Here is a 112,148-nt window from a genome sequence, read left to right as displayed (position 1 = left end):
AATATAAGAAGAGTGCAGGTTCTGACGCAGCTAGGTCATAAATATAACAGACCTTGGGCGATAGCCTCTTTACATAATGCAAAGGCCTTTGATTCATTAGAGTGGAAATTATTGCAATGGGTGCTTCTGAAATTTGGTATCTCTGTTAAATTTTGCAAATGGATTGAATTGCTTTATCACATGCCGAGAGCTAATTTACTGGTAAATGGCGTGCTATCTGAGTATTTAAATCTGAGCAGGGGGACCAGACAGGGCTGCCCACTATCCCCAATGCTCTTTGCACTGGCGATTGAAAGAATTGCATTTAAAATTAGACAAGATCATTTGGTGGAGGGAATTGACAAACTCTAGGGTGGACAAGGTAGGATTATATGCTGATGACCTGGTGCTCTTCCTGGATAGGATTGAACAGTCCCTTCTTAGAGCGATTGGCCTTATTAGTTGCTTTGGAGAATTGTCGGGTCTTAAAATTATTGGAGCAAATCGGTAGTTATGTCAATAGTGGATAATATAGCAGTACCCGTGTTGTTTGGCTTAAATGTAGTACAAAAATTTAAGTATTTGGGCACTGTAATTAACCAATATCTGATTAAAGATCTTGGAGACAATATATACCCCCTTGAGGATATGATGAAAAAAAGTTTGGGATATGGTCTTGACTCCCCCTATCTGTAGCGGGCAGAATTGGACTGATTAAAATGATAATCCTCCCAAAGTGTTTATATATGTTGGAACATACATCAATTAAAGTCCCTAAGGGTTTCTTTAAAGGGACACTGTCACCTGAATTTGGAGGGAACAATCTTCAGCCATGGAGGCGGGGTTTTTGGGTGTTTGATTCACCCTTTCCTTACCCGCTGGCTGCATGCTGGCTGCAATATTGGATTGAAGTTCATTCTCTGTCCTCCAAAGTACATGCCTGCGCAAGGCAATCATGCCTTGCAGTTTTACAACGCATCCGCTGCCCATTGTGATAAGCGGGGAGGAGGGAGCAGAGTTTCAGCTGCGCATGCGCGGTCGAAAATGGCTGACACGTCGCACAAAAAAGTTACATTGAACTTTTTTTGTGCATCGCGTCTGCCAAAACACGACGGATCCGTCGCAAGACAGATGCGACGTGTGCCCATCCGTCGCGATCCGTCGGTAATACAAGTCTATGTGCAAAAAACGCATCCTGCAAGCACATTTGCAGGATCCGTTTTTTGCCCATAACGACGGATTGCGACGGAGGAAAAAAGACGGAAGTGTGAAAGTAGCCTTAGCTCTCCAACTACAATACTTAAAATATCGGTTAATCCATGGTAGACTCAATAACGCAGAGGCTCATCTTATTCATTTTCTGGGGGGGTGCACACCATGGGCAATATTGGAGGGCTCATACAGACCACCTCAGGGCTTGCTGTTCGCACATAGTTTAGCAATGCAGGTTTGGCGAGAAAGTAAGTGTATTTTAAAGTTTTCTGACCAGGTCAGGGATATTCGGATATGGGATAATCCTGAATTTTTGCATCTCCAGAATTTACAGGACCCAAGTTTCTGGAAACAATATGGTATAACAACGCTTAATCAGATCTTTGAAAATCAAATTTTATTATCATTTGAACAATTTCATATAAAATTTGGAATCCCTCATATGGATTTTTATAGATATCTGCAGCTGAGACATGCCATAATGTACCAATTCCCACTTCCTAGAATGCGAATATCTAGGTAACCATTAATAGGAATATTGTCAACTCAGGGACCTACAGGTCTGATATACTCCCTGTATACCTTTTTGTTAAATTCCAAAATGGCTTCTACCCAACTGGCTGTGGAGGATAAATGGAGGCACCTAATCCCCTCTATCACTGACAACCAGTGGAATGAAGCACTGGAAGCGCATACGATGGTGTCTACAGCTGCAAATAATTGAGTTATATATATTCCACCAATCCTATTTAACCCCAAGTAGACAACATAAATTCGGTAGAAGAGTAAATGATGAATGTCATAGATGTGGGGAGGAGGGAGCAGATTTTTGGCATCTCATTTGGGATTGTAGAATCATAAGAAGATATTGGAAGGATGTGATTTTTACACTAGAGAAGATACTTGGGATTCCTATTGAATGTAGTCCAGAGCTGTGTGTGTTGGGGACAAAGAAATGTGGACTCATTATGACAGAATATTTCTCAGAGAGGCTCTGTTTATGGCTAGAAAAGCAATAGCACTGAGGTGGATGGGGGGAAGGTCCGCTTCGACCCATCAGTGGAAAAAAATTAGTGAACGATATAATTCCATATGAGAACATATTATACAGGAACAGAAGCTGTCCCCAGAAATTTCATAGAATTTGGGAAAGGTGGTGCGATTCACCCTTAACACGCCTAGCCCCTGGTGCTGTGATTTCTTTAACCGCGAGATATAATCCCTGAGGTTTCTCTTGCATGAACGTGATGCTTTATGTGGCCTGAGGAATATTTGCTTATTATAACCTGAATTGTTACAAACTCAGAACCATGATAAAGAACCTCCTGGTTGATGGTGCAATGCCGCTGAGAATACAGTATGTATAATGTTCTATTTCACTTGTTTTGTTTACTTTGTCATTGAAAGTATGATTTTACTGTATATTGTGGATGATGATTAGATGCATTACTCTGATTTTACACTGCAATGTCACATACGTGTTATATTATTTTGTGGAATCCTTCAAGAAAAAGTTTTAAAAAAAGATACGTACGCAGGACGTATGCCGACGTAGGTGAAGCTGAATGTAAGAGGTGCGGCAGTGGGCGGGCTTCACGGAAGAAATACGCAGCTCTACCCAACGCAAATGTGAAACCAGCCTTAGGGGCTCTGTATATGGAGTCCGCCAACTATTCTAGGAAAATCTGCGCTCCAGGAGGCAAATAGCGCTCTGTCGCTCCAGAGTCTCGCCGTTTGGCTAAGCAATACTGTACAGCCACATATGGGGTATTTCTACATTCAGCAGAAATTGTGGGACAAATTTAGTTGCCATTTGTACGCATCTCCCAGTATGAAAATACTGTACTGTAATATGGCCCTTTTTCCCTTCTAAGCTTTGCACTGTGCCGCAAAAGTAGTTTTCGACCACATATGGGATATCAGTGTACTCAGGAGAAATTGCACAAAAAAATTTAAGGACCATTTTCTCCTGCTATCCTTGTCCTTGTAAAAATTTTGGCTAAAACAAACATTTTTGTGGGAAAATATATTTTTTTTTCTTTTCACAGTTCAATGTTGTAAATTTATGTGGAGCACCGGGGGGTTCAAGGTGTTCACCACACATCTAGATAAATTCCTTGATGGGTCTAATTTTCAAAATGTGGTCACTTGTGGGGTGTTTCCTATGTTTAAGCACATCAGGGGCTCTCCAAACACCACATGACACCCGCTGACCAGTCTGAGTTCCAAAACGTCACTCCTTCCTTTCTGAGCCATACTGTGTGCCCAAACATTAGTTTTCTCCCACATATGGGGTATCTGCACAACAAATTTTGGGTTCCATTTTCTCCTGTTACCCTTGTGAAAATAAATAATTTGAGTCAAAAATCATTTATTGAAAAAAATTTGATTTTTTGTTATTTTCACTACTCTACGTTATAAACTTCTGTGAAGCACTTGGGAGTCCAAGGTGCTCACCACACATCTAGATAAGTTCATTGAGGGGTTTAGTTTCTAAAATGGGGTCACTTGTGGGGGGTTTCCACTGTTTAGGCACATCAATGGCTCTGCAAACTTGACATGGCGTCCGATATTCCAGCAAATTTTACATTTAAAAGTCAAATGGCTCACCTTCTTTTCCAAGCTCTGCCGTGTGGCCAAACAGTGGTTTTCTCCCACATATGGGGTATCGGCATGCTCAGGAGAAATTACACAACAAATTGTATTGTCTATTTTCACCTGTTACCCTTGTGAAAGTAAAAGAAAAAAAAAATACTTCTAAAGGAAAAGTTTTGTTAAAAAAATTAAATGTTTTTTTTTTTACTTCAACATTCCATTAATTCATGTGAAGCACCTGAAGGGTTAAAAAACTTTGTGAATGTGTTTTTGAGCACCTTGAGGGGTGCAGTTTTTAGAATGGTGTCACTTTTGGGAATTTTCTGTCATATAGGCCCCTCAAAGTAACTACAAATGTGACGTGAATCCTTTACAAAAAATATTTTTATAAATTTTGTTAGAAAAATCTGGTCAACTTTTAACACTTATAATTTCCTAACAGCACAAAAAGTTTAAAAAATTGTGATGATGTAAAGTAGGCATGTGGAAATTGTTATTAATTATTTTGTGCGACAACTTAACGTTCTGAATTAAGGGCATTAAAATTTACAGTTTGAAAGTTGCAAACTTATCAAAAAATGTTGCCAAATTTACGATTTTTTTTAACAAATAAACATAAGTCATATCAAAGAAATTTTATCACTATCATGAAGTACAAGATGTCACAAGAAAACAGTCTCAGAATCAGTGGGATCTATTGAAGTGTTACAGAATTATAACATCATAAAGTGACAGTGGTCAGAATTGGAAAAAAATTGGCGTGGACAAGAAGGTGAAAACAGGCTTTGCGATGAAGGGGTTAAGGTACCGTCACACATAACGATATCGTTGCTTTTTGTGACGTAGCAACGATATCGTTAAGGAAATCGCTATGTGTGACAGCGACCAACGATCAGGCCCCTGCTGGGAGATCGTTGGTCGCTGAGGAAAGTCCAGAACTTTATTTCGTCACTGGACTCCCTGCTGACATCGCTGGATCGGCGTGTGTGATGCCGATCCAGCGATGTCTTCACTGGTAACCAGGGTAAATATATAATATATAATAATATATAATAAATGGTTACCAGCGTAAAAGTAAAAAAAAAAACACTACATACTTACCTTCCGTGTCTGTCCCCGGCGCTGTGCTTCTCTGCACTTGCTGTGAGCGCCGGCCAGCCGGAAAGCCCAGCGGTGACGTCACCGCTCTGCTTTCCGGCTGACCGGCGCTGACAGTGCAGAGGAAAGCACAGCGCCGGAGGACAGACACGGAAGGTAAGTATGTAGTGTTTTTTTTACTTTTACGCTGGTAACCCGATGTTTACCCTGGTTACCGGGGACTTCGGGATCGTTGGTCGCTGGAGAGCTGTCTGTGTGACAGCTTTCCAGCGACCAAACAGCGACGCTGCAGCGATCAACATCGTTGTCGGTATCGCTGCAGCGTCACTTAGTGTGACGGTACCCTTAAACATTAGTGCATTTGTGTTTTAATTTGCACATAAGTAATACAGTTAGGTCCATATATATTTGGACAGAGCCAACATTTTTCTAATTTTGGTTGTAGACATTACCACAATGAATTTTAAACAAAACAATTCAGATGCAGTTGAAATTCAGACTTTCAGCTTTCATTTGAGGGTATCCACATTAAAATTGGATGAAGGGTTTAGGAGTTTCAGCTCCTTAACATGTGCCACCCTGTTTTTAAAAGGGACCAAAAGTAATTGGACAGATTCAATAATTTTAAATAAAATGTTCATTTTTAGTACTTGTTTGAAAACCCTTTGTTGGCAATGACTGCCTGAAGTCTTGAACTCATGGACATCACCAGATGCTGTGTTTCCTCCTTTTTGATACTCTGCCAGGCCTTTAGTGTGGTGGTTTTCAGTTGCTGTTTGTTTGTAGGCCTTTCTGTCTGAAGTTTAGTTTTTAACAAGTGAAATGCATGCTCAATTGGGTTGAGATCAGGCGAATGACTTGGCCATTCAAGAATATTTCACTTCTTTGCTTTAATAAACTCCTGGGTTGCTTTGGCTTTATGTTTTGGGCAATTGTCCATCTGTAGTATGAAATGACGACCAATCAGTTTTGCTGCATTTGGCTGGATCTGAGCACACAGTATGTCTCTGAATACCTCATAATTAATTTGGCTGCTTCTGTCCTGTGTCACATCATCAATAAATACTAGTGACCCAGTGCCACTGGCAGCCATGCATGCCCAAGCCATCACACTGCCTCCGCCGTGTTTTACAGATGATGTGGTATGCTTTGGATCATGAGCTGTACCACGCCTTCACCATACTTTTCTCTTTCCATCATTCTGGTAGAGGTTGATCTTGGTTTAATCTGTCCAAAGAATGTTCTTCCAGAACTGTGATGGCTTTTTTAGATGTTTTTTTAGCAAAGTCCAGTCTAGCCTTTTTATTCTTGATGCTTATGAGTGTCTTGCACCGTGTAGTGAACCCTCTGTATTAACTTTCATGCAGTCTTCTCTTTATGATAGATTTGGATATTGATACGTCTACCTCCTGGAGAGTGTTGTTCACTTGGTTGGCTGTTGTGAAGGGGTTTCTCTTCACCATGGAGATTATTCTGCGATCATCCACCATTGTTCTCTTCCGTGGGCGTCCATGTCTTTTTGCATTGATGAGTTCACCAGTGCTTTCTTTCTTTCTCAGGATGCATCAAACTGTAGATTTAGCCACTCTTAATATTGTAGCAATTTCTCAGATGAGTTTTTTTAACCATAAAATTTTTATTTTATTAAACATTTTAGAACAAAACAGGGTCTTACAAGCATTTAGTTTCTGTATAGAATGCATGAACAGTAAACGATATAAACAATATATACGATATAAGGCCATCAATGACCTTAATTCTACAAAGACGTAAATGACAAAGACAAGACAATAAGGGGAAGAGGGAAGGGAGGAAAGATAGAGGGGAAAAAAAAAAAGGGAAAAACCTCAGTTAAATCGATTAATCAAATCCGAACTCAGTCGCACTACAGGTCGGATCCCGCTGCATAATAATCCCACGGGGACCATATAGCCTGGAAGCGCACCACCGAGTCATTTAGTAAGGCTGTAAGGTGTTCCATCCTTCTGACATCCATGATCCGTCCAAGGAGGATCTGAAGCGAAGGGGGACTCGGCTGTCTCCAAAGACGCGCAATCAGGCATCTGGCCGCCGTAAGGATATGTTGCAATAATCTATTGGAAAGTTTGCCCATACCCGGCGCCCCGTGACCCAGGAGAAGCACTAGCGGGTTTAGTTCTATGTCTGCATGCAATACCTTATCTATGAGAAACTTAACCTGACCCCAAAAGGGCACAATTTTTGGGCATGACCAAAATATGTGGACAAGAGACCCAGTGCTTCCCCCACATCTCCAACAGGAGGGAGGGATAGAGGGATTCAGTCCATGCAGAAACTCTGGAGTGTGATACCAGTGCATTAGTATCTTATAGATATTTTCTCTGTAGAGAGTACACACTGATGATTTTGCGGCATTCCTCCAAATGACAGACCACTCTCGGGGAGAAATACGCCGCTCCAAGGCGGCCTCCCACTTGCGCATATATAGAAAAGATTCACCAGACCCATCCTGTGGATCCGATAAAATGTTGTAAATTTCTGAAATCAGACCCCTGGTGTTCACACCTCTCCTGCAAATTTTCTCGAAATCCGTGGGGATAGAAGCTCCCGCTTTACCATATAGGGAGTTAGCAAAATCTCTAATTTGTAGGTATTGAAAGAATTCCCTGTTGGAAATCGAGAAATGTTGCTTAAGATAATCAAAGGAGTGAATCTCCATGGTCTCCCCGTCTATAATGTCCGCAAATCTAAATAGGCCTGCTTTAAGCCAAGGGTGAACCATAGGAGATTCTAAACTGCCTGGGAGCTGTGGATGATAGATGAAGGACACCAGGGGGGAGCAAGGTGACATGAGGGCGAATCTCCGTGTGCAGGTGTTCCAAATGTCACGAGTGGACTGCATGGGGCCTAGAAGGGGTGGAAAGGACTTACATTGTGCTGGCGACCATAAAAGAGAGTTAGGGTGTATTGGGGCAAGCCATAATTTCTCTATTTCATTCCACCTGCTGTAAGCCCATAGGGACGTCCAGCAGGGGATTCTCCTCAGGTGTGTAGCCCAGTAGTATTTAAGAATATTTGGCACAGAAAGCCCTCCCCTGGTCTTATGAGCTGTGAGAACCTCCTTAGCCACTCTATGGCGCTTTTGTTGCCATATGAACCTAATAATAGCCGCCTGAAGGGACTTCAGTTCCGAGACCGGAACTCCAACTGGGAGGGTCTCAAAGGCGTAGATCAATCTGGGTAAAAGACTCATTTTTACCGCCGCTATCCGACCCATCCACGAGAGAGGAAGTGATTGCCATTTAGTTAGGCGGGCTTTTGATTCTTTAAAGAGGGAGGGGAAATTTAGTTTGTAGAGGGTCTCATATGAGGACGTAATATTCACCCCCAAATATTTCACAGCATCCTGTTTCCACCTGAATTTAAAATTCAGGCGTAGATGGTCCCATACCTCAGGGGGGATGTTCAGCGGCATAGCCTCCGTTTTGCTGGAATTGATTTTATATCCAGATAGGTCCCCGTATCTCCTCAAAGCCCTCATGAGGTTCGGAAGGGACACGTGGAGATTAGTAAGCGTCAATAGAACATCATCCGCAAATAGTGCGATCTTAAAAGATTTACTCCCAACCATCACCCCAGAGATATTGGGGTCCCGTCGTATGGACGCTGCCAGGGGCTCTATGCAAAGGGCAAACAGAAGAGGCGACAAAGGGCACCCCTGCCTGGTGCCATTCGATATAGTGAATGGTTTAGATGTACAGAGAGGAAGTTTTATGGCCGCTGTAGGGTGGTTATATAGGGATCTCAGCGCGGACAAAAATCCCCCAGAAATGCCAAAGACCCGCATCGTACTAAAAAGGAATGGCCAGGAGAGGCGATCGAAAGCCTTCTCGGCGTCGAGGCTCAGTACTAATGTTTGCAATTTCTTTCGGTTCGAGATGTCCACCAAGTCAACAACCCTCCTAGTGTTATCACCCCCCTGACGGCATGGAATAAAGCCCACTTGGTCTTTATGAATAATCGAGGGTAGCCATTTATTAAGTCTGGAGGCCAGCAGCTTGGTGAACACCTTCAAATCCGAATTCAAAAGGGCTATTGGCCTATAGTTTGCACAGTCCAAGGGGTCCCTAGGCGGCTTTGGAAGGAGGATGAGGTGGGAATGTAGCATTGTGGACGGGATTGGGTCGCCTTGCAAGAAGGAGTTAAATACCAAGGTCATGTGAGGAAGAAGTGTTTTGGCGAATGTCTTATAGTAAAAATACGTCAGACCATCAGGGCCAGGTGATTTTCCCATGGGTAGGGACTCCAAAACCTCCTCTACCTCTTCGGGGGATACTGCGCTATTTAAAGATTCAATCGCCTCACTAGGTAGTGAGGGGAGATCTAAGGTAGCAAGATAGTCTCCAATAGCCCCTGAACCCTGGGAACCATCAGCCGATGGGGGACCGAGATTGTACAGTTTTTTGTAGAAATTATAAAAAATGTCAGCTATGGCATCAGGGTGATAGTGCGTCACCCCTGCAGCGTCCCGTAAGGCCTGAGGACATGAAGCCGCGCAGCGTTCCCTCAGCTGGCGTGCCAGGAGGGTATGTGCCTTATTGCCCCTTTCATAGAATTTCTGTCTAGAGAACGTTAGCAGCTTCTCCGCCCCCGCCACCGCCAGATCTTTTAATTTTTCCCTTAGTCTGACCACCTCTTTCAAAGCGGCCAGAGAGGGAGATTCAGCGAGTTTCCTCTCATGAAGCTTTAATTGAGAAGTCAAATGTGCCCTCTGGACCCCTGCGGATCTCTTGGCCCTGGCGCCCTCCCTAATACAATGGCCCCTCATCACCGCCTTATGTGCTTCCCACAGAACTCCCAGGGAGGAGACCGAGCCCGTATTGAGCTGGAAGAATTCCTCCAGTTGCTTATGCAGTGAGGCCCTAACTTCCGGGTCCTTGAGTAGGGATTCATTTAAGCGCCAGTGGCCAAATCTAGGTCGTGAGTGGGTTCCCTCAAGTTCCATGATCACAGGAGCATGATCTGACCAAGTAATGGAGCCCAGTTCCACCTCCCCCAGCCTCTTAAGAATAGCAGAGTTTACAAAGAAGTAATCGATCCTGGTATGGGTCCGGTGTGGGTGCGAAAAGAAGGTGAAGGCCCTCTCTCCAGGGTGTGCCACCCTCCATGCGTCAAAGAGAGCCTCAGATCTTATAATCCTCCGGAAGCCCAAAGACAGCTTCTTTACAGAGTCATAGGGCGGCAACCCCCCGAGAGAGAGCCTGTCAAATGTTTCAGAGAATGGAAGATTGAAATCCCCACCCACTATCGTTGCCGCGCGGGGAAGCCCCCCCACTAGTGAGAATACCCCCCTCAAAAAGCGAATCTGTCCCTCATTCGGGGCATAAATGTTAGCGAGAATATGAGGAGAGCCCCCCACCTGTGCCTCTAGGATCACGTAATGTCCCTAAGGGTCAGAGTGATTTCCAGTGACTTGTATGGGGCAGTTTTTTGCAATCAGGATTGCAACCCCCCCTTTTTTAGAATTTGTGCTTGCTAGGTATTGTTGGGGAAATAAGTGGGCGGCAAACTTAAATGAGCCTGTAGAGTCAAAGTGGGTCTCTTGGATAAAGGCCACATCTGCCCTAGTGGAGCGCAGCTCCTGTAACAGCAATTTCCTCTTGCGGGGAGAATTAAGACCCCGCACGTTAATAGATACAATACGTGTCATCTTAGTTGTATTGAGTGGAATGTAGTGCAGGTGTCGGGACCGTTACCTTTGAAGGTGTAGGTTAACATAGAGGTTATCTCAGCGCGGCTGGTCCACCAGATGAAGGCTGTCAAGGATCGAACCGAGGGTGAAAACGAAATTTGGATGGTTGGGTAGGATAAAAACAGCAGGGAAAAGGGAAGACATAGACACTCAGTTAGTAAATTACATATCCAAAAAGTGAAAAAACATAGAAGAACAATTGAGAACAATACCCGGGGTTTAATCCGGAGAGGGATCCCCTGAGGAAACCCACTCTTGGCTCGGAGGGCCAGAGTGGTAGAAATAGTAGGTCTCAATATCAATCCCAGGGAAGCCCTAGGATAGGTGGAAGTCTCCAAATCCGAGAGAGCCAGTCCATCACCAGCCAGCCGCCCCTCCAACGTGAAGAAAGGGGCAACTGAGAAGCAACCGAAGTGGCCCTGGTGGAGCCCCCGCCACCCGCCTTCCCGGGTGACCTGCTTCAATTGTTTCAGTAAATGATGCGGCTCCAGACACACAGGGGCAGCACTGTATCCATCCCTCGGCGGGGTTTGGATGTCCCATTTCCAGCGTCGCAGGCCAAAAAGCAGAGGGGCCAATCAGAAAGGGGGACTTAGGGAAAAAGAGAGTACGCGGCCCGTTCTAAACAAGCCTAAACTAAGAGTCAAGTCAACGGGCACGGGGGGAAGACGGGGCGCAGCCACCCCTCCCCCCACCTCCCCCATGCGCCCCGCGCCTTCCTCTCCCCATCTTGGTCCACACCGGCGGAGGGGGAGCCCCAGGGAAATGCAGGACCCATGGCGGAATGTCAACCGCTGGGATCTCTAGGGTTGTACAGAAGGATGTCACATCAGCAGGGGTGCGCAGAGACGCAGACTTTCCATCCTTCCTGGCTGTCAGGGCAAATGGGAACCCCCATCTATATTTAATTTGGTGTTCCTGGAGTATTAACAACAGGGGCCTGAGGTGTCTCCGCTTCTGCAGGGTAATACGGGAGAGATCTGGAAAGAGCTGAACCTCTGTTCCCCGAAATGAGGGGATCTGGTTCCGGGTCCTGGCTTTGGACATGATCAATTCTTTAGTAGTAAAGTCGTGAACACAGCATATAATATCTCGGGGTTGAGTAGACATGTTCTTAGGCTGTAGCGCCCTATGTGCTCTGTCCAACTTAGTTATATTGGTTGAAGGTGCACCCAGAATGTTATTAAAGATGTCCTGCAGGATCAGATCAGGAGATTCAGAGTCCTCTACCTCAGGCACTCCTCTCACACGAATGTTGCATCTGCGTCCTCTATTGTCCAAATCCTCTAAGTGGGACTGCATTTCCTCCATCACTTTTTGTTGTGAGGACACTAGCTGGTGAATTTCTGTCATGTGTTTTCTTGTGGAGTCATGTTCCTCTTCCAGGGCTTCTATCCTCCCATTTAAGTGTTGTAAATCTTGTCTTACATTGGCTATTTCTGCCCTGCATATGTCTTTGACCTCACTGATAAGGATCTTAAAGTCCTCTTTAGATGGTAGGGATGCCAGAATAGACTGCCAGTCTTGGGAGGGAGGGGGGGGGGCCCTGAAGCTGCCAACAGGCTGTGAGTTAGGAGGATAGTTAACTGAAGAATGTGGATGATGAGAGGAGTAGTGTCCCTGATGGGGTTGGATATAGGCAGTGTCCTGTGTAATATTCCGTCCATGGGCCTCCTGATGTGAAGAGGAGCTGTTTGTTTGTGTGAGCTGATAAGACGGGTGTAGGAAGGGGGGCCCCACATCCCCCCTCCCCCTCACCTCGTGGCTGCTGTCAGCAGCGGTGCTGGTCTGGTCTCCATGAAGTTCAGCTCCTTCTGTGCACGGCTCTTCCCCCGATGTAGAGGGGGAGATCTCCTCCTCCTCCCCGCAGCCATCTGCCTCCTGAATGCTGTCCTGATGCAGAGTGTCACGCCGGGAAACCCCCTCCTCACCGACCTGCCTCTGTAAAGATGGTGCCTGAGTATCTCCCTGGACCTGTTCAAGGCCCAGGAAGGTGTCCAGAGCTGTCCGCTGCGCTGGCTGGTCCACCGCTGGTTGCTGTGTGTTTCTAGGTTTCCTGGGCCCCATGCTGACTGTGGAACCCGGTGATGCAGGGTGATATTATGCTATTTATAGCTGGAAGATGGCAGGAGCTCCCTCACCATACGTCTGCTCAGCTCGGCATTCGGACACGCCCCCCTCAGATGAGTTTTTTTCTGTTTTTGCAGCTTAAGGATGGCTTGTTTCACCTGCATGGAGAGCTCCTTTGACAGCATGTTTACTTCACAGCAAAACCTTCCAAATGCAGCACCACACCTCAAATCAACTCCAGGCCTTTTATCTGATTAATTGAGAATGACATAACGAAGGGATTGCACACACCTATCCATGAAATAGCCTTGGAGTCAATTGTCCAATTACTTTTGGTCCCTTTAAAAACAGGGTGGCACATGCTAAGGAGCTGAAACTCCTAAACCCTTCATCCAATTTTAATGTGGATACCCTCAAATGAAAGCTGAAAGTCTGAATTTCAACTGCATCTGAATTGCTTTGTTTAAAATTCATTATGGTAATGTCTATAACCAAAATTAGAAAAATGTTGTCTCTGTCCAAATATATATGGACCTAATTGTATGTATCTGCTGTTTAAACCTGTCTGCTGATTCAACTTTCTGTGAACTGGTCTTGCTTAGATACTGCTTTGACTACTTATCACTACCATTGTTTGGTCTTATTTACTTATGTGTTGAGACAGCAGTTTGGCCTTTCTTTAGACACAGGATAGGAATTAGCAGTCATTTTTTACCATCTGTCTCTGAGGTTCTGCACTTTATTAATTTTAACATCCCTGTATATGCTGCACCTGCCTTTATAATATTTTATTCTGCTATTATTCTAATATTTGAGTGATTTTGTATCCATATTCACTTGTATCATTATCCGAAGGTCATCAATAGTTATATTTCACGGTTTCATATTTTTGGATTTGACCAACCGATTATGATTTTTTTTTTCTGTTGGACTAATTGTTATGTGCATAATTTTGCCTTGAATTTGGGGGCTCCGTGTGTGATTTTAGCTTGTCTGACATTCTCCTTTTTATATTTTTCTTTTTAGATGCATTTTTTATTTTTGTCTGATATTTGTTCAATAAACAAAAAACTTTTTAATTAATATTGGCTAGTGCTCCTATATGTTTATAGGTTTTCTAGTAGTACATGTAATAGCCATGATGGGTTTAGTGGTGCAGATATAGATGACCCCAGGACATAGCACCAACCTCCTAGGTCAGTTTCCCAAGTATGGAAATGTGGATCTAGGACATCCAGCAGATCTGATGTATGAGGGGCTGTTACCGTTGGCTCTTTAATTGTACCTGAGACAAAATTGAGGCAATCCTCAATTGCCATTGTACAGTAATGTCTATGTAAAACAGGTGCCGAGTCATCAAAAAACAGTTCCCAGTAATGCATCAGGAGGCAGGAAACTGAAGAATATGGAAAGGGACAAGCAAAGTCTTTACCGTGGACCACAATAGAGAAGCAGCTGTGCACACAAAGGAAATTACAAATACTTAATGCTGATTTGGAGACAAGGGTGTCAGCGAGTGATCTAGTCTGCTGGCTCGAAAACACATGGACCAGGGATCATCCCACTGAACAACTGCTCTCTTTTTACCTTGTGCATAATACTACTCAGACATCACAGCGTGAGGGTCAAACAGTGTGGCAATAATTTATGGCACCACAAGACAGACGATAACACATAGAAAAGTCCCAGAAAAATACCTAAGATGGTGCAAAATGACAGTGTCTCACCCTTCTGACTTGCCGGGATAAGGGCAGCTGTGAATTCAGTGCTTCCAGGGCTGATTATCCCCACTTGTGGCACAAACAGAGAGGAGGTAATGACAAAATTAGGAAGCTGGCAGTCCATTGAGATATGAAGCCAGTTGACTGGAGGGTCACAAACTGGATTCTCTAAACTTCTCAATTGAGCCAGGTGACCGGTGGGTCGCAATCCTGGCTTTCCAAAATGTATCTATGTGTCTTAGGTGACTGGTGGGTCCAAATCCTGGCTTCTCCAAATTTACACATGGGTTCAGTGATGGTCAATGGAGCAGATCTTCATTGTTTCAGCCGGGGCCCTGGTCCCCTAAGGTGCCATTCTGTAGAATGTCAAATCTGTGGCCCTCATGATGGAGACATGTGATAAGACCAGCTGTTACTTCAGCGCTTCCAGGGCTGACTACCCCAACGCACAGAGAGGAGGTAACGACAAGCTTAGGAAGCTGGAAATTCATTGAGGTACGAGGCCAGGTGACTGGAGGGTTTCAATCTGGCTTCTCTGAACTTCTCCATGGAGCTAGGTGACTGGTGGCTCCCAAACCTGGCTTACCCAAATGTATCCATGGGTACAGTAATGGTCAATTGAACAGATCTGTATTCTTTCAGCCGGGCCATGGTCCCCTAAATTGGGATCCTGTAGAATGTCAAATCTGTGACCATCGTGATGGAGACATGATGCCCTGGCTGTCATCTTGTAGAGTGTTCCTGGCTGTGCTTTTGTAAAGAGTCTCTTGTTCTTATCTCTGGATCTCTTGGATGTCTTGTTACAGAGGCATATCCCCTTATTATAGTTCACAACTGTTGTCCTGCAAGCCATCATTCACAGGTCAAGGGGAAGGGGTGATGAGGTTAACACGCATTGTTTGATTATTTGTAGTTTATCCTTTAATGTTTTTAACATTTACCAAACTGCATGGTCTGGTATAATGTGTAATCAATATATTAGCAAACATCATTGTGATCTTGCATTCATGTCTTGCTAGGATAACAGTACAATAAACTGTAGAAGCTTATTTAAGAGGTAAATATCAACTCAACCGAAAAGAGACATAAAAATAACAGTCTATGCCCCCTGGATTACTGAATTTACATCTGGATAATTAAAATGAAATGTGTTATCACACGGGTCTACCTCTACCTATTTCAGATAAAATGGAGGAGGAGGGAGAAGAGTGCTAGATCCTGAACCAAACCTTAGTGAGCTAAGTTTTGGATCTTTTTTCATGAGTGTAAGATGTACATTGGGCTGTTGTAATCATTTTAAACAGAGTAGGTGGTCTTGTAGTGGATATGCCCCAGTTACACCAGGTTAAGCGAGGGAATTCGTCACACTACTTATTATTGTAACAGATGTAATATATAATTTTCACAATGCCAGATCTAAAGAAATCAATTAAATATCTGTGGGATAAAAAAAATGAGCAAACCTTAAAGTAAATTTCCTAATGGGTATTATCATAGAAAAATATAACTCCCCCAAGGCCACTCCAGGGAAAGGGTATTTATCCCTATCCCCTCTGGCACAAAATCCCAAGGATAAAGAGATTACAATCTAAGAGCCTCCTTGAAGTAGAATGACATATGGGGTAAAAGGAAATTATTGGTAGCTAAGAAGTACAAAAAGATAAGTGTGGTGGGTTCAGCATGACCCCCTGGCTGTGATGTTTGACAAATGGTGGCAACAGTGGGACTTACAGAACATCAGTGGCTAGACTGAGCAACTATTACCTTTACTGAAAACTTGCACAATTCTTGCTAGAATTCTGTTCAGAGTTTTGAGGAATCAGACTCAGTGTTTTCTTTTACTTTTTTTTTATTTATCTAGGACAATACTTTACTTGTAGCAGTTACACCCACCACCCCCTATCCTTTGTTTAGCAATTATGGCTGCAGTTGGAGAGCCCTGGTCCAAACAGCAGACCAAGGATGTTCTTACTGCCCTCTTTAAAATAAGAGATTGACTCCACTGGCAAAATCAGGCAACAAATGAGTGCTGAACTGTTTCAATGTGGCACAGAGCAAGTCCATCACTCGAGCCCTGATGAAGGGGAGGCCAGCCAAGGAGCAGGTAGCACTGCGACAAAGGTCCCCCCTGTGGATACCAGCCACATCTGCAACCAAGGTAATGTGGGCCCTCACCTGCAGCAACTGCATGGCCTTGCAGCAACTCGTGAGAGACGTCTGAACCTAATTCACGAATACTGAGAGAGACGACCCAGAGAGCTGAGCGACAGGCGCAGGCGAAGCAAGAGCACCAACTGGTTTAAGCTCGGTTCCAGAAGGAGACATCCACCCCACTGAGCAATGAGTCCAGCAATGCCAACAGCTTTAAACCCCCTCCTGAGCATTTTCTTGTCATGGACTAGGACAGGAAGTTGGATGTATTTCTTCGGGGCGGGGTTGAAAAGTCCTGCAGACAGTACCAGCTTCCAGAGGACCAGTGGGCCTGATATTTAACCCCAGTGCTCAGAGGCAAACCTCTGGGAGTGTTCACCTCTCTCCCTCTTCCCAAGACAGAAATTATGAGGCCATCAAACGGGCCCTGATAAAGAAGTACTAGCTGACTCCTGAGGTGTACCACAAAAAGTTCAGAGCCCTTCAGTGTGGAACTCACGACAGCTACAGTGATGTGGTAGACGAACTCAGAGCCAACTTTGAGCAATGGGACCAAGGACTATCTGTCACCACTTTCAGGGAACTGAAGGACCTCATGGTGAAAGAACCAATTTCTTCAACTTTACCTTGTTTGGTGTGACAGTTCGTGCTGGACCGGGAGCTAAAGGCCACTAAAGCAGCACTGATTGCCCTTGCTAGCTGATCTTCATGAGGTCCTGCATCATCTTCCAGCACCCAACCTACATCTGACTCCCGCAAGTGCTATGCCTGCGACCAAGCTGGTCACATCCGCCTCGTCTGCCCAGAGACGCAGAAGATGAATCCTACACCTGAGGCCCAGGGCCCAGCCTGTCAGGGTGATAGGTAAGCAGGATCCTCAGTCTGTCAGGGTGGTGGGAAGGTGTGTCCCACAGCCTGTCAGAGTGGCAGTAACATAGTATTCACAGTCTGTCAGAGTGGTGGAAGTGATGGCCTGTCAGACAAAATCAGAAAGCGGTTATTCCCCGTGGAGACAGCCTACATAGCCACTGTCTGGCACAGCCAGAGTGCCCAGAAAGCAGGTAACGCACTGCCTTCTGGACCGTCATCACCTAGTGGAATAACAGAACAACTTACTGATCCAGAGCAGGTACCAGAGGGTACCTGTGAGGTTGGGGCCTTAGACTTCTGGCTACGTTTAGCCAGGAGTCTAAGACCTGTCTGGTGGCGCTGAGTAACCTGTCGGAGACGTCTATCTCCAAATCCCTGAAGGAGAGGGTACTGTGAGATCCAGGAAGGGTGGGCTTGGGGGACGATCTGTAAACCAGACCCCTATGCCACCTCAAAAAGATGGAGAGGTCATAGAAAAAATTAAAGTCCCATAGGGCCACTTCAGTAAGGAGGCATTTGGGTCTGCTCCATTTAACTTCTTAAAGTGAACCTGTCAACAGATTTTGCCGCTATAAGATGCGACCACTGCTTTTCAGGGGTGTAGATAAGCCCCCGATCCGACCTGCAAGTGAAGAAAAATAAGTTTTCTTATACTCATCTGCAGGGCAGTCCGGTTCGATGGGTGGGAAAGGTCAGAGAGGCCCAGCGCCTGTGCACTGCAGTACTTTACTCTGCCCTCAACAGGGCAGAGAAGTACGCATGCGCAAGAGCGCCGATGCCGGGGAGCGAGGAACAAGCAGGAGGGTGGCAGCCCAATAAGATGGGAGGCACCGAACCTACGACACCCATCGGACCGCACTGCCCCGCAGGTGAGTATGAGAAAACTTATTTTTCTTATCTTTCAAGTCGGACCGGCGGCTTATCTACAGCATTATAGAATGCTGTAGATAAGCCCTGAAAGGCAGTGGCCGTGTCTAACGGTACCGTCACATTTAGCGACGCTGCAGCGATATAGACAACGATGCCGATCGCTGCAGCGTCGCTGTTTAGGTCGCTAGGAGACGTCAAACACAGCAGCTCCAGAACGATGCAGGAGCGATCCAGTGATGTACTTATCGTTCTCGCTGGTTGTTCGCTCCATGAAGAAACATTGCAGGCATCGTTGCTTTTGCTGTCAAACATGACGAATCACGCCGACCTGACGACCAAATAAAGTTCCAGACTTTCAGCAACGACCAGCGATGTCACAGCAGGATCCTGATCGCTGCTGCGTGTCAAACACAACGAGATCGCTATCCAGGATGCTGCAACTTCACGGATCGTTGTCGTTCTTGTTGTAAAGTTGCTCAGTGTGAAGGTACCTTTATATCGGCCAAAACTGCTAACAGGTTCCCTTTAATCTTCAAATTGGACACATGGCCTGCTTGCCCTTTGCACCTCGGAAGTGCTGCCTTGCCCTGTGGCAAGTGTACTGTCAGAACGTGTTTAGTGTTTATCATGGTAGGGGGTGTGATGACAGACAGGCAAATCTGCCTATCCACAGTCAATGTGGGCAAGCACACATTCATTAAAGTCATACATGCATGGATCCCACAGGACTTGTCCGTACCTTTGGCTGAATAGAGTATGCCAGCTTCATCCAGCTATTGTTATACTCCACCGCAATTTTTGCACTCTATTTGCCATTTTGGGGTCTCCTCAAATGAAAAAAACAAAACAATGAGACTGTTGTGCAAACTACCCCCACAGAGATGGGTCCAGAGTACCCTTACGTAGACTGGTTTTCAGAGTATCCCCATAGAAGCTAATCTGCAGATGTCCCCCACAGAGGCTGATTTGCAGAAAGCACCCACAGAGGCTGGTTTGCAGAGTGTCCCCACACAGGCTGTGGTGCAGAGTGCCCCAACAGAGGCTGTTTTGCAGAATGCACCCACACAGGTTGTTTTGCAAAGTACACACACAGAGGTGTAACAGCACCCCTTCCTCCCCACGCAGAACCCAAGCATTCAGCCCTATGTAGGTAACAACACCCATTCATTCCCCACGCAGAGCCCCAGCACGTAGCCCCACACAAGTAATAGCTCACGCTCCTTTCCCAAGCAAACCCCCCAGCATACAGCCCCACACAAATAATAAGACATCCTTCTTTCCCACGCTGACCTAGAGCACACAGCCCCACATAAGAAATAGGACCCCCACCTTCTCCACGAAAACCCCCAGCACAGTCCCAGTCAAGAAACAACCCTCCCTTTTTCCCCCCACACAGACCCCCAGCACGTATCCCCACACAAGTCACAGGACCCACTCATTCCCCACGCAGAGCCCCACACCGCAACCCTACGCAAGTAGCAGGAATCCTACCTCACTCAGACGCATAACACACAGCCCCATGCAAGTCACAGGACTCACTCTCCATGCAGCCCCATGCAACATTCTCCCGCCTACTCCATGCAGCCCCATGCAACTAACAGCACCCTCTCCTTACCCATGCAGACCCCTAGCATGCAGTCCCACATAAGAAAAAGGAAAACCTCCTTCCCCATGCATACCCCTGACACGCAGACCCACATAAGAAACAAGAAAACCATGTTCCCCATGCAGACTCCCAGCACACAGCCCCACCCAAATAACAGGACCCCCCCTCCCGTGACAACACATTTATTCTTAAAGGGAACCTGTCACCCCGAAATTCGCGGGTGAGGTAAGCCCACCGGCATCAGGGGCTTATCTACAGCATTCTGTAATGCTGTAGATAAGCCCCCGATGTTACCTGAAAGAGAAGAAAAAGACGTTATATTATACTCACCCAGGGGCGGTCCCGCTGCTGGTCAGGTCAAACGGGCGTCTCCGGTCCGCTGCGGCGCCTCCCATCTTCATTACAAGACGTCCTCTTCTGATCTTCAGCCACGGCTCCGGCGCAGGCATACTTTGCTCTGCCCTGTTGAGGGCAGACAAAGTACTGCAGTGCGCAGGCGCTGGGCCTCTGACCTTTCCGGCGCCTGCGCACTGCAGTACTATCCTCTGCCCTCAACAGGGCAAAGCAAAGTACGCCTGCGCCGGAGCCGTGGCTGAAGATCAGAAGAGGACGTCTTGTAATGAAGATGGGAGGCGCCGCAGCGCCCCTGATGCTGGTGGGCTTACCTCACCCGCGAATTTCGGGGTGACAGGTTCCCTTTAATTATACCAGTCTTATGATTTCATAGTTCAACGGACATGAGCCATCCTTCATAAGAGTCTGTACAAAACAATAAGCTGCAGGGGATGATACAATAGATAATCAGCCATTCAACAAATCAACACTTAAAGTACCGTAACACATAACGATATCGTTAACGATATCGTTGCTTTTTGTGACGTAGCAACGATATCGTTAACGAAATCGTTATGTGTGACAGCGACCAACGATCAGGCCCCTGCTGGGAGATCGTTGGTTGCTGGGGAAAGTCCAGCACTTTATTTAGTCGCTGGATCTCCTGCTGACATCGCTGAATCGGCGTGTGTGACACCGATTCAGCGATGTCTTCACTGGTAACCAGGGTAAATATCTGGTTACTAAGCGCAGGGCCGCGCTTAGTAACCCGATGTTTACCCTGGTTACCGTTGTAAATGTAAAAAAAAAAAAACACTACATACTTACATTCCCGATGTCTGGTCATGTCCCTCGCCGTCAGCTTCCCGCACTGACTCGTGAGCGCTGGCCAGCCGTAAAGCACGCTGTGCAGCGGTGACGTCACCGCTGTACTTTACGACCGGCGCTCAGTCAGTGCGGGAAGCTGAAGGCGAGGGACCTGACCAGACACCGGGAATGTAAGTATGTAGTGGTTTTTTTTTTACATTTACAACAGTAACCAGGGTAAACATCGGGTTACTAAGTGCGGCCCTGCGCTTAGTAACCCGATGTTTACCCTGGTTACCGGGGACTTCGGGATCGTTGGTCGCTGGAGAGCTGTCTCTGTGACAGCTCTCCAGCGACCAAACAGCGACGCTGCAGCGATCGACATCGTTGTCGGTATCGCTTCAGCGTCGCTTAGTGTGACGGTACCTTAAGCCAATATACAACAATCTCGGTGTAGATTCGCTTTTGTATCTTCATTTGTTTGAGCTATTGATATTTGTTAATTTGGTGAATGTCTGCAAACATTGCAGGATAAAATATGCAGGTTACAAGGAGAGAACGCCTCCTCCCACCTTTCCCCAAGCCCTGAATGACAGCTGAGGGTATAAAAGAGACCTCTTTCCTTCTCTAAGGGACTGTACATGTCAGCCTAAGAGACCACGGCCTCAGCTGTTGGAATACACATCTGCTTCACTGCCCATCATTGAACAAAGACTTGGGAAGCTCAGGTCACCTGGCCACATACCTTGTGAGTACCTCGACTCTGTGGGTGCCTGCCAAAAAAACGGAGTGCCAGTGGTTGGGGTAGTCTGCCCTGGATGATCCGAAGTCACAGATGCTCTAATCCCAAAGAGCCAGCAGAAGTGTGAGACTTTGTAGTTTGCACCATCTTGTGCACTTGCTGGGGCTGTTCTATATGTTATTGACTGTTGCTGATACAATAAGGTATTATTTATATAGCACCATTGATTCCATGGTGCTTTACATGAAAAGGGGTTACATACAAGTTACAGATATCACTTACAGTAAACAAACCAACAATGACAGGCTGGTACAGAGGGGCGAGGACCCTGCCCTGGCGGGCTTACATTCTACAGGATGGTGGGGAAAGAGACAGTAGGTTGGGGGTTGTAGTAGCTCTGATGGTGGTGAGGTGGCCGTGGGGTCATTACAGGCTGTAAGCCATCATGAAGAGATGGGTTTTCAGGTTCCATTTGAAGGATCCAAATGTTTTGGATAACCGGATGTGTTGGGGCACAGAATTCCAGAAGATGGGTGATATTCGGGTGAAATCTTGGAGGCGATTGGGTGAGGAGCGAATAAGTGAGGAGGAGAGAAGGAGGTCTGGGGAGGATCGAAGTTTGCTTGAGGGAAGATAATGAGTAGTGATGAGCGATTAGTCTCGTTACTCGAGATTTCTCGAGCACGCTCGGGGGTCCTCCGAGTAATTTTTAGTGCTTGGAGATTTAGTTTTTCTTGCCGCAGCTGAATGATTTACATCTGTTAGCCAGCATAAGTACATGTGGGGGTTGCCTGGTTGCTAGGGAATCCCCACATGTAATCAAGCTGGCTAACAGATGTAAATCATTCAGCTGCGGCAAGAAAAACTAAATCTCCGAGCACTAAAAATTACTCGGAGGACCCCCGAGCGTGCTCTAGAAATCTCGAGTAACGAGTATATTTGCTCATCACTACTAATGAGCGATTAGTTCAGAGATATAGGGAGGAGAAAGGTTATGGATGGCTTTGTAGGTCAGTGTGTTACCCTCATCCTGTGTGGTGTGAGCAGTATTCTGCCCACAAGGAAAGAGTACGGGCATTCAGTGGGATGATCCCTGGTCCATGCGGTCATTCTAAAGACAGCCAGGCCAGCTGACGACCCACAGCTCCACGTAGAACTTGAGCACGCAGCCCCACGCAAGTAACCGGACCCCTTCCTTCCCCGCGCACATCCGCAGCCTATGCGAGCAACAGCACCCATTCTTTCCCCACAGAGACCCCCAGTACGCAGCCCCACGCACATAACAGCTAACCCCCTCCCCCCCCCCCCCCCAGCCCCCAAGCATACAAGTCTCCACTAGTAAAAGGACCCCCATACACACACGGCTCCGCTCCATACACCTCGTACACATGCGGCTCCGCTCCGTACACCTCGCGGCTCCGCTCCATAAACATCATATACACAGCTCTGCTCCGTACACCTCGCACACACGTGGCTCTGCTCCGTCCACCTCGTACACCTCGCGGCTCCGCTCCATAAACATCATATACACGGCTCTTCTCTGTGCACCTCGCACACACACGCGGCTCCGCTCCGTACACCTCGCACGCACACACACACGCGGCTCCGCTCCGTACACCTCGCACGCACACACACACGCGGCTCCGCTCCGTACACCTCGCACGCACACACACACGCGGCTCCGCTCCGTACACCTCGCACGCACACACACACGCGGCTCCGCTCCGTACACCTCGCACACACACACGCGGCTCCGCTCCGTACACCTCGCACACACACACGCGGCTCCGCTCCGTACACCTCGCACACACACACGCGGCTCCGCTCCGTACACCTCGCACACACACACGCGGCTCCGCTCCGTACACCTCGCACACACACACGCGGCTCCGCTCCGTACACCTCGCACACACACACGCGGCTCCGCTCCGTACACCTCGCACACACACACGCGGCTCCGCTCCGTACACCTCGCACACACACACGCGGCTCCGCTCCGTACACCTCGCACACACACACGCGGCTCCGCTCCGTACACCTCGTACACATGTGGCTCTGCTCCATACACCTCGTACACACACGGCTCCGCTACATCCACACTGTAAACCCCTCCTGACCCCACACATAAACTTCCCCTCATCCAGCACCATGACAACCAGCACAGCAGAGTCCTGCATACACTGAGGCCCCTGATCATGTGACCCCCTGACTCCTCCCCTCCTGTGACCTCATCACAGGTCCTGTGCGCACAGAACAGCCATATATGTGGAGTGCGGCTCTGCAGGTGGAGGTAGATGCTGGAGAAATCCAAAGTTTATATAAAAAATAAAAAAAAATAAAAAAGTCACCATTTTCTGAGACCAGTAGTCTTTGGGATCTGGGTGAGGGATTATTTTTTGCTCACCAAGCTGATGTTTTTATTGATAACATTTTGATCTAGATACCATGTTTTAATTGTTATTGCATTTTAATGCATTGTTGCTCTGACAAAAAAAATAAATTTCTGGCGTTTTGATTTTTTATTTCTTTTGCATTACGCTGTTTACCGATTGGATTAATTCTTTTTATATGTCGATAGATCGGTCGAGTCTGAATGCGGCGATGCTAAATGTGTATTTTTTTGTTTTACTTTGAAGGGGGGGGGGGGGGCTATTGGAAACCGGCATGCCAGTGCTATCCACGGACCCACTGTGCTGCTCTTTAACCCCTTACCGGCATCGGGCGTACTATACCGTCCGATGCCGGCTCCCCTGCTTTGATGCAGGGCTCCGCGGTGAGCCCGCACCAAAGCCGGGACATGTCAGCTGTTTTGAACAGCTGACATGTGCCCGTAATAGGTGCGGGCAGAATCGCGATCTGCCCGCACCTATTAACTAGTTAAATGCCGCTGTCAAACGCAGACAGCGGCATTTAACTACCGCTTCCGGCCGGGCGGCCGGAAATGACGTCATCGCCGACCCCCGTCACATGATCGGGGTCGGCGATGCTTGTATATTGTAACCATAGAGGTCCTTGAGACCTCTATGGTTACTGATTGCCCGTCGCTGTGAGCGCCACCCTGTGGTCGGCGCTCACAGCACACGTGCAATTCTGCTACATAGCAGCGATCAGCAGATCGCTGCTATGTAGCAGAGCCGATCGGGTTGTGCCTGCTTCTAGCCTCTCATGGAGGCTATTGAAGCATGGCAAAAGTTAAAAAAAAAAGTTTAAAAAAATGTGAAAAAAATAAAAAAAACATAAAAGTTTAAATCACCCCCCTTTCGCCCCAATCAAAATAAATCAATAAAAAAAATATCAAATCTACGCATATTTGGTATCGCCGCGCTCAGAATCGCCCGATCTATCAAATAAAAAAAAGTATTAACCTGATCGCTAAACAGCGTAGCAGGAAAAAAAACTCGAAACGCCAGAATTACGTTTTTTTGGTCGCCGCGACATTGCATTAAAATGCAATAACGGGCGATCAAAAGAACGTATCTGCACCGAAATGCTATCATTAAAAACTTCATCTCGGCACGCAAAAAATAAGCCCTCAACCGACCCCAGATGATGAAAAATGGAGACGCTACGAGTATCGGAAAATGGTGCAATTTTTTTTTTTTTTTTTTTAGCAAAGTTTGGAATTTTTTTTCACCACTTAGATAAAAAATAACCTAGTCATGTTTGGTGTCTATGAACTCGTAATGACCTGGAGAATCATAATGGCAGGTCATTTTTAGCATTTAGTGAACCTAGCAAAAAAGCCAAACAAAAAACCAATGTGGGATTGCACTTTTTTTGCAATTTCACCGCACTTGGAATTTTTTTCCCGTTTTCTAGTACACGACATGCTAAAACCAATGATGTCGTTCAAAAGTACAACTCGTCCCGCAAAAAATAAGCCCTCACATGGCCAAATTGACGGAAAAATAAAAAAGTTATGGCTCTGGGAAGGAGGGGAGCGAAAAACGAACACGGAAAAACGAAAAATCCCCCGGTCATGAAGGGGTTAAACTTTTATATTTTTTGAATTTTTGTAATCCTTTTTTCCCCCCACTTTTTACTTGTTTCAATAGTCTCCTTGGGAGACTTGAAGCTGCGATCATCTGATCATTTGTTCAGAAGGTGCAGGCTCATTGTCGAAGTCCGCACCAAACGAGGAGGCACCCAATGACGGACACTGCATGTCATTGGGTGTTATGGGGTTAAACAGACTCGGTGGTCTTGTAGTGGATCCCCCCAGCCACACCAGGGTAAGTGAGGGAGGCCGTGACGCTACTTTTTACTGTAACAGATTATTATTATTTATTATTATAGCGCCATTTATTCCATGGCGCTTTACATGTAAGGAGGGGTATACACAGGGCTGCCACTAGAAATTTCGGGGCCCCATACTGGCAAAATTTTCGGGGCCCCCTTGAGACTCCGCCCAGGCTCCACCCCAGCCCCGCCTCCAGGCTCCACCCCTCGAACTGTCCACAGTCCCACCGCTCTCTCTTGGAAAATCTCCACTTCTCACCTATCATATATTAACAGTTCCCATCACCAGATCACATACATAGCCGGCAGCTTTTGTTTTGGCCAAAAGATTTTTTAAGCCGCCACCATAACACGGTAGACACTTTTGGCCAGGCCCTACTCTACTGTAACCTATTAAATATTTGTTAAAATATGCAATACAATTTATGTATATTTTTATTTATTTTTCAATTTTTAAAATGACCAATAATATCACATAGAAGGAACAAATACCACAACACCATGACCAGATGACATATTACCACCACAGTGATCGAATAATATCACATACAAGGAACAAATACCGCAACACCATGTCCAGACCACATATTACCACCACAGTGATCGAATAATATCACATACAAGGAACAAATACCACAACACCATGTCCAGACCACATATTACCACCACATAGTGACTGAATACTACAATTCTGATCAGTAATTTAAAAAAAAGCACCATACTATCACCATAAGTGCCATTATACACAGGAGATCTGTACTTAGTATGCAGTGTCTGTGTACAGATAATATAGTGATCACTAGTGAAATTATACACAGGAGCTCTGTATACAGTGTATAGTGTCAGTGTATAGGTAACACACTGACTCACCAGTGACGTCTCTAGGTGAAGTCCTTCATCTTTCATCCAGCACAGACCGCCATCATTTCATCCAGCCAGGACTTCTCTCTGCAGGAAATAACACAGTTATCTCGAGCTCCACTTGCAGAACACATTACTTAATTTTTCACAACTTCTACATTACACCACATGAAGAAGGCGACATAGTATCACTCTATACAGTAACAGGACCGCCCCCCATTTAAAACAGTATACTCAAAAAATAAAATAAATACATCACTGCAGTAATAATATCCCTAAATTAGCCCCTATGGTATTAATAATATCCCCCAGCCTGGCCCCGTGTGTCTCATTCCTGGCGTCAGCCAGATGTTCTCCCATCCTGCCCTCATGAGTATCCATTCTGCCCCATATGATCTCCCCATCCTGCCCCATGTGATCTCTCCATCCTGCCCCATCTGTCTCCATCGTATCCATCCTGCCCCATGATCCTGCACGATCTGTCTCCAATTCTGCCCCCAGTGTCTCCAATCATGCCCCATGTCTCCAACCATGCCCCCATGTCTGCAATCCTGTCCCATCTGTCTACAGTCATGCCCCCATGTCTTTCATCCTGCCCCGTGTCTCCAATCATGCCCCGTGTCTCGCATTCTGCTCCAATGTCCAGCATTCTGCCCCTGGGTCTCACAGTCTGCCCCTGTGTCCAGCATTCTGCCCCTGTCACTGTGTCCAGCATTTCTGCCCCACTGTGTCCAGCATTCTGCCCCACTGTGTCCAGCATTCTGCCCCACTGTCTCCAGCATTCTGCCCCACTGTCTCCAGCATTCTGCCCCACTGTCTCCAGCATTCTGCCCCTGTCACTGTCTCCAACATTCTGCCCCACTGTGTGTCCAGCATTCTGCCCCACTGTGTGTCCAGCATTCTGCCCCACTGTGTCCAGTATTCTGCCCCTGTCACTGTCTCCAACATTCTGCCCCACTGTGTGTCCAGCATTCTGCCCCACTGTGTGTCCAGCATTCTGCCCCACTGTGTGTCCAGCATTCTGCCCCACTGTGTGTCCAGCATTCTGCCCCACTGTGTGTCCAGCATTCTGCCCCTGTCACTGTGTCCAGCATTCTGCCCCACTGTGTGTCCAGCATTCTGCCCCACTGTGTGTCCAGCATTCTGCCCCACTGTGTGTCCAGCATTCTGCCCCACTGTGTGTCCAGCATTCTGCCCCACTGTGTGTCCAGCATTCTGCCCCACTGTGTGTCCAGCATTCTGCCCCTGTCACTGTCTCCAACATTCTGCCCCACTGTGTGTCCACCATTCTGCCCCACTGTGTGTCCACCATTCTGCCCCTGTCACTGTCTCCAGCATTCTGCCCCACTGTGTCCAGCATTCTGCCCCTGTCACTGTCTCCAACATTCTGCCCCACTGTGTGTCCAGCATTCTGCCCCACTGTGTGTCCACCATTCTGCCCCACTGTGTGTCCAGCATTCTGCCCCACTGTGTGTCCAGCATTCTGCCCCACTGTGTCCAGCATTCTGCCCCTGTCACTGTCTCCAACATTCTGCCCCACTGTGTGTCCAGCATTCTGCCCCACTGTGTGTCCAGCATTCTGCCCCACTGTGTGTCCAGCATTCTGCCCCTGTCACTGTCTCCAACATTCTGCCCCACTGTGTCCAGCATTCTGCCCCACTGTGTGTCCAGCATTCTGCCCCACTGTGTGTCCAGCATTCTGCCCCACTGTGTGTCCAGCATTCTGCCCCACTGTGTGTCCAGCATTCTGCCCCACTGTGTGTCCAGCATTCTGCCCCACTGTGTCCACCATTCTGCCCCACTGTGTGTCCACCATTCTGTCCCACTGTGTCCAGCATTTCTGCCCCTGTGTCTCCAGCATTCTGTCCCACTCTGTCCAGCATTTCTGCCCCTGTGTGTCCAGCATTCTGCCCCACTGTGTCCAGCATTTCTGCCCCACTGTGTCCAGCATTCTGCCCCACTGTGTCCAGCATTCTGCCCCACTGTGTCCAGCATTCTGCCCCACTGTGTCCACCATTCTGCCCCACTGTGTGTCCACCATTCTGTCCCACTGTGTGTCCACCATTCTGTCCCACTGTGTGTCCACCATTCTGTCCCACTGTGTCCAGCATTTCTGCCCCACTGTGTCCAGCATTTCTGCCCCTGTGTGTCCATCATCCTGCCCCCCAGGCCCGCCTGGATCGCAGCTCTCAAAGAAAAAAAACAAACCACGACTTCTTACCTGGCCATGCTCCTGCGTCGGGCGAAGATCCCCCCAGGCTCCACACAGACGCACTCGCCGGGCCCGGCGGCTGACAATGACGTCAGACGCCGGCGAGTGCGCACTGCGGCCCTATTCAGCTGCCAGCCTCAGACTGGCTGGCGGCTGTTAACTATTGACGTGCGGGCCCGCACGTCAATAGTGTGCAGCTGCCGCAGCGCCTGCAGGGGGGGCCCGGTGACCAGATGAGACGGGGCCCGATGCGGGCCCCCTCTGCTCACCGGGCCCCATACGCCAGTCACGGCTGTCATGCCCTGATGGCGGCCCTGGGTATACATAATAAAAACAAGTACAATAATCTTAAACAATACAAGTCACATCTGGTACAGGAGGAGAGAGGACCCTGCCCATGAAGGCTCACAATCTACAAGGGATGGGTGAGAATACAGTAGGCGAGGGTAGAGCTGGTCATGCAGCGGTTTGGTCGATCGGTGGTTACTGCAGGTTATAGGCTTGTCAGAAGAGGTGGGTCTTCAGGCTTTTTTTGAAGGTTTCGATGGTAGCTGAGAGTCTGATATGTTGTGGTAGAGAGTTCCAGAGTAGGGGGGATGCACGAGAGAAATCTTGTATACGATTGTGGGAAGAGGGGATAAGAGGGGAGTAGAGAAGGAGATCTTGTGAGGATCGGAGGTTGCGTGTAGGTAAGTACTGGGAGACGAGGTCACAGATGTAAGGAGGAGACAGGTTGTGGATGGCTTTGTACGTTATGGTTAGGGTTTTGTAGTGGAGTCTCTGGGCAATGGGAAGCCAGTGAAGGGATTGACAGAGGGGAGAGGCCAGGGAATAGCGGGGGGACAGGTGGACTAGTCGGGCAGCTGAGTTTAGAATAGATTGGAGGGGTGCGAGAGTGTTAGAGGGGAGGCCACAGAGCAGGAGGTTGCAGTAGTCAAGGCGAGATATGATGAGGGCATGCACTAGGGTTTTTGCAGATTCTTGGTTGAGGAATGTACGGATTCGTGAAATATTTTTGAGTTGAAGTCAGCAGGAAGTGGAAAGGGCTTGGATATGCGGTTTAAAGGAGAGATCAGCGTCAAGGATTACCCCGAGGCAGCGAGCTTGTGGGACTGGGGAGAGTGGGCAGCCATTTACTGTAATGGATAGGTTCATTGGGGGGGTCGCGTGAGATGGGGGAAAGCTGATGAATTCTGTTTTGTCCATGTTAAGTTTCAGAAATTTAGCGGAGAAAAAGGATGAAATAGTGGACAGACATTGAGGGATTCTGGTTAGTAGGGAGGTGATATCTGGTCCAGAGATGTAGATCTGTGTGTCATCAGCTTAGAGGTGATACTGAAAGCCATGAGATTCTATGAGCTGTCCCAGGCCAAAGGTGTAAATGGAGAAGAGCAGGGGCCCTAGGACTGAACCTTGTGGGATTCAGACAGATAGTGGGCGAGGTGAGTTCCCTTTAGGTTCAATTCAGGTTTTAATTCTACTGTAATCTTCACACTTCTATGACACACTTATAGGAATCACACTGCAGACTTGAGCTATGCAATATAAGTACAACTAAGTGCATTCAGGTGTGAAGCAGAGGAGTCGTCTCTGGTCATCATGGTTAGAGAATTAACAGATGGAATACACCATTCTTTCACAGCCAAGTGGTAAAAAAAAATCAGTTAAATATCTGTGGGATTAAAATGCCCTTTACACCTTTAGGGCTCATTTCCACTTGCGATGAAATCGGATGAATGCAATCAGATTAAAAATCAGATTGCATTCGGACCAATGTTATTCTATCATTGTGTGTTCATCTGCTTTTTTTTTTTTTCCAGCTCGGACTGGAAAAAAATTGCAGCCTGTTCTGATTGTAATCGGAAATCGAATCGCATCCCGTAATAGAAGTCAAGGGGTGAGAGAAAAAAAAAAAAAAATCACACAACACTCAGACCATGATCGGGGGTCATCGGTGCATCGGCCTTCACCCAACCCCAGATTACGAAAAATGGAGGCGCTACGAGTATCGGAAAATTGTGCAATTTTTTTTAATTATTTTAGCAAAGTTTGGAATTTTTTTTCACCACTTAGATAAAAAAAAGAACCTAGACATGTTTGGTGTCTATGAACTCGTAATGACCTGGAGAATCATAATGGCATGTCAGTTTTAGCATTTAGTGAACCTAGAAAAAAGCCAAGCAAAAAACATGTGTGGGATGGCACGTTTTTTGCAATTTCCCCGTACTTGGATTTTTTTCCCCCATTTTCTAGTACATGACATGGTAAAACCAAAGGTGTCATTCAAAAGGTCATTCAAAAGTACAACTTGTCCCGCCAAAAACAAGTCCGCACATGGCCATATTGACAGAAAAATAAAAAAAGTTTTGGCTCTGGAAAGAAGGGGAGCGAAAAACGAAAACGCAAAACCGAAAAAAGCACCGAGGGTTAAGGGGTTAAACCATACTTACGACCTCGCCCATTCCACTGACGCCCTTTTCATGTGCAAAAGAGTTAAAAATAAAAAAACACCAATATTCCTCACTTTTCCGCAGAGATGCTGCTAATTAGTGATTAGCGAGTGTACTTGTTGCTCTTGGGGTCTCTGAGTATTTATGACTGCTCAGAGATTTAGTTTTCATTGCGGCAGCTGAATGATTTACAGCTACTAGCCAGACTGAGGACATGTGGGGGTTGCCTGGTTGCTAGGAAATCCCCACATGTACTCAGCCTGGCTAGTAGCTGTAAATCATTCAGCTGCCGTGATGACATCTAAATCTCCGAGCAGTCCTAAATACTCGCAGGTCACTCGAGCATGCTCAGGAAAACCCTAGCAATGAGTACACATGCCCATCACTACTGCTAATCCATTTGTCCCACAACTGGTCTAGCTCTGCTACATCTAGATGGCAGGCTGCATAGTTGCATGATGCGACCATACAGCCTGTCATCCGGCAGAAACGTTGAGCATCGTGTGCTCAGTGTCTCCCTGTAAACTCCTATTACCTATGTGATGGCACCACGAGCGTGAGGAAGTTCTCCTGCTTGCGGTGCCATCAGACAGGTCCTGGGAGTTCACAGCCAATGAACTCACTTTACCTAAGTGACATCAGCATGTGTCATTCTTTCAATTAAAGGACTTTATTCTTGACGTCTCTCCATTACTAACCTCAGAGCTTGATGTCACCTGAAAATACAAATGTGACATCAACCCCTCCAACTATCGCCCCACTTGCCACTGCTAGGGCAAGTGGAAAGAGCAAGGCTATATGTCATAATTGGCACATATTAGAGATGTGCCTTTTCTTGGGTGGCTGAGAGCTGATGTTTTCTCTAGTCACCTTCCACGATGGCATATGGAGGTTGTCTCTTTGCCCTAATGGGGAACAGGAAATACAGAGAGGTTAAAAGGACCTCCCACTTGCCATTGTCTTTCCTGTTCCCCATGGGACAGGGAGAGGTGTTCCATGTGCTGTAGTGGCCGGCGTCTGCAGTACCTTTTACAGGCTTTGCCTGTTAAGCCGGGCAGCTGGTGGTCGCTTCTTGCCTCCTCCTGTGCTGCTCCAGTCGTCCTGCATGCAGGTACCTCGGAACCCCTTCCCGGCCTTCCCGTGCCCCCAAGAGGGCAAAGCGGGCCTGGGATCCCTAGCCGGGTTCCTCTCGGAGCTTCCCGGCTTCTCCTCCATTCTGCTCGGCTCGGCGTTCCGGAAGTGACGTCAGCAGTCGCGCGCGTCACTTCCGGTTTTTCGTATCTCCCTGAAGCCGGTACTTCCGGGTTTCGCCGGCCGGCGTGTCGGGCCTGATGGCGCCCCTCACATGGATCCTGGAGGGGGAGGGGGAGTGTACGATCGCTGGAGGCAGGTGCTGGGACAGAGTCCATAAAATCCTGCTGAATCACCACTGAGGTAAGGCTAATTCCTCAGTATGGATGGTTCTTCATGCCCTGCTTCTGCAGAGCCCAGCGCTACCCCTGCTACAGTGCATGTTTGCAGGGATGGGATCCGGGAGGTAGTACCTTTAGGGCGTTTTAGTTGTCTTCACTCCTCTCTCCCTTTCTGTTTCAGGGAGAAAAGTCTGCCCCTAAAGCTGCCTATAAAAAGAAGTGCCCAGTCTGTACTGTTAACCCCTTACCGGCATCGGACGTACTATACCGTCCGATGCCGGCTCCCCTGCTTTGATGCAGGGCTCCGCGGTGAGCCCGCATCAAAGCCGGGACATGTCAGCTGTTTTGAACAGCTGACATGTGACCGTAATAGGCGCGGGCAGAATCGCGATCTGCCCGCACCTATTAACTAGTTAAATGCCGCTGTCAAACGCAGACAGCGGCATTTAACTACCGCTTCCGGCCGGGCGGCCGGAAATGACGTCATCGCCGACCCCGTCACATGATCGGGGGTCGGCGATGCTTGTATATTGTAACCATAGAGGTCCTTGAGACCTCTATAGTTACTGATGACCGGTGGCTGTGAGCGCCACCCTGTGGTCGGCGCTCACAGCACACCTCCATTTCTGCTACATAGCAGCGATCAGCAGATCGCTGCTATGTAGCAGAGCCGATCGCGTTGTGCCTGCTTCTAGCCTCCCATGGAGGCTATTGAAGCATGGCAAAAGTTAACAAAAAAAGTTTAAAAAAATGTGAAAATAATAAAAAAAAACATAAAAGTTTAAATCACCCCCCTTTCGCCCCAATCAAAATAAATCAATTAAAAAAATATCAAATCTACGCATATTTGGTATCGCCGTGCTCAGAATCGCCCGATCTATCAATTAAAAAAAAAGTATTAACCTGATCGCTAAACAGCGTAGCGGGAAAAAAATTCGAAACGCCAGAATTACGTTTTTTGGTCGCCGCGACATTGCATTAAAATGCAATAACGGGCGATCAAAAGAACGTATCTGCACCGAAATGCTATCAATAAAAACGTCATCTCGGCACGCAAAAAATAAGCCCTGAACCGACCCCAGATCGGAGACGCTACGAGTATCGGAAAATGGCGCAATTTTTTTTTTTTTTTTAGCAAAGTTTGGAATTTTTTTTCACCACTTAGATAAAAAATAACCTAGTCATGTTAGGTGTCTATGAACTCGTACTGACCTGGAGAATCATAATGGCAGGTCATTTTTAGCATTTAGTGAACCTAGCAAAAAAGCCAAACAAAAAACAAGTGTGGGATTGCACTTTTTTTGCAATTTCACCGCACTTGGAATTTTTTTCCCGTTTTCTAGTACACAACATGCTAAAACCAATGATGTCGTTCAAAAGTACAACTCGTCCCACAAAAAATAAGCCCTCACATGGCCAAATTGACGGAAAAATAAAAAAGTTATGGCTCTGGGAAGGAGGGGAGCGAAAAACGAACACGGAAAAACGAAAAATCCCCTGGTCATGAAGGGGTTAAATTCCCTCCTAACTGGGATAAAAAAAACTCTGCCAGCCATGCACTGACAGGATAATAAAAGCCGAGCAACCATCTCTGCTAGATGAAATACGCTCTCTTGTTAAACAGGAGGTACAATCTTCCTTGGCAGCTTTTACTCCTCCGCCACCATATTCTCCAGCTAAAAAGAGGAAAATTCAGGTTGTTGAATCTGATACTGATTCGGGCCTCTCTCATACCTCATCCGTCGGCTGGGAAGATCCAATATCACCTAAGGCTGAGGTCAGAAAATACCTCTTTTCCTCAGATTATATTGAGGATCTAGTGTCTGCTGTTCGTAACACTATGGGACTAGAAGAGGAACCTGAACCACAGTCCATACAGGATCAAATGTTTGGTGGGCTCAGATCGGAGAAGAGGGTGAGGTTCCCAGTACACGCTAACATTGTTAGTGTGATTGATCAGGAATGGAAACTGCCTGAGAAACGCCTTAGAACCCCTTCAGAAATGAAACATAGATTTCCTCTAGAGGGTGAATTCCTTAAACTGGACATTCCAAAGGTCGATGTGCAGGTGGCTAGAGTTGCCAAGAGAACAGCACTGCCTTTTGAGGATTCTTCACAATTGAAGGATCCTATGGATAGGAAGATTAAAGGCTCCTGAAGAAGTCATGGGAAACTTCTACATCTGTCCTTAAGGCTAACATCGCCTCTACTTGTGTAGCTAGGGCCCTCTCCTGCTGGCTAGAAAAATTGGAAACTCACATATCTCAAGGTACCTCAAGAGGTGAGATATTAAATTCACTCCCTGTTCTACATAGGGCTGGTGGACGCTTCTCTGGAATCTGTTAGAGTTGCCGCCAGATCCCTTGTGCTTTCCAACTCTGCCAGAAGAGCCCTCTGGCTTAAAATATGGAGTGGTGATATCACCTCTAAAGCCAAATTGTGTGCCATACCCTTTAAGGGAGAATATGTTTTCTGTCCGGCCTTAGATTACATTCTTGACAAAGCTACTGACAAGAAAAAGGCGCTCCCGAAGCAAAAACAACCTAGAAAACGTTTTTTTTCGTGCCCCACAGTCTCAGCCCTCTCAAGCGAGAGGTAAAGGCAAAACCGGCAGATGGAGATACGCAAAAGGTAGACGGAAAAATATTTTTGTCCCACAACAGCAGCAGCAGTCCCAACAGGACAAACAATGACTCCGACCCGGTGAGGGGGGGGGGGGAAGACTCAAAATATGTGGGTCAGTGGGAAAATATCACCAGTTCCCACTGGGTTCTCAATGTTATCAAGGAGGGCCTATTGATAGAGTTAATTTCCTCCCCCCCCTCAGGGTCTAAAAATTACTACCCTTCCAACATCAAAAGATCACAATTTGTTGACATTAGGTCTCAGAGATCTTATGAAATCAAACGTGATCTCCCCAGTTCCACAATCGGAATGGGGGCTAGGACATTATTCCCGATTATTCCTGGTACCCAAACCATCAGGGGACGTCCGTATCATTATAAACTTGAAGGGTCTAAATCAACATGTGAAATATTGCAAGTTCAAGATTGAGTCTGTAAAATCTTCCATTCCTCTGATAGGGCATCACTCCTTTATGGCAACCATTGACCTAAAGGATTCATATTTTCACATTCCTATTCACCCGAGACACAGAAAATATCTCAAGTTTGCGATACAGGGGAGTCGTCAAGTGGAGCACTATCAGTTTGTAGTCCTTCCCTTCGGCATTTCCTCAGCACCGAGTGTGTTCTCCAAGATAATGGCAGAGGTGGTGTCATTTATCCGGAAACAAGGTGTCTGTATAGTGCCCTATCTGGACGACCTCCTGATAGTAGCTCCCACCGAGATAACCCTGATATCCAATGTGTCAACCACTTTAGAGATATTGAGGTCTCTGGGTTGGATTCCAAATATAAAAAAATTCCAGCTTCAACCCTCAAAAACCAAGAAATTTCTGGGAGTGATTCTGGACTCGGCAAAACAAATGTCCTTTCTTGTAGACGATCACAGACTACCTTTAGTAGCAAAGATCAGAAAATTCAAAGAAAATTCAAAGAAATGAGATCTCCTACTCTTCGAGAGGGAATGTCACTCTTAGGCTTGGGCTCAAGCTCACTCAAGAATCCTTCAAGCCCACATTCTAGACAATTGGGATGGTCGTCCTGGCACTCTATCCAAAAGGATCCACACCGGGGCGAGTGAAAGCATCCTTAACATGGTGGATGAATTCCAGAAACCTCCTGAAGGGTTGGATTCAGTTCCCACTAACCACGATCAAGTCAGATGCCAGCAAGAGGGGCTGGGGAGCTATAATAAACCATGTTCCTTATCAAGGTCTTTGGAACCAGTCGATCAGCGAGAAATCATCAAATTTCAGAAAGCTCAAAGCTGTGGAAGAGGCCCTGTTAACAGCAAGTCGTCAGATTTCTGGACAACATGTTCAGATATATTCAGACAACATGACCACGGTGGCTCACATCAAACACCAGGGCAGTACAAAATTCCTCAGCTTAAAGAAAATCTCTGCTCGAATTTTTTGTTGGTCCGAAAAACACTTACTGTCCCTGACAGCAATTCACCTGAAAGGTACTGCAAATATTCAGGCAGATTACCTGAGTCGCCAGGACATTCACCCTGGCGAATGGATCCTGGATCATCAAACATTTAACATGCTAGTACGCAAGTGGGGTCTCCCAGACGTCGACCTCTTTGCCTCTCACCAGAACGCAAAGGTTGAAACCTTCTTCTCCTTGAACCCAAGAGGCAATCCCAGAGGAATAGATGCCTTAGTCCAAGATTGGCGTTTTCATCTAGCCTACGCATTTCCACCAATCCAAATTCTTGCAAAGGTTCTACGGAAAATACGGATAGAAAGGACCCTGACTATTTTGATAGCTCCATTATGGCCCTAAAGAAGTTGGTTCAACTTGATCATCCAACTACAAGTGGACGGGCCGGTAATGTTACCAGTAAAGGACAATCTCCTCTCTCAGGGACCCATTTTTCACTCAGACCCTCAGAGATGGAACTTAGCGGCGTGGTTACTGAAGCCCAGGTATTGAAAGCAAAAGGGTTATCAAACCCTGTCATAGCTACCATGCAAAAATCTAGGAAACCAGTAACAAACGCCAACTACAATAAAATCTGGAAAAAGTTTTCATCGTTTTGTCTACCTAACCTTCCAGACCCTCTCAAGCCAAATATACCCAAGATATTAGGTTTTTTGCAAAAAGGCTTGTAGATAGGTCTTAGACCCAGTACTCTGAAAGTCCAGGTCTCTGCACTCAGCTCTGTCTTTGATCAAGATTTAGCAGGTCATCGTTGGATTAAAAGGTTTAAGACATCAGCAACTAGAATGAATCCTAGGAAACAGATCATAGTTTCTCCATGGGATCTCAATGTGGTGCTCCAAGGTCTTACAGGTCCACCTTTTGAACCTTTGTCTTCCTGTTCTCCAGAAAATCTTGCTTATAAAACTGTGTTTTTGGTAGCGATAACTTCGGCTAGAAGAGTGGGTGAATTTACAGGCCTTATCGATAAGAGAGCCTTATCTTCTAGTTAGAGAAGATTCAATAGTGCTTCGTCTTGATCCTTCTTTTCTTCCAAAAGTTGTCTCTGAATTTCATCGTTCCCAAGAGATCGTTCTACCAACCTTCTGCCATAAACCTGCAAACTCAGAAGAAAGGAAAATTCAGCACTCTAGATGTCTGGCGTATTCTATTACAATACTTAGATCAGACCCGTGCTCTCAGAACACAAGCTTACCTTGCTCAAAATAAACTACCTCCAGTAGGGATCAAGGCCCACTCAATTAGATCTACATCAGTTTCCTGGGCAGAAAGGGCAGGCGCATCTTCGGAGCAGATCTGCAGGGCAGCAACGTGGTCTTCACTCCATACCTTCTCTAAACATTATAGATTGGATGTATTGTCCAATAAGGACTTAGTCTTCGGCCATAAAGTTCTCCAGGCCGTTGTCCCTCCCTAGGGCCAAATTAGTTGGTATTCCTCCATATGCCGTCGTGGTAGGTGACTAGAGAAAATAGAATTAATCTTACCGGTAATTCGATTTCTAGGAACCTTCCACGACGGCGCTAATTTCCCACCCGATACATATTCCTGGATTAGTTCTGCGATTCAGAAGGTAAACCGGTGCTATGGTCTCAGTTGTAAGTCACTGGCAAGTGGGAGGTGGGAGGTCCTTTTAACCTCTCTGTATTTCCTGTTCCCAATTAGGGCAAAGAGACAACCTCCATATGCCATCGTGGAAGGTTCCTAGAAACCAAATTACCGGTAAGATTAATTCTATTTTTTGCTTGTGGTGGCGGGTGTAGTATCCATAGCCCCCTCCTAGACTACTAATATCAGCCCGCAGCTGTTTGCATAGACTTTACTGGTTATTAATTATAGGGGGACCCCACATTTTTTTTGGGGGGTGGGGGATTCCCCAATTTTAATAGCCAGGAATGGCTAAATATACAGCTGTGAGCTGATATTAATAGCCTGGGAAGCTCCATGGGTTTTACTCCCTTCCCAGGTTATAAACATCTGCCCCCAGTCGCTGGATTTCCCTCTGCTGGTTAACAAAATTACGCTGGAGCCGTTATTTGTTTTGGAAAATTAATATTTTCTTAATTAAATACATGTACAGAAAGCTGCACACACGCTGTATTAATTGTATTTGTCACTGACCTCTGTACATTCAGCTCTTCAATCCTGTCGGCTCCTGTTGTGATTTTACACTATGCAGCTGCATAATTGCTGGCTTTTTATCTATCTATCTCTGTCTGTCTATCAATATTTCATATGAAATTGATGTGTAAATGATTTAGAGAATTTCTCTGTGCAAAAGCTCATGTCAAAATGGCATTGCAGTTTGATAGCAATCGCACTGCATTCGGATGTAAATCTGATGCTAGGTGTGAAAAAATAGGATTTTACAGTGACAGGAGTGTCATGAAAAACGCATGACACTCGCATTACACTCTTCTGACTTTGTAGGAAGAAAATCGGACCAATTTTAAAATTGCTAGTGTAACTCCAGCCTTAGGGCTGCTTCTCACTTGCGTGAAATATGGCCGAGTCTCGCAGGTTAAAACCCGGCTCTGCCGCAGGTACTCCAGAACGGAGCGTGTGGCCGCAAAACAATACATGGAACTGCACGATCCGCTCCCAAGTGCCGGCGGCAGAGCCGGGTTTTAACCCGCGAGACTCAGACGTATTTCACGCAAGTGAGAAGGAGCCCTTAGATGAATTCCCTGACTGGTATAGGGTCTGAAATGCCATCGGGAGGCTTTGCAGTTGCCCCCCCCCCCCAGTCTGGAACCTCCAAATTACTTCTCCAAAGGCAAATAGTGACTCTTCCCATTCAATCCCTGCCATGTGCACAACAGGAGGTTCTGACTTCAGGTTTTGGGAGAAATTTCTTCACAAATTGAGGGGTCTATTTTTTACCTTTTTAAAAATTTTGACATAAACAACATTTTAGTATGAAAAAAACTAAATTTACACAACTCGGTGTTATGACATTTTTAATGAAAAAAATGCTGAACCCTGAACCATCAGACGGGCGAGACCATTCCATTTTTTACATATTTTTCTTCTGCTACTACTGATTTGCTCGGGCACTGTATGGCGGTATTGTATATTGATGTTATATGGTTGGTATTATTTAGCAGCTATTATTTGAGCACTGTATATTGGCTTTATTTGGTTTGTAATACTTGGGCACTATAAATTGGTATTTCTTTGTGGACCATTTATTAGTAGTGATGAGGGAATATACTCGTTACTCGAGATTTCCCGAGCACGCTTGGGTGTCCTCCGAGTATTTTTTTTAGTGCTCAGAGATTTAGTTTTTCTTTCCGCAGCTGAATGATTTTCATCTGTTTGCCAGCATAAGTACATGTGGGGGTTGCCTGGTTGCTAGGCACTAAAAAAAAAATACTCGGAGGACATCCGAGCATGTTCGAGAAATCTCGAGTAACGACTACATTCGCTTATCACTATTTATTAGTATTATTTGGACAATCTATGTTGGTATTTGTATTTTTGGTATTATATGGACACTGTACATCAGTATTACTTGGTTTGTAATATTTGGGCACGGTATGATGGCATTTAGGCACTGTATATTGGTATATTTTGGTATTATTTGGGCACTGTATGTTGGTGTTTGAGCTCTGGGTATCAGTATTTGGATTGTATTATATGGACACTGTATGTCAGTTTTATTTTGTTAGCATTATTTTGGCACAATAATGGTCATTATTGTCATTACTGCTATTTTTGCAATAATCCTTTTGTAATGTAAAAACATTACATAGTGATGCTCAAATTTGATTTATGTCTGTATATAATGTATATGTGCCTTAATGTCTGTAAATATCTGTTTACACATCCACACTATACAATTATTATTATTATTACTATAGCGCCATTTATTCCATGGCGCTTTACATGTGAGGAGGGGTATACATAATAATAACAGGTACAATAATCTTGAACAATACAAGTCACAAGGGATGGGTGAGGATACAGTAGGTGAGGATAGAGCTGGTCGTGCAGTGGTTTGGTCGATCGGTGATTACTGCAGGTTGTAGGCTTTCCGGAAGAGTTAGGTCTTCAGGTTCTTTTTGAAGGTTTCGATGGTAGGTGAGAGTCTGATATGTTGTGGTAGAGCGTTCCAGAGTAGGGTTGATGCGCGAGAGAAATCTTGAAAGCGATTGTGGGAAGAGGAGATAGGAGGGGAGTAGAGAAGGAGGTCTTGTGAGGATCGAAGGTTGCGTGTAGGTAGGTACCGGGAGACGAGGTCACAGATGTATAGAGTAAACAGGTTGTGGATGGCTTTGTATTTCATGGTTAGGCTTTTGTACTGGAGTCTCTGGGTAATGGGGAGCCAGTGAAGGGAATGACAGAGGGGAGAGGCCAGGGAATAGCGGGGGGACAGGTGGATTAGATGGGCAGCTGAGTTTAGAATAGATTGGAGGGGTGCGAGAGTGTTAGAGGGTAGGCCACAAAGCAGGAAGTTACAGTAGTCGAGGCGGGAGATGATGAGGGCATGGACTAGGGTTTAGCAGATTCTTGGTTTAGGAATGTACGGATCCAAGAAATATTTTTGAGTTGAAGGCGGCAGGAAGTGGAAAGGGCTTGGATATGCGGTTTGAAGGAGAGATCACTGTCAAGGATTACCCCGAGACAGCGAGCTTGTGGGATTGGGGAGTGGGCAGCCGTTTACAGTAAAGGATAGGTTCGTTGGGGGGGGGGTCGCATGAGATGGGGGAAAGACAATGAATTCTGTTTTGTCCATGTTAAGTTTTATAAATCTAGCAGAAAAGAAGGATGAAATAGTGCATAGACATTGAGGGATTCTGGTTAGTAGGGTGGTGTGATATCTGGTCCATAGATGTAGATCTGTGTGTCATCAGCATAGAGATGATACTGAAAACCGTGAGATTGTATGAGCTGTCCCAGGCCAAAAGTGTAAATGGAGAAGAGCAGGGGCCCTAGAAATGAACCTTGCGGGACTCCGACAGATAGGGGGCGAGGTGAGGAGGTGGTGTGTGAATGGGAGACGCTGAATGTTTGGTCAGTTAGGTATGACGAGATCCAGGATAGGGCCAAGTCTGGATTTAAGAGGTGGGTGGCCCGAGGCCCATTTTGGAGGGAGGCCCATTTTTCAAGGTAATTAAATACAAAATCTCAGATACAGATACCATAATAATAGTCCTCGGAAACCATCCATAAACTACTTGGGATAATACCGTGTGAAGCTTCCCAATAGCATAGTACACATGACTTGAAGCATAAAAATCACTAAAAAAGGTACTAAACAAAAAGGTATTTTTTATTTACCATAGAAAATTACCATAAAATACAATTAAATGACAATCAAAATCCAAGTATCATGAACAGAGCTATTTGAATATACGGTACAGGTGGACCCATGAAAAAATGTGTTGCACCACAGAAACAGGGTATGGGCACAGAGGTAATAAAGCAGAGCAAGATTTTTTCAATATAACAGCAATATAAGAATTATAAAGTGCCAGTGCATAATATCCAGAGTGGCTACAGTCCCCTAGTAACACATGGGTATGGGGAAACACATATCCCTCAATTCAAAATCAGTCTCGGACCGCATAGTAAGAAACCCATCGTGTAAAAGAAGTATTAACTGGCCCCCCGAGGAAGCTGAAAACAAAACACGCATCAGGGTACGTGTATGCACCTATGGAAAAGGATATGGGTAAGAATATATAATTGGAACCCTTGTTCTTTTACATACAGGTCCTTCTCAAAAAAATTAGCATATAGTGTTAAATTTCATTATTTACCATAATGTAATGATTACAATTAAACTTTCATATATTATAGATTCATTATCCACCAACTGAAATTTGTCAGGTCTTTTATTGTTTTAATACTGATGATTTTGGCATACAACTCCTGATAACCCAAAAAACCTGTCTCAATAAATTAGCATATCAAGAAAAGGTTCTCTAAACCAGAGGTCCCCAACTCCAGTCCTCAAGGCCCACCAACAGGTCATGTTTTCAGGATTTACTTTGCATTGCACAGGTGATGCAATTATTACCTGGGCAAGACTAAGGAAATCCTGAAAACATGACATGTTGGTGGGCCTTGAGGACTGGAGTTGGGGACCTCTGCTCTAAACGACCTATTACCCTAATCTTCTGAATCAACTAATTAACTCTAAACACATGCAAAAGATACCTGAGGCTTTTATAAACTCCCTGCCTGGTTCATTACTCAAAACCCCCATCATGCGTAAGACTAGCGACCTGACAGATGTCAAGAAGGCCATCATTGACACCCTCAAGCAAGAGGGTAAGACCCAGAAAGAAATTTCTCAACAAATAGGCTGTTCCCAGAGTGCTGTATCAAGGCACCTCAATGGTAAGTCTGTTGGAAGGAAACAATGTGGCAGAAAACGCTGTACAACGAGAAGAGGAGACCGGACCCTGAGGAAGATTGTGGAGAAGGACCGATTCCAGACCTTGGGGAACCTGAGGAAGCAGTGGACTGAGTCTGGTGTGGAAACATCCAGAGCCACCGTGCACAGGCGTGTGCAGGAAATGGGCTACAGGTGCCGCATTCCCCAGGTAAAGCCACTTTTGAACCATAAACAGCGGCAGAGGCGCCTGACCTGGGCTACAGAGAAGCAGCACTGGACTGTTGCTAAGTGGTCCCAAGTACTTTTTTCTGATGAAAGCAAATTTTGCATGTCATTCGGAAATCAAGGTGCCAGAGTCTGGAGGAAGACTGGGGAGAAGGAAATGCCAAAATGCCTGAAGTCCAGTGTCAAGTACCCACAGTCAGTGATAGTGTGGGGTGCCATGTCAGCTGCTGGTGTTGGTCCACTGTGTTTCATCAAGGGCAGGGTCAATGCAGCTAGCTATCAGGAGATTTTGGAGCACTTCATGCTTCCATCGGCTGAAATGCTTTATGGAGATGAAGATTTCATTTTTCAGCACGACCTGGCACCTGCTCACAGTGCCAAAACCACTGGTAAATGGTTTACTGACCATGGTATTACTGTGCTCAATTGGCCTGCCAACTCTCCTGACCTGAACCCCATAGAGAATCTGTGGGATATTGTGAAGAGAAAGTTGAGAGACGCAAGACCCAACACTCTGGATGAGCTTAAGGCCGCTATTGAAGCATCCTGGGCCTCCATAACATCTCAGCAGTGTCACAGGCTGATTGCCTCCATGCCACGCCGCATTGAAGCAGTCATTTCTGCCAAAGGATTCCCGACCAAGTATTGAGTGCATAACTGAACATTATTATTTGATGGTTTTTTTGTTTGTTATTAAAAAACACTTTTATTTGATTGGATGGGTGAAATATGCTAATTTATTGAGACAGGTTTTTTGGGTTATCAGGAGTTGTATGCCAAAATCATCAGTATTAAAACAATAAAAGACCTGACAAATTTCAGTTGGTGGATAATGAATCTATAATATATGAAAGTTTAATTGTAATCATTACATTATGGTAAATAATGAAATTTAACACTATATGCTAATTTTTTGAGAAGGACCTGTAGTTATTAAGGTTGAAGGAAGACTTTAAGTCCATCAAGTTCAACCCATAGCCTAACCTAACATGCCCTAACATGTTGATCCAGAGGAAGGCAAAAAAAAACATGTGGCAAATAGTAAGCTCCACTTTGGGGAAAAAAATTCCTTCCCGACTCCACATACGGCAATCAGACTAGTTCCCTGGATCAACGCCCTATCAAGGATTCTAGTATATATACACCCTGTAACATATTTTTCAAGATAAGTATCCAATCCCCTCTTAAATTTAAGTAATGAATCACTCATTACAAGATCATACGGCAGAGAGTTCCATAGTCTCACTGCTCTTACAGTAAAGAATCCGCGTCTGTTGTTATGCTTAAACCTTCTTTCCTCCAGACGTAGAGGATGCCCCCTTGTCCCCGTCTTAGGTCTATGATTAAAAAGATCATCAGAAAGGTCTTTGTACTGTCCCCTCATATATTTATACATTAAAATAAGATCACCCCTTAGTCTTCGTTTTTCCAAACTAAATAGCCCCAAGTGTAATAATCTATCTTGGTATTGCAGACCCCCCAGTCCTCTAATAACCTTGGTCGCTCTTCTCTGCACCCGCTCTAGTTCAGCTATGTCTTTCTTATACACCGGAGACCAGAACTGTGCACAGTATTCTAAGTGTGGTCGAACTAGTGACTTGTATAGAGGTAAAATTATATTCTCCTCATGTGTATCTATGCCTCTTTTAATGCATCCCATTATTTTATTTGCCTTTGTAGCAGCTGCCTGACACTGGCCACTGAACATGAGTTTGTCATCCACCCATACACCCAGGTCTTTTTCATGGATGGTTTTGCCCAGAGTTTTAGAATTAAGTGCATAGTTATACCTCTTATTACTTCTACCCAAGTGCATGACCTTACATTTATCCCCATAAAAGCTCATTTGCCTTTTATCAGCCCAAGCTTCTAGTTTACATAAATCATCCTGTAATATAAAATTGTCCTCCTCTGTATTGATTACCCTGCAGAGTTTAGTGTCATCTGCAAATATTGAAATTCTGCTCTGAATGCCCCCTACAAGGTCATTAATATGTTAAAAAGAAGAGGGCCCAATACTGACCCTTGTGGTACCCCACTGCTAACCGCGACCCAGTCCGAGTGTGCTCCATTAATAACCACCCTTTGTTTCTTATCCCTGAGCCAGCTCTTAACCCACTTACACATATTTTCCCCTATCCCCATTTTATGTATCAACCTTTTGTGTGGCACAGTGCCAAAAGCTTTTGAAAAGTCCATATACACTACGTCCACTGGGTTCCCTTGGTCCAGTCCGGAACTTACCTCTTCATAGAAGCTGATCAGATTAGTCTGACATGAACGGTCCCTAGTAAACCCGTGCGGATACTGGGTCATGAGGTTATTCCTCTTCAGATACTCCAGTATAGCATCTCTTCGAATGCCCTCCAGTATTTTACCCACAGTAGAGGTTAAGCTTACTGGCCTATAATTACCGAATTATAGCGTATCCCTGTCTCCTGTGCAGGCTCTATCAGTGACCCCCTCTCCCCCCAAGGGAGGTAGACTGCACCAGTGTATAAAAATCAAAATTAACAGGGTATACAGACAAGGTAAAGGAAAACCACACTTAGCTTAATGCTGCAAGGCACAGCACAGAAGAAACACCAGATACAATGGACACAGCTGCAGAACAACAGTTCCCAGCTAGCTCCTACTCCCGGCTTGGTCACTGAAGAATGAACTAACACCGACAGTCAGCTGATGAACCAGATGACCTCTTAAAGAATGGAGGGAGTGGTCACTACAAACATCAGTCGACCCAGCAGCAATGCAATAACATCAGCGGCCACCGGGGTGGGGGGGGGGTTAAGGTAATTGGGGACACTGTATTAACCCCCGATGACCAGAAAGGAGAAAAGGTCCTAAACTGAGGCAAACCAGATCTGCCACAAATCCAAAATTGGATCGTGACATAAAATGTCCAAGTCATCTGAATAAGACCTGAGGAGTTGCTCTTCTGCGGTCTTAAGCTCGTCTGAAGACAGTTCTTTCAGATGGCTATAAAAGCTAAATTTGCTTGATATACCTTTATATGCTTGAACACTTTGGTCAAGAGAAGCAATAAACTGATCAATGATAGGCAAAAAAGTTTCTGTTCTGTATTTTTCAGGAGGGCTGTATATATCATAGGCTGTTTACCTGTATATATCAGAGGCTGTTGCTGTGCTGGCTGTATATAGAATAGAGGCTGAGGAGCTGTGTATAAAGTGTATGCACAGCACTATACTGTCAACAGGTCCACACTATATACATACAGTATACACAGACACACTAATGCAGGATATAGTGTGGACCTGTATATACAGTATGGTACTGTGTAGGACAGGAGCTGCAAGAAAGATAGACAGACAGACACAGATAGGCAGAGATCATACTCGCCCACCGCGACACTGAAAACTGAACCACTTCACCTCTGGATCTTCAGTGACTGAAGATCCATTCCAGAGTGAAGTCCTGCCGCGCTCCGCGGTGGAGAATCCTCTTCTCGCGCCAACGTCGTGGCTCCGCCTCCCTCCTCGAAGGTAGCTGAACAAATTCTCATCGGATCTTGGTGAATAGGTAGCGCCTAGAAGCTTCTGTTGGGATCGGAGAAGGCTGCCGCATGCCATAAGCTAAACATTAGGTACAGGGAGGGTAATAAGGAAGTCTGGCTAGGCTAGCCAGGTCAGTGGACCTGACGAAGGTCAGGTGCCATGACTCTGCCGCTTTGCGTTAGCCACTGAGATGTAGGACCGTAGCCAGGTCTCTACACTTTCAATAGTTTCAATTTTGTTAAATGTTCCTTATCATTAGAAACGGTTCACAGCAAAGAGACGTGTATTTTACATGTTTTGAAATATTAATCCCTGTATTGGTGGGAGGCCCTGCTTGGTGGGTGGCCTAGGGCCCGGGCCCCTTGGGCCCACCCCTAAATCTGGGCCTAGTAATAGGGAATGGTCCACTGTTTCAAAGGCAGAGGACAGGTCCAGGAGGAGGAGGATAAAGTAGTGTCACTTGCTCTTGGCGGTTAATAGGTCATTGGTGACCTTAGTTAGGGCAGTTTCAGTGGAGTGGTGTGACCGGAAGCCTGATTGTAAGCGGTCGAAAAGGGAGCAGGAAGATAGATGGGAGGACAGTTCAAGATGGACGTGTTGTTCCAGTAGTTTTGAGGCATAGGGGAGAAGCGATATAGGGCGATAGCTAGATACAGAGGATGGGTCAAGTGAGGGCTTTTTTGAGGATCTTTTTGAGGATAGGTGTGATTGAGGCATGTTTAAAGCTTGAGGGGAAAACACCAGTTGTTAGTTTTAGGTTGAAGAGATGGGTTAGAGTTGGGATGAAGGCTGTGGCGAGGTTTGGGATGAAGTGGGAAGGGATCGGGTCAAGTGCACAGGTGGTGAGATGCGATCTTGAGAGTAGAGTGGAGAGTCGGTCTTCTGTAATAGTGGAGAAGTTGGTTTTGGAGGTGGAGGGCTGGGTAGTTGGGAGGAAGGGCTCGGGGGGGGTTGTCGACTGAAACTGTCTCTGATTCACATACATACACATTATATAATACACACTCACTCACTATATTATGATGTTTATAATGTGTATATATTTTCACCCACTGGTTCCCTCCAGATATATAGCTCTTGCCCTAGGATGGGGTATGGATGTTTGCTTTGGTTTCAGATTTTTTCACTTTCTGTTCTTCATGTTGCAGTAAATTTGTCTTTGAGGCCTGATGACATTCTGCCCCTTATCTAAAAGCTCATTGTACTAGACTTTAGTCCATTGATCTGTAGGAGCAGACATGGTATAGCATCTTAAGGTACCGTCACACTCAGCGACGCTGCAGCGATATAGACAACGAGCCGATCGCTGCAGCGTCGCTGTTTAGGTCGCTAGGAGACGTCAAACACCGGCAACAGCTGAGCGATGCAGGAGCGATCCAGTGACGTACTTATCGTTCTCGCTGGTTGTTAGCTCCATGTAAAACATTGCTGGCATCGTTGCTTTTGCTGTCAAACATGACGAATCACGCCGAACTGACGACCAAATAAAGTTCTGGACTTCTAGCTCCGACCAGCGATATCACAGCGGGATCCAGATCGCTGCTGCGTGTCAAACACAACGAGATCGCTATCCAGGACGCTGCAACGTCACGGATCGCTGTCGTTCTCGTTGGAAAGTTGCTCAGTGTGAAGGTACCTTTAGGGTATGTGCACACGTCAGGATTTCTAGCAGAAATTATCCTGACAAAAAACGGACATTTCTGCCAGAAATCCGCATGCGTTTTTTTCACGTTTTTGATGCTTTTTTTGTGCGTTTTTTCCCAAATGCATAGTATTGCGGGAAAAACGCAGAAAATCCGCAAAAATAATGAACATGCTCATTTTTTTTACCGCGATGCGGTTTTGCAGAAAAAAAACGCATAGAATGCATAACGTATGCGTTTTTAATGAGTTTTTATAGTGTTTTTAGCCATTTAAAACAATGGTTTCTTTTTTTATAAGGGGGCAGCTTATGTAGGGCTTGGCACAAATGTGCACAGATGGGGCTTTGTCTCCCCAGTGGGTGGGCTCTGTCATTGATTACAGAGTTGTTTATTCTGCTTTACTTTCCCTCTCCCCTGGGGGATGCAACTTTTTTAATCAAACATGAAAATGATGTTATGGGGAATTAATAGGTTAATGTAATTATTACATGGTCGCTACTAATGCTTTTTGCATTTCTTTGCCCCACTCCACCCATACTTCCATAGGTGGTCTACAAAAATGAGCAAATTCGTAAATAACCCCATAATTTCCAGCGTCCAAAGACATATCGAGCAGACGGATTAAATATTGTACTGTTCCTTTTACTTTAATATTGCCATTTGCCTCTGTGAATTGTTGCATGTTTGATGAAATGAACGTTTACAAAGGGAGGAAAAAGTAAATGTTTCTTTAGTACCTGACACAAGAGAAGTTTTTGTGATGGAGATCAGTCTTTTTACATGGCTACAATACAAGGTGTTAAAGCGTTTAACCCCTCCACGCCATGTGCCGTGTATGTATACGACGCTGCAGAAGCTGTGTTCCCGAAAAAGGCGTGATGACCGCGTGGGCTCTTGCAGAGAGGCAGAATCTAAAAAAAAACAAAAACAACAAAAACCACAAAATCACATTCATTACATCTTCAACAATCTGTAACAGCAATAGGTTACTGGATGAAAAGAGATTCCAGAAAAAAATTATTAAAAAGCCACATTTTTATTAAAGACAACAATAAAAACAGAATAATTTTAGAAAAAGAAAAAACAAGAGGACAGTGGTCCTCGAAAAATGGGAGATCACAGGCCACATAGAGGAATCTTAAGAATAATATACTAAATATGTAAAGCAATTAGAGTCACATTCAATACAGTGCATCAATGCAATGTAAGATAATATACACCGGAAAAACATTCCAGTTCATATACTACTTTATGATAGGAATCATTATAATCGAATGCTAGTTCAATGTATAAGGAAAAAATATATGATTAGATGTATTACTAATAGATGGTTAGTCCCAACTGGAATCCCACACTGTCATCGAACTGAAGGTAGCCTCAATATAATATCCATTCGCCGTAAAGCATAAATTTACCTAATCAGAAGGCACCAAGTGGATCCTCTATCCCAACGCCGTTTCGCATAGCTTCTTCCAGGTATAAAATAGTGTAACAACTGTTGTTGCAATTGTTAAAAAAATAGAAGAAACACAAGATGACTGTCATTCATAAAAAAATCGCTTTGCACTCGGACCAATGTTAATCTATGGGGCAGCTCCTATCATCCGTTATTTTTTTGGCCAGATTCAGGATCCGAGTGAAATTGCAGCATGCTGCGATTGTCAACGTACAGTATCTCGGATGAGAATCGCCAATGCAAGTCTATGGGTGCGAGAAAAAAATCAGATTGCACACGGACTATGCGTGTGAATTGCGTGGAATACGGAAGACTTCTCCAGGTGACAAGAAATTGACTCCTCCATTATCAGGAAGCTTTGGCATGCAAATTTCTTTGCCACGCTGTAGAGAAAAGTAGGAAGCACGCCTCCTCTTAACAGTTGTTATAGAGATGTGTCTGCTGCTCGAACTCTGTGTGGCATTGACCTGGTCTCTAATCTGAGCTGCTGTTAACCTACGATTTCTGAGGCTGGTGACTCAGGTAAATTTATCCTCAGAAGCAGAGGTGACTCTTGGTCTTCCTTTCCAGGGGCAGGCCTCATGTGAGCCAGTTTCTTTGTAGCGCTTGATGGTTTTTGCCACTGCACTTGGGGACACTTTCAAAGTTTTCCTAATTTTTCAGACTGACTGACCTTCATTTCTTAAAGTAATGATGGCCACTCATTTTTCTTTACTTAGCTGCTTTTTTTGCCATAATACAAATTTTAACAGTCTGTTCAGTAGGACTATCAGCTGTGTATCCACCAGACTTCTGCTCAACACAACTGATGGGCCCAACCCCATTTAGAAGGCAAGAAATCCCACTTATTAAACCTGACAGGGCACACCTGTGAAGTGAAAAACCATTTCCGGTGACTACCTCTTGAAGCTCATCAAGAGAATGCCAAGAGTGTGCAAAGCAGTCATCAAAGCAAAAGGTGGCTACTTTGAAGAACCAAGAATATAAGACATATTTTCAGTTGTTTCACACTTTTTTGTTAAGTATATAATTCCACATGTGTTAATTCATAGTTTTGATGCCTTCAGTGTGATTTTACAATTTTCATAGTTATGAAAATACAGAAAAATCTTTAAATGAGAAAGTGTGTCAAAACTTTTGGTCTGTACTGTGTCCTACCATCACTGAGGATTAGTGGATGTTTCTCTGTCCATGTTGCCTCCTCCTCCTATTCCGCTTTCTCTACTGCCTCCTCATCCAGTCAGCTAACACCTACACCACCAAATTGAGCACAGCCAGGGGAATTGACAGTAGGCTGTTCTGAAACTCATCTGTTTAGGGGAACAATCGCACATCATTCTGGAGCTGTGGATTGGTATCAAACAACAGATCGAATAGTGATTGTGCCTTTGAACCTCAAGCCTGGGCTGGTTGTGTGCGATAAAGGGCGAAATCTGGTAGCAGCTCTGGGCATAGTCGGTTTGATGCACATTGCTTACCTGATGCATGTGCTGAATTTGGTATTGCAGATCTTCTTGAAAAATTACCCGAGGTGTCAGAGCTGATGCAGAAAGTGCGCTTTCAGCTTTCTCTCTAGAGCTGTGGAGTCGGTAAGCCAATTCTGACTCGGACCGCTTAATTTCCCAACTCCCATCTCCGACTCCACAACCCTGCCTCACTACTGAGCATGTGTATAAAGTGCAGCACAGATTCACCTCAATGAAAAGCCGAGATGCTTTTCGGGAACAGAACCGACATTTACAGAACATTTCATAACTTTCCCAAATTCTTATGGAAAAATTTACAACATATACTGCATTGAAGTACTGTACCCAATTTATTAAATATTTTAGAAGTCAGTCGGTCCATTTTATACAGACTCCACCAAAAAGGACACCGTCTCCAACTCCACAGCCCTGGTTCTCACCCTGCTTCTGCTTCCAGTCTGCGCTGCAGCATCACTTCTGCCTTCCTGCTGCCTCATATGCGATGTACCCTCAAGGAGGAACTCCACCTTGCATATGATGGAGAGACTGCAAGCAGTAGGCAATAGTGGAGTTTCAGCTGCAGCACACAAGGGTGAGTCACTCTGCAGAACACCACTTCATGACCAAAGAGTGGGCCTCTGTGGGATGTGTGTTCCATACCCCCTGCTTCGAATACTCCACAAACATGGCCAGTGCCGATGATGCAGCAATGATGGATGAGGGTGATGGCACAGGAGGAAGCTTAGTTCAGAGATATACGGGCGAGACAGATTATGAATGGCTTTATATATCGGTGTTAGTAGCTTGACGTGGATACGTTGTGGAACTGGGAAACAACGAATGGATTTGCGACAGAATAGCGAAGACAGAAGTGGATTAGTAAGGCAGCAGAGAGTTAAGGACAATCTGGAGAAGAGTGATGATATGATGGAGCGGATGAGGTCTTATAGACCCTGTAATGGGGTGTACCAAGCTGGGGTACCTCTTTCAGTACCACCCTGTGTTTCAGGAGGTCCACTCTGCTTTGGCTGGAGTCTGAATGATGGACGCTGGCTGGAATTGCTTGGTTACATGGGCGCATATAAAAGATCATTGCTTCTCCACGTATTTCCAGTCTGACAACACTTTACTCACAGGACACAGAATATATCACACAGATACAGAGGGCAGGCCAATAGAAAAGCGGCAGGCCAGACATACATTACAATAGCCGCCGGTGGCTGGAGCCTGCCGATATTTACTGCGGGAATTACAAAGGTGGGGGGTGGACAAAAGGGGAATATCGTGTCCCCTCTGCCCAGGGGTGCAGCCTGTGGGCTGATGCATTAGGGACATGCATCTCACATGGAACCTATTCTACATACATATAACTGCACAACATATTCTGGGTGCTGAGTGGTTCTGTAACACGTAACAGACCGCACATGGAGTCAAGGCCATCCGAGTGACGTGGGCAGTTGGAAGGATGAGGTAGTAGTCATGCTTCCCCAGCTGCACAGCAAAAGAGGGAGCAAGGTGCAAAAGCACTAAGGCAGGCTTGTAGCCATTAATTTGACTGTTAATGCGCACCGTGGCTGGTCCTCAGCTATTATTTCAGCCTCACTTTGAGCACCAAGGCTGGCTCCTAGCCATTAAGTTGGCTGATACTGTGCACCACAGTCGGCCCCTAGCTATTACGTCAGCTGGTCTTTTTTTTCTATTTTTTTACATTTTCAAAACAAAAATGTGTCATAACCATCACAATTTCGTGTTAAGAGTGAATCGATTAAACATATCACAATGCATATAGCATTAAACAGTAGGCATACCCAAAATTCGTACCCACAGTTACATTAAAAGTAACATTGAAGTGTAAAGAAGAAATCAGATTATAAGAGAAAAAGAGAGAGAGAGTAGAAGAAAGAAGAAACAGGGAGGTGGGGAAGTACCAACAAAGGGGACAATGAACTATATCCAGAGGCACCAGAACTGCTGAATCAGTTGTCCATGAGATCAAAATATTCATTGGAGGATTTAACTTCATCATTTGAAAAATTTTTCATATGAGTTGATTATTGGCGAGGTTAATTCCTCCTTCAGCATTGTCTCATTAATTTTAGCAAAAAATAGGGAAATTGTTAGGATGATGTATTTTTTCCACAACAAAGGAATGCACGTCCTAGCAGATGCAATTAAGTGTCGCAATATAGAATTTTTGTAGATTTTAAAAGGGATTTCACTGTGATGGAGAAGCACGAGAGCTGGATTTAGGTCTGTGATAAGATTTCTGATTTTAACTATCAATAGTTTCAGCTTTTCCCAGAAAGGGGAAATATTGAGTGCTGACATTTAAGGAGCGAATTGTAAGTTCCAATTATTGCTCTGTCTGCATTATTATATTGGGTTGGGACAAGTATTCAGTTACAGAAGCGGGTAAGGTATAAACACAAGGGAGAGATATACTATCAGAAGATGAATGAGTAGGAGTGAAGAAAAGGAGAGAGAAAGAAGAAAGGAGAAAAGAGAGTAAGAAAATAAAGGATATTAAAATAGACACCCCACCAACTATGGGGTAGATTATACATAGAGAAAGACGAACAAAGAAAAGACCAAAGCTATCGTTAATTACACAGGCAAAAATCCTGGGCAGCCTCCAATCTCTTGGAAACGAGGGAAGGGAGTAAACAGCAGACAACCGTCATGAGGAAAGGGTGCCGAACGACAGGGACATCTTAGTTAAAACACTGAACCAAAACCACATCCCACCCACCTGCCATTTGGGGTGGGGGTCCCTGCAGGGTGAGGGGAAGTATGATCATTTAACTCTTTAGCAATGTTATAATGTCTAATCCTTGAAAACTAAAACGAAACAGCACCAATATTACATGTAGGCAAGTACTCAAAAACATAGAAATTAAACACACATTATATACATAGTATTCAATGTTTCCCTCCACCCTCTTTTCCTTTCCCCCCCCCCCTTATATATCCCACCCATATCCTCCGCTATCCCTTTCTCCTGATAGAAATCTGTATAACATTTTAAACTCTAAACCCATATGTTTTCAGTTAATGTCTTGGACTCCAACCAAACTGTCCAGTGATATCTTCTGGCTATTGTAAGGGAAACAAAGGATATAGGAGAATAACCAATTTGGGGAAATGCTATAATTGTAGGGTAGCGTTTTGGGTGTCAGGCAAATCATCCAGTATTATAAGTGAGGGAGACTACTAAACTTAGTCAAGATGGATCTTGTGAAGAACGGTCACGACGTCTTGGACGGGAACGTTGCTGCAAAGGTGGGATCCATCTGTTACAAACCAGTTGGGGATGGGAATTGGATCCTGGTCAAAAAATGTGAAGAGCACGGGCAATCTGCATATCTTTTGAGATAAAAGTTTGTTCTTTCCTTTTTCACCATGAGACGAAAGGGGTGTCCCCATCTGTTGGTAGCTCCAGTTTCTCGTATCTTTGAAAGTGGAGGCTGCAGGAGACGTCTCATCTAGAGGGTACGACCAAAGACATCCGGGAAGAGTTTGACCTTTGCACCTTCCACAGTTATGGAGTTGGCCAACTAAGCATAGTGAAGGATATCTTCCTTATCTGTGAAGTAGTGAAGTCTGCAGAATATGTCTCTTGGGTTGGTAGGGTCTATCGGGCCCATTCTAGTGACTGTACACTTTATCTACAGTATCGTGAATGATGCATCTAGAGGCCTCTTGGTGACAATATTGAAAAGGGTAGTGATAAGCGTCTTGATGATGATGTTCGTCCTTCGTAGTCAAAGATGACCATGACTTCAGGGTTAGAAGGGAATTAATAGATATGGGTCCAGAGGTGGCTGATGAGTCAAATCCGGGCCCTGAAAGTTCACCCACATACTTGACATAAGGAAGTAGATGTTGTCAGTACACCAAATTCTACTTGTGCCTTGTGGATTGCACACTTTCTTTTAGCATGAAAGATTTTCCTATCTTCAGCTGCACTTGCACCTGAAGTGATCCTGCCCCGCCAACCTGGACGATCCAGGGCAAGCTCTTCCCATTCATTGATGTTGTCACGCCCTTGGGTCCGTCTTCTCATACTTACCTGTGTTCTAGCTCCCGGCATGTCCCTGACATTGTCCCTCACCGCTGTCCGCCCGACTTCTCGGGCTCACGGCGCTTCGCGCATGCACTGCTACCGCTGCTGGGTTTCCTATCAAGTCATAACCCGGTGACTCCGTCCCATCATGGCGGCGCCCACCAGGTATTTCTGCTCTGTGTCTATTGCGGTAAGATGCCTGTGTATTGTTGTTGCGGCTCCTGCATTCTTGCTGGTGTCCTCTCTCGTCCTCGGGCTCCGTTTCTCTGTCTTTCCCTCTGGCTCTGCCCAGTCCTCCGCTCCTGTGTCTGGCCGTTTGGCTCTTTCTTCTGCCTGTTTGTCCTGTCCCCTGCTTGTCCATTCTTTCTGTGCTCTGACAGCTTGTCAGCTCGGAATCCTCTCTAGTCCATCACACCTAGTATTTCCTTGATCTTAAGTCTTCCTAGCATTGTCCCTTTTTGGTACCACCCTAACTATTTGATTTTTTTCCCACTCTTGCAGCTCTCAGCAATTTTGTGTCCCGGACCCTCCTGGTTCCGTTTTCCTACCTTCCCATATTGTACCCGTAAGCTCTTTTTCTCGATCTACCCCAGTCGTCCCTTTGGCTCCCGCAGTTGCGGTTACATCTCCTTGCACCTGCTCCTAACGCTCCCTGTATAGGGGGTGGATCCATCTGGTCCGCTCATCCTTGAGGGCTCTGGAGCCGCGACCCAGAGGGTCCACTTTTGGGTTTCCCCTTAGAACTTTTCGATCCACAGCGTGCACCGACCCACAGTCCAACATCCAGAACAACTGGCAGAAGACAATGTATCCAAACAAGTAACATAGTAACATAGTTAGTAAGGCCGAAAAAAGACATTTGTCCATCCAGTTCAGCCTATATTCCATTATAATAAATACCCAGATCTACGTCCTTCTACAGAACCTAATAATTGTATGATACAATATTGTTCTGCTCCAGGAAGACATCCAGGCCTCTCTTGAACCCCTCGACTGAGTTCGCCATCACCACCTCCTCAGGCAAGCAATTCCAGATTCTCACTGCCCTAACAGTAAAGAATCCTCTTCTATGTTGGTGGAAAAACCTTCTCTCCTCCAGACGCAAAGAATGCCCTCTTGTGCCCGTCACCTTCCTTGGTATAAACAGATCCTCAGCGAGATATTTGTATTGTCCCCTTATATACTTATACATGGTTATTAGATCGCCCCTCAGTCGTCTTTTTTCTAGACTAAATAATCCTAATTTCGCTAATCTATCTGGGTATTGTAGTTCTCCCATCCCCTTTATTAATTTTGTTGCCCTCCTTTGTACTCTCTCTAGTTCCATTATATCCTTCCTGAGCACCGGTGCCCAAAACTGGACACAGTACTCCATGTGCGGTCTAACTAGGGATTTGTACAGAGGCAGTATAATGCTCTCATCATGTGTATCCAGACCTCTTTTAATGCACCCCATGATCCTGTTTGCCTTGGCAGCTGCTGCCTGGCACTGGCTGCTCCAGGTAAGTTTATCATTAACTAGGATCCCCAAGTCCTTCTCCCTGTCAGATTTACCCAGTGGTTTCCCGTTCAGTGTGTAATGGTGATATTGATTCCCTCTTCCCATGTGTATAACCTTACATTTATCATTGTTAAACCTCATCTGCCACCTTTCAGCCCAAGTTTCCAACTTATCCAGATCCATCTGTAGCAGAATACTATCTTCTCTTGTATTAACTGCTTTACATAGTTTTGTATCATCTGCAAATATCGATATTTTACTGTGTAAACCTTCTACCAGATCATTAATGAATATGTTGAAGAGAACAGGTCCCAATACTGACCCCTGTGGTACCCCACTGGTCACAGCGACCCAGTTAGAGACTATACCATTTATAACCACCCTCTGCTTTCTATCACTAAGCCAGTTACTAACCCATTTACACACATTTTCCCCCAGACCAAGCATTCTCATTTTGTGTACCAACCTCTTGTGCGGCACGGTATCAAACGCTTTGGAAAAATCGAGATATACCACGTCCAATGACTCACCGTGGTCCAGCCTATAGCTTACCTCTTCATAAAAACTGATTAGATTGGTTTGACAGGAGCGATTTCTCATAAACCCATGCTGATATGGAGTTAAACAGTTATTCTCATTGAGATAATCCAGAATAACATCCCTCAGAAACCCTTCAAATATTTTACCAACAATAGAGGTTAGACTTACTGGCCTATAATTTCCAGGTTCACTTTTAGAGCCCTTTTTGAATATTGGCACCACATTTGCTATGCGCCAGTCCTGCGGAACAGACCCTGTCGCTATAGAGTCACTAAAAATAAGAAATAATGGTTTATCTATTACATTACTTAGTTCTCTTAGTACTCGTGGGTGTATGCCATCCGGACCCGGAGATTTATCTATTTTAATCTTATTTAGCCGGTTTCGCACCTCTTCTTGGGTTAGATTGGTGACCCTTAATATAGGGTTTTCATTGTTTCTTGGGATTTCACCTAGCATTTCATTTTCCACCGTGAATACCGTGGAGAAGAAGGTGTTTAATATGTTAGCTTTTTCCTCGTCATCTACAACCATTCTTTCCTCACTATTTTTTAAGGGGCCTACATTTTCAGTTTTTATTCTTTTACTATTGATATAGTTGAAGAACAGTTTGGGATTAGTTTTACTCTCCTTAGCAACGTGCTTCTCTGTTTCCTTTTTGGCAGCTTTAATTAGTTTTTTAGATAAAGTATTTTTCTCCCTATAGTTTTTTAGAGCTTCAATGGTGCCATCCTGCTTTAGTAGTGCAAATGCTTTCTTTTTACTGTTAATTGCCTGTCTTACTTCTTTGTTTAGCCACATTGGGTTTTTCCTATTTCTAGTCCTTTTATTCCCACAAGGTATAAACCGCTTACACTGCCTATTTAGGATGTTCTTAAACATTTCCCATTTATTATCTGTATTCTCATTTCTGAGGATATTGTCCCAGTCTACCAGATTAAGGGCATCTCTAAGCTGTTCAAACTTTGCCTTCCTAAAGTTCAATGTTTTTGTGACTCCCTGACAAGTCCCCCTAGTGAAAGACAGGTGAAACTGCACAATATTGTGGTCGCTATTTCCTAAATGCCCAACCACCTGCAGATTTGTTATTCTGTCAGGTCTATTATAGTATTAGGTCTAAAAGTGCTGCTCCTCTGGTTGGATTCTGCACCAATTGTGAAAGATAATTTTTCTTGGTTATTAGCAGAAACCTGTTGCCTTTATGGGTTTCACAGGTTTCTGTTTCCCAGTTAATATCCGGGTAGTTAAAGTCCCCCATAACCAGGACCTCATTATGGGTTGCAGCTTCATCTATCTGCTTTAGAAGTAGACTTTCCATGCTTTCTGTTATATTTGGGGGTTTGTAACAGACCCCAATGAGAATTTTGTTACCATTTTTCCCTCCATGAATTTCAACCCATATGGACTCGACATCCTCATTCCCTTCGCTAATATCCTCCCTTAAAGTGGACTTTAGACAAGACTTTACATAGAGACAAACCCCTCCTCCTCTCCGATTTTTACGATCCTTTCTAAACAGACTGTAACCCTGTAAGTTAACTGCCCAGTCATAGCTTTCATCTAACCATGTCTCGGTTATTCCCACTATGTCAAAGTTACCTGTAGATATTTCTGCTTCTAGTTCTTCCATCTTGTTTGTCAGGCTTCTGGCGTTTGCGAGCATGCAGTTCAGAGGATTTTGTTTTGTTCCAATCTCCTCACTGTGGATTGTTTTAGAAATGTTCTTACCTCCCTTCTGAGTATGTTTTCCTGGGTCGTCTTTGTTCGAGTCTAATGTTTTTCTTCCCGTCCCCTCTTCTTCTAGTTTAACGCCCTCCTGATGAGTGTAGCGAGTCTTCTGGCGAATGTGTGTTTCCCAGGTTTGTTGAGGTGTAGTCCGTCTCTGGCGAGGAGTCCATCATACCAGTAATTCACACCGTGGTCCAGGAATCCAAATCCTTGTTGTCTGCACCATCGTCTTAGCCAGTTGTTTGCATCAAGGATCCTGTTCCATCTCCTGGTGCCATGCCCGTCTACTGGAAGGATAGAAGAAAAAACTACCTGTGCATCCAGTTCCTTTACTTTCTTCCCCAACTCTTCAAAGTCCTTGCAGATTGTCGGTAGGTCCTTCCTTGCCGTGTCATTGGTGCCAACATGTATCAGAAGAAATGGGTGGACGTCCTTGGAGTTGAAGAGCTTTGGTATCCTATCGGTCACATCCTTGATCATCGCACCTGGAAGGCAGCATACTTCTCTTGCAGTTATGTCCAGTCTGCAGATGGCTGCTTCTGTGCCTCTCAGTAGTGAGTCTCCCACCACCACCACTCTTCGTTGCTTCTTGGCTGTACTTTTTGCTGTCACTTGTTGCTGTGTGCCCTTTTCTTTTTTGCTTGCTGGTATTGCTTCATTCTTAGGTGTGCCATCTTCATCCTCTACAAAGATTTGATATCGGTTCTTCAGTTGTGTGGTTGGTGATTTCTCCATGGTCTTCTTGCTTCTTTTGGTCACATGCTTCCACTCATCTGCTTTTGGAGGTTCTCTGACACTTTTTTCACCTTCTGTGACCAGTAGAGATGCTTCTGTTCTGTCTAGAAAGTCTTCATTCTCTTTGATGAGTTTCAAAGTTGCTATTCTTTCTTCCAGACCCCGCACCTTTTCTTCTAAAAGGGCCACTAGTCTACACTTCTGACAGGTGAAATTGGATTCTTCTTCTGGTCGATCTGTGAACATGTAGCACATGCTGCAGCTCACCATGTAGGTTGTCACATCTGCCATGTTGCTCCTAGATCCTGCTGACTTCCTGTGTGTTTTCCTTCTTGTGTAATCTACTCAGCCAAGCTCTCTTGCAATAATGTCCTACAGGCAAAAATTCGCGCGCCTGTCCAAGTGAAGTCCACATACGGTAAAAATAGAACTAAAAACAATAAAAATAAATGGTTAAACGTTATTCACAGTAAAAACCTAATATATCAGTCAAGTAAAAGTTTAAAAAGGTCAAGAGTAAAAACGATGGTTTACAAAAGAAGGTTACAAAAAGGGTGCGAAGCTCAAATTTTCATTCAGACCTTTTGGTGACACTGTATCAAGAGTCCATATCCATTTAGTTTCTTTTTTGGCCAAAGCTATACTTATTTCACCACCTCTTTCATTAGCTTTGATCATGTCTATGCCAATAACCTTCAGCAAAGATGCATCACAATCATGGTACAATTTAAAGTGTTTTGGGATTGTTTTTAATAGGGGCGCATCATTCACTTCTTTTGCAGCTAGAATACCCAAAATGTGTTCCCTAGTGCGAACCTTAAGCTGTCTGGTTGTCATGCCCACATAGATGAAAGAACATGGGCATGTGGCATGATATATCACAGCTTTTGATGTACACGTTATGTTCTGTTTAATTTTATACACGGTTGTACCATCATGATTACAAAAGGTATTTGTTCTTACAATATTAGGACATGCGACACATTGTCCGCATGGCTTACAACCTGGAACTGCCTTTGTGCCTGTGAGAAAAGAGGGGATTGCTGAATTATAGGTATAATGGCTTTTGACTAAATGATCTTTTAAATTTCTCGATCTGCGGTAGGTAATATTGGGTGTTTCTCCAATGTACTGAGACAGAACAGGATCAGCTTTCAAAATTGCCCATGATTTGGTTAAATACGAACTCATTAATTCAGTCTGTCCATGATATTGAGTGATGTATCTCACTATACGATTGGGTTTGGACTGTTTATTCTCATATAGGGTTTGGTGTCTTGTTATATGTCTGGCACGGTTATAGCCTTTTTTTATTGAACACCTGCTATATCCATGTTCCAAGAATCTCTCTTTGAGCTCACCAGCTTGTCTCTCAAAATCCGTCTCATTGGAACAAATCCTACGCAGACGCAAAAATTGGCCTATAGGAATGGATTTAATCATTGCTGGGGGGTGTGACGACGAAGCATGGAGGAGAGAATTTACATCCATAAATTTCCTAAAAATATTAGTATACAGACAACCATCATCATCCTTATGTATACACACATCCAGAAATTCCATAAACTTTATATCCCATTTATAGGTCAGGTGGATATTCAAAGTATTAGAATTAAGCTGTTCCATAAAGGTGTGGAGTGATTCCACAGATCCTTGCCAGATAAAAAATATGTCATCAATGAACCGCACCCAAATAAGGATGCAGTCCATTGATGACACTGGCTCAGAATGAAAAAGGTCCCTCTCCCACAGCCCCAAGAATAAATTTGCATACGAGGGCGCAAAAGAAGCACCCATTGCTGTGCCTTGGAGCTGTAGGTAGAGGAACCCCTTAAAAAGAAAAAAAAATTTTGTTAAAGAAAATTCAAGTAACTGCAAAACAAATTGTCTCATGGATGTGGGTACAGATGATGATTCTAAAAAATACCTGGCTGCCTGCACACCATTACTGTGGCGGATGTTAGTATATAGGCTCTAGACGTCACAAGACACCAACAGCGTATCACCCCCAACATGAAGGCCATCTATTTTTTTTTCAAAAAATCGTTGGTGTCTTTTATGAAGGAGGGTAAATTTTCAACTAGAGGTTGTAGTCTTGAATCACCAAATTTGTTAATTTTTTCTAAATAATTGCCACAGCCCGATATAATAGGTCTGCCCGGTGGAGTTACTTGGTTCTTATGAACCTTGGGCAATAGCTAGAGTGTTGATATAGTCGGCTCAGATACCTGGAGACCGGTAAACAAATCCTTGTTGATGACATTATTTATCAAGGGCTTCCTTCAAAATTAGTGAAAGTTCTGCTCTAAATTTCCCCAGGGGATTAAAGCTTAATTTTTTGTAATAGATGCTATCCCTTAGCTGTCTAAATGCTTCATGTTCGTACATCTGTTTGGGCCAAATTACAACATTGCCCCCCTTGTCAGCCGGTTCAATAACCACATCGGATATACTCTCTAGGTTTTTTAAAGCAATTTTTTCATTTTTATCCAAATTATTAGTAGATGGAAAACGAGGAATTTTATCAAACTCCCTGCTTACTGTTTTAACAAAAGTATCGATGATGGGACAGGCTGACAGGAGGGGAAATTTACGAGACTTAGGCCGAATGGATGTCGGGATCTTACCTTCCTCTGGGTCATATAGAGATATGGTGGAACGTATATATATGTGCTCCCCTTTAGATTTTTACCTTCCACAAATTGCCCTCATTCACCTACATTATTTGCGCTTGCCTTTCATCTTCCCACACTGTGTCTCGGGCTGTGCGCATGCCCGGTCTGTGTCCTGGAGTCCCGGCTCTCCGCATCCATGTTCCCTTGGTTACGTCAGGTACTCCATCCCTGTACGGCCGGTCATGTGACGCGGAGACCAGAACTTCCGGGACCTCCTGACCGTGCATGCGCCGTCCATACCCAGGCAATGAGCACACTATAAAAACCTAAATATCGCTCGGATAAGTCACCCCCTGACGAAGGACAGTGCTCCGAAACGCACGTCGGGTGTGCGCAGATACGGGACCCAGCCCCAGCTCCCCCCCACAGGTAATTGAGAAAGATTTATCGCTGTGCTGTTTAAATTGCTTTGCACATATCATTACATGAGTGCAGTTTCTGACCCTAACTTTGGTCATAGCACACTTGGCACTTTATTTTTTCTGCCTATATACAGTACAGACCAAAAGTTTGGACACACCTCATTTAAAGATTTTTCTGTATTTTCATGACTATGAAAATTGTAAATTCATACTGAAGGCATCAAAACTATGAATTAACACATGTGGAATTATATACTTAACAAAAAAGTGTGAAACAACTGAAAATATGTCTTATATTCTAGGTTCTTCAAAGTAGTCACCTTTTGCTTTGATGACTGCTTTGCACACTCTTGGCATTCTCTTCATGAGCTTCAAGAGGTAGTCCCCGGAAATGTTCTTCCAACAATCTTGAAGGAGTTCCCAGAGATGCTTAGCACTTGTTGGCCTTTATGCCTTCACTCTGCGGTCCAGCTCACCACAAACCATCTCGATTGGGTTCAGTTTTGGTGACTATGGAGGGCGTAGCACTCCATCACTCTCCTTCTTTGTCAAATAGCCATTACACAGCCTGGAGGTGTGTTTGTGGTCATTATCCTGTTGAAAAATAAATGATGGTCCAACTAAGCGCAAACCGGATGGAATAGCATGCCGCTGCAAGATGCTGTGGTAGCCATGCTGGTTCAGTATGCCTTCAGTTTTGAATAAATCCCCAACAGTGTCACCAGTAAAGCACCTCCACACCATCTGTTATTATTGTAATTGAATTATTCTTATTCTGTACGGAGCACATTGCTTCTTGCTGACATTACAAAAAGCTATTTCTGTGTATGTAGCTCAGAGTATAAGTTAACACCATATACAGAGGACACGTGGCCTGTTGGACATATAAATAACGTCTGTTAGGAGGGTGGGGGGCTTTTTGTCACGTGGGGGTTGCCACCTCCTGCCTTCACATCATTCTCCATGGACATGAGACAAGTCACACAAAGAAGCAACAGCTCATAGCCATGAACAACTGATAGCCATGATGATTTCAGACTTCACACAGACAGACGGTTTTACCATTCAGGACCTTGGGAAAGATGAGTAACAAGACAAGCGCTGATAGTTACACATGGACAATCTGTTCGTAACTATTTCATCTACTTTTATGTTTTGCTGCAATGTGGTTTTTCTGTGGACAATTCAATAAACCACTATATTTTTCATGAGAATATCATGACATTTTTCTTTAAGAGTAAGCACCTGGTGAATAGTCCCGATAAAATAAATGTGCAAAATAACCATTTTTAACACCATCACACCTCCTCCTCCATGCTTCACGGTGGGAACCAGGCATGTAGAGTCCATCCGTTCAACCTTTCTGCGTCACACAAAGACACAGTGATTGGAACCAAAGATCTCAAATTTGGACTCATCAGACCAAAGCACAGATTTCCACTGGTCTAATGTCCATTCCTTGTGGTCTTTAGCCCAAACAAGTCTCTTCTGCTTGTTGCCTGTCCTTAGCAGTGGTTTCCTAGCAGCTATTTTACCATGAAGGCCTGCTGCACAATGTCTCCTCTTAACAGTTGTTGTAGAGATGTGTCTGCTGCTAGAACTCTGTGTGGCATTGATCTGGTCTCTAATCTGAGCTGCTGTTAACCTGCGATTTCTGAGGCTGGTGACTCGGATAAACTTATCCTCAGAAGCAGACGTTACTCTTGGTCTTCCTTTCCTGGGGCGGTCCTCATGTGAGCCAGTTTCTTTATAGCGCTTGATAGTTTTTGCCACTGCACTTGGGGACACTTTCAAAGTTTTCCCAATTTTCCGGACTGACTGACCTTCATTTCTTAAAGTAATGATGGCCACTCGTTTTTCTTTAGTTAGAATTTGTATTATGGCAAGAAAAAAGCAGCCAACAGTCTGTATTCAGTAGGACTATCAGCTGTGGATCCACCAGACTTCTGCTCAACACAACTGATGGTCCTAACCCTATTTATAAGGCAAGAAATGCCACTTATTAAAACTGACAGGGCACAACTGTGAAGTGAAAACCAATTACAGTGAGTACCTCTTGAAGCTCATCAAGAGAAAGCCAAGAGTGTGCAAAGCAGTCATCAAAGCAAAAGGTGGCTACTTTGAAGAACCTAGAATATAAGACATATTTTCAGTTGTTTCACACTTTTATGTTAAGTATATAATTCCACATGTGTTAATTCATAGTTTTGATGCCTTCAGTGTGTATGTACAATTTTCATAGTCATGAAAATACAGAAAAATCTTTAAATGAGGTGTGTCCAAACTTTTGGTCTGTACTGTATATATATATTTTTTACAATTTTGCACAGTTGCACTTTTTAATTGCTGCAAACTTTTATCTTTTTTCCACATTAAATATTTTAAATAATTTTTCACTTATTAGCACTTTTGATACATTGGCACAGCTGAAGTAAAAGTCCCTATAAGGCCGGTTTCACACGTCAGTGGCTCCGGTACGTGAGGTGAGTGTTTCCTCACGTACTGGAGACACTGACTCACGTAGACACATTGAAATCAATGTGTCTCTGCACATGTCAGCGTGTTTTCACGGACCGTGTGTCCGTGTGCAAAACACGGAGACATGTCAGTGTTCGTGGGAGAGCACGGATTACACGGACCCATTAAAGTCAATGGGTCCGTGTAAAACACATACCGCACACGGACGCTGTCCGTGTGCCGTGCAGGAGACAGCGCTACAGTAAGCGCTGCCCCCCCCCCACGTGGTGCTGAAGCTGCCATTCATATCTTCTCTCCAGCAGCATTTGCTTGAGAGAAGATATGAAAAATCCTTTTTTTTTCGTGTTTAAAATAAAGATCCCTGTCCCCACCCCGTGTGCCCTCCGCTGTTAATAAAATACTCACCCGGCTCCCTCGCAGCGTCCTGTCCTCGCCGCAGCTTCTCCTGTATGAGCGGTCACGTGGGGCCGCCCATTACAGTCATGAATATGCGGCTCCACCTCCCATAAGGGACGCGGCCCCGTTAAAAACATTGCGTTAGCGCAATCTGCTAGCGCTAAACGGATTGCACTAACGCAATGTGACCCTAGCCTAATTTGCGGAATCACGGGGATTCCGCAAACATAGGAATGCATTGATCCGCTTACTTCCAGCATGTGGCTATGACCACCATGCGGGAAGTAAGCGGATAATGTGCGGATGGTACCCAGGGTGGAGGAGAGGAGACTCTCCTCCAGGCCCTGTGAACCATATAATTGTTAAAAAAAAAATAATTAAAATAAAAAATCGTGCTATACTCACCTTCTGATGGCCCCCGAAGTCCTCCCGCCTCTCAGCGGTGCACGCGGTGCCTTCCGTTCCCAGGGATGCTGTGTGCGAAGGACCTGGGATGATCTCGCGGTCACGTGACCATGACGTCACCCCAGGTCCTTCGCACACAGCATCCCTGGGAACAGAAGCCACCGCGTGCACCACTGACGAGATCAGAAGGTGAGAATAACCATTTTTTAAATTATTTGTAACATTAGATCTTTTTACTATAGATGCAGCATAGGCAGCATCAATAGTAAAAAGTTGGTCACACTTGTCAAACACTATGTTTCACAAGTGTGACCAACTTGTCAATCAGTTTTCCAAGCGATGCTTCAGATCGCTTGGAAATTTCCGCGGCAATTCTGCAACGTGTGCACTTAGCTTTATTGCTTATTTTTTATTTACATAAATAAATGTATTTAATGGAAAAATATTAATTTCTTTATTTGGGGATTTAAAAAATATTTTTACACTTTTTATTTAAACTTTTTTACATCCTGGGACATCACCATATAGTGTCAGATCGTTTATCTGATACTCTGCACTGCAGAGTATCACATTAGAATCTGGCAGGCAGGGAAGGAGGCTTGTCAGCGCCTGGTGTCAGCAGGCACTCACAAGCCACCTTCCCTGCAGGACCCCGCAGCCATATTGTGGCTGGGGATGTCCATGGAGACCATCAGGACAACACGCCCACATTGCGTTTTCCTGATGGAAGGGCGCGTTTACTGCGTGATGCATGTCGCTGTCACTAGTGACAGCGGCATCAGAGGGGTTAAATGCCCGCGATCGGTGCTAGCACCGATCGTGGGCGTTGCTGCAGGGTGTCAGCTGTCACACAGAGCTGACACCCGCACCCGATCGCAGTGGCGCTGTGTGAGGCCTTGAAATCGTGCCGCTGTACAAATACTGCTTTTTGCGGAGACGCAGATCCCACAGAGCAGTATATGTACAACGCATGTCGGGAAGGGGTTAAACAGAAGATTTTGGCATTTTACCTCCTGGTATGAAGTTGACAGCACAATCATATGCCGCCATATAGTAGACGTCCGGTAACTGGTAATAATTCCCTCATGTGTGGGGTTTATTTTATCTTCCAATCCCACGTTACATTCCACTCATAAAACGGCGTGTCACTGAGAAGTTTCCATGCAGCGTCTTCACTCCTGATAGCATTCACAGTGAGGCCCCTGATCATGTGACCCCTGACTCCTCCCCCTGTGACCTCTTCACAGGTCCTGTGTGCACAGAGAAGCCATACATGTGGGTTACGTCTAGTTTGGAGTTGATTTTTTGTGGTTCTCAAAAAATCTATTCCATTCTAGCTGATTCACTAGTGAGCCGTCTAGATCGGAGTTGATTTTTTTGAGGCCTCATTTTTTCAACTCCACTTTAGACGGCTCACTACTGAAGTCACTATATCGGTGCGGATATTTTGTGGTCCTCATTCCAGCCAGTCCACTCTAGACGGTTCACTGGTGAGGTGACTAGAACGGAGTGAATTTTTTGATGATCTCTCTGCAGCTTCTCCATTCTAGACCGTTCAGTTTCTACAGTGACTTTCCTCAAAAAATCTACTCCAATGTTCAGAATACTAATAATCTTTATTTTTATATAGCGCTAACATATTCTGCAGCGCTTTACAGTTTGCACACATTATCATCGCTGTCCCCGATGGGTCTCACAATCTTAATTCCCTATCAGTATGTCTTTGGAATGTGGGAGGAAACCGGAGAACCCGGAGGAAACCCACGCAAACACGGAGAGAACATACAAACTCTTTGCAGATGTTGTCCTTAGTGGGGTTTGAACCCAGGACTCAATAGCTGCAAGGTTGCAGTGCTAACCACTGCGCCGCCAGATGGAGCGGATTCCAGGATCCTCATAGACTGCAATGTAGTGGAATTGGAATGTATACACACACACACATTGTATATATATCAGCTTTATAATTGTAATAATTTAATATTTTTATTTTTTAGATACTTGCTCAAACTTATATTTATTATGTATTTCCAAAGGGCAATTTTTTTTTTTTTCATGATTAACCCCTTTCCGGCATCGGACGTACTATACCGTCCGATGCCGGCTCCCCTGCTTTGATGCAGGGCTCCGCGGTGAGCCCGCATCAAAGCCGGGACATGTCAGCTGTTTTGAACAGCTGACATGTGCCCGTAATAGGCGCGGGCAGAATCGCGATCTGCCTGCACCTATTAACTAGTTAAATGCCGCTGTCAAACGCAGACAGCGGCATTTAACTACCGCTTCCGGCCGGGCGGCCGGAAATGACGGCATCGCCGACCCCCGTCACATGATCGGGGGTCGGCGATGCTTGTGAATGGTAACCATAGAGGTCCTAGAGACCTCTATGGTTACTGATTGCCCGTCACTGTGAGTGCCACCCTGTGGACGGCGCTCACAGCACACCTGCAATTCTGCTACATAGCAGCGATCAGCAGATCGCTGCTATGTAGCAGAGCCGATCGTGCTGTGCCTGCTTCTAGCCTCCCATGGAGGCTATTGAAGCATGGCAAAAGTAAAAAAAAAAAGTTTAAAAAAATGTGAAAAAAATAAAAAAAAACATAAAAGTTTAAATCACCCCCCTTTCGCCCCAATCAAAATAAATCAATAAAAAAAATATCAAATCTACGCATATTTGGTATCGCCGCGCTCAGAATCGCCCGATCTATCAATTAAAAAAAAGTATTAACCTGATCGCTAAACAGCGTAGCGGGAAAAAAATTCGAAACGCCAGAATTACGTTTTTTTGGTCGCCGCGACATTGCATTAAAATGCAATAACGGGCGATCAAAAGAACGTATCTGCACCGAAATGCTATCATTAAAAGCGTCATCTCGGCACGCAAAAAATAAGCCCTCAACCGACCCCAGATGATGAAAAATGGAGACGCTACGAGTATCGGAAAATGGCGCAATTTTTTTTTTTTTTTTTTAGCAAAGTTTGGAATTTTTTTTCACCACTTAGATAAAAAATAACCTAGTCATGTTTGGTGTCTATGAACTCGTAATGACCTGGAGAATCATAATGGCAGGTCAGTTTTAGCATTTAGTGAACCTAGCAAAAAAGCCAAACAAAAAACCAATGTGGGATTGCACTTTTTTTGCAATTTCACCGCACTCGGAATTTTTTTCCCGTTTTCTAGTACACGACATGCTAAAACCAATGATGGCGTTCAAAAGTACAACTCGTCCCGCAAAAAATAAGCCCTCACATGGCCAAATTGACGGAAAAATAAAAAAGTTATGGCTCTGGGAAGGAGGGGAGCGAAAAACGAACACGGAAAAATGAAAAATCCCCCGGTCATGAAGGGGTTAATGACTGATTTCATGTAGACTGTGAGCCCTCGCAGGCAGGGTCCTCTCTCCTCCTGTACTTGTGTGTGCCTTGTTTTACTCGTTTATTATACTTGTCTATATTTGCCCCGTTCACATGTAAAGCGCCATGGAATAAATGGCGCTATAAAAATGTATTATAATAATACTTGTATTTTATTATCCCTTTTGTAATATAATTACACATAGCGCTGATTGTTCATTTTTGCCTGAATTTTACTTTTAGTGTATTTCCACCAGTCCTGGCCGCAGCACCAACATTGGAAGTGTGGGCGAAGCCTCACGGGAAAAAAAAACATAACAGAGCGCATCAATAGAGTCCTCATAATTTACAACATTGGATCGGAGTGGATTTTTCGAGGACCTCATTTTAGCAACTCCATTCTAGCTGATTCATTAGTGAACCGTCTAGATCGGAGTGGATTTTTCGAGGGTCTCCCTGTAGCCTCCAATCTGTACAGTTTGGTGCTGAGATGACTGGAATCGAATTTTTCAAAGAGTGAGCGGAGCTTCGGAGGGAGAAACATAGAGCGCAGCAACAGAGTCCTCATAATTTACAACATTGGATCGGAGTGGATTTTTCGAGGACCTCATTTTAGCAACTCCATTCTAGCCGATTCACCATTGAGCCGTCTAGATCGGAGTGGATTTTTGGAGGAGCTCCCTGTAGCCGCCAATCTGTACATTTTGGTGCTGAGGTGACTGGAATCGAGTTTTTCAAAGAATGAGTGGAGCTTTGCAGGGAGAAACATAACAGATCGCAACAACAGATGCCTCATACTGTAATTTACAATATAGGATTGGAGTGGATTTTTTGAGTTCCTCATTTTAGCAACTCCATTGTAGCTAATTTACTATTTATTACAATACATTTTTATAGCGCCATTTGTTCCATGGCGCTTTACATGTTAAGGGGCAGATATAGACAAGCACAATAAGCATGAGCAAAACAAGGCACACACAAGTCCAGAAGGAGAGAGGACCCTGCCCGCGAAGGCTCACAGTCCACAGGGGATGAGTGAGGATACACTAGGAGAGGGTAGAGCTGGTCGCGCGGCGGTTCAGCAGACTACTGATCACTGCAGTTGTAGGCTTGTCGGAAGAGGTGGGTCTTCAGGTTCTTTTTGAAGGTTTCCTTTATAGGAAAGAGTGATGTGTTGGGATAGAGAGTTCCAGAGTATGGGGAGGCATAGAAGTCTTGTATGCGGTTGTGGGAAGAAGAGATAATAGGAGAGTAGAGAAGGAGATCTTGAAAGGATCGAAGGTTGCGTGTGGGTAAGTACCGGGAGACAATGTCACAGATGTATGGAGAAGACAGGTTGTGGATGGCTTTGTATGTCATAGTTAGGGTTTTGAACTGGAGCCTCTAGACAATATGAAGCCAGTGAAGGGCTTGGCAGAGGAAAGGCTGGGGAATAACGGGGAGACAGGTGGATAAGTCGGGCAGCAGAGTGTAGGATGGATTTCAGTGGCGCCAGAGTCCTAGAGGGGAGGCCAGAGAGTAGGAGGTTGCAGTAGGTGAGGGGGTAGATGATAAGGGCGTGGACTAGCGTTTTTGTGGTTTCATGGTCATGGAATGCACGGATCCAGGAAATATTTTTGAGTTTAATTCGGCAGGAGGAGGCACGGGCATGGATATGAGGCTTGAAAAGAGAGGGAAGAGTCGAGGATCACCCTGAGGCACCGAGCATGCGGGACTGAAGAAAGTGAGCAGACATTAATGGATAGGTCTCGTGGTGGGGCAAAGTGAGATGGGGGAAAGATGATGAATTCTGTTTTGTCCATGTCCTGTTTTAGAAAGCCAGCAGAAAAGCTGAAATAACAGACATTGTGGGATTTTGGTCAGTAAGGACGTGAGGTCGGGTCCAGATAGGTAGATCGGCGTGTCATTGGCGTAGAGATGATACTGCAAACCGTGGGATTCTATGAGCTGTCGCAGGACGAAGGTGTAGATGGAGACTAGCAGGGGCCCTAGGACTGAGCCTTGGGGAACAACAGACAGGGGGCGAGGTGAAGATGTGGTGTGGGAGAGGGAGACACTGAATGTTCGGTCTATTAGATATGAAGAGATCCAGGATAGGGCCAAGTCTGTGATGCCAAGAGATGAGAGAATCTGTAGCAGGAGGGAATGGTCGACAGTATCCAAGGCAGAAGACAGGTCCAGGAGAAGGAGGATAGAGTAGTCTCCCTTGCTCTTGGCAGTTAGTAGGTCGTTGGTGACTTTAGTTAGGGCAGTATCAGTTGAGTTGAGGGAAGCCAGACTGTAACCGAACAAAGAGGGAGCAGCAGGAGAGGAGGACAGTTCAAGATGGACATGCTGTTCCAGTAGTTTTGAGCATAAGGGAGAAGAGATATTGGGTGATAGCTAGTCCCAGAGGATGGGTCGAGGGAGGGCTTTTTGAGGATAGGTGTGATCGAGGCATGCTTGAAGGGTGAGAGGTTGAAGAGGTGTGTTGATTGGGATGAAGACTGAGGCGAGGTTAGGCTAGGTTCCCATTGCGTTAATGGGACCGCGCTGGGGGCGTGGCCTAGCGAGCGATGTGAGCGGACGTGCGACGGGTCTCTCTCCCCGCACCGCTCCTAAGTTCTTACCTTTGAAGGCGTCGCCGAGCGCCGAAAACCGGACGGAGACGCTCCGCAAGACCCCTGGGCACGGGGGAGAGGGCCGGAGGCAGGGAGAGGAGTAAAGCGGCGATGCCGCGCCGAAAACAGTCGGCGCCCGAGACTGGCGCGAAAATCCAAGATGGCGCCGTGGCAGAGGAGGAGGCGGCCAGAGCCAGTACTGAATACCGCCGGAGGTAATCGCCCGGCTGGAAAGGTTTGCTCGAACGGAGGAGGGGGGTGCCCTGCTGCTGGGCCCAGAAGGGCCGGAAGAGAGGGAACCCCTGCAGAGGCAGAAGAGAGGGGGGGAAGATACCCTCAGTGTGGTGGAGGAGCAGCTTTCTCCAGGGAGGATGCAGGAGATGCATGGTGCAAATAACATGACACCTGCCGCCAGCCCAGTACAGGCTAAGGACTCTGAGGGTGCGCAGCAATCAAATGTGGGGGAGCCTACACTGCAGGACATTTTCTCAGTCGTTATACACTGTAAATCTGCCCTGGCCGCACTGAATCTAAGAGTGGACGATTTAACAGTTGAAATGAAGTCCCTTAATTCTGCTATGCGTAAAGTGGAGAAAAGAGTGGAGGTGGTGGAGGAGCGCGTGGGCAGTGTGGAGGATCAGACAAATGAACTGTTAAAAAGAGAAAAGAGATACATTCAGCGCATTGCGGAACTGGAATTTAAAACAGATGACCTGGAAAACCGTTCCCGAAGGAACAATCTAAGAATAATTGGGGTGCCGGAGAAGGTGGAGGGGAATAATCCTGCTGAATACATTGAGGCATGGCTTAAAAACTCGGTGGGAGGAGCAGATCTTACTAACCACTTCTCCGTGGAAAGGGCCCATAGAGTCCCCACCCGACCCCTGCCGCCTGGATCCCCCCCTCGAGCCTTGATGGCAAAAATTTTGGACTATCGGGATCGGGAAACCCTACTAAGGAAGGCCAGGATCAGTGATGGACTGAGTATAGACGGAAATCGGATCTCCATTTATCCGGACTATTCGGCATCGGTGCAAAAACTGAGAATGAAGTTCGGGGAAGTCAAGCGGCGGCTCCGAGACCTGGATCTAAAATATTCAATGCTATACCCGGCTAAGCTCAGGGTGGTAGCGCTGGACCGGGTTCATTTTTTCCAGAACCCGGAGGAGGCTATGCAGTGGCTGGATACCAATACCAAGAAAACTGGCGTGGATCGGAACCGATGAGACTGACGCTGTGACTTCGCCACTCATCTGGTTATACCCCATGACTGTGATTTTTGAAATTGTCTTGTGTCTTTAGACAGAATGTTCTCAAAAGGATAAAACAGTGTGCTCGGCGGCGCAAAGAATACTTCATGCTGTTAGCGGTGGGAGGGGGAGAGATGGACTGCAAAGGGCTTAGTTCTAGGTTGTATCAAGAGCTCTCAGTTCTCATACAGAGAAAGAAAGTTTGTTCTAGTTGAACTCCATTGAGTTTTAGATGGGGGAGTCGAGGAAAGGGGCGGGGAGGGGGGAGGTGGGTATCGGGGGAGACCTGAAGGAGACTGCTCTAACTAATCATTTTGTTTCTAGGAAATGGGAGGGGATGTTAACATTATAAGCTGGAATGTTAGGGGATTAGCGGACGCCACTAAACGCGCAGCAATATTTCAGTATTTACTGAAACAGAGGCCCTCGGTGATTTGCCTGCAAGAGACCCATCTAGTGAAGGAAAAAGTTGATATGTTACAGAAAAGATGGGTGCGCAAGGCGTATCATTCGACGTTCTCTAGTTATGCGAGAGGTGTGTCAGTATTGATTCATACTAATACCCCATTTGAGGAAGTTGAGGTCAAAATTGACACGGATGGTCAATATGTTTTGTTGGTGTGTAAACTCTTTAATCGTTTAATATGCATAGTATCATTGTATATACCTCCGCCATACTCTGGAAGGAAGATCCAGGACATATTGGAGTCTATAAGAGGTTGGGATGGGTTCCCTCTTTTGGTGGTGGGGGATGTAAATAATATAGCAAATGACCACTGGGACAAGAGTAACCATGCACCTAAGCGTAGGGACGGTAATGACACTCCCTTTGGTAATTATCTCAGAGAAATAGTTTGGACTGATCTGTGGAGGGTCCGCAATGTCAACACATATTCCTATTCCTGTTACTCGACTACATATGGCTCGATGTCAAGAATTGATGTCGCCTTGGGAAACGATAGGATGAACGAACTGTTAAACGGGGTGGAATATAATCCTAGGATTTTATCAGATCACAGCCCTGTTCAGGTCTCTTTAAAGTTGTCAAGTCAGGATGGTTTGGGGAAGGCGGGATGGAAAATTCACCCAGTTTGGTTACAAATTTTGGACATGGAAAAGGTGGGGGCAGAGATAGAGGAGTTTTTTAAGATCAATGAAGGGAGCGCAGAATGCCATGTAGTGTGGGACACCATGAAAGCGTATCTAAGGGGAATTTTGTTTAGGGACATCTCAAGACATAAGACAAGGACCAGAGAGCGGGATCAGGGTGTCCTAGAGGAATTGAAGGCAGCAGAGGCGGCATTGGGGGAACATCGTACTGTGGAATCTCGGAATCGTATGAGGGCAGCTCAGAGGGAGGTTGACCAGCTATTTTTGAAAAAGGCGGAGAGGTTGAGGGCCTTCCAGAAAGAAACCTTTTACTCAGAGGGGGAAAAAGTGGGGCACTTGCTCTCGGTAGTGGCGTCCGCGCAAAGAGAATCTTCACATGTCTACTCTATTAAGACGGAGGAGGGAACGGTGGTTACTCAGGGGGTGCAGATCTTGGAAGTGTTCAGGAAATTCTATGACAAATTATACGCGTCCAGTGTGGAGAGGGGACCCGAAGATATGGCAAAATATTTGGAAGAAATTGATTTGCCCCTGTTGAGTAGAGAGGAGTGTGAATTGTTGGAAGAACCGATTGGGGAGGAAGAATTGGGGGCTGCATTGGCGGGCGTTGCGGGGGGTAAGGCTCCGGGAGCGGACGGCATTCCAGCTGAGATTTATAAGACCCTGAAAGAAACTCTGTTGGCCAAATTGGTAGGGGTGTATAATAGCTCGTTGGAAAGAGGGGAGTTGCCTTTGTCGATGAGAGAGGCTATTGTGGTGGTTATCCCTAAGGCCGACAAAGATCCACTGATGCCAGAATCCTATAGACCAATTTCACTCCTGACTGCCGATATTAAGATTTTGGCAAAAACCTTGGCAAATAGGTTAAGTAGGGTGATAGACAAATTGGTACACCCTGATCAGTCAGGCTTCATGCCAAACAAATCAACGGCACTCAATCTGAGAAGGCTGTTTTTAAATTTACAAATCCCTTCGGACAATGTTGGCAAAAGGGTTGTGGTATCATTGGACGCCCACAAGGCCTTTGACTGTGTGGAGTGGGGCTATTTGTGGTCAGTGTTGGAACGTTTGGGATTTGGACCTAAATTCATCTCATGGGTGCGGCTGTTGTACTCTTCCCCAGTGGCCAAAATTAGAGTGAATAATGTCCTTTCTGAGACTTTCTCTCTGTCTAGGGGAACTAGACAGGGATGTCCTTTGTCCCCACTGCTATTTGCCCTGGCGGTGGAGCCCCTTGCTGCGAAAATTAGAGGCTCCCGGGAGGTGAAAGGATTTATGTATGGGGTTTCGGAAGAAAAGATTGCGTTATACGCAGATGATATTTTGCTATTCTTGGAGGATTCGGGGGAGACCCTGGCAGGGGCGGAGGCCATTATTGAGGAATTTGGGAGTTACTCTGGTTTGAGAATCAACTGGGAAAAGTCCAATATGATGTTAGTAGATGGGGACTATGAGAATAGTGAAATACGGGACTCTCCTACAAAGCTGAGGTTAGTAGATAAATTTAAATACCTGGGGATCCAGATCGCGTTGCCTCTGACTAGCTTTGAGGAACTAAATTTGGCGCCACTTTTGCGGAAGATACGCACTAAGGTTCAGGCGTGGAAAAAGCTACATTTATCGGTTATTGGTAGAATAAATCTAATAAAGATGATTGTGATGCCGCAACTTCTCTACGTGCTACACAACTCCCCTATGTGGATATCGCAGAATAGATTTAGGAGGATTAAATCTCTATTTGGCGAGCTGATTTGGGATGGGAAAAGTTCTAGATTTAAACAAGAAATTCTACAAAGACCAAAGACGGAAGGAGGAGTGGCATTGCCCAACCCATGGTTATACTTTTTGGCTGCACAGTGTCAACATTTTATAATACTTGGGGCTGAAAGTTTATTGAAAATGCAAAACATAGATGTGTACTGTTTGCAGTAATGTAATCTGCATATATTTTTCTCACTGTTTAATAAAAACATTTGATTAAAAAAAAAAAAAAAATGGGACCGCGCTAACGGACAGCGGTGCACGGCGAAATTAACGCCGTGCAACGCGTCCGTTAGCGCGCCTATTAACAGCAATGGGGACGCGCATCACTAGCGCGTGCCATTTTCGGCACGCGCTAGCGATGTGCCGGTGTTTTGAGGCGCACCCGCGGTTCGTTCCCCGCTCTCGCAGATCGGAGATCTGCAAGAGCGGGGACGTTTAACGCGACCCCTTTACAACACATTGCGTTAGCGCAATCCGCTAACGCTAGGCGCTAAACGGATTGCACTAACGCAATCTGAACCTAGCCTTAGGGATGAGTTGGGACGGGAGCGGGTCAAGCGTGCAAGTGGCGAGATGCGATCTTGACAGGAGGGTGGAGAGCTTATCTTCTGTCATAGAGAAGCTGGTTTTGGAGGAACAGTGTTGAGCAGCTAAGAGGGGCATTGGGGGCTGCGGGCCAAAGCTTTCTCTGTTCGTATCAATCTTCTGCTTAAAGAGGCAAAGTCTTCAGCAGAAATGAGAGGAGAGGGGGAGGTACTGGGGAACGGAGTAGAGAATTGAAAGTGTTGAAAAGCTGTTTAGGATTGTGAGACAGGAAGGATATGAGAAATTTGTTTTGTGGCAGTGAGTAGACTTGAAATTGGCAAGGGACTGCTTGTATGCGATAAAGTGCTTGGCAGAGCAGGATCGTTTCCATCTCTGCTCAGCGACCCTGGAGGCACATTTCAGGTCATTGGTGAGCCAGGGCTGCCTGTTGATTGCACGAGTTTTGTTATGCGTGAGGGGGGCGGCCAAGTCAAGTGTTGCTGTTATTATGGTGTTATAAAAAGATTTTATCCAGATGGCCCCATTCCCTGGATAAAATAGTTTCAAACTCATTGTGGTAAGAAAACAACAGAGGGGTATGTTTTGCCTTTTTAAGGATACCAATGGCTCTGTGGGAAGCATGTCATCTTCCTTGACCTCGAGAGTCTGGTTGACTACCAAGATCAGATTTTTCACCATATCCTGAAGCTTTGCTGGCCCGGTCAGAGTCTAGATCAGAGTCCAACTTAGTCAAAAGCCTAAGCAGCCTGTGGCTCTAACGATGACGAGCAATTGACAGATGTCAACCTGGAAAATGTGGAAGTCCAGGGAGAACCAGGAAGAGTAACTGGAGGGTGTCTGCTTTTTGTATCTTCTATGCACTGACGGAGTACATCAGCAGGGAAACAGACACACCTCGTTCAAAACACCAGGGGCTGCTGAAAAATTAGTTTTTTGGGGGGATTCTAAGGCTATGTACACACGTTGTGGATTTTGATGCGGATCAGCAGCGTTTTTGGATGTGCGGAATTGCATCAAATCCGCAGTGTAGTGCACAAGCAATATTAGTCAATGGGAAAGTGAGAATTGTTGTGCGGGAAAAAAAACATGCAGATTTGCAGCGTTTTTTACATAGCATGTTAATTCTTTTTGTGTATCTGCAGCGTTTCTGCACCCATTGACTTACACTGAGTCAGGCAAATCCGCAGGTTTAAAAAAGATCTGCAGATGAGGAAGGAAGAGTTTGTGGGCGGAGATTTGCATGTGTGTCTCTCTGCGGGGCTGTGTGCATGCAGGCATCGTCCGATGGGACTACTAGTCCCATCCAGCTATACCTGCTACAGTGACAGCTAGGCGGATGCTGGGGCAGTAGTAGTCCCATCATCCGGCTACTGTGTTGAAGCGTATAAAAAAAAAAAAAACCACGTACACACATATAGACATAGTACATACTCAGCAATTACCTAGTTCCCGAAGCTCTCAATCACCTGTAAAAAAAAAAAATTAACCAACAGTATACTCCCTGATCTGATGTAATCCATTCAATAACAAGTGTCCCACAATGATCTCCCGTGGAGAGCTATCACAGCGGCAGATGCGACCGCTCTCCAGGGGCTCTGATGATGCGGCGACAGGAGGTAATCCTCCGCACTGTATCACTCCGCCGCTGTGAGTGCAGAGTTCATACTGTCAATTGCGGCACCGCTGCGTGGGAAAATTCTCACGCAGCAGTGCCGTAAAGTGAGAGCCCTTTGAACCCTCAGTGATAACACTGCTGGAGCCATTGTCTCCTGTCAGTGTGTCACTGGAGGCCTATAGAAAAGTCACATCTCCAGATGTGACTACTCTGTAGGGGAGATCGCTGTTGGACAGTCGTTATTAAATGGACTGTGTCGGACCAGGGAGTATTTGTGTTGGTTTGTTATTTTTTCTTTTTTTGCAAGAGATCGAGGGCGTCGCATGGATTGGCAGAACAATAAAAACAACAGTTTTGCCATATTTCATTAAAATACTTTATTCTGTGTTTATTTAACCCTTTCACAACTATTGATGCCTCTCCATTACTAAGCTGGCTTGATGTCACCTTAAAATTCAAAGGTGGCATCAACCCCTATTATCCCATATGCCACAGGGCAGTGGGAAGAGAGAGGCTAAGTGCCACAATTGGTGCATCTTAGAGATGCGCCATTGCTGGGGGCGGCTGTGAGCTAGTGTTTGCAGTCGGGGGGGGGGGGTACAATATCCACGGCCCCTTCCTAGGCTATGAATATCAGCTCGCAGCTGTCTGCATAACCTTTTCTGCCTATTAAAGGGGGACCCCTGGGTTTTTTTGGGGGGGGGGAGGTCCCCCTATTTTAATAGCTAGTAAAGGCTAACTATACAGCTGCAGGCTGAGATTCATTGCATGGGAAGACCCATGGGTACTAACCCCTTCCCAGGCTATAAACATCGGCCCCCAGTAACTGACTTTCCCTCTCTGGTGCAGAAAATTGTGCGGGAGCCCACACCATTTTTTTAAGCAGATATTGCGTATAAGGCCGGGGTCACACTTGCAAGAAACTCGCATGAGTCTCGCACCTCAATACCCGGCACTGACGACGGCACTTGGGGCTGGAGTTTGCGGCCGCATGTAATTCTATAAAGCTGATCCCGAGTGCCGGCGGCAAGTGTGATCCCGGCCTAACGCAGATTTTGTGTCTTTATTTAACTATGTAGACAAGAAACTCTGTGTGCACAGCTAAGGGGTGGTGCTAAGGTTTAGTGGTGAGCGAATATACTCGTTACTCGAGATTTCTCGAGCATGCTTGGGGGTCCTCAGAGTATTTTTTAGTGATCAGAGTTTTAGTTTTTCTTGCTGCAGCTGAATGACTTACATCCGTTAGCCAGCTTAAAGGGAACCTGTCACCTGAATTTGGCGGGATCGGTTTTCGGTCATATGGGCGGAGTTTTCAGGTGTTTGTTTCACCCTTTCCTTACCCGCTGGCCGCAATATTGGTTTGAAGTTCATTCTCTGTCCTCCGTAGTACACGCCTGCGCAAGGCAATCTTGCCTTGCGCAGGCGTGTACTACGGAGGACAGAGAATGAACTTCAATCCAATATTGCGGCCAGCATGCAGCCAGCGGGTAAGGAAAGGGTGAATCAAACACCTGAAAACTCCGCTCATATGACCGAAAACCGGTCATGCCAAATTCTGGTTACAGGTTCCCTTTAAGTACATGTGGGGATTCCCGAGCAACCTCCACATGTACTTACGCTGGCTATCAGATGTAAATCATTCCGCTGCGGCAAGAAAAACAAACTCCGAGCACAAAAAAATACTCAGAGGACCCCCGCGCATGCTCGAGAAATCTCGAGTAACTAGTATATTCGCTCATCACTACTAAGGTTAGGTTCCCAAAACGTCAATATAGTAGAAGGAAACCTAGCACTCAACTGAAATGCGTGAGAATAAGCTTATTGTAGCACATGAGATAAACGTTTCGGTCCACATGGACCTTCGTCAGTAACGTAATGTGCTGGGCAAATATATAGCGTGGTTCCCAGAGAAGAATCTGTATGTGCAAAGTACCTTAGGAGATTGCACCTAGTAGTATATGTAAACAGAGAGGGAGAAATACTGACAAAGGTCCATGTGGAACGAAACGTTTATCTCATGTGCTACAATAAACATTCTCACGCACTTAAGTTGAGTGCTAGGTTTACTTCTACTTTAACTTCTGTATATACCATTTTGTTATGTTTATTACTAAACATCAGGCTTGGCATTATCTATATCTATTCTATCTGTGTGTGTAAACATTATTCTTCAATGGAGTATGTAAAAGAAGAGGTTGTACAAGAAATGACATCACAATTCTATTTTTTTTTTTTGTTAAAGGGCCACTGTCACCCCCCTCCAGCCGTTATAAACTAAAAGAGCCACCTTGTGCAGCAGTAATGCTGCATTCTAACAAGGTGGCTCTTTTAGTTTTAGGTTCAAGTATACCCCAAATAAAGCGCTTTTATACTTAGCCACAATTCCTGTCTGTAGCCAGGGAGGCGGGTCCTCACTCCCCAGCTCTAACCGCTCCTCTGCCGTCACTCACATCTTCCTGCGCTTTCGGCGCCGCCCCCTCAACGCTGTGTACGTTTCAAAACCGGCGCCTGCGCAGTGTACTGCTGTGCTGCGCAGACGCAGTAAGCTCTGGCCGTCTGACGTCCCAGCCAGGCTTGCAGACTGCGCCTGCGCGGGCATTGCGGCCAGCCTCCATTGGAATCCCCGCCCCACACTGTGTTATGCATTATGCACAGTGCGGGGATTCCAAAGGTGGCTGGCCGCAATGCCCGCGCAAGCGCAGTCTGCAAGCCTGGCTGGGACGTCAGACGGCCAGAGCTTACTGTGTCTGCGCAGCACAGCAGTACACTGCGCAGGCGCCGGTTTTGAAACGTACACAGCGCTGAGGGGGCGGCGCCAAAAGCGCAGGAAGATGTGAGTGACGGCAGAGGAGCGGTTAGAGCTGGGGAGTGAGGACCCGCCTCCCTGGCTAGAGACAGGAATTGTGGCTAAGTATAAAAACGCTTTATTTGGGGTATACTTGAACCTAAAACTAAAAGAGCCACCTTGTTAGAATGCAGCATTACTGCTGCACAAGGTGGCTCTTTTAGTTTATAACGGCTGGAGGGGGGTGACAGTGGCCCTTTAAATAATAGATCTTTATTTAGCTTACAAAAATGCACACAAATCAGCATAAAATCTGCACGGATTTTTTAACTGGGTTTTCTGCCAAGAGATGCAGAATCTGCACAGAAAATTTCACAGGCAAATCTGTAACGTGTGCACATACCCTAAGGCTAGTTTCACGTTGCGTTAACAGCAGCCCGTTCAACACATGCGTTAGGCTACGTTCAGACTAGCGTTGTGCGCCGCTGCGTTTTGCGACGCGTGCGTCGTTTTTTGCCGAAAATCGGACGCAAGAAAAATGCAACTTGTTGCGTTTTCTTGGTCCGACACTTGCGGCAAAAAAGACGCATGCGTCGCACAACGCAACAAACAAAAACGCATGCGTCCCCCATGTTAAACATAGGGGCGCATGACGCGTGCGTCGCCGCTGCGTCGCCCGACGCTAACCCGACGCACACTAGCATAACGCTAGTGTGAACGTAGCCTTAACGGGCTGCTGTTAACGCAAGTGCCGGTATGTCAGCACGCTAGTGCAGATAGAGCATCTGCTAGCTCTATCTGAGCTAGCAGTGACGGACCCGTAAACGCTGCAGCCCGCGTCCCAGGGTCCGTCACTCAATGACGGCACATCGCTAGCGCACGCCCATTGTGGGCGTGCGCTAACGATGCGTCCGACATAGGAATTAATGGTTGTAGAGGAGTTGCGGAGACACCATCACGTGTTTCTCAACGCAGGCAGTGAATAGCCAGGCCTTTTCCCGGGAAGGGCAGCATCCAATAAAGGAAAACCACCTATACCAAGCATGGTATCCATCCACAGACAGCTGTTTTGGGGTTTTTGCCCCTCATGAGTGTGGAGTAGGAAACTGGCTATCAGGAGCAGTGCCTAGTAGAAAGTCTATAAAGGTACGGATGATTGACCTCGTGGAGACCAAAACATCCAACACCGCGGAGACACCATCACGTGTTTCTCATCGCAGTGATCCAGAACACTGCCCCCCAAATATGCAAATGCACGTAGATGAGCTGCGGAGACACCATTACGTGTTTCTCAACGCAGGCAGTGAATAGCCAGGCCTGTCCCCGGGAAGGAACAACCAAGAGAAGGGCAGCATCCAATAAAGGAAAACCACCTATACCAAGCATGGTATCCATCCACAGACAGCTGTTTCGGGGTTTTTGCCCCTCATCAGTGTGGAGTAGGAAACTGGCTATAAAGGCACTGATGATTGACCTCGTGGATACCATGCTTGGTATAGGTGGTTTTCCTTTATTGGATGCTGCCCTTCCCTTGGTTGTTCCTTCCCGGGGAAAGGCCTGGCTATTCACTGCCTGCGTTGAGAAACACGTGATGGTGTCTCCGCAGCTCCTCTACATGCATTTGCATATTTGGGGGCAGTGTCCTGGATCACTGCGTTGAGAAACACGTGATGGTGTCTCCGCGGTGTTGGATGTTTTGGTCTCCACGAGGTCAATCATCCGTGCCTTTATAGGAATTAATGGTGGCGTTAACGGACTGTGTTACGTGTTATGCCGCGGTGTAACGTAGTCCGTTTAACGGACGCCTGCAACGCAGTGTGAACCTGGCCTTAGACACACTTTTCCCCCCAAATTGGGGGGAAAACAGGGTGCATGTTATAATCTGAATCTTTAAAAAAAAAAAAAAAAAATTACCGAGGGGGCTGCGGTGGTGGAGCGGTGATGCCTGCATCACTGCTCCACCACAGCAACCCTCCTTGGTAAGGCTACTTTCACACTAGCGTTTTTGTTTTTTTTTAATACATCGCAATGCGTCGTTTAGGGGAAAAAAACGCATCCTGCAAAGTTGTTTGCAGGATGCGTTTTTGCCCCATAGAGTAACATTACCGACGCATTGCGACGTATTGACACACGTCGCAACCGTCGTGCGACGGTTGCGCCGTGTTGTGGCGGACCGCCGGGAACATAAAAACGTTACATGTAATGTTTTTGCTGCCGACGGACCGCTTTTTCCGACCACTGATGTGCGGCCGGAACTCCGCCCCCACCTCCCCATGGGGCAGCGGATGCGCCGGAAAAATGCATCCGCTGCCTCCGTTGTGCGGCGCATTCACCGCTAGCGTCGGAATCTCGTCCCGACGCACTGCGACGGGCAGAATCAGACGCTAGTGGGAAAGTAGCCTAAGTTTCACAGATCCACGGAAAGTGGGGGCAAAGCTGAGGCCCTGGACCTGCGGGGGAGGGGAGAGGAAGAAAAGTCATAGTGGCATTTTCCTTTTGCCTGCCTGCATTGCCAGGCTGCAATTCAGCCTTTAGTGTCCAGACTTCCTGAAAATTGGAGCGGATCTCAATCAGCCTCCACAGCCATTTTCTGGAAGTCTGGACACTAGAAGTCAAGTTGCAGCTTGGGAATGAAGGCAGACATATGGAAAATGGCAGCCTACACTGCACCTCCCCCTCCCCAGTTCCAGGGCCTCAGCTTTGTCCCCACCCTCCGTTGACCAGTGAAACCTGCCTCCTGAACCTCTAATTGATTTATCACTGACAACAAAGCTTGGGGCACCTTGGCGGGATCAGAGATGGCAGGAAACAAAGCAGAGACCCTTTCAGGAAGAGATAGTGTGCTCAAATCCTGGGCAGCGGAGGGGTAGGGGGGCTTCTTTGGGGGCTTGCATAATGAAGGTGTGCACTTGGGGCATTGGCGTAAACTTTGGCGGAGATAAAGTAAAATGATTGACCGTCCGGCAGAGAAGGAAAAAAAAAAAACGCAATAAGAGGAAACACGTCTGGGCGTGACTATGGGGGAGCAGGCTTCGGCGAAGTGCAGAACCATACTGGAACCGCTACAGATCCACCCATTGATCACTTACAAAGGACTGCCGAAGTAAGTGGAACAGATTCACTGGACAACTGAAAGAAGGGAAAGGAGCCCTGGGCTGGGAGAGATACAAATCCTCACCTGGTGTGAGGGGGAATGGGGTATGTAGAGGGGCATCCAGGGAGCTGGTGTGAGGGGGTATGGGATACGTAGAGGGGCATCCAGGGGGTTGGTGTGAGGGGGTATGGGATATGTAGAGGGGCATCCAAGAAGCTGTGTGGCTGGTTTAAGAGGGCATGGGATATGTAGATGGGCATCCAGGGGGCTTGGGTGATGGGGTATGTAGAGGGGCATCCAGGAGGCTGTGTGAGTAGGCATGGGGTATGTAGAGGAGCATCCAGGGGGCTGGTGTGAGGTGGCATAGGGTATGCAGATGAGCATCAAGGGGGCTGTTGTGAGGTGGCATAGGGTATGCAGATGAGCATCAAGGGGGCTGTTGTGAGGGGGTTATGTAGAGGGGCATAATGTAGCCCCCTGGATGCCCCTCTACATACCCCATGCCCCCTCACACCAGCCCCCTTGATGCCCTCTACATACTCCATGCCCTCTCACACTAGCCCTCTGGATGCCCCTCTACATACCCATGCCCCCTAACACCAGCCCCCTGGATGCCCCTCTACATACCCCATGCCCCTTCAAACAAGCCCCCTGGATGCTGCTCTACATACCCCTTGCTCCCTCAAACCATGCAACACAGCCCCCTGGATGCCCCTCTACATACCCCATGCCCCTCCATTCACAACAGACCCCTGGATACCCCTCTGCATACCTCATGCCCCCTGGATGAGCCCCCTACATAACCCATGCCCCCTCAAACCAGTCCCCTGGATGCCCCCCTACATACCCCATGTCCCCCATTCACACCAGCCCCGTGGATGCCCCTCTGCATACCTCCTGGATGCCCCTCTACATACCCCATGCCCCCCCAAACCAGTCCCCTGAATGCCCTTCTACATACTTCATGTTCTACCCTCACACCAAATTACAACCTCAGAGCACTCACACCAATTCCCGTATCCTCATTCCCTTGACAAGGGTCCATGGTGCAGCCCTCTCCACGCTGCAGCCCCTCGGTCCGCTCCTCACAGGACTCCTCATTTCCCACGTCTCTTCCGCACCAGCAGCCTCAGCAAAACGCAGTTTCCTGCTATCGGATCTTCATTGTACTGAAAGAGGCCCCGCCCCTTCCGGTGACATCATGATGTCAAGGAATCACTCCTCTCCCTCATGAAATCGAGGAGTGCGGCTCTGCAGGTGGAGGTAGGTGCTGGGGCCTAGGGTATGTGCACACGCTGCGGATCCCATTGCGGAATATTCCGCAGCGGATTTACCGCGGTTCCCTCTGCGGGTTTTCACCTGCAGATTTCTATTGGAGCAGGGGCAAACACGCAGCGGAATCCGCAGAAAGAATTGACATGCTGCAGAAAATAAACCGCTGCGTTTCCGCACTGTGCGGATCCGCAGCAAAATCCACAGCGTGTGCACATATCCTAAGCCGCTGGTCACACTCGGCCATTTTTCCTCCCCATATAATAAATGGCCTTTCCCATCTCTGTGATGTTCCGTTTTCCATGTTTCCCCCCTGAATACACACGTCCCCCCCCCCAGTTGCTGGTCGCTGGGGTCTGACCTGTGACTCAGTGACCCTGAGATCGGACTCTGCAGTCCTGGGTGTCTGGGTGATATTATTTTCCCACAAGGTTTTTCTCTTATGTTTGCGGCTTTATTTCTAGTCTTTATTTTCGGCTTTGATGACTATTTTTGCGTTCTGTGGGGTTATGGTGACTAGGATGGCATTAGGGTCAGGAAAGATCAGCGCCCAGACCACGAGACGTATATTATGCTGCTCTACCAAAGAATGAAAAGCCGCCACACATAACCGTGATAATGTGCTAAGGACATATCATGAATAAATATCCCCTGCAGTCCTATGTAACGCCACAGATAATGTACTAGATGTAACCTGCAGTCCTATGTAATAACACAGATAACACGGTGATAACTGTGAGCACAGGTAATGTAGTAGATGTCCCATGCAGTCCTATGTAACACCATAGATAACAGTGATAACTCTGAGTACAGGTAATGTAGTAGATGTTACCTACAGTCCTATGTAAAACCACAGGTAATGTAGTAATATCCCCTGCAGTCCTATGTAGCACCACAGATAACACAGTGATAACTCTTTTGAATACAGGTAATGTAGTAGATGTCCCCTGCAGTCCTATGTAACACCACAGATAACACAGTGATAACTCTTTTGAATACAGGTAATGTAGTAGATGTCCCCTGCAGTCCTATGTAACCTGCATATACCGGTGATACCTCTCTGAGTCAGGACATCAGCACCGCAGCCAATAGTGGACACTGGGAGAAGAGGTGTAGACTTGTTACCTGGATCAGCATTGACATATGGATGTGTGTGGTTAGATGTCTCGCTGTTATCTGTGTTCCCATACCTTGGGTCAGGTACAGACTGGGGCTGAAATTCAGTCCTGGCATTTGAAATCGCACAGGCCCATGTTGTCTCCGTCCCGATGAACAAGATGGGATATATCTACTATATAATTGTCTAAGGGGTACTTCCGTCTGTCTTTCTGTCTGTCCCAGAAATCCTGCGTCGCTGATTGGTCTCGCCAGCTGCCTGTCCTTGCTGCCGCGATCAATCAGCGACGGCCAAAGCCCGGCCGAGAATTAGTCCCTCTCTACTTCCGTCCAGTCAGTGCTCGGCGCCCGCTCCATACTCCCCTCCACTCAGCGCTCACACAGGGTTAATGCCAGCGTTAACGGACCGCGTTATGCCGCGGGTAAGGCACTCCGTTAACCCCTTCCCGACCTTTGACGCACCGTATGCGTCATGAAAACCTGTGCCACTCCGACCTGTGACGCAGCATATGCGTCATGGCCAGATTTGGCTTCTGCAGGCCGGGTGAAAGGGTTAACTGTAATTTCACCCGGCCTGCAGGGAGAGGAGGAGTTGTACTTTACCCCAGGGGGGGTGGCTTTACCCCCCCCCCCCCCCCCCCCGTGGCTACGATCGCTCTGATTGGCAGTTGCACTTTCAACAGCCAATCAGAGCGATTTGTAATATTTCACCTAAAAAACTGGTGAAATATTAAAATCCAGCCATGGCCGATGCTGCAATACCATCGGCCATGGCAGGAAACACTGATGTGCACCCACCTCACCCCACCGATCGCCCCCCCAGCCCTCCGATCTGTGGTCCGCTCCCTTCCGTCCTGTGCTCCGCTCCCCCCGTGCTCCAATCCAACCCCCCTGCACTCCGATCCACCCCCCGCACTCCGATCCACCCCCCGTAGTCCAATCCACCCCCCCATGCTCCGATCCACCCCCCCATGTTCCGGTCCACCCCCCCGTGCTGCCCCCCCCCCCACGCCATCATACTTACCGAGCCTCCCGGGGTCCATCCGTCTTCTTTCCTGGGCGCCGCCATCTTCCAAAATGGCGGGCGCATGCGCAGTGCGCCTGCCTAATCTGCCGGCCGGCAGATCCGTTCCAATGTGAATTTTGATCACTGTGATAAAACCTCACAGTTATCAAAATAAAAAAAAACAGTAAATGCCCCCCTCCCCCCCCTTTGTCACCCCCATAGGTAGGGACAATAATAAAATAAAGAAATTTTTTTTCCACTAAGGTTGGAGTTAAAACTAGGGTTAGGGTACGGTATGTGCACACGTATTCTGCTCCTCTGCGGATTTTTCCGCAGCAGATTTGATAAATCCGCAGTGCTAAACCGCTGTGGATTTATCGCGGATTTACCGCAGTTTTTCTGCGCATTTCACTGCGGTTTTACAACTGCGATTTTCTATTGGAGCAGTTGTAAAACCGCTGTGGAATCCGCAGAAAGAAGTGACATGCTGCGGAATGTAAACCGCTACAATTCCATGCATGTGTACAGCGATTTTTGTTTCCCGTAGGTTTACATTGAACTGTAAACTCATGGGAAACTGCTGCGGATCTGCAGCGTTTTCCGCAGCGTGTGCACATACCTTTAGAATTAGGCTATGTGCACACGGTGCGGATTTGGCTGCGGATCCGCAGCAGTGTTCCATCAGGTTTACAGTACCATGTAAACATATGGAAAACCAAATCCGCTGTGCCCATGGTGCGGAAAATACCGCGCGGAAACACTGCGTTGTATTTTCCGCAGCATGTCAATTCTTTGTGCGGATTCCGCAGCGTTTTACACCTGTTCCTCAATAGGAATCCGCAGGTGAAATCCGCACAAAAAACACTGGCTATCCGCGGTAAATCCACAGGTAAAACGCAGTGCCTTTTACCCGCGGATTTTTCAAAAATGGTGCTGAAAAATCTCACACGAATCCACAACGTGGGCACATAGCCTTAGGGTTAGGGTTGGAATTAGGGTTGTGGTTAGGGTTAGGGGTGTGTTGGGGTTAGGGTTGTGGTTAGGGGTGTGTTGGGGTTAGGGTTGTGGTTAGGGTTATGACTACAGTTGGGATTAGGGTTAGGGGTGTGTTGGGGTTAGTTGGAGTTAGAATTGAGGGGTTTCCACTGTTTAGGCACATCAGGGGGTCTCCAAACGCAACATGGAGCCACCATTGATTCCAGCCAATCTTGTATTCAAAAAGTCAAATGGTGCTCCCTCACTTCCGAGCCCCGACATGTGCCCAAACAGTGGTTTACCCCCACATATGGGGTACCAGCATACTCAGGACAAACTGCGCAACAATTATTGAGGTCCAATTTCTCCTGTTACCCTTGAGAAAATAAAAAATTGCTTGCTAAAACATCATTTTTGAGGAAAGAAAAATGATTTTTTATTTTCACGGCTCTGCGTTGTAAACGTCTGTGAAGCACTTGGGGGTTCAAAGTGCTCACCACATATCTAGATAAGTTCCTTGGGGGGTCTAGTTTCTAAAATGTGGTCACTTGTGGGGGGTTTCTACTGTTTAGGCACACCAGGGGCTCTGAAAACGCAACGTGACGTCCGCAGACCATTCCATCAAAGTCTGCATTTGAAAAGTCACTACTTCCCTTCTGAGCCCCGACGTGTGCCCAAACAGTGGTTTACCCCCACACATGGGGTATCAGCGTACTCAGGAGAACTGGACAACAACTTTTGGGGTCCAATTTCTCCTGTAACCCTTGGGAAAATAAAAAATTCTGGGCTAAAAAATTATTTTTGAGGAAAGAAAACGTATTTATTATTTTCACGGCTCTGCGTTATAAACTTCTGTGAAGCACTTGAGGGTTCAAAGTGCTCACCACACATCTAGATTAGTTCCTTTGGGGGTCTAGTTTCCAAAATGGGGTCATTTGTGGGGGATCTCCAATGTTTATGCACACAGGGGCTCTCCAAACGCGACATGGTGTCCGCTAATGATTGGAGCTAATTTTCCATTCAAAAAGCCAAATGGCGTGCCTTCCCTTCCGAGCCCTGCCGTGCGCCCAAACAGTGGTTTACCCCCACATATGGGGTATCTGTGTACTCAGGACAAACTGGACAACAACATGTGTGGTCCAATTTCTCCTATTACCCTTGGCAAAATAGGAGATTCCAGGCTAAAAATCATTTTTGAGGAAAGAAAAATTATTTTTTATTTTCATGGCTCTGCGTTATAAACTTCTGTGAAGCACCTGGGGGTTTAAAGTGCTCAGTATGCATCTAGATAAGTTCCTTGGGGGGTCTAGCTTCCAAAATGGGGTCACTTGTGGGGGAGCTCCAATGCTTAGGCACACAGGGGCTCTCCAAACACGACATGGTGTCCGCTAACAATTGGAGCTAATTTTCCATTCAAAAAGTCAAAAGGCGTGCCTTCCCTTCCGAGCCCTGCCGTGTGCCCAAACAGTGGTTTACCCCCACATATGAGGTATCGGCGTACTCGGGAGAAATTGCCCAACAAATTTTAGGATCCATTTTATCCTATTGCCCATGTGAAAATGAAAAAATTGAGGTGAAAATAAATTTTTTGTGAAAAAAAAAGTACTTTTTCATTTTTATGGATCAGTTTGTGAAGCACCTGAGGGTTTAAAGTGCTCACTAGGCATCTAGATAAGTTCCTTGGGGGTCCAGTTTCCAAAATGGGGTCACTTGTGGGGGAGCTCCAATGTTTAGGCACACGGGGGCTCTCCAAACGTGACATGGTGTCCGCTAAAGAGTGCAGCCAATTTTTCATTCAAAAAGTCAAATGGCGCTCCTTCCCTTCCAAGCCTTGCCGTGCGCCCAAACAGTGGTTTACCCCCACATATGAGGGATCAGCGTACTCAGGACAAATTGGACAACAACTTTCGTGGTTCAGTTTCTCCTTTTACCATTGAGAAAATAAAAAAATTGTTGCTAAAAGATCATTTTTGTGACTAAAAAGTTAAATGTTCATTTTTTCCTTCCATGTTGCTTCTGCTGCTGTGAAGTACCTGAAGGGTTAATAAACTTCTTGAATGTGGTTTTGTGCACCTTGAGGGGTGCAGTTTTTAGAATGGTGTCACTTTTGGGTATTTTCAGCCATACAGACCCCTCAAACTGACTTCAAATGTGAGGTGGTCCCTAAAAAAAAAAATGGTTTTGTAAATTTCGTTGTAAAAATGAGAAATCGCTGGTCAAATTTTAACCCTTAACTTCCTAGCAAAAAAAAAATGAACATGAAGCCCAATATGTCATGAAAAAACAATCTCAGAACCGCTAAGATCCATTGAAGCGTTCCTGAGTTATTACCTCATAAAGGGATACTGGTCAGAATTGCAAAAAACAGCCAGGTCATTAAGGTCAAAATAGGCTGGGTCATGAAGGGGTTAACGCTGCTATTAACCCTGTGTGTCCCTAACTTTTTACTATTGATGCTGCCTATGCAGCATCAATAGTAAAAATATGTAATGTTAAAAATAATAAAAAAACAAAAAACCTGCTATTCTCACCTTCCGTAGTCCGCCCAGGCGCGCGCGGCTGCCGCCAGCTTCTGTTCCCAGAGATGCATTGCGAAATTACCCAGATGACTTAGCGGCAGATGCGCGCTCATCTCCACAGCTTCGCTGGATGCCGGAGGGTGAGTATATAACTATTTTTTATTTTAAGTATTTTTTTTAACGGGGACATGGTGCCCACACTGCTATATACTACGTGGGCTGTTATATATCGCGTGGCTGCTATATACTACCTGGTCAGTGTTAGATACTATGTGGGCTGTGTTATATACTGCGTGGGCTGTGCTATATATTATGTGGCCAGTGTTATATACTGCGTGGCCTGTGTTATATACTACGTCACCTGTGTTATATACTGCGTGGGCTGTATTATATAGTATGTGGGCTGTGCTGTATATTACGTGGCCAGTGTTATATACTGTTTGGGCTGTGTTATATACTATGTCGCCTGTGTTATATACTGCGTGGCTACTATATACTGCGTGGGCTGTGTTATATAGTACGTGGGCTGTTTTATATACTGCGTGGCCTGTGTTATATATTACGTCGCCTGTGTTATATACTACGTGGCTGCTATATACTGTGTGGGCTGTGTTATATAGTACGTGGGCTGTGCTATAACGTGGCCAGTGTTATATACTGTTTGGGCTGTGTTATATACTGCGTGGGCTGTGTTATATAGTATGTGGGCTGTGTTATACGCAGCCCACGCAGTATTATATAGTGTTTGGGATGTGTTATATACTGCGTGGCCACTGTTATATACTGCGTGGCCTGTATTAACGCATCGGGTATTCTACAATATGTATGTATGTATATAGCAGCCACATAGTAAATAGCACAGGCCACGTAGTATTTGTCTGCTATATACTACATGGCTCCTATATACTACGTGGCCTGTGCTATATACTATGTGGCTGCTATATACATACATACATATTCTAGAATACCCGATGCGTTAGAATTGGGCCACCATCTAGTTACTAATATTACCCTGGATGGAGGAAAGGAAGATTTTCTACAAGACCAATATTTCTAATGATACCCGTGGCATGCTGGGGCAAGTGACGGAGTCAGCGACTTTGTGCTCCGTCACAACTTTTCACAGTATGGATGTCTTGAGAATACCGATTCTGTTAACAACGTAGCAGACAAGGCAGCCCATGACCAGACAGGCCCTTCTGGCATTTGCTAGATCGCCAGTCCGGCCCTGCCTTGGGTGGTGTTTCCGATCCGGGATTTCACTAGAGGATGGTGGACCAGGATTTCAACTTTCTTTGACTCTTGTGTTCTATTATAAAAGGATGGGCCTCCACTCTATGCCATGGGTTACATACCCTAGCTGGAGCCCCTTTTCCCTTTTTTAGCCAGCACTTCTTTTTCATTTTAACGACCTAGTAAATGTTAATTTTTAATATAAACTCTCACGTTTTGCTGTAATTCAGTTGACATTGTGAGATCCTATGAATTTTGAGGAGGACATATATTCCCTCTATTGCTTTTTCTCCGTTGTATGGGGTGCCATCTACTGGCTAAGCATATACAGTATTTATATTTTAATTTCCATTTTTATCCAAGAAGTATAATTTCTCCTTGCAGAGATAGACATGCTAAGCATGCCGAGATGAGGAGGCTTAAAGCCGCAATGCTCCTCTGGGTAATATGCTAATTATGGAAATTGTCTCTTCAGAGAGGAAGAGAGCTAGAACTCTAGTGCCACCTATTGAAAGATAGCAATCCTACAAGTCAATGTTGACATTTTAATGAGCCTTGTCACATGACTTGGGATAATAGCCAAACCAGAATCTCAATTTGCAGACACTGTGTTTCGGGATATTGCCCCTTGTCAGTGCAAAGCAGAGATCTGGTTTGGCTGTATGAGAGGCGTCAGACCGTTATCCAAGAAGTATAATTTCTCCTTGCGGAGATCGATATGCTAAGCATGCCGAGATGAAGAGACTTAAAGCCGCAAAGCTCCTCTGAGTAATATGCTAATTATGCAAATTGTCTCTTCTTGGATAACTGTCTGACGCCTCTCACACAGCCAATCCAGATCTCCACTTTGCACTGACGAGGGGCAGTACCCCGAAACACAGTGTCTGCAAATTGATATTCTGGTTTGGCTATTATCCTAAGGCTAGGTTCACATTGCGTTAGTGCAATCCGTTTAGTGCATACGCTAACAGAATGCGCTAACGCAATGTCCAAAAAGGGATTGCGTTTGGCGATCCTGCTAGCGCAGATGCCCGATCTGCGCTAGCGAAGAACGGACCCTGAACGCTGCAAGCAGCGTTCGACGTCCGTCCGAAAATAACGGGACATCGCTGACGCATGCCAAAAAAGGCATACGTTAGCGATGCGTTAGCAATGCGTTAGTACATTGCGGTCAACGGGTGCGCTAAAGGATCCATTACATAGCGTTAATTGCGCCATGTAATGGATTCCGTTAGCGGACACCCACTAACGCAATGTGAACCCAGCCTAAGTCATGTGACAAGGCTCGTTAAAGGGTCAAATTTGACTTGTAGGATTGCTACCTTCCAATAGGTGGCACTAGAGTTCTAGCTCTCTTCCTCTCTGAAGAGACAATTTGCATAATTTCCATTTTTAAAATTATTGTTCTCTATCTAATGATTACCCCCAAAAGAAAGCAGATGCCCCCCCCCCTCCCCCAAAAGGATGGCACTTACCAGACCCTAAACAAAAAAGATGACGAGTGATTGGGCTCTCGCAATCTTTGCTGCCTTGATTTGCTTTTTACAGAATTTATTTAATTTTCTGTATTTATTTAATGCCTCATCTCTACCTACTTCCTTTAATTCTCTAAATGCTTTCTTTTTGGTCACTTATTGCGCCACTTACAGCTCTATTTAGCCACATTGGTTTCCTCCTATTTCTAGTATGTTTATTCCCATACGGTATATTCTGTGCACAGGTCCTATCCAGGATGCTAATAAACATTTCCCATTTTCTTTGTGTATTTTTATGTGTCAGGATATCGTCTGTTTATTACACCAAGATCAACTCTCATCCATTGGAAATTTGCCATCCTGAAGTTTAGTGTCCTTGTCACCCCTCTACTACACATCTTATTAAAGGATACATGAAAACGTACTATTTTATTACTCCCAACCCTTATACTTGATATTCGTTAACTTTTAGCTGCCTGGACACTTCCTGATTGAACCGCAACTATGGCTTATTTTTGAAGTAGGGCTTATATTTTAAGACCACTCCAAAAAGGCCAAAAATTCCTTCTAGGGCTTATCTTGGGGGGAAACAGGGTATCTACATTTCCTGATATGTAGAAAATATGAGAATTAATCCACAAACTTTACCATATCACACTTTTGGAATATTTATTTACCAGTAGCGCAGCAGGTAATTCTCCCCACCAAGACAGTGGCATTTAAAGGCCAGTGTTGGAGACTGATAGTGGCAATTATGTTAGTAATACAGAAGCGATAAGACGGTATTTTCAGTCCAAGTGCGGTTTACAAAATAATGGACCACACTTGGACCAATGTCCTATAATGCGGAAGTGCAGATAAGTGATTTTTTTTTTTCACTCAATGTGTGGGGAAAAAAATCTATCCCTTCACTGAATATTTATGACAGAACCTCTATCTCATTCGGTCTCCTGGTATAACAGGCTCCATGCCAGAAAGTTTGGGTCTAAAGTCTTCATTTTTGTTGTATTTTTTTTTTAAGTCACTTTTTCTTTTTTGCGTTGTAGCTATTTGCTCCTAATTCTTCAAAATGGTCTAAGTGGGTCATGATTTTTGCACAAAAGAAAAATGCTCTTGGGACAAAAAGTCTAAAGTTTTGCTAAATAACACAGGAATGAATTGGAGTACATTTCTGACAAAGTTTGTGAATTTTTACAAAGTTGCAGTTGATGAATCAGCCAAAAACATCCTCACTGATTAACAAAAAACAAAACAGGTGAACACTTATAAAATAGTCACATGACATACATGTCAGCCTCATTTCTGTGTTCGGTGATTGCATATAAAGTCTTCATTAATTGTATTATTATATGGGATTCCTTATGATGTTACATTGTCATCTTCTCCTCATTCAGGTCCCTACAATATCAGATCCTCTCAGTGGAGATCTTCTATATAAGAGAATTTTCCTGACTGACCCATCAATGGATATGAACAGGGACAAGATGGCGGAGAGGATATTACACCTCACCCTAGAGATCCTCTTCCGGCTTACTGGAGAGGTGAGAGATTCTGATGACGTCACATTACATCATTCTTATCTATGGGTATAACAGATGGACAGAACTGGAGAAGGGAGAACTCTGGAAATGTCTGTAGTGAGATCTATTAATGTGTCTCTCCATAACCAGGATTACACAGTAGTGAAGAAGACCTCTAGTGATCGCTGTCAGGACCCTGTGTCTGAGGTATGGGGAAGACCCCTGAGCCCAATCACAGAGCTTCCACCTCACCCTCTGATACATGAGGACATTAATGACCAGAAGATCCTAGAACTCACCTACAAGATGCTTGAGCTGCTGACTGGAGAGGTGACACTGCTGGGAATGCTGGGACATTATACAAGAATGCTATGAAGGGATTGAAGGATGACGGTATCATTGTATGTGTCAGGTTCCTATAAGGTGTCAGGATGTCGCTGTCTATTTCTCCATGGAGGAGTGGGAGTATTTAGAAGGACACAAAGATTTGTACAAGGGCGTCAAGATGGAGGTTCCCCAGCCCCTCACATCACCAGGTAATAGAAAGGGCTAAATACACACGGCCTATAATTATCTGTATGTAAAGAATGAATTCAGTCCCTGTATGTGTTTCCTCCAGATCTATCCAGTAAGAGGACAACACCAGAGAGATGTCCCCGTCCTCTTCTACCACAGGACTGTAAACAAGAAAATCCCAATGTTTCTCAGGATCATCAGGTAGATGGAGAGAAGGTGTCATGAGAGCTCCACTATGATGTGTAGATGGCTGTGACTGTCTTGTGTTCAATCTTGTTTTATCCACCACCAGTATTATATGTTTTACACTTGTTTAAGATTTAATTTGGCCAAGTGTGAGTAAAGATACCGTCACACTGAACAATATCGCTAGCGATCCGTGACGTTGCAGCGTCCTGGCTAGCGATATCGTTCAGTTTGACACGCAGCAGCGATCTGGATCCTGCTGTGATGTCGTTGGTCGCTGCAGAAAGTCCAGAACTTTATTTCGTCGCTGGACTCCCTGCAGACATCGCTGAATCGGCGTGTGTGACGCCGATTCAGCGATGTTTTCACTGGTAACCAGGGTAAACATCGGGTTACTAAGCGCAGGGCCGCGCTTAGTAACCCGATGTTTACCCTGGTTACCAGCGTAAAAGTAAAAAAAAAACAAACACTACATACTTACCTTCCGCTGTCTGTCCCCGGCGCTGTACTTCTCTGCACTGGCTGTGAGCGCCGGCCAGCCGGAAAGCACAGCGGTGACGTCACCGCTCTGCTTTCCGGCCGCTGTGCTCACAGTCAGTGCAGGAAAGCACAGCACCGAGGACAGACAGCGGAATGTAAGTATGTACTGTATGTTTTTTTTACTTTTACGATGGTAACCAGGGTAAACATCGGGTTACTAAGCGCGGCCCTGCGCTTAGTAACCCGATGTTTACCCTGGTTACCGGCATCGTTGGTCGCTGGAGAGCTGTCTGTGTGACAGCTCTCCAGCGACCAAACAGCGACGCTGCAGCGATCGACATCGTTGTCGGTATCGCTGCAGCATCGCTGAGTGTGAAGGTACCTTTAGAAACCCTGAACTCCAGTGAAACACATGATGTATTGACACTGTCTTCTCTACATCACATCCTCACACTATTGGTACTGCTCCCTTGGAAGCCGAGGACAATGACCCGTGATATAGTGTGGTGGAGGAGGTGAAAAAAGAAATCAAGAGAGGCCATAATAGTCAACAACAGAAAGTCTTTTACTGAAGTAGAAGCTGAAAATACATAACATAACTGCCATCGGACTGGATGGTATTCACATTTGGATTTGACAGAGTTTTTACATGGATGGTTACACATGGCAGCACTTTATATTTCTACTTCAATGCGATCTCATAGTCATATCAATCCATTTTTCTTACTTCCTTCACACTGGCTACATCAGCTTCCTTTTCAGATGCCCCCATGAGGTAAGACATAGAATGCCTTTTCTAAATCTTCCACACTTAGTTGACAACTTGCAATCAACCACTGCATCAGGGTGACTTTGTCCAGCCCACAGCAGTCTCAGGACTACCAATTGCTCTGCTCCTTGTTGTCCCCAATTTGGCTCGTGAGTGTGAGCCTCTCCCAGCTTCCTACTAAGGGCTCATACCCATATGCGAGAAAAAAAGGTTCCGTAATCTGGACCGAAAAAACGGACGAGTGTCATGCGACTACAATGTGTGTATAACGCGATTTTCACACCTATCATCTGATATACATCCGAGCGATTTTAAACATGAGCTTTTACATATAGCAGTTCTCTATGTCATGTACACATCGTTTTCAAAGGAAATATTCGTCAAAACACACATAGAAGAAAAGCCGGCAATTCTTGAATTCTTGTGCGCGTACAGTAAAATCACACTGACAGGTTAGAATAGAATAGATATATACACATAGAATACATATATATACTGCTCTGGCAAAAATTACGAGACCACTGCAAAATGTTCAGGTATGTTTGTAGGTATATTTTTGACTAAAATGTAAATTGTTCTTTTATTCTATAAGCTTCTGACAACATGTCTCTGAATTTTCAAGCAGTACATTTTGTATTTTTTTTTCTGAAAAAGAGAAATGGTCAAAATGAAGAAAAAAAAACAGTGCCATCAGACCTCAAATAATGCAAAGAAAGCAAGTTCATAATCATTTAGAAACAACAATACTAATGTTTTAACTCAGGAAGAGTTCAGAAATCAATATTTTCTGGAGTAACCATGATTTTTAATCACAGCTTTCATGCGTCTTGGCAAGCTTTCCACCAGTCTTTCACACTGCTTATGGCACAAAAATGTAAGCAGTTCTTCTTTGTTTGATGGCTTGTGACTATCCAGCATCCTCTTTGACGTGGTGACCTCCTAGTTTTTGCCAGAGCTGTATATAGATGTCTGTGACCTATATTCATTGCACAGAGAGATAGCTAGAAGAAAAGATGATAATACATCTGTCTGGTTCTGTAAATTCACTGCAGGAGCTGACAGGATAGAAGAGGTGGGTTACATACAGTAAATACAAAAAGAATAGGTAGATATATAGATGTCAGTGACACATACAATTAGTAGAGTATGTGTGCAAATTACTGTAGATGTATTTAATTAATAGATTATTTTACAGAAAAAAAGGGCATGGGCTTCTGTGCAATTTTCGCAACCAGCAGAGGGAAAGCAAATGACTGGGGGCAGATGTTTATGGCCTGGGAAGGGGGTAATACCCATGGAGCTTCCCAGGCTATTAATATCAGCTCACAGCTGTATACTTAGCCTTTACTGGCTATTAAAATGAGAGACCCCCAAATAAATGACTTGGGGTCCCCCCCATAATTGTCAACCAGCAAAGGCTATGCAGACCGCTGCAGGCTGAAATTAATAGCCTAGGAAGGGGCCATAGATATTGCCCCTTGGCTAAAAACATCAACTCTCAGCCACCCAGAAAAGGCGCATCTCTAAGATGCACCAATTCGGCACTTGGCCTATCTCTGCCTGTAGCAGTGGCAAGTGAGGTAATAGTTGTGGGGTTGATGTCACCTTTGCATTGTAAGGTCACATCAAGCCCACAGCTTAGTAATGGAGAGGTGTCAATAAGACACCTATCCATTCCTAAATCTATAGGTGTTACATGTTAAATAAAGACACAGAATAAAATATTTTAATGAAATAAACCACAACACAGTTTTCCCATTTTATTATTACTCCTAATCCATGCGACGCCCTCGATCTCCTGTAATAAAAATTACAAATCAACAATATACCATACCTGTCCGTTGTTGTGTCCCATGCCGTAATCCATATCTGAGGTATATACTATTTTCAACCAGGACGGTGCCAAGATGCGACCGCCCTGGCTGAAAACTACTGGTGAATGAGGAGATGCTGTGAGCGGAGCTTCAGTGACTAGCTGCACTCCCTCACAGCCTGAACTGCGGTAACCTCTGGACCATGGGAAAATGCCAGTGCATTTTCCCACGTTCCTGAGGTCATCACAGTTCAGCATGGCGGCGAACGGCAGCTTCAGTGACTAGTGGTGCCGTCACTGATGCTGCGCTGCCTCACAGCCTGACCTGCGCTGAACTCTGGAGCGTGGGAAAATGCACTGGCATTTTCCTACGGTTCAGAGGTTACCAGTCCAGAGAACTACCGGCTTTTCAAAGGACACCGATGCATAAAAAACGCACAGCACTCGCATGGTGCGAGTGCTGTGCGTTTTTTTTTCTCTCATCCCCTGACTTGCATTGGCGAGTCTCGTCCAAGATACGCAGCAAATGGCAGCATGCTACGATTTTTTTTTTTTTCTCAGTCCGATTTCAGCTGAGAAAACGCAGATGAGATGTAACCCATTGAATAACATTGGTCAGAGTGCAATCCCATTTTTTGTCTTTCGGATTGCACTCATCCATTTTTCTCGCAAATGAGTATGAGCCCTAACCTGTAATCCCTTCCAAGATAATGCTTCTGCTACGTTTTCTGGATTCCTGTCCTTCTCCACTGTTTCTCCCTGCCATGTCCTGCTATTTTATTGTGAAGCCATAAATAAATAAAGAACGGACCTTTTGTACGGACGGTGAGTGCTCTTCTTTTTCTTCATGCTTTTCATAAATCAATAAAGTAACTGAGAAAGGCAGCAATGTAACATATTACATGATCTTCAGGGGGTTCTGATCATTCTTACACTTGTTAATGAGACTTGTGAAGAAGGCAGGTTTACAATTGATCATAGATGTGAGTTCTGCAACTGTCTGTGACTTTTACAATATTTGTTTTAGGGTGAAGATCTGACCTATATTGATACTACAGGGACATATGTGAAGGCTGATGAGTGGTGTAAAGAGGAGATTTCTACAGATAACCACCCAAGTGAGTAGTAGCTTCTGTATTTACGTATTGACCGGTTGGACCAATTATGTGTTTAATTTTGTAGACTTTCTATTGAATCTGCACTCTGTCCTGTGCCCATGCCTCACAAGCTATGCACTACTCAGTTGCCTATTTGTCACGATTCTACCAGTCACAGTGTCCTAAGGATGCTGTGAGTGACAGCTCAGCCACCCTTAGGATCAGGGGCATTCTGGGCTGTCAATATTGTGAGTGACAACTCAGCTGTCCAATCTGGCTTGTACGGCAGGGTTTCTTCCAGGTGTCACCTGTTCAGAGTGATTATCTGGTATTTCGCTGGATGGCAATGGTCAGACATATCCTTGCTCGGTGGTGTGTTTACTCTGTACTGCTTTTCTGATCTGCGTTGCCAGACCTTGATTTTGCCTTTTGACTACTCGTTTGTATTATCCCTTTTGCCCTGATGTACTCTGACTTTAGCTGCCTGACCTCGGATTTTGCCTCTGACTGTTCATTTTTTTTGTATTCCTTTGTCTTTGATGTACTATTCTGGCACTTGATCTTGGACTACTGATCTTCCCTGCCGCACGGCTTGTCCACGAGTAGTGATTCAGCATCACATAACATTTGGATCCCATTCACACGCATTGTAATCAGGTGGCAAATCTGGCCCAAATGATTCAGTATCTAGCTAAACAGCACCAGAACCTTGAATCATTACAGTTGCAGGACCAGGAAAAGGTGTCTTGCTGTGTGAAAGCTCACTAGCTCTTTGTTGCCGGCGGTGACTGTGACATCTGTACCTTCAGACGTGCAGTTGACCTCCTCTGAATGCGTAACTCTTCCTGATACATTTCTGGAAAAGAAGACACAGTTTGAGTTTTCAGCAAGAGCTGTAGGTTAGTTTTTACCCTGCTACCTCAGTCTTCAAGCGATGAGCACCAGGAGGTGGGAATACTTATATACCTTCTGCAAGGCAGTTCCCAGACCTTGTTGTTTTCACTGTCCCAACAGGCCCCAGAACAGGTTTCTGTTGATGCATTCTTTGACAACTTAGGTTTAATTTATGACAAACCTGAGAGATTCTGGGTCACTATGGCTAAGATCATGAACCTGACATAGGGGACCTGCACCGCTGAGTACTACAGCACCGAATTCCAGCAAAGGTCCACCAGAGTTCAGTGGAATGATGCGTCCCTCAGGTGCCAATTCATTAAAGGCCTTTTTGAAGCCCTTAAAGGGACTCTGTCAGCTCAAATTGGAGTGATATTAAAATGATTTCTTACCGGTCCTATGATCTTACCGGAACATAGCAAAATACTTTCGGGACATAGTACGCGGGCGCATGCGCAGTAATGCTTTTCAGCTTTGCTCGCAGTAGGGAAAAGCATACTGCGCGTGCGCCACCGAAGACTGCATGGCGCACGCGCCAACTATGGCGCACTCACACTCTTATTCCCGAAAATAATGCGGGAAAACAGGGACGGACGGGGTGGAGAAATAAAGAGGAAAGAGGATACGCCGCCCATCTGACCGGTAAGAAATCATTTTAATATCCCGCCAATTTGAGAGTCCCTTTAAGTACACTCTGGTTCTTCATGATTGCCCTTGCTCTTTGTCGGAGGCCATGACCCAGGCTATAAGGATGGACCACAGAATTTTGGAGAGACGTGGTGGGCAAGCAGCAGGGTTCCTGTTATACTGCTCGGAGCGGGTCTGTTCACATGTGATGGAGGTTGGAGTTGCCGGTTCTTGTTCTGTGGATCCGGAAGGGTTATAAGCATTTTTAACGTCAGTGTTTATTCGAAAATCTTGTCATACCATTTGGGTTAACCAATGCACCAGTAGTATTTCACAACTTTATAAATTATATTTTTTCTGATTGCATCGGAAGATTTTTTTCTGATTTATCTTGATATTTTTATTTTTTTGCCCGATTTGGATTCTCACCAGGAACATATCTGTGCAGCAGTAGAAATGTTGAGAGAGAATTCTTTTTACGAAAATTGAGAAATATTATCACCAAAGGTCCCAAATCATATATGAAGGATAAAAAACTCAATATAGCACTGTCAGGAATAGGTAAATAATCCACCACCAGAGAGTATAATCCTTAAGGCTATTGTGACATATCTGGTGAAATCCTGTACAGTTCTGAGTAGATTGGTGTTTATTTTGTTTCTCTATCTTTTTTTCTAGCCTGAGTTATGAGGAGAAAGGTAAAGGCAGGCAACACCGAAATTCGCACTTTTTCCGAACTTTGAAAATCAATTAAAACAAAAAAAAATCTAGAATTTTTTTTCTTCTTCACATTTTGCTTTCTCTGACATACTATTACCAAATAGCAAAATCTCAAAAGAATTAAAAATATAGAGGTAAAAATCATTGGTTCACTTGACATGGAATGACCCTCAGAAGCAATGGCTGCTGTTCCCTTCACAGTGTCATAATAAGACCACAATGTAACAGGAACAATCCCACAATACCCTAGGAACTTCCCATAATACATTGCAAATTAAACCAGAATGTAAACATTAAACTGCCAGCAGATGGTGCTGTTACCTTACAATATAAAATATAGGAAGGATTAATACACACAAAAATTACAATGTCTGTAATAACGGAGACATAAATATGACTAAAATTTAGACAGCAATTATATTGCTGGACAGAATACTACCTAAGAAGGATATATAAATTCTATTAGATTGGAAGTTGGAATGGGGAGGAGAAGAAGAAGATCATACAAGGGGAGAAGACAAAGGGAGGACAGGGTGGAGAGGAGTAAGGTGGAGTGATGGAAATTTTTAGTCCATATTTTCCCTATTCGGAAGGATGAATAGTGGGGATCAAACAAGTGTCTACGGGGGGTGACCAAATCAATTATTTCCCAGTATTGTGAAGTCTTTTCTCTCATGAAAATAAGGAAAAGAATTTTGGTGAGTTCCTAAAGAGAATCCATGGTTGCCACAACAGAACAAACTTTGTTGTCACCCACTACTTCTGTTAATAGATCTTCCATATGACAAATATACGAAATTTTGTCCTGGCATTCTGACAGATGGAGTGACTGATGTCCGCAACTGTCTGGGTAATATTGTACGTGCTGCCGCCAAGCAGAATCTCAAAAGACTACTTTTCTATGTACCTAGAGGGCCTGGGAGCATAGATAAGAGGGCAGTCCTGGGGGAGGGATTGTTTCTTTCCCCTGAGATTTTACAATATGCATTAATTACCCCATCCCAAAAAGGTCTGATGTGGTCACAATCCCACAAAATGTGCAACATCATATAATGCTGTTTTTAAACCAGGTATCAGTACTTTTGGCAGTGTGGAAAGGTGCCAAGTCCTTTTGGAGAATGAAATTTCCATCTCCAAAAAGCTTGTCGGCAGAGGGAAGCATGAAGTGGCTTTGTGTTGTGAATTCTGTGGTCAAGCTCCCTCCTGTGGTCATGAGTGGTACTTCGGCTGGTTCTGTCTATGAGCTTCCTCTGGTGGATGTGAGTGGGGCTGCGGCTTCTGAGTTTCCTTCCTCAGGTGACGAGGTTAAGTCGTTAGGTGCTGCTCTATTTAACTCCACCTAGTTCTTTGTTCCTGGCCTCCAGGCAATGTTCCAGTATTGGTCTTGCTATCTCCTGGATCGTTCTTGTGGCCTGTCTGCCCTGCATAAGCTAAGTTTTGCTTATGTTACTTTTGTTTGCTATATTTTCTGTCCAGCTTGCTATATTGGTTTTTCTTGCTTGCTGGAAGCTCTGAGACGCAGAGGGAGCACCTCCGTACCGTTAGTCGGTGCGGAGGGTCTTTTTGCCCCCTCTGCGTGGTTGTTTGTAGGTTTTTGTGCTGACCGCAAAGCTATCTTTCCTATCCTCGGTCTATTTAGTAAGTCGGGCCTCACTTTGCTAAAATCTATTTCATCTCTGTGTTTGTATTTTCATCTTACTCACAGTCATTATATGTGGGGGGCTGCCTTTTCCTTTGGGGAATTTCTCTGAGGCAAGGTAGGCTTATTTTTCTATCTTCAGGGCTAGCTAGTTTCTCAGGCTGTGCCGAGGCGCCTAGGTTTTGGTCAGGAGCGCTCCACGGCTACCTTTAGTGTGGTATGATAGGTTTAGGGATTGCGGTCAGCAGAGTTCCCACGTCTCAGAGCTCGTCCTATGTTAGTAACTAACAGGTCACTTGTGTGCTCTTAACCACTAGGTCCATTGTGGTTCTGAATCACCTGTTCATAACAGCTTTGGTCTTGATAAAACACAGTGGACCTACACCAGCAGATGACATGGCTCCCCAAACCATCACTGATTGTGGAAACTTCATACTAGACCTCAAGCACTAGACCTTGGATTGTGTGCCTCTCCACTCTTCCTCCAGATTCTGGTACCTTGATTTTCCAAATGGAATGCAAAATTTACTTTCATCTGAAAACAACGCCTTGGACAACTGAGCAACAGCCCAGTTCTTTTTCTCCTTGGCCCAGGTAAGATGCTTCTGGCGTGGTCTATTGGTCATGAGTGGCTTGACACAAGGAATGCAACACTTGTAGCCCATGTCCTGGATACGTCTGTGTGGTGGTTCTTGAAGCAATGACTCCAGCAGCAGTCCACCCCATGTGAATCTCCCCCAATTTTTGAATGGCCTTTTCTTAACAAGCTTTTCAAGGCTGCAGTTATCCTGGTTTTTTGTGCACCTTTTCTACCACACTTTTTCCTTTCCATTATGCTTGGATACAGCACTCTGTGAAGAGCCAGCTCCTTTAGCAATGACCTTTTTTTTTCTTTAGCAATGATCTTTTCAGGCTTACCCTCCTTGTGGAGTGTGTCAGTGACTGCCTTCTGGACATCTGTCAAGTCAGCAGTCTTCCCCATGGCCATGATTGTGAAGCCTACTGAAATAGACTAAGGCTATGTTTCAACGGTCAGTAAACGCTTCCAATTGGATGCTGCTTACAGCCGCAGCGGCCAGACAATGCAGCCTCCGGCGTCACTGCTTATACGCACATGCGGCACGTCTTTCTAGACTGCAGCATGTCAATTTATCTTGCGGAGTAGCTCAGTCTTCGCAAGATAAATATCACAGTCCAATGTAAAGGATGCTGTGATTCCGCATGGTTCAATGAACACATGCAGAATCACCGCGCGTACAAAAGCCGGCAGCGCTTTGGATGGAGTGGACATGTGCTGCATCCAAAGTTCCGCCAATACTGACCGTGGAAACCTACCCTCAGGAACCTTTTTAAACGCTTTGCTTGTGTTTTTTGCTAATTATCCTAATTTACTGAGATAATGACTTTTGGGTTTTCATTGGCTGTAAGCCATAATCATCAACATTAACAGAAATAAACACTTGAAATAGATCACTCTGTTTGTAATTACTCTGTAATATGAGTTTCACTTTTTTGTTGAAGAACTGAAGTAAATTAACTTTTTGATGATATTCTAATTTAGTGAGAAGCACTTGTACTAATGCTCACAATCACAAAATGAAGCTAGTTGTCTAAACGAAGAGTTGTCAGAGTGGCTAGTCTGCCATGTACGTGGTTAGATTGTGAGACCTCATGCATCATGCAGCATCCCCACCCGCGCTGCCATGGTCTCTATTAATGCAGCTGGTTTGAAGTGAAGTGCAGGATCATGCCAACTACATTACAGCATAATCATGTGACAGTTAGCAAATATATGGTACGTACAAATATAATTTTTCTAGATCAGCTTTATATTTGTTGTGCCCCATTTTTTATTGAAATCCTTCTTTGTTTTTTATATAAGCTTAAGTACTTTTGGCAAAGAAGCGTAGCTCATCTTGATGCAGAAATGGCCAAACATTTCTTTATGGAATATAAAATACATTTAATGTAACTTAAACTGGATGATTATTATTATATCCCAAAGACCAGATGCTGGCTGTCATAATAGGATAATGACACTGCTTTAATTAATTTTCAGGTGTACCAGCTCTCCTATATGGCTTAAAAGTAGTGATGAGTGAGTGTACTCGTTGCTCAGGTTTTCCTCCGAGGATTTGTTATTGCTCGGATTTATAGTTTTCATCGCCTCAGTTGCATGGTTTACTTCAGATAAGCTGAATACATGTGGGAATTCCCTAACAAACAGGCATTCCTCACATGTATTCAGCGTATCTGGAGGCCATAAATCATGCAACTGAGGTGAAGAAAACTATATCTCCAAGCAATAACAAATACTCGGAGGTCACCCGAGCGTGCACGGGAAAACCCGAACGAGTACACTTGCACATCACTACTTAAAAGCCAATATTTCACTTGTCCTCCTTTAATTTTTAATTAACTAATTTCTCTTTGATTATTATTTTTGATATTCAAAATACATACAAAAATGCATGTACTCCTCCAACCTTACACCTCCTCTAAAGTCGTGGCTTCAGTGTACACTACCATCTTGCTCCTCCACTTTGCCGTCTGTGCTATAGTTCATGTAGATGTCAGGGAGTGTATGACACAGACACCACCTAATAGCACTGACTTACAGGCCTCTTTTATGATTCTCCACTGAACATTACATTACAAAAATTTGGTGACAAGCACAGTGAAACATAAAGCTATAAAAGAAAAAGCTAGCATTAGATGAGAAGTTAATTGTACAACTTTTTTGCTTAATATCATAATCTACTAGTCCTTGCATTGAAGTATACAGTTTGTTTCCATGTCTTCATCAGCTAATAATTGAATTTAAATCCAATTTGTTTCTAAAGGCAGCATTTCTAAAAAAAATATTTTTTTTTTCTTGGCAGATGACTGTGCGTCAGAGGGACATTTGACATATACTGATTTTGAAGCATCTGATTATGGTATCATACCATATATATATGAAGATTATGACTTAATTCCAGATATATCGCCAGCACTTCACATCAAAAATCTATCATCTATTCCTTATAAAAAGGTTTCATCTTCTGAGTCATTACAGACAGTTAAGGAAAATTATAATAACAAAAGGAATTCTGAACATCAAACAGCTCATACAGGGGAGAAACCATTTTTATGTTCAGAATGTGGGAAATGTTTTACCAGGAAGACAAATCTTACTCTACATCAGAGAGTTCACACAAGGGAGAAGCTACTTTCATGTCAAGAATGTGGGAAATGTTTTACATGCAAAGGACGTCTCGATAAACATAAAAACAGTCACACAGGGGAGAAGCCATTTTCATGTTCAGAATGTGGGAAATGTTTTACTAACAAAGCAAATCTGACTATACATCAGAGATGTCACACAGGGGAGAAGCCATTTTCATGTTCAGAATGTGGGAATTGTTTTACTTACAAACGAGATCTCATTAAACATAAAAGCACTCACACAGGGGAGAAGCCATTTTCATGTGCAGAATGTGGGAAATATTTTACCTACAAAACAAATCTTGTTTCACATAAGAAAACTCACACAGGAGAGAAGCAATTTTCATGTTCAAAATGTGGGAAATATTTTCTCAAGAAATCATATCTTACTGTACATCAGAGAAGTCACACAGGCGAGAAGCCATTTTCATGTTCAGAATGTGGGAAATGTTTTACTAACAAAGCAAATATGAGTATACATCAGAGATGTCACACAGGGGAGAAACCATTTTCATGTTACGAATGTGGAAATTGTTTTACTTACAAACGAGATCTTGTTAAACATGAAAGCACTCACTCGGGGGAAAAGCCATTTTCGTGTCCAGAATGTGGGAAATATTTTACCAACAGAACAAGTCTTATTGCACATCAGAAAATTCACACATAGGAGAAGCCATTTTCTTGTTCAGAATGTGGGAAATGTTTTAACAAGAAATCAAATTTGGTCGTACATCAAAAATGTCACACAGGGGAGAAAACATCTTCATGTCCAGACTGTAGGAAATGTTTTACTTGCAAAGGAGATCTCATTAGACATAAAAAAAAACTCACACAGGGAGAAGCCATTTTCTTGTTCCGAATGTGGGAAAGGTTTTACCAAGAAATCAAATCGTGCTGTACATCTGACAATTCACACAATATAATCCATTTTTATGTACAGAATGTAGGAATTGTAGTTCCTGTGAATCAAAGAATACACACAGAGGAGAAGACATTTGGACATTGAGAATATGGAAATGTTTAACAAAGAAATTATATTTTGTTAAACATCAGACAAATTACACAGGGAAATAGCCATTTCTTATTTTATAAAATTATTTTATTAATGAATTAAATAAGTAAAGTTACAGTAAAAGTTAAACTACAAGTCTAAAAGGGAAAGCAATTTAGAACATTAAATGATAATGATTAGGAAATGTACTGTATGCAGTGACCAATAACCATCAGCAAGTAGAATGGATATAACAATCCTAAATATTTCACCATGTATACAGAATACTTTACAGTCATGTGATCACTATAGCTGCATCTTAAAGGAGTTGACCAGCACTTCTCTGGTATTCATGATCGGGACTGTTGCTGAGGCAAACGTCAGACACCAAACATGTCACATCTAATGATTATGGAGTCTCATTAATCAGATGAGACCAAGTGGGGACTGGATGATCCCCTCTTTTACTGTCCTAATCAAGTTCAACAGCATCTACCCACATGTGATACCAGATCACATGAAAAAGAGAGGCGTCAAACCACCTCTTTGCAACTTGTAACCAAAGGTTAATACACATCTGCCCTAAAATACTAGCATCCATCTGTTTGTATTTATATCTTTATTGTTTATATGATAAGATATTGCCTTAGAACCTGTATAGTTAAGGGACAGCTAGTATGCAGTTTGTATAGAAATAATAAAGTAGTAATTACATTATGTATTTCAGGTTTGTTAAATGCTTTTTCACTTTTTAAATGATCCTTTTATAGGGGACTAATATAATTATCCAGCTTTGCTCGGATTTATAAGGCTTTGGCTGGAGTCACACGAGTGAGGATTCTGTCTTTCGAGAGAATCGGATCAGTTATGTAAATGATACTCTGCTCAAGCAGTCCGATGTTTTACACTCTCTCTTAGACTTGAATGGGTTCTTGTGGTCTGAACCTGCATGAGAAAAAAAAACACAGATCTGCTTCCATAGTATAATATTCGTCCATGTGCTATCCTATAAAACATCGGATAGCACTCAACCGTGTTATACACTTGTGTGAGCGAACCCTTTAAGAGAAAATGTCATCTGACCACATCATGAAAGTATTAAGTTACTTACCGATAGCGTTATTTTTCGGAAGCCCATGACAGCACCACGAGAGAGGGGATCCACCCTTCAGGAACCGGAAACCTACAGATACAAAAGGGCGGCACCTCTCCCACGCATCAGTTGGATTACAGAGCTTGAGAGGACCACCATGGTTAATGGCAAGTAATATGTACAAAATTTAAATCTGAACAATTCCACACGTGAAAACTTATAAGAGGGGAAGTGCACACCCATACGTGAAGGGAGGGAACTAAGGGTGCTGTCATGGGGTTCCGAAAAATACTGTTACCGGTAAGCAAATTAATACTACATTCGGACTCCCATGACAGCACCACGAGAGAATTAGACAGATGTAAACACTATCCTAGGGAAGGACTAATAATAATAATCTTTATTTTTATATAGCGCTAACATATTCCGCAGCGCTTTACAGTTTGCACACATTAACATCACTGTCCCCGTTGGGGCTCACAATCTAAATTCCCTATCAGTATGTCTTTGGAATGTGGGAGGAAACCGGAGTACCCAGAGGAAACCCACGCAAACACGGAGAGAACATACAAACTCTTTGCAGATGTTGTCCTTGGTGGGGTTTGAACCCAGGACTCCAGCGCTGCAAGGCTGCTGTGCTATCCACTGCGCCACCGTGCTGACTACAGCCTGCAGCACCCTTAACCCGAAGGTGAGATCTGAAGAAGCACCCATGTCCAGCCTATAATGATTAAAAAAGGTGGAAGGAGTTGACCACGTAGCCGCCTTATATATTTGGCCAATGGAAACTCACGATCTTTCTGCCCAAGGAGGATACCATGGCTCGAGTGGAATGCGCCCTTAAATTCTGCGGAGCTGGACCGCCACCTGCTGTGTATGCTAGAGAACCTCCCTAATTCATCTTGCTAATGTACACTTTGAAACTCTATGACCCTTCCTAGAGCCCTGGAAGGATATAAACAAGGCATCATCCTTTTCTAAGGATTAGTAACAGAGAGATGGGGAGAAAGGAAGGAAGGACTATCTCCAGTGACCTGTGGAAGGCTGAGGCAACCTTGGGCAAGTAAGCAGGATCTGGCCTAAGCACTACAGAAACTGCGTATAAGGAGGAAGTCTAGAGAGTGCCTGAATATCACTTATTCCCAAGGGCCTAAACTTGTACTTCTAAGGGTACTAGTGGAAAGTCCTAGTTCGAGACTCCTCTGAAGAAATTCTAGAATCTGCCCTATAGATACCCCCTTTTCAGCTTTAAACTCAGAAGTGGCTAAGAATTGTCTCTAGGTTCTAGCACAGATCTTAGTTGTAATCAATTTCCTACTCTTTAGCAGGGTAGTTATTCGGGGAGAAACCTCTATCTCTCAACAACGCCCTTTCAAACTGCACGCCGTCAAGTGGAGACCCGCTACTTGTGGGTGGTTGACCGGGCCCTGGGAGAGAAGATCCAATAGATTTGGAAGCACCCAGGGATCGCAGTCTGACATAGTCCTTAGCCACAAGAACCAAGCAATACTGAGCCAAAAAAAGGGCAATTAGTATAATCCTTGCCCTGTCTTCTCTGATTTTCCTCACTACCAGAGGTAGCAGGGATAATACCTTCCTCAAGAAGGCATCTGTCTCGCTCACGCCCTGACTGGAGGGCGTGAGCTCGGGGGTTTTGTGGCCCCACTGTGCCACAAACCAGACTACCCTGGAAGGGGCGTGACTATGACAGCTGCCTGGGTTTTCACTGGAGCCTCTGATGGTGAGGACAGGCTTGTGCAGCAGGCAGCTGCCAGGTGCTACTCCAGGGTGGTGTCTGGCTGTGGCTGCTGATCCCACTTGGGAGACAGGAACACCTGGATTGGTGCGGGCATTAGGCAGGACTGGCAGAAGAGCACGGCTGGAACACAGACGAGTAGGCTGGCACGGCTGAGACAGGGCTGGCAGGGACACGGCAGAGAACTCAGGGCTGGCAGAGACACGGCAGAGAACTCAGGGCTGGCTAGGACAGCAGGAACACAGGACTGGAAGGCAGGGCAGGAACGGCAGGACTGGCAGGAACACAGGATACACAGGACGGGTTGATGTGATGTATGAATCAGGCTGCACTCTGATGACACCCGAGTGCAGTCTTATTGTGAGTGTGATGAAGGAACAGGTAGGGACCTGTACACACAGAAGATGCAGGTACGGAAACAAGCCAGAAGGAAAGGAGAATGAAGGAACAGGTAGGGACCTGTGCACACAGGAGGACCAAGTAACAAGTAGAAGGTGGAACTAAGAGAAGAGAAGGAGAAGGCAGAGCCAAGGACGGAGCCGCAAGAGGCGGAGCCAAGGACGGAG

The 112,148-nt window shown here is 45.3% G+C and overlaps 1 protein-coding gene and 1 long non-coding RNA gene across 3 annotated transcripts; one reads left to right on the top strand and one right to left on the bottom strand.

Moving 5' to 3' along the window:
* Window positions 1-49,382: 49,382 nt before the first annotated feature.
* On the bottom strand, window positions 49,383-85,844 carry LOC138663751 (uncharacterized). The gene is made up of 2 exons (XR_011318230.1): window positions 85,685-85,844; window positions 49,383-49,672 (listed from the first exon to the last, which is right to left on the bottom strand). It is a non-coding gene; the product is annotated as an uncharacterized lncRNA (long non-coding RNA).
* Window positions 85,845-85,882: 38 nt separating this feature from the next.
* Window positions 85,883-109,454, top strand: LOC138663741 (oocyte zinc finger protein XlCOF8.4-like). 2 transcript variants are annotated; one of them, XM_069750071.1, is made up of 7 exons: window positions 85,883-85,941; window positions 95,669-95,815; window positions 95,945-96,124; window positions 96,207-96,330; window positions 96,414-96,511; window positions 100,586-100,676; window positions 107,418-109,454. In XM_069750071.1, the coding sequence occupies exons 1-7, from the start codon at window positions 85,909-85,911 to the stop codon at window positions 108,407-108,409; spliced, it is 1,665 nt and encodes a 554-aa protein (XP_069606172.1). In that variant the 5' UTR covers window positions 85,883-85,908; the 3' UTR covers window positions 108,410-109,454. The 2 variants fall into 2 exon arrangements, with proteins under 2 accessions (XP_069606172.1, XP_069606171.1); XM_069750070.1 differs by lacking the exon at window positions 85,883-85,941 and having other exon boundaries at window positions 94,615-95,815.
* The last annotated feature ends 2,694 nt before the right edge of the window (window positions 109,455-112,148 follow it).

This window comes from Ranitomeya imitator, chromosome 2, assembly GCF_032444005.1.
Source record: "Ranitomeya imitator isolate aRanImi1 chromosome 2, aRanImi1.pri, whole genome shotgun sequence".
Taxonomy (NCBI): Eukaryota; Metazoa; Chordata; class Amphibia; order Anura; family Dendrobatidae; genus Ranitomeya; species Ranitomeya imitator.
Note: the sequence above shows the minus strand (reverse complement) of the source record. Positions and strands in the feature narration are given on the sequence as shown.

Excerpts from the sequence above, each read along its gene's own strand:
- LOC138663741 (XM_069750070.1), top strand. The coding sequence starts at position 95,624 with ATGGGATTCCTTATGATGTTACATTGTCATCTTCTCCTCATTCAGGTC. Across the intron at positions 95,816-95,944 it reads TCTTCCGGCTTACTGGAGAG|GATTACACAGTAGTGAAGAA; the intron begins GTGAGAGATTCT and ends CTCCATAACCAG. Across the intron at positions 96,125-96,206 it reads TTGAGCTGCTGACTGGAGAG|GTTCCTATAAGGTGTCAGGA; the intron begins GTGACACTGCTG and ends TGTATGTGTCAG.